The sequence below is a fragment of the Sitophilus oryzae genome, unplaced genomic scaffold (assembly GCF_002938485.1).
Source record: "Sitophilus oryzae breed Bouriz unplaced genomic scaffold, Soryzae_2.0 scaffold_1500_pilon_pilon, whole genome shotgun sequence".
NCBI lineage: Eukaryota > Metazoa > Arthropoda > Insecta > Coleoptera > Curculionidae > Sitophilus > Sitophilus oryzae.
Window position 1 is genome coordinate 1,213,504 of NW_022146171.1, and position 110,102 is coordinate 1,323,605.

The 110,102-nt window shown below is 32.8% G+C and overlaps 5 protein-coding genes and 1 long non-coding RNA gene across 8 annotated transcripts; 2 read left to right on the plus strand and 4 right to left on the minus strand.

The window, feature by feature from the left end:
- Window positions 1-24,230: 24,230 nt before the first annotated feature.
- On the minus strand, window positions 24,231-25,059 carry LOC115878049. Its single transcript, XM_030894404.1, has 4 exons — window positions 24,932-25,059; window positions 24,798-24,864; window positions 24,391-24,728; window positions 24,231-24,250 (listed from the first exon to the last, which is right to left on the minus strand). Exons 1-4 carry the CDS (start codon window positions 24,972-24,974, stop codon window positions 24,231-24,233), a joined length of 468 nt encoding a protein of 155 aa, XP_030750264.1. The 5' UTR covers window positions 24,975-25,059.
- A 540-nt stretch (window positions 25,060-25,599) lies between these two features.
- On the plus strand, window positions 25,600-26,997 carry LOC115878107. Its single transcript, XR_004049464.1, has 3 exons — window positions 25,600-26,510; window positions 26,729-26,903; window positions 26,962-26,997. It is a non-coding gene; the product is annotated as an uncharacterized LOC115878107 (long non-coding RNA).
- A 6,443-nt stretch (window positions 26,998-33,440) lies between these two features.
- On the minus strand, window positions 33,441-56,426 carry LOC115878105. 2 transcript variants are annotated; one of them, XM_030894472.1, is made up of 2 exons: window positions 56,074-56,426; window positions 33,441-35,160 (listed from the first exon to the last, which is right to left on the minus strand). In XM_030894472.1, the coding sequence occupies exons 1-2, from the start codon at window positions 56,116-56,118 to the stop codon at window positions 34,504-34,506; spliced, it is 702 nt and encodes a 233-aa protein (XP_030750332.1). In that variant the 5' UTR covers window positions 56,119-56,426; the 3' UTR covers window positions 33,441-34,503. The 2 variants fall into 2 exon arrangements, with proteins under 2 accessions (XP_030750332.1, XP_030750334.1); XM_030894474.1 differs by lacking the exon at window positions 56,074-56,426 and adding an exon at window positions 37,918-38,253.
- Window positions 56,427-69,560: 13,134 nt separating this feature from the next.
- LOC115878106 lies at window positions 69,561-70,835 on the minus strand. Its single transcript, XM_030894475.1, has 2 exons — window positions 70,620-70,835; window positions 69,561-70,393 (listed from the first exon to the last, which is right to left on the minus strand). Exons 1-2 carry the CDS (start codon window positions 70,756-70,758, stop codon window positions 69,861-69,863), a joined length of 672 nt encoding a protein of 223 aa, XP_030750335.1. The 5' UTR covers window positions 70,759-70,835; the 3' UTR covers window positions 69,561-69,860.
- A 4,704-nt stretch (window positions 70,836-75,539) lies between these two features.
- On the plus strand, window positions 75,540-76,732 carry LOC115878109 (NADH dehydrogenase [ubiquinone] 1 alpha subcomplex subunit 2). Its single transcript, XM_030894478.1, has 3 exons — window positions 75,540-75,722; window positions 75,775-75,881; window positions 76,583-76,732. The coding sequence occupies exons 1-3, from the start codon at window positions 75,637-75,639 to the stop codon at window positions 76,663-76,665; spliced, it is 276 nt and encodes a 91-aa protein (XP_030750338.1). The 5' UTR covers window positions 75,540-75,636; the 3' UTR covers window positions 76,666-76,732.
- LOC115878108 (probable pseudouridine-5'-phosphatase) lies at window positions 76,668-98,203 on the minus strand. Of its 2 annotated transcripts, none has more exons than XM_030894476.1 (4): window positions 98,077-98,203; window positions 97,783-98,007; window positions 87,871-88,089; window positions 76,668-77,195 (listed from the first exon to the last, which is right to left on the minus strand). In XM_030894476.1, the coding sequence occupies exons 1-4, from the start codon at window positions 98,162-98,164 to the stop codon at window positions 76,771-76,773; spliced, it is 957 nt and encodes a 318-aa protein (XP_030750336.1). In that variant the 5' UTR covers window positions 98,165-98,203; the 3' UTR covers window positions 76,668-76,770. The 2 variants fall into 2 exon arrangements, with proteins under 2 accessions (XP_030750336.1, XP_030750337.1); XM_030894477.1 differs by having other exon boundaries at window positions 98,073-98,189.
- Window positions 98,204-110,102: the final 11,899 nt, after the last annotated feature.

Genomic DNA, 110,102 nt, shown 5'->3' on the forward strand with positions numbered 1-110,102 from the left:
GCGATATTCTGATTTCTCGCTTTGTGGCGAGGCGACAGTCTAGACACGTGTGCAAGAGTGTGATAGTGATACCATATTTCGCAGCATTTGAGCGACAATAGTTTTGCAATGAACATAGTATCGATCTGGGGTAATGGTGTGGATCCGGTGGCTGACCTTGAAACGAGTTTTTGCTGCATATAGTCACAGACACTACGCATGCGCACATCTTCAATGTTGCCATATTGTGAGTTATTTTGGAATTATTTTCAGTAGAAAACAAATATGTACTTCTCAGTGTTTTTTTGTCCAATATATACCGTATGATCGAAAAAACGGCGTCAGTGTCAGGAAATGACGATTGAGGACATTTCCATAAAGTGACAGCGAATCTTCATTTCATAGTCACTGCTGACGCTATTTTTTTTCAATCATAGTACGCGGTATATTATTTTTAATATTTCGCACAACACGTGAACGCTTATTATGTATTTTCAGTCAATAAAATTATATAGAAATAAAACTCTAGATTCCTATCTAGATATTATTATACTACGTTTAAAAAGTGCTTTATTAAAAATTCGGGAGATTAAAAGGGATGTGTCAAATTTTTCTTTTTTTAATTGCAATGGTGTAGCTCCATGTCATGTTCATAATAGACATTTTAACATTCCATCAAACTACGGAGGCCTTAAAAGACCTTTTAGCAGCCTCCGTAATTAAAATTGTAGAATCAGCTTCAGCAACATTAACAGATACCTTGTTTAATTCTGCTTATACATATGTATTGCATTAATTTTCTGCTACATTAAGATTTCTGTATTCTTACACCTAATTTATGTGATTTTCTTAGCACATATGATTTATAAACCATATTTTTCTAATGGAAGGATGAATAGGATATGCAAAATTAAGATATTTTAACGTTTATTTTCAGACCAAGCATAATATAGTATTAAGATGAAGACATAACAAATATTAACAAGAAAGATCTTGTACTAAATCACAAACTAAGTCTTAATTTAGTCTTGTATTTCTATTATTATTATTATTCTTATAAAACTAATAAGATCAAAACTCAACCTTCACCATATTGTCAAGATTTGGCATTATAGGAAACAAGAAATTACAGTAAATTAAGAAAGAATAACAAAGTACACGATATTAAATACTGTAATGTATTTTACGATACAAACCATCTCTCTTTCTTCTAAAGAAAAAAGATAAAACATAAAGCTTATTTTAGTCTTATCAACACACTCTTCGATAAAATCCACTAACTTGATATCTATGCTTGACATTTTTAAGAAATTATGATACAAACATTAATTATAATGAATGTATATTATATTAGTAACATTATATAATAGGTAAAGAATGTTACCTCTATATCTCCCATTGACGTGTGTTCTATATTAAGACCCGTCATGGTAGTACTTCAAAACATCAATACATGCATATAATCGAAAATATTGTTGCCTGTAAATAACTAGAAATTAAATAACTTGAAAGAAATAAATAAATTAAATAAGTTTAACCAAATTAAGAAAAAAATCATAAATGAAGTAAATCAATTGGAGCCATTTTTTAATAAAATACATATAAATAAATGTTATTATTATTACAATTTTGCCTATTATAATACTTTCATTTCACAATCTTCATTATCCTTCTTACCTTATTTTTGGATATCAAGATAAATCTGAAATTATAGAATTTGTATTATTATTGATTAACACGCAAAAAAAAATTTTCAACTGCAAATAATTCGAAAATAAACTGCAATTTGGCAACATCGACGATGTGCGCTTGCGTAGTATCGATGATCAAAAGCAGCAAATATGGGCTTCAAGGTCAGCCACCGGATCAGGGTTCGGAAAACTACATGTTACTTTTAAAAACTACATAAACTACATTACATGTAGTTAATGTAGTTTATGTAGAGGGTGTAGTTTATGTAACTTATGTATGTAACTTTCAAATATCAAAGGTTTGAGGTGAGGTTTTAATAAGTTGATGCTTTAAAAACACATAATGAATTTAAAACAGAAGAAATATGGCTTTAGATATAATATTTACATCATATTATCTGTATTACACCTCATACAAAGGAAAATTATTCATAATATCAATACATAGTTTATTAACGTAGTTTTCATGTAGATAATGAACGGGAAAAGACGTAGTTTTTGAAGAAAAACTACATGTAGTTAATCAGGTAAATTACGTCTTAATTAACTACTTCCGAACCCTGCACCGGATCCACACCTTTACACCTCGATCTGGTTTTGACATCGCTTCTAAACGATCGCTTGCTAACTTGAACAAAGTTGCACCCCAAAGGAAGGAGCATAAAGCCCCGTTCTCAGAACTGCGACTGTCGCCAGCGACACGTCAAGAGAACCAATCAGATTTGTACAAAATTCAAACAGCTGTCAATTTTAAATTTAGTACAGCTCCCATTGGTTATTTGAAATGTCAATCTGTGTCGCCCGCGACACGACGCAGTTCTGAGAACGGGGCTTAATGCTATCCATAGATGCTATCCATGGTACAAAGAAAACAAGAAACAAGCAGGGTTCGGAAGTAGTTAATTAAGACGTAATTTACCTGATTAACTACGTGTAGTTTTTCTTCAAAACTACGTCTTTTCCAGTTCATTAACTACATGAAAACTACGTTAATAAACTATGTATTGATATTATGAATAATTTTCCTTTGTATGAGGTGCAATAGAGATAATATGATGAAAATAATATATTGAAGCCATATTTCTTCCGTTTTTTAATAAATACATTATGTGTTTTTAAAATGTCAACCTATTATAACCTCACCTCAAACCTTTGATAGCTGAAAGGTACATACATAGGTTACATAAATTACACCCTCTACATAAACTACATTAACTACATGTAATGTAGTTTATGTAGTTTTAAAAAAAAAGTAACATGTATTTCGAACCCTGGAAGCAAGGTAGCGAATCGATAGCGGGACATGCTCAACTGAGCATAGGGTGCTAGGAAAACCAACTCGGCAGCAGTAGCTAGGAGTTCTTTAACTCTGGTGAAGGCACTTGATGCTGCTGGAGTCAAGTTTAGGTCCTTTTGCTTTTTCTTTTGGTGGGAAAGTAGCTCGGTGAGTGGCATAAGCTCTTTTGCAGCATTTGGTAACCAGCGTCGATAGAAATTAACCATCCCTAGAAAGCGACGTAACTGTTTGTATGTTGTTGGTTGCGGAAAACTGCGAATAGCACTGACTTTAGCTGGCAAAGGCCTGACTCCAGTTGGGGAGACTGTGACGCCTAAGAAATTTGCCTCTCGTATCCGGAATTTGGACTTTTCTTTGTTGATTTGGAGTCCATTTGCTTCTAGGATCTGAAGAACTACTGCTAAGTGCTGGTCGTGTTCTGCTACCGTCTCCGAGACTACCAGTATGTCGTCGATGTACACATATACAAATGGACACCCTCGGAAGAGATGGTCGAGGTACCGCTGAAGTGTCTGGACGGCGTTACGTAAGCCAAAGGGCATACGTAGAAGTTCGTACAAACCAAAAGGTGTAATGACAGCCGTTTTTTGTACATCTTCTGGGCGGACTGGGATCTGGTGGAATGCATGTACAAGATCAATGGTAGAGAAAATCTTCTTACCATGTAGCTGATTTGCAAAGTCCTGAATATGGGGCACTGGATAGCGATCAGGCTTGGCAATTGCATTTAACCGACGGAAATCCCCACAAGCACGCCACTGGCCGTTGGCTTTTTGGACCATGTGAAGCGGGCTAGCCCATGGCGATTTCGATGGCTGAACGATGCCGATTTGTATAAGTTAGTTGAATTCGGCCCGTGCAGCTTGTAGACGGTCTGGTGGAAGCCTGCGCGGCTTGGAGAACACTGGTGGACCTTGGGTCTCAATATAGTGCTGGACTCTTCCAGGGTCGTCTGGTGCATCCGGTGGTCGGTCATAAGGGTGGGCAGTGGATATCCCCACCTCCAATGCTCTTACTCGTCGAGACACACACATAATGCTGCTTGGTAAAGTTGGACTAACGAGGCGCTTGTTTCGCATATCTACGGTGAACCCATGGTGTACGAGGAAGTCAGCACCTAGGATGGCAGTGGTGACATCTGCAACAACAAAGGTCCAAGTGACTGGCTGGCCAAAACCAAGTATGATACGCCTATACTCTGCTACTGGTTCCTGTATTAGAACGTTTGGGCAGTTGACACTTGACCTTGGTTTTGGCCAGCCAGTCACTTGGACCTTTGTTGTTGCAGATGTCACCACTGCCATCCTAGGTGCTGACTTCCTCGTACACCATGGGTTCACCGTAGATATGCGAAACAAGCGCCTCGTTAGTCCAACTTTACCAAGCAGCATTACGTGTGTGTCTCGACGAGTAAGAGCATTGGAGGTGGGGATATCAACTGCCCACCCTTATGACCGACCAACGGATGCACCAGACGACCCTGGAAGAGTCCAGCACTATATTGAGACCCAAGGTCCACCAGTGTTCTCCAAGCCGCGCAGGCTTCCACCAGACCGTCTACAAGCTGCACGGGCCGAATTCAACCAACTTATACAAATGGGCATCGTTCAGCCAGCGACGGATAGCAGAACAAGAGCAGCACTTAGCAGTAGTTCTCCAGATCCTAGAAGCAAATGGACTCCAAATCAACAAAGAAAAGTCCAAATTCCGGATACGAGAGGCAAATTTCTTAGGCGTCACAGTCTCTCCAACTGGAGTCAGGCCTTTGCCAGCTAGAGTCAGTGCTATTCGCAGTTTTCCGCAACCAACAACATACAAACAGTTACGTCGCTTTCTAGGGATGGTTAATTTCTATCGACGCTGGTTACCAAATGCTGCAAAAGAGCTTATGCCACTCACCGAGCTACTTTCCCACCAAAAGAAAAAGCAAAAGGACCTCAACTTGACTCCAGCAGCATCAAGTGCCTTCACCAGAGTTAAAGAACTCCTAGCTACTGCTGCCGAGTTGGTTTTCCTAGCACCTCATGCTCAGTTGAGCATGTCAGTCGACGCTTCGGACACCGCGATCGGTGGTGTATTGCAACAGCTTGTCGGTGAGCACTTACAGCCTATTTCTTTCTTCTCACGGAAGTTGTCGAAGACGGAGCGTAACTACAGTACCTACGACCGCGAGCTGTTGGCAATATTTAGCGGTATTCACCATTTCCGCTACCTTCTTGAGGGCATGTCGTTCATTATATACACTGACCACAAGCCCTTGACGTATGCCTTTCAGCAGCGACATGACCGTCAATCTCCACGACAGATACGCCAGCTGGAATTTATTGGTCAATTTTCCACAGACATCCGACATGTCCAAGGAGAAAAGAACATTGTAGCCGACTGTCTCTCACGACCTGAGGTAGACGCAATAACATCATCCATTACCATTGACTTTGACCGGTTAGCTGAAGCTCAGACAACTGATGAAGGTCTACAAGAAGCTCTGCAGGACCCCACAAGCTCTTTAAACCTTCAACACATTGTCATACCAGACAGCGAACGACCCCTATACTGTTCAATCCAAGATGGACGTGTACGTGTGTACGTGCCGGCGACCTTCCAGCGAGATGTTTTCTTGAAGTTCCACACCCAGTCCCACCCTGGACACGCTGCTACGCTGAGAATGATCGCCGAACGCTTCGTGTGGCATAATATGAACCGTCAAGTCAAGCAGTGGTCCAGAGAGTGTCTTCAATGTCAGCGGGCCAAAGTAGGACGTCATTCTGTTACACCGGTGACACCACTAGGAATGCCTGACGAACGATTTGCCCACATACATATCGACATTGTGGGACCACTACTCACGATCATTGACCGATTTACGAGATGGCCTGAGGCAATCCCTATTCGTGAGATAACTACTGAAGTAGTGGTACAAAAGCTCCTCGAAGGATGGATATCCCGCTTTGGTGTACCAGCGACCATTACTACAGACAGAGGCAGACAATTCGAGAGCCAGTTGTTCCGCCAGCTTAACACAGCACTTGGAGTACAGCACATAAAGACGACTGCTTATCACCCACAATCAAATGGATGTATCGAACGCTTTCACCGAACCCTCAAGGCTGCACTCGTCGCTGCTGACGTCGTATCCTGGGCCGAAGCTCTTCTCCTCGTCATGCTGAGTCTGCGGAACACCTTTAAACCTGACATCGCCTGTACAGCCTCTGATTTAGTGTTTGGTGCACCAGTTCGCCTCCCTGGACAGCTATTTGTTCCAAGTGCTACCCCAACCGACGAACACCGATTTGTTCAACGACTCCGTGAGACCATGGGAGCTTTGAGGCCTGTACCAACGAGCAACCACTCAGTTCGCACCCCCTATGTCCATCCAGATCTACAGACGACTGCACATGTCTTCATACGTAACGACAAAGTGAAGCCTCCATTGACACCTCCATATAGCGGCCCGTACAGAGTTGTGGAAGGAGATGACAAGTTCCTAACGGTGGACGTCCAGAATGTTCCCCAACGAGTCTCCATGGATCGACTGAAGGCAGCATATGTTCCAGCATCTCATCAACTGGCGGAGGAACATTCATACGCCAACCGTTTGCTGCTCAACGTATGCCAGCAGAACCGTTCGCAACCAGTGGGTTCCTCACTGGGGGGGAGCCCTGTGGCAGACTTCCGAAGGTAGCAAGTGCCCGCCACAGATTGGTTGGTTCCACGGGAGGAGAATAACAACCCTGAATGGCCGTCCAGCTGATATCTGTCAATCGAGGAAGAGGAAGGATTATTCTGTGGATAGACATTCGACCTTCAACATTCCCGTTTCGCGCTAAGAAACCGAATTCTTATGTTTTGTAATAGTTATTTAGTTTGTAACAATTGATCGAGTTAATTAAATGACTTAATTATTTAGTGTGCCTAATTTGCTACCCGCAACGGCCACATGCTCATTCAGCCAAAAGTGTCCGCCAGGTGCATGCGAAAACTACTCGCTTTGTGACGTCATTCTAGCCATTGTCATGGTTATTAGTCCTTATCCGGCAACCAATAATACACGAGATTATTATTGGTTACCGAATGCAAAACGTTCATTATTTAGTTTATTTATTTAAACACCTTATATGTATGCAGTATACAGAATTAACTGTATAAATCGTATTAAATACTCGGATAATGCATTTTTAAGAACAGCAGTTCCCAACATCACCTTTTGCAAGCATTCTTTTTAGAGTACTTCCATATTTTGCTTAAAAATAATTAATAAACAAAATCGTGGGCACTTAGTATGCACTTTGTCACAATCCACAACACAAAATTTATACACTCTATAGCTCTAAAAACTTTAAAAACACCTTTTTCACATTTAAAATTGACAAAATAATTAACTCAAAATTTCTCAGCTGTTATTTTTATAAGTTTACCTTAGGCAACTAAATTGGCAACTAATAATACACACTATCATGACAAGGCCACGAAGGCTTTGACAAGGACTACAATGACATCACAACTGTCAGCTGAAGCGCGGGAAGAGGCGAACGTATGTCTTATGACCAATCCTATTAGTTTACCGTTCTTGGGTACAACCGGGCCTTAAAGGATCGTTTTGCTTGTCGAACTGTCAGTGAAAATCGAAAAAATTGTGGGGTCTGGTACCTTTTAGGTACATCAAAACTTTAACATTTTCTATACAGAATTGAAAAGAGGAACACTTATAATAATGACATTTTCTAACAAAAAAAGTGCGGATCATCCATAAATAACACGAATAACACCAAAAACAAACTCCCCAATAAGAATGTTGTAACCAATGCAATCAAAACTCAGTTACGGCCGACGTTTTTACCATTGTGATCCTCTTCTCAACCTTTAACACAGATCAAAATATAATATCTATTCTTATCAACTTAATATCGCTACCCCTATTTTTCAAAATTAATAAGAAATAAATAAAACAAAATGATTTTCAACATTTCATTGTTACCGCCAGCGATACAAGGCGATATGCGCAGACGCGAGCAAAAGACAAATAAACTAATTCTATGTCTTCTTTGTCACTCTTATTACACTTAATAGAGAAAACTATATTTAACCTCAAATTTGCTCAAAAAATAAATAATTTTATTGAAGTGATCTCAAACGTTTAGCCGACGATCCGTACTTAAAACGTTAAAATATTAATTGTAGAACATATTAATATCAAATTTACATCAATAACTTCAAGATTGGCGATATACCTAAAAGGTACCAGAACCAAATTGTGATTTTGTGCGTTATTATCTTGCTCTTTAGTGAAAATTACTACTTCTTCTATAAATTCCTCAATAAGTAATTGATAATTTACGATTTGGCAGCTATAAATTAGGATCACAGATTAGAATACATTAAAATACGCAACCAACCGTCCAATCAGATGTAAGAGTTACGTACCCTATCGTTGGGTATTGTACAATCACGTGATGCTCTTGTCGTATGACGGTTAAATCTTTGGTTAGAGTTTTTGTTGTTGTTTTACCCTTTTTTACGGAAGAGTTTTTACCTGTTTTTACATCATATGTTCTATTTACATCAGATTTATATTTTGTAATTGCCTATCAGACAATACGTATTTAGAAAAATAATAAGAATTAGAATCGTGTTTTTTTTTTAAATTCTGGATATTAATTGGAACCCTTGGTAACATTACTGTTTTTGATATAAAAAGTGCATTTTTGATTATTTACTTGGGTTAGGATATTAAAATATTGGTTGGATTGTACGACATAAATAGATGTAGGTATGATTATTTATATAAATATATATGTATGTATTTATAAAGCTTACTAACTGTTTTGCATTTTCAGTTTTTGATCAGACATTTGATTTTATTTGTGAAATGCCCAGAAAAAAGCTTTCAATGATTCAACATCAGTGTGTTTGCTGCATAATGGGTCATTTCTGCTGAATTTTTAGATCATTTGAAGACTACACAGGAAAAACCAGATATGTTACATTTTCATAGAAGTTGATAGCGACACAACTTTATAGGCAAGTGTTAGCATTATTCGAGGCATCATCAAATAATAATAATAATAATAATGTCTGGTCGATGTATGTACTGTTGCCAGCAGTATTTGCACCGCTCTCGTATGCGGAGACGATACAACCAGCGTCACCAGCTGTCCGCTGTCCACCTACCCGTATCCTCTCTTTCCCATTTAGTAATATCCTTAATTCCTTTGTACCATTTGGGGTGCAAGTTACCACCTCCTCGTGGTGCACCTCGGGCAACGGTTATTGACCGGCAAACGACAACTCCACTAAAAGGGTTAACCTCCCTTTTAGTGTGAATACTGGGTTCCTAAATCACAGGACGAAGCCTCGGACGAGCGGCATCACGGTCGGGAATGCCGCGGGAATTCACAGCCCGACCATAGGACGACTGACCCGGCAAACGAACAGGAAGAGTCCGTTGGAGATGCTTTGCGGGAAATCCTTCCGGCAACCACTCAAACGGGTAAAACTCGGCAAAAGATGAAGTGGACAGATGAAATAAACAGAATGCTCATCCCATGCTATTTCAAAGTCACCAAACTGGAATCAGATATTACTCAATGCAGACAAAAACTTCGCACTGAATTTTTAAATAAATACCCGGAGCTATCGAACATCATAAGTGAACAAAGGCTAGCAGATCAGATAAGAGTCATTATCAGAAATAACCGAATACCGCAAGCCGAAAGAGAACACATAAAAGAAAAAGTGAGTAATGACCTGAAACGAGAAAATACCACCATAGAAGAAACAAGTGATGCAGAAAATACCAACATAGAAGAACAGAATATGCTAAACGAACAAAACCAAAGTACAGTACAGAGAGTACAGAGACGTGACAAGAGATGAAGAAACCTCTAATGGATCTCTTCAGAATCTAAGGGAAACAAATAAAAATAAATTAATAGATGAAATGCAAACAAACAAAATTAAATGGAATGGTAGTGACCCAACAAAAAGACCAAAACTACCAAAACTTATATTCAAAAAAAATACACGTGCTCTAATAACAACTATGAACTCCGAAATACTTCCACTTTATCTATCACAACAATCTACATTGGAAAATATACACGCTCTCATATACATGGCAGTCCTAACAATACTTACATGCAACGAACAGACAATAAAAAAGCGAACTCAACAGAAGAAAGAATGGAAACCTACTTGGCAAACACGTATAGAAAAAAAGATAGGCAGTCTAAGAAAAGAACTTGGCAGGGTCACTCAGTACATACATACATACAGCCGTTACTCGCTGACGAGTATTCGACACACATAAAGAAAATGGTCACGCAAGGCGTTTTCTTTCATGAGCTTTTCTGTGACTGAAAAGCCCGATACGTGATGTTATCTGCCCACCGCACTGCTGCACTCCGGACATTCAAATCTCATTACTTTATGTTGGCCTCTCTATGGCTTTTGGTTGCCGCTGTTAACCAAGTTTACAACCCTTCTCCAATGAGTTCTATTATGTGAAAGCTGCTTTTTTCCCACGTCATTCTTGTCTGCATGTTAATTCCCTTAATTTTGCGTGGAAAATGTCCTGTGTATTTTTTCAGTTGTCCACTTGCGGCCTCCTCTTACCTGCCACAAGGCTCCACCGGTAAAGCGAGATTTTGGTATGCGGTTTTTCTTGCATTCTGCACATTCTGCATACGTGACCAAGCCATCTTAGAGCGGGATTTTGTGACCATGACTTCAATACCCCCTCGCAGTTTAGGATTTTTCAAGGACCCGATTAACTTTGAGCATGGTGAGACTAGCTCGACCGGAAACCTCTTAAGACGTTGTCCTAAGTGATCTCCCTGTTGCAACACCGTTGTTACAGAGGGCTGCGTTCATGTGTCTGCGGTAAGGCACCCAGGTTTAGCCTCCATATATCATGGTGGGGGGATTAATAATTGTGCTTCGGTATACCTGCAAGCGGTATACTGTTTTTGTAAGTCAAGCTTCATGATTGTAGAAAACCCTGATCTTTTAAATTTTCAGAATGCTCTTGGGGCGCTACTATACTTGAATCCTGTGCTGTAATCTTCCAGAAGTTCAATATATTAAGGGCCTTTTTCCTGAAATCAAACTGCCAAGGTAAATGAATTCCGCCAACATATCGATATAGTTCTTTCTCCGATTATAGCAATTGTTGTGATCTTTCCGTGGGAGTGGCAATATGAAAATTTTTAGTGTTTTGCCGATCGTTCAGTGGGCTTAAGGCCCAAACGTCGTATGCCCAGGTAAATATTTGATTAACATTTCTTGTATTTGTTGTACCGTGTTTGCACTAGAGCGCAGTCGGTGTCAGCGTATGAAGTTCTGTTGATAAATTTGTACGTGTTTTTGCCGTGAGTCTTTTATGTTGAACAGACCGCCGGCCGTCGTATCTGTATCTAATCCCAATCCTCTCTCCTGCAGTTCAGAAACCTGTCGTTGGAAGTGAAGAAAGTGAATTTGCCGTAATTGTCTCTTTTATAGAAAATCAATATATCTACAAGTCATCGTAAAATAAATCAACGAACTACTTCTTCGTTTTTCTTGATAGAATAATAAATACATATTTAATAAATATTATTTATTAAACTATTGTAGGTTGTATACCAACTGTTATAAATTTAAATGAGCCCATAAACTAATTTCGATTTTGAAAATAGCTAGTAACTGTCACTAGAAACTTGCCATGACGACACTAGCCCTCTTGGTTGCCATTTTATTGAAAAATTGCGCTTTATTCAAAATCTGGGCTAGATAGGTAGAGGAAACCCTAATATAGTGTGAAAGAGCATTTGAATCTGCTTCTATTTATTATAAAAAATACAGGGTGTTGAAATAACCAAGTTTTTATGTAAAATAAATCCTTAAAATATATCAGCAATTTTTGATACCCCTGTATAAATTTAAGGAAGCAATAGCATTTTCCAGTAAAGTTTATTTCTCTACCTTTAAATTCAGCACAAGAATTAATTCTGAAAAGTAATGTACAGGGTGTTAATAATATATTCTATAGTAGCATGCAAATTTAAATATCTTTAAATATCTCAAAAACCAATGATTTTAAACATATTTAACCCTTATAATAAATGCTTTTTTTTGGATCCAGGAATACAAAAATGAAATAAAATACCGGGTGTTCCATAAGAAAAAATATAACTTTGGTATGGATCTTAGTTCTGAAACACCCTGTATATTTCAAAATAATTTTAAATTGTGCACATTGCCTCCCCACATATACCCATAAAATATGTTGTTTCAACATCTTTCCGTTTTCGTATAATCAACCGAGGCGAATGAGGTGCGCCACCCTGTATTAATTGATTTTCGGATCCTAGGAAAAAAAATGAAGGTGAGTTTTATTAAAGAAGCATATACTTATCTAAGGATTTTGACACATGATAAATAATACTATAATTTCATAGAAAATACACGTCTGGCTGTCATTTACAATCACGAAAGCCCCGCCAAACTTCACATTTTGTGAAAATGAAGAGTAAATTTTAAATTTCGATGATAGCTGCCTAAATTTTAGTTGACTTTATATAGCCTGATATTTAATTACAATAACCATTGTATGATAAACCAAATTGAAATATAACCCGAAAAGTTATACAGGAATGTGGATACAATGGAACGTTAGTCACTTTTAAAAGCAAGTTACTCCTATTTTAAATGGAAAACCCAGTATATTTTTCCGGTATTCAATGGGGAATTTATATATCTTCAAAATATTATTAAGGTTGCCTACCCCTCAGACAAAGAGTTTCCTAGATATTTTAATTTTTATGATTTTGCGTCATAGATCTTTATTATTTGAAAAAATCTAGGGTGGCTGTGTGATATACCTTTTGTTAATTTAACAAAAATTAAAGATTGTAGAGTAAAATACTCAACGGTAATAAGAAAAGATACACGTTTAAAACATATTTTAATTATTACAGAATTAAAACTAGATATAAACCTATAATTATGTGGCAAAAATTAGCTAGATGAAATCAAATGCTCAAAATGCTTCCTTTCCTGTTAACTGCATAAAATGATTGTCTTTTCAAAAGAATATTTTTATTTTAAAAGGCATATGTGGAGTTCTACCTCAAAAAGTAGCTACAATAATTTCTCTCGTGTTGTCGATAATAGTTGGTCGAGTTTTGTAAACACTGTCTTTAACATATCCCCATAAAAAAACAAACTAGATAAAATCAGGAGCATTTAAGTATTCTATTAATGCTGGTGAATGCAATGTGCATTCACCAACTAATAGAATTATAACAATTCTCTCTGATGTAGGATAAGTTTGCATTTGCGGCAAATTTCTGAGAATTTTTTTTTGTTTTAAGTGACACAAAATGATAACTAGTTGTTAAAGTTGGACTAATTAGACAGCATGTTGAAGTAATGTCAGACATATCACAGCCACCTAGATTTTAGCAAATAATAAATATCAACTCAAATAAAAGCATATAAATGAAAATATCTAGGAAAATCTTTCTTTGAGGGGTAGGCAGCCTTAATAGTATTTTGAAGAGACATGAATTCTCCATTGAATATCGAAATAATATACTGGGTGTTCATTTAAAATAAAAGAGCTGCATGCTTTTAAAATTTATGCTTTTAAAGGTGGTTAAATCATGTGCATAGAGAAGGTTTCGAATGTTCTCGTATGTACTACTCCATTCCAGTGGGACTCGATTCTTCTCGAACGAATGAATCATTACGGTGTCTATTCTTTAATGCGATGTTAAGGTCATCTGAGGGCGGGACATATAGTTAGGTTAGGTCGAGTCCACACGGGTCTGCAACACTGCCCCCTTCTTAGGTACATGCTCGTCCCGAGATGTACACGGTGAATAAAGGTATTTGCAAAGCTGGCCCCTGGTATATTGAGAAGTCTGGTAGAAATAGCAGTCTACAGTTTTCTCTCCCGATCTCAGCTTTGGGTTGTAACAGCAAACAAGGATCTCGATTCCCGTAAATCTGAACAAGACTTCAATCATGTTCCGGATTGTATGCCAACTCAAACCATCGAGTCCACACGCCAGCTTCGGAATGGCTAATCGTGCAATGTTGTTGTTTAGCAGGGCTTCTCTCAGTTCAATCAGGGTCTTCCATAGATTCCTCTGGACATCCGCAAATCTCGGGCCACACAATGAGCGAGCGAATAATCAGGAGGCACGGAAAAGAGGTCTCGTTGATCTTCTTTGGTTACACCATAGCGAGCCTTCTCACTGCTGTTGTATCGGGCCATGAAATCGTCAAAGGACATCTCCGAATCAGGGGGATCAAAGCTGCAGGTTCTCACGGTCCCAGCACGATCTTCTATTTCGCCTTGGTAGGGGCTCAAACGGTTGAAATGGACTACCCTCGGTTTTCCTTTTGGCAATTTTCTGATACGGTGCACGACGTCATTAATCCTATTCCTGACTTCGTATGACCCTTCCCACGAGGATTGTAGCTTCGGAGATAACCCACGACGTCTCTGCGGGTTGTATAGCCACACCAACTTCCCTGGTTGGTATCCTCCATGCTCAGCTTGAATCTCGTAGTGTTCCTTTATTCGGTCACTAGCACTTTGAATATTTAGGCGGACTCGCTGATGGATGTCGTCCATTCTTTGACGTAGTGTGTGGACATAATCTTCTCCAATTTTAGATCACAAGGTAGGCGCATTTCCCGTCCCATAACGATGCTGGCTGAAGTTCGCCCTGTAGATTCTTGGACGGATGAACGGTAGGCCAACAGGAACAGGTGAAGAAATTTGTCCCAGTCTCTTTGGTGGTCAGAGACTACTTTGGCCAGATAACGGTTGATAGTTCTGTTCATGCGTTCAACCATCCCATCGGAATGTGGATGTAGAACAGTCGTCCTGGTCTTGCGGATGTTCAGGACTTCACAGACGCCTTCGAACAGATTGGTCTCAAAGTTTCTTCCCTGATCTGAATGAAGCTCCATGGAAACACCAAACCTGCAGATCCATTCTTTAACAAGGGCATCAGCAACGGTGGACGCTTCTTGATTTGGCAACGCGTAGGCCTCGACCCATTTGCTGAAGTAATCCATTACTACCACAATGTATTTGTTGCCATCGTTCGTCTCCGGGAAAGGACCAGCCACGTCGATCGATATTCGTTCGAAGGGACTGCCAACATTGTACTGGCGCATAGGGGCTTTACCACGCTTTTGTGGCCCATCGATGGCTGCGCAAATGTCACATTTCTTACACCAGGCCCTCACATCTTCTTTGCAGTTCACCCAGTAGAACCGTTCACGCAGCTTGCCAAGTGTCTTGGTAACACCAAGATATCAACCGCTGGTTCCATTGTGAACTTCCTCCAAGACTTCTGGGACCCTCTTCTTGAATGACGATCTGCCTTCTCTTCTTCTTGTCCCTCCGGTCTCTCGATCACACGGCGAAGTAGTCCGTTATCTATTACCAAGGAATTCCACTGGGCCCAGTACGACTTTACGTTCGGCGAATATCTGCAAACTTCTTCCCACGTTGGTCTTTGGCCTGCGTTTTTCCAGTTAATTACTAAACCTAATTCTGGGTCACTGGTTTGGTCATTTGCAAGATCTTCGGGTTGCCAACTATCATTAACCACAGTTGTTCTTAGGAGTTTCACTTTTCTCTCTGCTCGGGAACAAAGCTTACAGTCCTTAGCGCAAGGTCTTCTGAAAGTGCGTCGGCATTCCGATGGATTGCCCCAGCTCGATGTTCTGTGTCGAAGTCAAATTCTTGTAATCGTTCAATCCATCTAGCTACCTGCCCTTCAGGATTCTTAAACTGCAACAGCCATTTCAAAGCAGCACGGTCTGTTCTTAACAAGAACTTTCTTCCATAGAAATACTTGTAGAAGTGTTCCACTGCTTTAACTACTGCTAGTAATTCTCGTCTGCTTACACAGTAGTTCCTTTCCGGTTTTGACAAGGTCTTAGTAAAATAACCAATGACTTTTTCTTGACCATCCTGGATCTGAGACAGAACAGCGCCTAACGCAACAATGCTAGCGTCGGTATCCAATATAACGTTTCCGTTGCCAAGAGGGTAGCTGTATGGGCGCACTAGTCAGGGCCTTCTTCAATTTTCGGAATACCTCGTCAGAATCTGAGTCCCAAGAGAAACGCCTCTCGCCTTCGGTAAGTCTGGTCAATGGTTTTGCGATGGTGGCGAAACCCTCTACATAGCTGCGATAGTATGTGCATAGTCCCAAAAAACTTCGTAGTTCATGTTTATCTTTAGGTATCGGCCACTCTTCCACTGTCTTGGTCTTCTGTGGATCTACCGCAACTCCTTGGGAGGAGACTACATGGCCCAAGTAGTGTACCTTTTCTTGCCACAGATGACACAGAACCTGGTGGTACCGTCTTTCTTCTTTACTAATACTACCGGCGATGTCCACGGGCTGTTAGATGGTTCGATGACACCCTCTTCTTTCATTTATCAAAGGATTTTGTCAGCTTCTTCACGCTTGGCGAGCGGAAGTCTTCTCGGATTTTGTTTGATTGGTCGTGCATCTCCGGTGTCAATTTTATGTTGTACTAAATTGGTACGACCTCTATGTCCTGCTTCTCCTTTATCAAACACTTGATACTTGATTATCAGGTTTCTCAATTTTCTACTATCTTCGGGAGATAATCCCTTAACGTTTACTAACTCCTTCACCATTTTGTACGGAATTTTTGATGTCGAAACTTTGGAGGCTTCCACGCTTCGAATGACTGAGGAGACCGAAAAACAGTACCCTAACCGGGTTCCCTTCTTCAAGGATACAGAATAATAATTCGTGTTCATTACTCTTACCGGTACAGCTCTGCCTGGGCTCCATCCCATTCCGAAGACCTGCCTCTTCAGAGACCTCCAAAAACTGCAGCCAGCCACATCCTCACTGAACCTGTGCAAGCGGTGTCAATTTTATGCACTAAATTGGTACGACCTCTATCTCCTGCTTCTCCTTTATCAAACACGTCTTGATACTTCATTATTAGGTTTCTCAATTTTCTACTATTTTCGTGAGATAATCCTTTAACGTTTACTAACTCCTTCACCCTTTTGTCCGGAATTTTTGAAGTCGTAACTTTGGAGGCTTCCACACTTCGAATGACTGAGGTATTCCTGAACAACAGTATTCTTAACAGGGTTCCTTCTGCTGGCGATACAGAATAATAATTGTGTTCATTACTCTCACTGGTACAGTCTTCTTCGCTCGTAGCAGGGCTTTTCCAACAGCGACCCCTCATCCTATTTTTCGCTGTCATGGTTCCTTGGTTCCAACAGAATAATACTCCCATTATTCATTTTACCTTCCAGCCAACCATCTAAAAATATCTCACAGCGCTCTGGGATCGAAACATCTTCTGTTACCACCACGCGAAGCGTTTCCTCACATTTTCGATGTGGAACCACTTCTTCTTCATTACGATTTTCAAAATTCCCCGTTTGAAGTTTAGTTCAAAACCTTTAGTGGTCATAATGTCCATTCCGAGAATAAGTTCATCTTCGATATCTGTTACTAACACTGGATGTTCAAAACTGGTGCTCCCAACAACAAAATTAAGGTTTACTTCTCCATGGATAGCAGCGGAGCCCCCCGTAGAAGTACGTAGTCGCCATTGTGTTGTTTTAACCTTCTTCGATGTTTTAAGAAAGTCCGGTCTGATGATAGTTTTCGTCGCACCCGTATCCAACAGCATGGTCCGGAACCCTCCATCAACAAAACCATACACAAAAATGCCGTTGAAATTTAGGCTGAAGCGAGGCGAACTGAGCAGTTTTCGTTGGGGCATGTTGGGCACAGGTCGACGTGTGCCCCTTCATTTCGACCCCTAGTAGTTTTCCGACCTCGACGGAGCCGGTTCTTCGTTCTTCTCTTTACAACGGCTTCGCACGTGTCCTACCTGTCCGCAGTTCCAGCAACCAATCGGTCCCTTCTTGCCCATGTACTGGTCCATTACCTTCCGAACAATCTCTTCCACGGATTCGTCGGAACATTCGTCGATGGCCCGTACCCTTCCTAAAGACCGAGAACTTCGTTTCGCGGCCTCAAATTCTACGTGCTAAAGCATCCACCAAGTGCGTTGGGTGGGCTAGGAGAAGTGCTTGTCTTGTCTCGTTATCACGTAAGCTGTCGGAGAATGCCTGTACTGCCAACTGCTCCATAACATTCTCTGACGTAGCAGGGTACGCAAGGCGAACGAGGCGGGCTACGTCGGTTTCAAACTCCTGCAGAGATCATTTGACTTTTAAATGATTTTTTAGCTGGAATGATAGACATGTTCAAAATGAGCTTGGCCGTACTCATTTCTAAATGTCGTACCAATTTCTGATAATCCCCCTGTTCCGATGGTGACAACGTCTGCAGGATATCAGTCTCATCTCCTCGCAGTGCGACAGTCAAAGCCTTTTCAGCGATTGTCCATCCGTTCGCCCTCGCAGCGGCCTCAAACTGGCAAAAAATAATTGGCCCAAGCGGTTTTTCCGTCAAACTGTGGAGGCTAAATAACTGACTTTGAGATATACTTATTTTCGACTAGTTTTGGTGCCTCCGATGTTTCTTGACATTTTGGTGAATTCTGGCCTTTTCTATTTCTTTGTTTTAAAAAATTTCGATTTTTATTTCTGCCATCGTCCTCAATTTGTGTTATTTTCTTATTTAGCTCCGGTAGAATTTCTATAATCTTTCCTTCTGGGAATTCCCTGAATTTTCTGCTTTTCTTCTAAATTAAGTATTTTATTATTAAAGCTGGTCTGTATGTCTTTAGAATTTTCTATGATCTTATCTTCCAAAATATTACCTTTATCACTTGATTTTCTCAAAATTAACTCAAGTCAATTATTTTACTATTCAAATTGTTCAAGTTGTCGTCTAATTTTTGAGAATTCTCTGTCATTTTATCATTCAAATTCTCTTCCAAGTTAATCATTTTACTATTCAAATTGTCTCGTTGTCGTTTAAATTGTCTTGTAAATTTTCCAATGACGAGTCAAGGTCACCTTCCAGCTCGAAGTAAAATGTGTCAGGATCCTCACCTTCCTCCATCAAAACGTCTCTCAGTCTAGCTTGCAAATTGCTTTTCTTTCCATCTGTCTCGCACTCTCTCTCTTCCAATATGCATTTCAGTTCGGACACTTTCTAGTCTTTCAACAATTTTTTCAGAGCCATGGTCAGTCTTTTTTATTCTTCTAGTCTATCACACACGCCAATTTGACACCAATTATTGTTACGTTTTTCGTCGGTTCCGTGTGGATAGAAAAAGTCACAATTTATTTGGGAACACTATTTATTCAACACTAATTAACAAACTAAATAACGATAAACTACCCCATAGAACTGGCTTACAAACGATTTTATAACTAAGAATTTATTTTGAATTTTAGCGCGTCAACTGTATATTTATAACTGCCCTCTCTAGGCCACTGCCGCCGGCTTTTATACCGACAGGTAAAAGAAATCTAGAATAGTCCAAAGATCGTTAGGCGCATAGAGAAGGTTTTCGAATGTTCTCGTATGTACGAGTCCATTCTAGTGGGTCTCGATTCTTCTCGAAGGAATGAATCATTGCGGTGTCTATGCGATGTTAAGGTCATCCGAGGGCGGGCCATATTGTGAGGTCAGGTCGAGTCCACACCGGCTCGCAACAATATGAATTATACAGTATGTCCCCGAATTGTCTTTACAAGAGGAAAAACTTTTTTTGGTATTTTGGGAAAAATGCATTCTTCATAAAAATTTTTGCTTGCTCTAAAATGGTTAATCCCAATTATACTTTTACAAATTTCCATACCGTTTTAGAGAAAATTAAAAAAAACATTAAAATATAGTTGAATTTTTTAATATAATTTCGTTTTCATTTTTTGATAGATTGTTATTGATAGAATTTTAATTAAAGTCATATTTTTACTGTTTTAAAATGTTAAAGCACAATATATTTAGTTCAATGCTACAGAAAGGGTGATAATTGTTATCGGAAAATATGACACTTTAACAACAGCAAAAATATGACGTTAATCAAAATTAACAATAACCATCTATCAAAGCATAGATAAATGAAACAAGTTTAGATTAGAAAGTGCCCATAAGAACAATGTAAACACTATTTGGCGCTATTCTTGCAACGGTCACTAGGGATCGGCAAGACAAGAAATCTTGTCTTGACAAGCAATTTCTTATCCTGTCTTGAAATATTTTCAAGAATAAAAAAAAATCTTGTCTTGACCATTTCTTGAGAGTTGATTTCTTGTCTTGATTCAAGAAATCTTGAAATTTCTTGATATCTTGACAAAAGGGGAACCCCCGTTTAAAATTTGTTTATTAAAGGGGAACCCCCTGTTTAAAAGTCGCGGTGAGATTGGTTAATGTGATGTTTATGCTTTATGCGTATAATCGAGGGTCGGGCTCCTAATTTTCAAAAAATTTAAAAACTTTGGGCTCATCATACAGTAGCCAAAATCATCAGATTTACATAATTTTGTTAATTATTATTATCTAACATTAAAATGGGTGATTGTGATGGTTCGTTAAACAGCAAATCTGAACCATTCGTAATTGAATCTGGTTCAGAATACCTACCACCTCAGACACTTGGACGTAGAAGTTTAATTAGTGACTTTGACAGTATAGTGACAGTGATAATACTACTACAGATAAAAACAGTCAGACAACAATGATAAAATTGATTTTTTTAAGGTTTACGTTAATTCAAATAGTCTGTATGCCACTGAAGTAGACCCACCCGCTTTGCAAAGTTTTTTGTTATTCTAATATCGTAAGCCATAACATATCCAAAAAATTATAAAAAAAAACATTTAAAAATTAAAAAATTATTAGGCATTAAAAAAGGTTCCAATTTAATTTGGCCCACAGTATGCCAACTTTGGACATCCGACGTTGGACGTACTTATGTCAACTTTGGACATTGGACATCCGACAAAGTGCCGCTTCGTACAAATATTTTTTGCTTAATACTTTTTTTATCCATCAATTAATGGATATTCATGTAATATACAAATATCTAAATAAATGAGTACTTCTTTTTTATTTTATATTTTCAAGAAATTTCAAGATTTTCTTGATTTCTTGTCAAGAAATCTTGATCTTGCGAAGTAATTTCTTGTCTTGTCTTGACAACCAAAAATAATTTCTTGTCTTGATCTTTTCTTGAAATCAAAACAAGATTAAGAAGTTGTCAAGAAAATGACGACCCCTAACGGTCACGACCCAAAACTTTGGAAAATATCGGAGCGGTTCGGCTTTTTCCGGAATTATATCGCCAAATATTATTTATTCAAATTTATTAGTTTCTTTTAATTCTATAAATAAAATACAGTGTGTTGCATACAAGAAATTTTATTTTATATATGGACATGTATGAAATAGGTACCTATGAAACATTGGAAACCGACGTTATGCCACGATCCACGATGATTTTTGCACAGCTTTTTAAATTTTTAATGCCACTTTTTCACAATTATCACGGGTTTGAGTAAATAATACTTAAATTAAACTCACAAGATAGCAATAATTACTTTGAAAATGGACACTTTAAACACTTCGAAATTTTTCCAATGAGAGCGGGTTAGATTTTGAAAGATTTTATAAGTATAAAAGAAAATTATTTCTGTTTGTGGTTGTTCTTAGCAACCGCTATAGCAGCGCCAGATCGCGTACAATGATCGCGAGCCAAAATTTTGAAAGGCATTCCAATCTAAATTTATTTCCTTTATCTATGTATCAATGAATGAAATTGAAATGATATTACCATAGAAACGCCTTTTGATTTTCAGGACTTTGAAAAATTCAACCATGTTTTCATGGTTTTTTCATTTTCTCTAAAACGGTATGAAAATTTGGAAATAAGGTATGAACAAAGATATTTAAACTCAAGAGATACAATTGTTTACCTTTCTCCTTCATCAACCATTATTCTATCCTTATTTTCCCATCTCCCTTACACCGAAAACATTTGCCAGATTTACCTGTATATTGGTATTAGTATTCGATTAATTACCACAACCAATTATTAAGTAATAAATAATTTCGTTATGTTTTTGTAATATATCAACTACATTAATTTGCTAACGTCAATTTTTTCATTTAATGCTTAACTGCTTTACTATTTTAAGTTTTATCATGGAATAAAAATATCATGGTCGTGTTTCTTTTAATAAAAAGCAGTTTGGCAACGTCAGTTTTAGAAATATGCCGGCCTAGTACAACGTATTTCGAGGTTGAATGGAAAATCCTAGATTCTCCTTTTGCGATGTTGCTATGCCGCCGATCAAGCTCCATATTCTTTATTTGCAGTATTATAGTATTTTTGCGTTATTTTGTGGACTTCTGTGGACATTAATTTGAAAATATGGTGCATTCATGTATTGTGTACAAGAGATTGTATCATTTAAATCCAAATTTAACTTTTCACCGGTAAATACAAATAAGTAGGGTTAGGTATATTACTATATCCTATTCTCTGTAGATCAGAGGCGTACCTAGACATAAAAAATAGCAGATCTCTAAATTATATTTTTAGGTTTATTTTTTAAATCATATATTTATTATGTTTTTTAAATTATATATTTATTAATTAAATTATTTGTACAAAAAAGATACATGGTACATACTAATTACCAATAAGTTAATAACAATTTCTGTTTCCCTTTTAAGAAAGGGTATTGAATGTTAAAAATTAAATTTAAGTTCTATAAACCGCCTGTAATTTATAAACATCTATTTTCGAAAAACCGTACTTTCTTATAAGAATAAATCTAATCTAGGTACCTACTTGGGTTTGACAAACCATTACCTACCTTTTGTGAAAATTTTATTGGGGTGTACCAAAGATGAAATTTTGCGGCATTACTTTTTTTGTTGCCGTTACAAAATTTATACGGCTTTTGTTTTAAATTTTGGTTGCTATAATGTAAATGGACATCTTTTGACATACATATAATTAATGTTCTTATTACATGAATTTTATGACTTTCTTACATTTTATTGTATTGAAATTCTTTGCACATGCACTTTTTATTATTTATAAACAATATGAATTTTCCTTTGCAAACAAGAGAAAAAAAAATAAATATTTTTTTAAACTAAGAACCGTTTACTAAATAATCACCATTTTATTTTATTTATGATTTTGTAAAATTATCGCTAGACTTTTCTGATGACTGTGTATTATAATATCAAATAATTTTGTTTAGATATACACATACCGTATGATCGAATAAAAACGGCGTCCAGTTGGTTTGGAAATGATGATTGATGGTATTTCCTATATAAATTTACATATAAAATTATAGCGATCTTCATTTCATAGCCATCGCTGACGTCGTTTTTATTCGATCATACGGTATAATATACATCTTATATTTTCAGTTCTGATTTACTGTGTTTTACAGCCCTAAAATGAAAGTTAATGTAAATAAATGTTGAATTTTCTTACTTCTTATTCCCTCATTAATGAACAATTGTGAACTAATAAAAATTATAAGGCACATTTTAAATTTTATTCACTGTTTTTTATTGTAGTTGTAAAATTCATATAAGTCTATAATAGTAAAGTTTGTATTATTTTATATATAAAATATTGTGTTATTAGGTTAAAATAACTATTTTATTTTGTTATTGCTAATAGAGGGAATCTCATTCGCCGGAGACGAACAAGGTTTGGAACAAGATATTGAAACTGCATTTACTAATACACCTAAAATTTAATATATTATTTAATAAAATAAAGTAAAAAACGCTTATTAATTTTTTAATCGTTATTCTTATGTGAAAAGCCATCTTATAATAAAAAATTATACCGGTTTTTATTTTATTTCGCTATCCTCCCTCAACTCATTTTTTTTACAATGCGACAAATATGTAAGATGTAAGTTTTATTATTATTTTATTTTAATTTATTAAACAATTATTTTAATTTCCTTAAAATACTGTCGGTCGATCGGCACGCCACTGGAAATTGATCTCAAACGTCTAATCTTTGTACACAACTACATTGTTGCCATCAAGCAGATACCCCTATTTCCTTCTCTATCCATTCTCTCTTGCACTCGTTGATTTTCGCAAACCAATGTGTGATGAAGCTTTAGAGAGTTTTATGAATGGATCGTTATATCTCCCGAGTTTAAATATCTTTGGATATAAACTATTTCAGAACAAGCAAAAATTTTTATGAAGAATGCATTTTTACCATAATGTCAATAATAAAGTTTTTCCTCTTATAAAGACAATCCGCGGACATACTGCAGTTCATTTGATAACTGATATAGCTACAAATATCAATTTTTAAAAATTCTAAGACTAAATTTAAAATAAATAATGGAAAAATAGTAAAAGGAAATACCTTTTATCATTTTGTGCTTTATAATTGTGTTGTGCCTATGCATAATTTAAATTTTATATATTTTACCTGTTGCTGTTACGCAAATGAAGTCAATTCCTGATAAAATCCATTCATATCTCAGAACAAACTCCAAAGGCCACCTACACAATTGCATAGCCATAATTACTTGACACCCAAAACTGAGTAAAAAGGACATAGTAACGAAAGCTTGCACAGCCATTAACCAGGGCGGTAATAACCATTCTCTAATGACATAATATTCCTGGCTAAACACATGATGACAACCATTAAAGAGATGGTCAAATTGATAATAGGGGTAACGAAAATCTTGGAAGCAATACTCCCACAGGCCCATGTTTTTAAAATTGGAAAAAGTTTCATCGTATGACTTGACCCAATATGGACTGAAATTTATAAAATGTATAAATGAATAAGTTTCTGTAAAGTCAATGTCTCCGTAAAATTTGATTTACCTGCAAAATGCAATCATCAAAAGCATCCCGGCGATATATGTTAACAGTGCCCCATTTACCAAGTATTCTAAAATAAACGGAATATAAATATCCAAATGTATAAAAATATCTAGATATGTTTATATTTAACTTACTTGAGGCTTTGGGATAATTATTTTTTTCTAAGTCTGTACTCATTGTGGTGTATTTTTTGTATCTTTATTTTTTAATTTAAAAACAGTTTAGTTTGTTGACATTTTATAATCAACAAAAAGTCAACGCCCATTTGTTTTTGACAGATGATAGTTGTTAAACTCTAGTGATGTTGCAGAACGTAACGAACAAGTACAAAAGAACTACTAAACCAAATTATTGGAAAAATAATTTCTACTTTCTTGGATACTTAATTTTTATCCGAAAATATCGCTATTTAGGACGTTTCTTAGGTATTTTTGCATTTTTAAGGTATAATTTGCCCCGACATGTAAAAAACAGTATTAGCCATATCTGTATCGATACATCACCAATAGACATCACTACTGTAAGACTGCCCATAGACTAATTATTTTCATATTTGATTTTCAAGGAGCAAATTTGAAATTTGAAAAATATGCTTTTTAAATCACAAAATGATAATCGATGACAGGGCTCTATGTAGATTTTATGGAGTGTAGAGGTAAGGAGAAATAACTCTTATGGGACTTTTATTGAAAAAGTGGTCACAAAATGGGAAGAATAAGGGTTCGCCAAATGACCACAGTGGCGCTAAAAACGCATAAATCTAAAAAATGAAAAGTAACCATAGATAAGAGAATAAAAATAAATATAACCAAACATTACCCAAAAAAAGTTTTGTTTTTATTTTTTAGAATATAAAATAATTATTGTTTATCAATATTTTGTGCTTTATTTATTATTTAATAATGGTTAAAGTGTGTGTGGTGCGAAGTTGATTGAATAGCTGATGGAAAAATAAAGAACAAAGGCAAAGCCTGTAAAATACATAATTATAATTCAGTATTGTATTATTTGTATTATATGTAAAAATTAGAGTCAATCAAAAGTGTAGTAAACATTTTTCGTAAGATTATTGACATACATGTTACAAAGTATATTTTTACAATCCTTATAAAGTTACAACCTGAATAAAATTTATTTTTAATGATTTTAAAGTTTGACAGACATGCACAAATTGTTGGCATTTTTTTAAACAAATAAAAGTAGGAAATAAATAAAGTTCTAGGTACTTTCAAGAAATATAGTTAACTGTAAGTGCTGTATTTTAATAATCTATCAAAAATCAAAATCATCAGGATAATATTACGTATTGATTTTCAAACAAGAATTAGATTACAGCGATGGTCAAAAGCATTTAGATATTGCTTTGAAATCTACAGATAAGGCATGGCAGTTTCGTTTTAAAGAACAAGATGTTAAAGTTTATGATAAAATTGTCATCAGAAATACTGTCCACTTGCAGTATTTACATAGGAAAATGTTGGAGGATGAAGCTCTACCTACTGCCTCAGGTTAATTTAAATTCTGAGTTGCAACAACAGCAACAAGCAAGAAGGGCACCATTAAATGAATATTATACTCATAAGTATTATTATACAAAGAAAGAGTAATGTTATACACATAAATATTAACATTTTGTAGAGCAACAACAGAATAAAAAACCAAAATATGAACACCAGCAACTAAAACAGGAACCATTAAATGAATATTATATATGTAAGTACAATTTGATTGAATAAAAAACAGCGTCAGCGATGCCTATGAAATGAAGATTGCTGTCATCTTATATGTAAAATGATATGGAGAATGTCATCGAGATGTTCATTTCCAAGCCAACTGCACGCCGTGTTTTTTCGATCATACAGTATTATTATACACATAAATAGTAATATTATACACATAAACATCCCTTGATAGCGATCAACATTTTGTAGAGCAATAACAGCATCAAATAATGGAAATAATGGACCTTATTGCACAAATCAAAAACAAAATTTCAGCATTACTACTTTATTGGTTATATCAATAATAGAAATTGAGTTTATCAGTCTAGATCCTACAAGCAAGCAGATCTATCACATAATTTTAAATGAAGATTTATCTATTATAGTATGTATAAACACTTTGCATCTTTTATTCAATGTTGTAATGAATTAACAAATTCCAGGTAATTTATTCTAATAACGAAAAAAAAACTTTGGATCAAAAAATATTTTCTTCTGATGAGGTTTATGAATATTAAAGTCTGTTGAAGTTTGACCATTATGTGTTGGTATACAATTTATTTACGATGTTACAGTAGTTAAACCATCCGAGTACAAAACATGTTTAAAATCCACTATTCTTAATGAATGGAAACTACCAACTTGAGAGGAAGCTAAGAGAAAGGTTCTATTGGGTGGACTACAAGGAAAAGGGACATATACATGAGGATCTGGAAGGGCTATAACATTACGTCTCAAGCCGTGGGACAATAGGAAACGAAATTCAAAGGAAAATATTACAATACGTGGGATGCAAATTATAGTGCAAAGAATTGAGAAAAAGAATTATTAAAAGTAGTTATTGTTACGATAGTTAAACCATCCGACTACCAAATATATTTAAAATCCACTATTCTGAATGAATAGCAACTACCAACTTGGGAGGAAGCTGCGAGGACGATTCTATTGGGTGAACTACAAGGAAGACATGAGGATCTGGAAGGGCTATAAAATTATATTATTCCACGTCCCAAGCCATGCAAGCCATGTTGGAATAGCTGGGAGTGAAAAAGAAAATAATACTGCACACGATTCTTGTCTAGAAGTAGTTGATATTAAGGTAGTTAAGCCATCCGACTATCGAACATTTAAAATCCACTATTCTGAATGAATGGCAACTACGATGGCAAAACGTAAATAAATACTTGTACAGTATAAAATTACATTATATTGGCTTAATTTTTATACTAAATAAAATGTGTTATGTTATTTTTGACCTGCATTATATTTATTTAAATCTCATATCATCAATTAAACTTTAAATACAGTTTTCCTAATTATAATTAACATTAATTTTAAACTAAAGCTTTTTTTCATCTTGAATGAGGTTTACAAAATAACTTATGAGAAAAAATAAAAAAGAGGCTCAGTCTATTGCTTCTGAATAATTGATAATAAAACCGCATGTTGACTTACTTTTATACTAAATAAATGTGGGTATGAAGTTATTTTAAAGCTGCATTATATTTATTTTAAACCCATCACCAATTATTACCTTAAATAATTTTTTTCTTAATTATAATTAACATTAATTTTAAGCTAAAACGATCAGAATAATGTTTTCGTCGTCTTGAATGACATTTGCGAAATAACTTATGAGAGCAATAAAAAAAGAGCCTAGTCTATTGCTGCTGAATAAAAATCTGTAATTTATTTCATGTGACATAAAAATAAATTTGTATTTTTTTGAAACCCGCGGCTTCACGTATATGATTCACGTCAAATATTTATGTCTTTTGAGAATCAGCTGTTCTAAAAATGTTCGGCGCATGTCTTAAATTTTAGGTTTTTGCTACAGCAGCGCCATCCTAATTCTTCCCTTTTTTTGACCATTTTTTAATGCACGGAGTTGTTTCTCCTTACCTCTACACTCCATAGTAGATTTTTAATAAATAACAACTCAAGCAACTATAGGGGGTCGACTTATATTGCCATCGACTTTGATTTCAAAAAGCCGGCCACTGTGATGGTTTTTTTTCTCGATTTATTATATGTTCTCGATTGTATATTATTGTATGTTCTTTGATAGATAGGTATTTGCATGTCCAACTTCGATTTTCATTTTAAGTATTTGGGATATTAGGCATAGGAAAATAAATGTAAAAATGATCAAAAAAGGCATTCAGAAGTGGTCTTTAAAAGGACAAATAATTTTCTCAGGACTAGCACTAACTAGCACTATATGTCATAAGTTAAAAATTAATATAAAACTTTTTATAAATCAATATTTTAATAAAAAAAATCCGTTGTTAGCATCACCGGCGGAGAATACACCAAGCCCATACCGGGTGCATCTCAAAAGTGGCTCACCCATATAACTTTTTAATTTTTTCAGTAAAAAAAACGAGATTTGGTGTGTTGGTATATGACATAAATTAGGATTGATTGACGTATTCAATTGTTTTCGGTCAGTTCCTGTTTCACCGGAAATGACTATAACTTTTGATTTTTAAATGGCACTCTCAATATTTTTTACTCTATTCGATAGAAAATAACACTCTGAATAGAATGACACGTCATATGTCAACTTTTGACATTTTCGCATATGGTTTATTTGAAATTATAACTTGCGGTTCGTAACGAAAAATGGACTCGAAATACCAAGTGTGTGGTATCAAATTATTCGTAAAAAATGCTTTTTCCAAATATGCTAATGAGTCACCCTCGTTCCATTTGAAAAATTGAAATATGATTAAAAATACGATTTGGGCATTTTTTTAACCCGCCAGGACAAGACACTAAAAACATTAGACGATCAAATCTATTTTTCCAAGGCTCCTTCATTAAAAATTAGTGTTTTTAACACAGCCATGGCACTCTAGATTGAAATTTAAAATAGAATTTGTTTTTGAGTGACTACGTCAATAATTAACATATGATATGTCATTCGATTCAGAGTGTCATTTTCTATCGAATAAAGTAAAAAAATACCGAGGGTGTCGTTTAAAAATCAAAAGTTGTAGTCATTTCCGGTGAAACCGGCAGTGACCAAAAACAATGGAATACGTCAATCAATCCCAATTTATGTAATATACCAAACTAACTAATATATAATTTGGTACTAACATAGCAAATCTCGTTGTTTTACCTGAAAAAATAAAAAAGTTACAGGGGTGAGCCACTTTTGAGACGAACCCAGTATAGTGACGCATTATTTTCTGTTGTTTATTTCAAAAAGATATAAACACAATTCCCATGCCTCTATTTATGTGGGAAAATTAATAACGAAAATAAAATTAGCACTTATTAGGGGTAAATTAATTTATTTATAAAAAGTTATAATACAAAATTGATGCTTATATCAACAAAGTTAATTCAATTAAGGCTTTTTCCCACTAATTAAATTAGCGGAATCTATAGAATAAAGTTAAAATAAAATAATCATAATGGCGCATATAACATTGATTACTGTATAATAATTATATTTGGACGGAATCAAAATAGCACTTTAATATAGCAAGTTATCACAAGACTAAGTGTTTTAGAGCTGTCTACATAATAAGAAATCTAAAATGAACACATTGAATTTCTATTAGAAATCATTAAATTACAATTAGAGTAGATAAAGATGATCCTCTTATATTATAGAGAAAAACAACGTTAAATATTTTTCATCTTTTACACTTTTAACGATACCACTTTCACATTTGTTATTTTTGTACTATATAACTACCTACATACAAACAAACAATATTTCTTTGGAGTATGACGTTGAAGTGAGTTAAAATTATGCTCTGGCCATTGATATATAGGCCAGTAAGCGAGGGTTCTAGAGTCCGAATTCTGAACACCTGCACCGATTAACGTGAAATTTTAACAGTGAATAGAAATATATGTAAGAAAAAAAAGTTACACGGTAGCGATGTGTGCTTTCACCCTGGGGGTAAGTGCCACGTCTTCTCGATGGTGAAAAATAAATCACCTATTTTAATTGCAAAAATCAATATAGGGATAAATTCTAAGCAAAAAATGTTCTATAACATTTTACCGTGAAATAATGGCAAAAGAACACATTTTTCAAAGAAAATGAATATAACCGTTTTAAGTGCTCGAAAAGACCTTTTAAACAGTTTTTTAAAATAGTTCGTACCTCGAAAACTCGCGGAGTTATAAGAATAAAATGGTCACCTCATTTTTTCGTAAAAAATTAACAAGAAAATATATGACTAAAATCATACAAATAAAAACTAAGCGTAATACATGTACAGTTGGCTATATTTAGGTACTAACAATGGGTTCTGTAATTTCGAGCGGTTTAGAATGCCTAAATCTGGAAAAAAGTTGAAAATAATGAAAAACATTTTTTTTTATTTTTTAAAAAAATTATTTTTTTTTGACATATCTCAAAAACTAAGCAAGATACGTAAAACATGCAAAAGAGTAAAATTAAAGGTCTTTTTTTTGCAATATTTTTGCTCTCTTTCAATTTTCTGTAGATCCCTTTATTTCGTAGATATTTTTTTTTTTAGTTTGACTTGCGTAAGGACCACCTTCTTTGAGCCCTTAAAACCCAAAAATCTCATAAAAATGAAGAGTTCAAGACTGTTCAACTATAGAGGTTAATTTGTAGCTCGTGTAATTCCCTACAAATTGATAGTTTTTATTTTTATGATTTTAGTTTTAGATTTTCTTGTTAATTTTTTTTTCTAAAAAATGAGGTGACCATTTTATTTTTATCGTAACTCCGCGACTTTTCGATCTACGAACTTGAAAAGACCTTTTAAAAAAGCATTTAAAAGGTCTTTTCAAGCACTTTAAAAATGGCCATGTTCATTTTATTCGAAAAATGTGTTTTTTCGCCATTATTTTACGGTAAAATGTTACAATTTAGTTTTCGAAAAATAAAAAATCACTTTTACAGAGTGATAACTCGGCTATTGTTACACCTACGGTAATCAACAAAAAATCGTTCGATTCGAGTCGATTCGTTATTCCAAAAGCTTTATTTTTGCTTTATATGAGTTTTGCAAGAAAACGTAAGGTGTTCGAGTTATTTATAAAAAATGGCAGAAAAATATGCAATTTTTAGATCAAAAATCAACATTTTCAATCCTAAATAACTAGGAAAATATTAATTTTCTGAAAAAAATGTTATAGAACATGTTTTAGTTAGAATTTAACCCTTTATTGATTTTTGCAATTAAAATGGGTGATTTATTTTTCACCCCCGAAAAGGAGTGGCACTCACCCCCACGGTGAAAGCACACATCGCTACTATGTAACTTTTGTTTCTTACATATATCTCTATTCACTGTAAAAATTTCATGTCCATCGGTGGAGGTGTCAAGAATTCGGAGGTAATACCCTATTTTTATCCTCGCTTACTGGCCTAAAATAATACAGTGGCCAAAAAGTTCACATTTTTTTTATTATTATTGATCATGTTGCATTTTGATTCAATGAACTTTCCCACAGCTACATTTTTTAGAACAGTTTGGCCATCACTGTATATCAGTTTGCATAAATTGTAGATTTCTACTACTCTTAACAAATATAGTCTATTCAAGTTTCTATTTTAGTAATGATGAATATGTTTATTTCAAAGCCTAATAAAAATGACTTATATAAAACTACATTGTATAGTTCCACTTTAGATATAAATATGTTTTCTCCCCTGATAACAATTAAATTGTATATCGATAAATTCGATTCTGATTGGATAGTTTTATTAAACAGTAGTAGTACAACAAGTAGCGTATGATCGAAAAAAAAACGGCTGGGAAATGACGATCGATGACATTTCCCATATAAATTTACATATAAAATGACAGCGATCTTCATTTCATATAGCCATCGCTGACGCCATTTTTTCCGATCATATGGTAGTTCTGCTTAATATTCTATGAGAGTATCTCATATTATGATCTAAACCAAAGTCAATTTTAAACAAGTTATACAAACACGTAATGTAAGTATTAAAGTCATAAACAAAAGAAAAATTTAAAAAAATGAATATTGCAAATATTTCTTATTAACCATTAAAAAAAATGATTAAGTTAAATTTAGTTTAAAATACATATTCTAAAATGTGTCGTTCATATTTATTTTTCGATAAATTTTATATAAAATGTTCCTATACTTTTAGCTGACGGTAATCCTGGAATCAAAAACTAAAAATAGAATAAACTTATATCTAGGGTTGTTTATTAAAAAATTCTAGAAAAAAGTTGTATATAAAATGCATGTGTGCTGTTGAAAATTAAAAACCAATGCTGCCTATGTATGTATAGAATATTCGATATGTAACATAATTCAAATAGGTAAAAGTATGGTTTATTACTCTAATATATTGTTTAAAATGTTTAAATTGTTAGTCTTAATCATCAATTAATCTCTGATGATGCTAACATGGTTAGCGAAACGCGAGTCCAGTGTAAAAGTAAAAGTGTTTTGGTGTATTGTGTTAGGTTAGGTACGCCACTGTTTTTTTTTAAATAAAAATTATTTTTAAAATCTACATTAAACTTGGAACAACTTCATCTCTTGACTTTTTTTCGTACGACGCACCGTTTTCGCGTAAAAAATAAAAACCATTTTCATACATGACTAAATCACTAAAATTTTACCGTAAATTTCAATGGCAAAATTTTTAAAACGGCAAACTTAAGTTTAAAATATTAATTTTTTATTTTCCAAAATCTGGTTTTTATTACCTAAGTGCGAACCAAAATGTCCAAAAATCTAAATTGCCGTTTTTTAAATTTTACTATAAAAATTTACATTAAAATTTACCGATTTGGTCATGTATGAAAATGGTTTTTATTTTTTTACGCAAAAACGGTGCTTCGTACGAAAAAAAATCAAGAGATCAAATTTGTTCCAAATTTAATGTAGATTTTAAAAATAATTAATTAAATTAATAATTTATTTAAAAAAAACAGTGGCGTCCCCTTTTTTTCTTCAATACTATTTAGTTTAAATACCGTAGGGACTTTACATTTTACTTTATTTTAGAAATTACATCAAAATCTCACTTTCTCTTGCAAATCAAAAATGATACTATTTACAAATTCAGCAAAGCTGCTGTTAATGCCAATAAATTTCTCTGGTAACAAAGAGAGGCTGAAAAAAAGCTCTCCTTAAAAAGTTCCTTAATCGTATATACTTGCATGGACAAAGGTACCGTATGATAGAAAAAAAGGGCGTCAAGAGGGCTGGGAATGACAAAATTATCATCGAAATTTTGGCGAGGTCAATCTCTAGATATCTTTTACTAAAAATTGGCATAAACTGGTCAAAAATTAGTACTAATCAAAGAAGGATTAAAAAAGATTAGAACGTTTCATTCAGAAATCTATTTCTAAAAAATTATTTTTTTTCGAATTTTACTACTTACGAGACCAACTACATTTACCAAATACACCATTTAAATATCATTTTTAACCAAATAAAAATAAATTACAACCTTCTTAAGGGCAGCTGTAAGCACAATTAAAAAATAAAGAACAAAGGCCAAGTAATGACGTCCAGGGCTTGACCTCGTCAAAAGTATCATCGATTGTCATTCCCGAGCCGTCTTTGGCGCCATTTTTTTATCGTATGGTACAACCAATAATGATGTTAACATATAGATAGTTCTCGTTCTTCCATCATTTTTCAGGTAAGTGAGCCATCATTCACATCATTCAATATTTTTAATACGAAAAATCCCGTGAAAAAGTTAGTAAGACGATGGAGATGTAGAAAGCAGGTTTATTAAAAACAATGCAAGAGAAAAAAGCATCCGAGACAGTAGATATGATTTAGGAAGGAATTTGTTACGGCATAGGTTTTTTTCTTGAAATTTGGACGGATATATTATATGACGTTTTATTTATAAGAATTTGCAGAAAAAATTGAATAGCACTGATTCTAAAACTAGGACATCTTGGCATAATCATATAATGAAATTATACAACATGTTTGCACATACTTTTACCTATTGGAAATTATTCATAAAACGATTATTAATGTTCCATTTCAAACTTCAATTGCGAATCTTTCACTTTATCTTTTTTCCTTTGCTGCACGTGACCATCGACAAACAGCAACGTCGACGCTATCAACGCAGCCACCACCCCGATGCACCCCAACGCGAACGACCACCCAAAGAAATTGTTATCGTGGCCAGGCATCCAACCCTTCTTATTCGCGCAGCTAGCGAATACAATAACCGCTATAGCTCCCGATAACCCCCCGACCAGTAGAATCAACGCGTTCGATTTGATCAGCATAACGTACTGGTCCATGTCCGGCCCGCAGCACAGGAAGTACAACAGGGTGAGCACGGCGCTCACTAGCGCTGCCAGGAAACACAGCGTGAAGAAGAACTGGGTGGCCACCAAGAACGGAGGTACCAGGTAGCCTCGGATCTGGTCGTAGCCGGTGGTGAAGGGGTCGTAGATCCAGCGGCAGCCCACGAAGAATCTTCGCTGGTTGACGTCGACGGGGTCGGGCAGCGATCTGAAACAGTGGCTCCAGAGGCCGAAGCGGTCCAGGCGGGCTCCCGTGATGCGGTAGTCCGAGACCAGCCAGCTGGGAGTGGCGAAGGCTACGGCGATGAGCACGAAGGCCACCAGGACGAAGCCGATGGCGACGTTGCCGGCCAGGGATCTTTTCTTCATCTGAAATAGAAAACACAAATTCATGAAATATAATACTACTGTTATGATGGATTTGCTTCAGGATTATTAATTATTATAATTTATAATAATGTATATGTTACGATAAAAGACGTAAAAGCGGAGCTTTTAACAGTAATGACCGGTCAATATTTAGATAAGCATATGCAAGACCAAGATCCTCTTAGTTTTGGTTAGGGCTTCCAATTTTCGGGATCGGGATCCCGTCTTGAAATACTGAGATTAGTACCTATAATCCCGGAATTCCGACTCAGAATGAGAAATTTAATCTAAAGAAATACTTATTAAAAATGCAGCCAGTGGCGGATGCAGAGAGTGGCCATAGGCCCTAGCCCCCCCTAAAATCTATAAACTGGATTAAATATTAGGTAAATTTGTACACTCATAGAGCAAAATTATCAAGGAATCACCTCTATGAGACACGCAATAAAAAAAATTATCCAGTTGCCTAAACCAATAAAAACACATACACAACATAGCTTCTATTACCTTGGACCAAAACTATACTGGGTGACAATTTGAAAATGAACAGTATTTAATATTGCCTCTACCGATGATAGTATAAATTTTTTTTTGGCAAAACACGTCAATTTACATATCAAGGGGGACAATTTTTGAGGCATTTGTTGTCGTGATACTTTCAATCCCTTGACCCCCCGGGCACCTACCCCTAAAATTTTAAATGGCAACCCCTATTTCTTTTACCATTTTTGTATTCCTTATAAAATTCTACATTTTTAATAAAATTTTATTATTATTTTTTTAACAAATTTTAGCAATATTTTCACAAAAATAATTTAAAATATTTTATTTGGTAATAGAGCATTGATATTTCGGCTCTATAAGATAATTATTCATCAAAAAAATAATAATTTAATGTAAAATTAGGTATATTATATGCATTTCCGCAAAAATCCTATCAAAAATGATACGAGGTACTGCACTGTGACCCTCGATAAACTAATGATAAAATAATGCCGTTTATGTAGAATTCTATAAGAAACACAAAAATGGTAAAAGAAATAGGGGTTGCTATTTAAAATTTTAGGGATAGATGCCCTGGGGGTCAAGCGGTTGAAAGTAACACGACAACAATACCTCAAAAATTGTCCCCCTTGATATGTAAATTGGCGTGTTTCGCCAAATTTTCATACTATCATCAGTAGAGGCAATATTAAATACTGTTCGTTTTCAAATGTGATGAATATGATACCATTTGAGCTTAGAACTACATCTTCTATATATGTTTTTAAAAAACTGTAAAACCGTCTGTGGGTAATTATGAAGGGCAGATCGTTTGCTGATACTGTTCTCAATTCAAGGATTTATATGGTGAGATGAAATACTAAGTAATTTTTTTTTCTTTGTTTTATCGTAAAATTGTTTTTTTTTACTAATTCTTTTCTTCACTCTTAATATGTTTTTCACTGGTGATATTTTTATATTTATATTTCTCCATATTTTTCTTGTTATGTAGATACATTCGGTAGTGTGCAAATGTGATTAAGTTTTTTTTAAGTGTATGCAAATGTTGGCAAATAGTTATATTCTATATTTTATGTATCTAAGGATTTAATTATTCCTTGTTAATATTGTTTATACTCTGTTTATGTTTTTGATTTAAATAATATTTATTCGAACGAAAGTTTTTGCCTTTATAACGTATACTATTTATTTATATGTATTTATAAGTTTTATTGCTAACGTTTTTTAAATTGTAGTTATTTATATAAATATAAAATAAATCAAAATTGAGTTAAAAATGGCGCCCTAAAAAGCATACTCTACATAACTTTTTATTTGGGTCCCTTAAAAAAAAATCGTATATCCACAGTATAAATAAAATATGATCTTTGAAAGGCTGAAGTGTATAAAGTCGAATCATTTTAGATTGGGCATCTAAATTTTTAGAAATTTTCGGGATACGGGAATTTCGGGATAAACATACACCGGGATCCCTGTTTGGAAACCCTAATCTTGGTCTTGCGAGGTCCAGTCTTGGTCTTGGTCTTGGTCTTGCGTTTTTTAAATAGTTTTTACTAGAGACACTTTCTACATAGAACGTATTTAAGTAAAGAGTATTTTTTTTGTTAAGAGTAATTTTAATAACTAAATTGCAAATTTTAAGCATTTCTTTTTTTAAAAGTTTTTGCAATAGTCAGGAACCTCCAAGTCCAAAGGACGCTCCAAACCTGTTACACATCACCACCCCATTATATATACTCGTATATAGGGTGAGTCTTATATAAGTGGAAATATTTTCAGGGCTGGTAAATCTCGATAACAGAAACATATTTTCTCTTTACCGTTTTTCAAATCCAAAATAATCGAGTTACTTTACTTTGAAAATTAAAAAAAAAGTATTTTTTGCTTAAATTTTGAGAACCACGGATGTTGCCATATTATCAAGAAATTATGTATTTTTGACTAAAAACTAAAAAAAAATTTTAAAAATTTCCAAATTTTTTTTTACAAAAAAAACGCATACACGTGTTTCTGAAATAAACTACCCCTAAAAATATTTGCACTTGTTTAAGACTCACCCTGTATAAACGAATGAAACTAGGGTGGAACAGTGCTAAGCATAAGTATTGTTTTACGAATTACAATGGTGATATAAAAGCAAACAAAAAGATTGCAAATGGTGTAAATCTTAATATTTTTTTCGTTCCACAAGAATCATAGCACAATATCCGTTGGTACTAACCATTTATAAAAGGTCTGAAATGAATAAATTACCGTTTTGTCTTCTTTCACATTGTAACTATCCATTTTTGGCCACATTTCACAAGTCCCGCAAGAACAGATACAATAACTTCAGAAAATATAATCTAACTGTAAACAGTGATCACTGAATTTACCACCAAGACATCCAAATCACAAATAACCAGTACTTTTATCAAAACATTGTATTAAACAGGAAAAAAGTTGACCTCTTTTCCTACTGGAACAGTTTATAATGAACCAAAAAATTCGATTAAGCACAACACAATCAAACAACATAAGAAACAATTCAATCAAGAACTTAAGGTTTTTCATAAAAAAATGAACGAAGGTTAATTGAAGATATTGCCTGTGATATTACTAGCTGTTTTTCTTGGAAGTAATATAATTAATTGTAAGGAATCGAATAAATATGTTTATATGAATAACTATGATTAAACCATCTTGAAATATATCACAGACGTAATGCAGGTATGCGAGTAGGAGTGCCTTTAATAAGGAATTATAACATACAGGGTCCTGTAAGGCTGAGGACACACGAGGCGGCTTTTCGTCGAAGCGATACACTGAGACAGATGGTAAGTCTAGCGGGACAAAACATCAGTAGCGTTGTTTGAGATTTAAATAAAATTTGAGAACGTAGCAAATGGTCTAATATACAGGGTGGTCCGAACTGTATTCCGGAAACTTCGGCAGCATATTCTGCTGATAAAAATAAGTAAAAAAGTTCGTTTAAAAGTATGTCCTAAAATGCTTAGTTTCGGAGATACAGCATGTCGAAGTTTCATTTTTATTTCGATTTTTTCCAAATAGTTTATGAAGTAAAATCAATATTTGGATGAAAATTGGTGTCTGGGGGTTTTTTGACATGAGAAATTTGATTTTGATATCAATATGACCCCTACTTGTAGAGGGCGCCACCTACATGTGTTTTAACTGTTTTGAAGAGTAATAACTGTTCGTCCGTACCTGTATAAAACTATGGAGTGAAAAAATATACATTTCCATGACTTTTTACGTAAAAAATGTCTCTTGGTAAAAATCGCTACGAGCAACCGTTCTCAAGATATTTAGAATGAAAATAGTCCATACATGTCATTATTGACAAGTAGATAATTACTTGACACTGAAATATTAAATTTGGGAAATTTTACTTATTACTTCACAAATTATTTGAAAAAAATCGAAATAAAAATGAAACTTCTACACCCTGTATTTCCGAAACTAAGAATTTTAGGACATACATTTCTACGAACTTTTTTAGTTATTTTTATCTGCAGAATATGCTGCCGAAGTTTCCGGAATACAATTCGGACCACCCTGTATAGTAACCATAGAGTTAAATTCATTTATTTATGAACAACTTAATTTATTAATAAATAAATACAAGATTATTGTCCCACTAGAATGACCATCCAACGCACTGTGCGCCGCAAGTTCTGCCGCCTGCGTAGGGTCTTCAATGAGTTTAATGGGACTTCCATTGCACAAAACACACGGACGGCCGCGGCCGCCGATGCGGCTAGCAACAAAGTGCCAACGCCGCTTTTTAGCCGCCTCGTGTGTCCCCACCCTAACAGTGCGTCGAGCATCTGTACGTCCTATAATACAATACCTATACCGGGTGCGTCTCAAAAGTGGCTCAACCCTATAACTTATTTATTTTTTCAGATAAAAAAAGCGACATTTGGTATGTTAGCATGCATGTGACATAAATTAGGATTGATTAATATATTCAGTTGTTTTCGGTTTCAAACAAAAATGTCAAAAGTTGATATATGATATGTAATTCTATTCAAAGTATCATTTTCTATCAAATAAAGTAAAAAAATACCGAGGGTGCCATTTAATTAGTTGTAGTCATTTTCGGTGAAACAGGAAGCGGCTGAAAAGAATTGAATACGTCCAATCAATCCTAATTTACCAATCATACCAAACATACCAAATCTCGTTTTTTATCTGTAAATAGAAAAACGTTATAGGGGTGAGCTGGTTAATATAAAACTGGCTCACCCCCAAGGTGAGCCATTTTTTGAGACGCACCCGGTATACTAGGATGTATTTCAAGAAAATATTTTAACTTCTTTGTATCTGGATGATTTTCTTTCTGATCACTTTGTATAATCCTAAGATATTATTAAATAGATTTTGATAATTTCAGAGATATTAACAAATAAATAACTAATTATATTTTCGAGCTCTATCCAACAAAAATATTAAAAGTATTTTACCGTTGAAAGAGCCATAGGTAATACTGCGAATATTTGCGAAACCGTTAAAAATTTTAAAACACTTTAAAAACATAAAGTGTTAATGTTGTAACGTTTGTACATGGTGTGTACCCTTGTATTCTAAAAAAGAGAATACAAGGGTACACACCATGTACAAACGACGAAAAATTATTTTATATTATAAAAAATTTGAACCCCCTGTATGATTTAAGATTAGGATATTTATAATATTCGTCACATTTTTTGCTATTTTAATATGCTAAAAAACCAAAAAATCGTTTAGTTCAATGCTCTGAAATAAGTGATTATAAGATAACAGTTTGATCATTGTATACAATATCTACAACTAATAACTTAAAATTAATTAAACAAGTCTCAAATTATAGGCAATTAGAAGTATACGAGAGCGCCAAAATTAATAAATGTAAAGATCATATGAACAAAGAAAATGGTCCAGTTTCTTACTGTTCTCTGTTCCTATTGCTCTAGTTTCGGTAACTAATTGTTACGCGGTTGGTTTTTACCCCCATGGTTAGTTTTGCCACGCCTAGTCAGTGCCAGCTGAGCGCCTATAAAAACGGTCAATTTGTAGATATTAATCTCGATATTAGTTTAGTTTTAATCATCTGTTGATGATGCTAACATGGATAGCGAAACGCGCGTCTAATGCAAAAGTAAAGTGTTTTGGTGAATTAGTGTTTTATTTTGCAGGTGATTATAAATTTTGCGGTTCATTAATAAATTTTAAAATAGCAAAAAATATAATGTTAATCAACATTAATATCAATCTATCCAAGGATGGAAGCATTTTTCATATTTTTTTTATTTCTCATTTTAATCATTTTAAAACAAGCAAACACCGAGGCAAACACTTTTTTTTCTCACAATTTTAATAATAAAAAGTTTTTCCTTTTGTAAAGACAATCCAGGGACAACTGTTCGATCTAGTCATATAATATATGTATAGTTTTTTTATTGCAGAATAAACTTTGAATTAAAGATCTGGCCCAACACAATGTTCCTATACAATTGTTTTCATTCTTCGCAATATAATTAGCAGAAAAAATATATGAAATATATTTAATTATAAGATTATTATATTTAAATATGTTATATTATTATATTTCAACTAATAAAGATGAAATTTAACCTCCAAAAAGCTTTTGCACAATATTAATTAGCATTTTAAATTTAAATAAACTCAGTATATTGAATTCGCACTGAAGATATGAAACAAAATACCTCTTGTTCACATTACGTTAGTCTAATAAAAGTGTTCTTGAATTTAATAGTTTTGTTATTTTAAGACAAAGAAATTATTTGACCCTCGCTTTGACCTATTTACCAACAGAGTATATCATAATAGACACATGTGAAAAAACAATAATACACACATTTTTGGCAAATTTTAAATCAGACTTGAATAAGGTTAATCTAAATACGTTTGAGGACTTTTTGAAGTGAAACTTCTTTACGGGCGCTGGGAGTAAAAATTCAAAGCCGTGACACGACACGCGATACAACAGGAGAGAGGAAAAGTGGTAAGAATAAGAACAGCCTACCAGCTTAGAAAGAATTGTCCGGTTTAAATGAAATTTGGTATGTCAATAGATTGGACTAAGGCCAACTTGACCGTGTACGACACGTGTCACTGTGACAGTTTTACGTCTACACAGCGACTACAAATTTGGTAGGTAGGCTGTGCGAGCAACGGTGCATACGGTCCCACCACAGTTTAAAGAATACATACCAGTTGGTCCACTCTAAGGAATTCTATTGTTATTTTGACTTCAAAGGCGGCCCGTGACCCTTCGAGGTGACAAAAAATTTGTACGTTTACCGGGTGCAGCGGAAGTGCTATTTTATCAGTTAGAACGCTGGCCGTATACGAGGGATCAACTAAAAATACTAAGGAATTTTAATATAGCAAGTAGAAAAATAAAAATACAGTACTAGTTTTATTGATTAACAGCATATCTGTGGGATCCTATAAATTCTAAGGCACTTTTCCAGGCTCCACACCTACAAGTTATTTTCCTTATCAGACTCTACTTATACATATTATGGTGAATACATTAATATTAAAATATTAGATATATTATTCTATCCTAATTCTTTGGAATATGGAATTGTCAATAGGGTAATTATTATTAATAATTATTATGGAAACCCCATATGAAAAATGTATACTAAATAAATATAATAAGTTTTTTTTTAATATATATATATATATATATATATAATAATAATTTGCATATTTCTTAAATTATAGCATGTTTTGCTTTATAGATGTTTGCATTTTACTTTAATTACCTACCCTGAAAGTCCAAATTTTATCGTAGGGTAATAAAAGTACATTTGCATACAACTTGTGTTGCCATTGTCAATTTTTTTGGATTTTTTTCTAAATTTTATGATTATCATGAACAGTAATTATGACTGTTAGTAGTTAATTGTGTAATAAATTTTACTGTTCGATAAAATTTAGTAAAAACTGAAAAAAAATTGACAATGGCAAGACAAGTTGTATCCAAGTACTTTTTATTACCTTTTGATAAAAAGGTAGATAATTCAAGTTAAATGCAAACAGCTAAAAAGCAAAACATGCTATAACTTAAGAAATATGCAAATATAATTTATTACAGTATTTACTACTAATTGAAGAGCACACGGGAAAAATAATAAAAGTACCAAAGGAGGGGGGGCTACACCTTTTGGTACCTAAATAAACGGGAATATCGATAACGGCCACTTAGAAAAAGGCATTTAAAAATGAGAAAAACGATATAAACTCGAATATAAAAGTCCACGAGTAATTTGAATTAAAAAAACGGATTCCTGAACATTTATCATTTCTGGATACTCATCGTTTTTCCCATGTGCTCGTCAATTGTTATATTTACTGTTATATAAAATTTAGTAAAAACTCTAAAAAACTTGTCAATAGCAGAACAAGTTGTATGCACGTATTTTTATTACCTGACGATAACATTTGGACTTTACAGGTAGGTAGTTAAAGTTAAATACAAACATATAAACAGTAAAACATGCTATTTAAAAAAAAGCAAATATGTTAAAAAATAATTTAATATGCAGTTTGCAAACCGGTAAATACAGCAATATCCAAAACATAATAGTAAAGTATCTACTACTACTCTAAAATATCTACTAAAATAATAAACTAAAAACAATTTATTCATAGTTAGGTTTCCATAATTATAATATACTTAATATGTCTAATACTTTAATTATTATATACTTAATATCCTATACTATATAAACACATACCTTCCTTCATCTTTTGGTCACCTAAAGAACGATATATTGTCTGTCATTCTACTTTCACAACCTGCACAACTGCACAAATATTTCTAGTAGACATTTTATTCACAATTCGAACAAAACACTATTTTTGGTTCACCCTATGCGTGTCGGACCGAAAACAAAACTAAAATAAACTTGGAACGCTGTGTACACGTCGAGCGAGGGATGTAGACTGATCCAAGTCTACAAGACAGGCGGGGAGCGGCGGGAGGAATTTTGATACGGGCGAAGAGTGAGTCAACTGATATATTTATATTCTTTAAACTGTGGTCCCACCCTGTAAATTTGGGTACGACGCGACGTCCCCGATATTTCGTTTATATCTTTATCAGAGTGGGACTAAGGATTTGATGCTGAAGAAAAATGTGGGTCGATTTCGGCATAATTTGGAAGGGGATACCGGATGAAGCCCTCGGCGCGACAGTGTGATCTAGAACAGGTGGACATTGCATTTTTTTCGTTGTTTTGCTACTTAACTCAATGATATTCGATAAAATCTATATAATACAGCCAGAAATGTGATAAGGGAGAGAAGGGATTTCCGTTTTTAAATATATGATAATTAATATATATTATAAGTAAGAAATATAAAAAATATTTTTTTTAAACAAATAAGTAAATAAAAAAATGTTTGTTTAAAAATGGTAGCAGTATTTTAATAAAAATAAGTGTACAAAAAATATATTGTAAAAATATGTACACTAAATAAAACTACTTTATACATCATTATGTGTATCACGTTAACCAACCAAATTTAAAAAAGAAAAATTGAAAGAAAACTTCTTTTCTGAACAAATATATATTTTTATATACAAAAAAATTGGCGCCGGGAGGCACGTATATTTGCCCATACTAAATATGTTAATAAAAAGTTGATAGGCAGTTATTTTAGTTTCAAAGTAGGGGACAATACATCTTTAAGATCGCAGCGATTAACCCCTCTCTTACTCATTCTAGTTTCAAAGTAAAGGAATTTTTCCAGTTTTTTTTATCTCAAAAACTGCGACTTTGATTTTGATGTTATTGGAAATTTTGTTGCAAATATTATTCCTAATCTTAAATTGAAAACCGCGTTTCGCTAGCTACTGTAATTTTGGAGTTACGATTTCCTAAAATGTTTAACTCCCTCCCATACCCCCTTACCAACCCCCCACCCCCACCAAAAACTAATGGCCAGATTCTCGGGTGCCACAGTATTTTTGTGCCAAATTTGATTAAAATCGGTTTAGCGGTTTTTGAGTTATCGTTTTACAGACGGACAGACGTACAGACAGACATACACCATGAAAATATTTTGTATTTAAGTCATTTATGACCCAAATAACTCATTTTGAGTGAAATTAAAAAAACTTTTTTTGCCGATCTTAATAGCCTACCATACCTATTGGTATGGTCAGCTAAAAATATAAAAAAAAATGAATATTTAAGAGTAAGCAAACAGAAAAATGAAAATATTCTATTTTTAAATAGCTAAAAATCCGCATATGGAAAAAGTTAAATAGGTACCTACATTCAGATACTTATATAGAGAGGCAGACTGAAGATATTCATTATGATAATATAAGCAAAAGACAAACTTAATTTTCAAAATCTTCTGTTTCGATAATATGTAAAAGTTCTTTGGCTTCAGGAAACGAATCCACCCTTCCATTTTTTGAATATTTTGGTCGCAAATTTTTAAAAATGGCCATACATTTTCTTATACAGGGTGATTCCTGTAAGTCGGTCATGCTTTCGAGGAATGATAGAGGACGTCGAAATATTAATTTTGATATAGCACACCATGGGTCGGAAATGCCTCTTACGCAAGATACAGGGTGTTAAAGTTTTTGAAAAATTAAAGATATTCTTTAATTTTTCAAAATTTTATAATTAGAGGGCAGAAACACATAAGCATCGTTAGCTCTCTTCATCTTGGGTAACTTTAGTACTTTTTACTATTAGCTCTAAACAATTTTTTAAAAAATTATAAATTTAAACTAGAATTTGTTTTATTGTTAATAATAAAATTCGTAGTTTAAGGTAGTTATAATAATTCGCATATATAAGGTTCTCATTAAAAAAAATATTTATTTTTAAATTGTGACAAAATGGTGTTAGATAGAAGAAAGTTGCAAGAGACATTTTTTCTTAGAAATAAACCGAGTAAATAAAAAACTTCGAAATTTTTATTTTTATCAGTGGCGTACTATTTTTTTTAAAATATAACCCGATGCGTATCACAGCTACGTCACTGGTTGAAACTAAAACCTCTTCTTTTTACATTTAAAGTGTCTCTGTTAGGTAGACTCCTATAATAAAATTTTATAACGATACCTTCAACTGTTAAACAACTATTAAAGAATATCTTTAATTTTTCAAAAACTTTAACACCCTGTATCTTGCGTGAGAGGCATTTCCGACCCATAGTGTGCTATATCAAAATTAATATTTCGACGTCCCCTACCATTCCTCGAAAGCATGACCGACTTACAGGAATCACCCTGTATAGAGATATTTCATAAAAAAATAATTTCTTCCAGGATCGGATCCAGGTGGATACAAATTAAATACAACAGTATACTAGAAGGTTTACTTTATATTGTCATACATGAAAGACTCTATTCAAATGTATCCATTTTTTTAAAAGTCAACTTTTATATAATTTCCGAAACGTTCTTTGGTATAATTATTTATATATAAAAAAATAAGACACTAAGAAATAGTGCTGTTTAAAAAATTTTAAATGTGAAATGTTGAAAAAGAATCATTTCTTCAAATAAAACATATTCGTAACCAAAAAATATTAGCAGACCATCAAAAAAGATATTCAAAAATGACTAATTAATTTTACCAAGATTTGATGATTCATAGATACTTTAACCACGGCACATAAAACAATCGGCACGCCAACTCTACTCAGATTCCATTGTTTAAAATTTCTATAAAATTTGACCTTGTCGGCGCCATTATGGTTTCCTAGTCAGGGCCGGATTAAAACGTATTAAAAATTTTCTCAGAAAATACGACAGGGTCGTATTAAAGAAATACTGTAATTGACTGAAACTGAATTTTATTTACAATACTTTTGTCCAAACAAATGAATCGTTAACCGCGCATACTTCTCGGAAAGTAAAAATGAAAAAATCAATTAAATATTTCACTGTAGAGAATAGACAATTAAAATTAAAAAACATGCAACTAACAAAAACATGCCAGGAGTTACAAACAAGAATTAAAAAAATACCAATAAAATATTTATTGAACAATATAAAGAGGCTACGTACAAATTATGCCCATCAATGGGCGTAGCAAATTTTATTAATATTCAAATTTCACAAATTAATAAAATAAATCCACAATTTTTTTTGAGAAACTTCTATTTTTTTCATGGCAGGAAACAAAGTAGGTATCGCATTGTATTTTATACAGTTACAAAGTGAATTGGTAAACATTTTAAATTCAAAGTGAACAGAACACAACTGTGGGGGGGCCCACTGTATTTGTGGGCTTTATTTATATCTTCAATCAAGTCTTCTCCGTTAGCTGCAATTGCCCATGTTCTTGCCCTAAAAATGTATTGTTAACTTGTCACTAATCTATTGTTATTTTCGATATACTCATTTTATTTATTTTTATAATTTTATTTAAATTAATAATATAATTATTTTTAAATTTAATGTTGAATGTTTAGATACAACATTAAATTTTACTAAATATTTAACATTTTAATCTTGCTAATATTTTATATACATATAGGGTGAGTCTTGAATAAGTGCAAATATTTTCAGGGGTGGTATATTTCGACCCCAGGAACACGTTTATGAGTTTTTTTCGCTAAAAAGATATTGAAAATCGTGCATTTTCTTTTAACTTCCCTGTATATTTTTCGAAAACTTTTTAGAACTGCCTGTTCACCGCAAATTTTCCCACGGTATAATTTCTTAATCTCTGATATTACCATAGTTACGGCTTTACTCTATGGTTGCGACACTAAAAGGAATGCAAATACAGAAAAAATCCGGTGGCTCTCAACTCAACATTTAAAAAAAAAAAGATTTTTTTTAAACTTAAATAACTCGGTTATTTTGGATTTATCTGAAAAAGTAAGGAGAAAATATGTTTCTTTTATCGAGATCTGCCAGCCCTGAGAATATTTGCACTTATTTAAGACTCACCCTGTATATAAGTTTGTTAACTTATATATACTTAACATTTAATATAGATGCTGAACTTGTATATTTTTATTTAGATCTTTCTATTTAGCTGAATGTCCTATTATGTATACTACTGTTTTTTTAACTAAAATATGTTAAAATAATTAATCACATATGTATATACATACCTAATCGGATTTCTAGGAAACAGAAAGAAACTTTTATTGCAGTTTAGTCCTCTACTCGGGCAGTTTTTTGCTGGACAACTTCGCCCAGGCATTTTAAAAACACGTAAAAATTAACGATTTAAAAATGTTCAGAGAAAAACAAAATAAATTATAAAACACAAGAAACGAAAATAAACTAGAAAAACCAAATATATAACACAATAAACAAAAATAAAACAACAACTATAAAATATAACTCAAGAAATAAACAAAATAAATTAATCCGTACGCTACTGACTCGAATCAGCCGAAAGTGTGCGCAGTCGATGAAAGAAACTACGACACTGGTTACTTTCTGTTGATGGAAACCCTAATGGCGGCGTGCGCGTAGCATTCCCGCCAAAGAGAGTTGGCCTGCCGTGTGATTTATATGCCGTGCTTTAATTTTCAACCGCTATAGCCTTCTTACCAGGGTAGGAAAAAATCATGATTTTTTTAAAAAAATCAAAAAAATCAGATTTTTTTTATTTAAATCGGATTTTTTTGATTTTAATTCAAAACTATATTTAAATCGGATTTCCAAATGATTAGGACTTATTTCCAATTAAAGTCCTATCCTGAATGGCTAAATCTATACATCGATACCGATAACATTAACAATTTTACGGGGCGTTGTGATTTTTCCACGTCCGTCGGTCACCAATATATTCCGCAAAAAAAGTCGTTCGCTTCAGATCAAAAGAATTTGTCTTCAAACGTCTCAAAAGTATTAATTTTTGTCATTTTAACGCCTAGGCATAAAAGTAAAGCACTGTTCCGCCTAAGGACAAAAGTACAAAAATATATTATTAAACTGATATTAAGTGTCATATTCAACGAGTGTACAAATTATTGCTCGATTACTGTTTATATTAGTTGCAATATTTGAAATTAATTAAAACATTATTTGTAATGTTTAAAAAAAAATAGTATGTTCTATTCGGAGTAAAAATTTACTTTTTGTGCCTCCCTGTAACGTCGGAATAGCTTACGATGGTCCTTCAAAGGTACAGGTATATATATATATATATATATATATATATATATATATATATATATATATATATATATATATATATATATATATATATATATATATATATATATATATACTTTGTCTACATATATATAATATTCGGGTCCGGGCAATAGTGCGTCGGGCGGCATCGGTAGCTCCTAGAATAGAAAACTTGAGAATTTTGTTTAGTGCAAACCTAAAGTATGTACCAGGATGTATTTCCGGAAAATATTTTAACTTCTATAGGGTGGCTCAAAAAAGTGTTAGTGGATCTGGATGATTTTTTTTAAATGGAACACCCTGTATGTTATTGCATTTTTGGCTTCCTTTCAGATCACTTTACATAATTCTAAGATATGAGTAAATCTATTTCGATAGTTTCAGAGATATTGAAAATTAAATCAAAAATATATATTTTTCAACCCTTCTTAAAAAAAAATATTAAAAATACAAGAACAGCCCTGTTATGAAAACTATAGTAGGTATTTACTTTAGATGGTCTGTTCTTACTTTGTTATAAGTATGGTAATCGTAAATCATACAGGATGTTCAATATTCTACACCAAACTTTCAAAAATATAAAATTACTTTTCTTGGTTTTTTTAAATGGAACACCCTGTATATTATTTTTTTATTAGATGGAGAATTAAAAAATAAACATTTTTGTATTTAAAGTAAAAGAAACCTGTTATTTTTAAGCTGTTATTTTAAGCTGTTTTTATAAATAACTATAACAGTTTCAACTGTTATCTAAAAATAACAGTTTTGCCCATCACTAGTGTCTTTGATAAAAATTTACTATGGAAAATGCCATATGAAATACACAACCGGGAATATCTTCGAAACCGTTAAAAATTTTGAAATACTCTAAATACAAAAAATGTTCATTTTTTAATTATCCATCTATTGAAGAAATAATATACAGGGTGTTCCATTTAAAAAAACGAAGAAAAATTATTTTATATTTTACAATGTCTGGCGTAGAATTTTGAACATCATGTATGATATACGATTTTCATATTTATAGCAAAGTAAGTACAGACCATCTAAAGTAAATATCTAATATAGTTTTGATTTCAGGACAGTTCTTGGTATTATTAATAATTATTTTAAGAAATGGCTGAAAAATATATAAATTTTATATATTTATTAATATCTCTGAAATTATCGAAATATATTTACTCTTGTCTTGGGATTATGTAAAGTGACATGACAGGAAGCCAAAAATACAATAATATACAGGGTGTTCCATTTAAAAAAAATAATCCTGATCCACTCACACTTCTTTGAGCCACCCTATAGAAGTTAAAATATTTTCCTGAAATACATCCTCGTACATACTTTAGGTCTGCACTTAAACAAAATTTCCAGGTTTTTTTATTCTAGGAGCTAGAGATGCCCGACGTACTATTGCCGGACCCTGTATATATGTTCCCGTCATCCCTTCGTGGGACATAGGGCTTCTAAGAGATGTTTCCATCTGATCCTATTCTGAGCTGTCTGTTTGATCTCTCCCCATGTTTTCCCGACCTCTTGGGCTTCAGAGGTTACTGTTTTTCTCCAGGTATTCCTTGGTCTTCCCCTGGCACGTCTTCCCTGTGGATTCCATTCAAGTGCCTGTCTAGCGATATCTCAGTGGGGTCTGCGCAAAATGTGCCCAATCCAGCCCCACTTTCTTTTCTTAATTTCGATATCTATTCGATTTTGTGATGTTCTTCTCCACAGTTCTTCGTTGTTAATTTGATTGGGCCAGAAAATTCTCAATATTCTTCGAAGACACTTGTTGTAACAAACACCTGTAGGCGATCCATGAGACCACGCGTAACCTTCCATGTTTCGCTCCATAAAGCAAAATAGATTTGACATTGCTATTGAAGAGCTGGACTTTAGTTTTTTTGCTATATATAGAGGAGTTCCACACAGGTGTAAGCATGCCAAAAGCTCTTTGTGCCTTCAAAATCCTTTCCTCTATATCTTTCTCTGTGCCCCCATCGCTGTGAACCATACTTCCCAGGTACTGAAATCCATCAACTCTTTCGATGGCTCGGTTGGAGAGGTATAAATCTTGGTTGTTGGGAGTATTTGACCTCATTTCTTTGGTTTTCGCCACGTTGATTTGAAGACCAACATTATTAGCTTCCTCTTGGAGTCTAAGAAGTTTTTGAGACATATCCGAATGTGAATGGGAAAAGATGCATAGATCGTCTGCGTAATCCAGGTCTTCTAGCCTGATTAACAGTCCCCATTGTATCCCTAGTGGTTCTTTAAATGCTCTATTTAGTGCTACATCCAGAACGATGTTAAAGAGTAGCGGCGAAAGTATACACCCCTATATTATCTGTTATAGATATTAATTATTAGAATATTTTTTATAGTTTTCTGGGACACATTTTTATAAATTTTACAGTTATTTTTTGATTTATAATAAAGTTTCAATAAAATTATTTTTTTTCATTTAAATCACATGATTAAAAGAAAAATCACTTGATTTAAATCACGATTTAAATCATGCCAACCCTGCTTCTTGCTATAAAAAGAAGAAAAAAAAATCTTTAGCATAGTAAACCCCTGGAGTGTCCTCTTAGCATTCATGTAAAAGAAAATTTCAAAATTCGGTTGTTGTTTTATTCGCTAATGTCCAGCATTTCTCAATTTCGTCACACTGTGCGGCGTTTCGAACTGATGCCTCAAATGGACAAAGTCATCAGGATTTTCTCATCATTTCATCTCTTTTGTCAATTATGGGTCGATTGAAACCAAATTCGGCATGTGTATAAAGGTATCCGAATGGAGTTAACAAATTTTGTCCGATATATATCTAATATATATCCGATATATATCAAGTTTTGATATTTATTTTTGTTTTAATTTTTTATGTAAAACTGGGTTTAGTATCAAGTAAAATCAAGAGCTCAAGAAAATATTTTTATTTCAACTTAATTGTTGTTGCTTTGCACATAATAGGAACAACATTAAAACAAAAATGTATAAAAAAATATACAGAAATTCTAAAAAAATAAACAGAACTTCTAAAAAATAAATAGGAATTCTAGAAAATAAACAGAAATTCTAAAAAATAATCAGGAATTAAAAAAAATAAACAGATATTCTAAAACTAACAAAAAACAAATTTATATTTGATTTATTAATTTTATTAATGGTAAATCATCGTCAGATTCGTTAGAGTCAGCATCAATTATTGATACTGTTTCTGGCAAAGTTTTTGGTACATTTGAATTGTCCCAGATCCAATCAATGTTATCTTTTTTGTTTTTTTCTTTCTGATTGTTGTATTTAAATAAAAAGGTCAATTTTCCAGCTTTTTCGTTCCCAAGCCTATTACGCAGTTTCGAGTCCAAAAGATGAGAAAGTCCTCTCAAGAGATACATTAGACGCAGTCGCAGTGAGCAGCTGTTTACATAAGGACAGGAAGTCGTTCTTATGTGGCCAAGTTGAATCATCCATGACAATTCCTTTCCACCACACCATAGCAGCTGTATTTTTAAACTGAGATCCAATTTTTAACGTAGAAACCAGTAGCGGCTCGTCAGGGTAGGCAAGGTGGGCGGCGCCTACCCTAAGATTTTGGCAGAATTGAATCGATTTATTACATTATTTACTATTAATGTTGCCAATACATAAAAATACTGTTAATACACGGAAGTGTGTTTTAATAATCAATACTATTTTAATATTTGTGGTCTTGTATATTAACGATATTAACATATTCACTACCGCTGGCGTACGCTGACCGCTGACTGCTGACTGTGACTGTGCCGCTGCGTTAGTTAGAAAACAAAATAATTTTGACCGTTGGAGTGCCTTTGTTCGGCGATTTCTACATCGCCTACTATCAGAGTCAATGCACGACGTACGGCAGTCTTCTGTCTCTGTCTAACTCATTGTGCAGTAGCGACGCGACGTAAGTCGGAGTTGTATCATACTAGGGCGGGGCTTAGGCGAAATCTCCGGTCGCCTTCGCATGAAGTCGTGGAGGCTCGGTAGGCTTAGATGTTAAGGGGATATTCCGGATATTTTCATAAGGAGATATATCACATTTCGTTAAGGGGATATTTCATATGATTCATTATACGTAGCATTTAAAACTTTTATATGAAAATTCAAAAAACGTTTCAAGCAAATTAGACACATTTTTCGGGCTTGTCCGAGATTATTAAAAATGATATAATCGGTTGTATTTCAGAAAACGCCACACAAATAAAAGAATCCGAAATAAAAAAGCGCGTTATTTTATTCCGTGCAAGAAGACGATACAACAGATATTACAGAAAAGTCTCTGTGCTATTTCAATTCGATATGTTAATAAAAGCGGCTAAGTCAAATATCTTTGCGAATTTTATTTCATGAAATATTAGATAACATTGTTATACATTTAGAAATAAAGTTTGCAGATAGGTACTCGTATGTCTCAATTATTTTTATTTATCTCTTGCGGATCCTAAATTTAAAGAATCCTATAAAAAATTTCCAACGCATTTAACATCTGATTTAACAAACTTGTTATAACAATGTGATTTAACAAACAAAAAATGTTATTGACCAACATAAATTAATGAATAAATTGCAGGTATTAATAATAGATATAATTTCGAGCATAAAATAATTTAAGGAGAATAATCCTGGAAATATATTTCCAGAGGCTTTCAAATTGTTTGTTTTGTTTGTTACTACACTATTTACAAGTACTTGGGTTGAGAGACATATTTCATGTTTGAAATGCATTAAAATTTATAGTAGAGATTCCATGAAAAATAAACGTTTATCGCCACTTGCCTTATTTTCAATCTAAAAAGATCTTTTCACAGCTCTTCAACAATCTGATGATTTTACTGATATAATATTAAATAACTTTTCTTTATTAAGAGACCGACCCATCAATTTAATATATAAAACATAATTATTCTTTCTCTCAATACTACCAATTTTTAAGTTTGTGTAAATAAATAAAAATACTCAATAGTGACTCCAGAGCAATAGAAAAAAAAATAATAGATTAATAAAAACTATACTTGTACATTATGTCAATCATTACTATGTCATTACGTTGAATGTTGTTATTTTTTCTTTAGTTTTGTCCTAAATATTTTTGAGCTATGTATGTTTTTAACCCAGAGATAACATATATTTACAAACTGGGCTAGGGTATTATGTAAATTAGGGGGGGGGGCAAATAGACGCAACTAAAATTTGTCGCCTACCCAGTCACGCGGGTCACGAGCCGCCACTCTTAAAAAAAGCCGTAGAAACTTAAGAAAAGAGTTGAGTTTTATTTTTTTTATTTTTTTATAAATATCATGATATATATCAAGGTATAAATATCATGATATATATCATGCCAACCCTGCCAAAAATGTCGACAGATGCACCAGGGATGTGCATATAAAAAACATGTGCGCTACTGATTTTTTTTTCATGGCAAAGTTGTCTAGGCCGTTTGCGGATAAAAAGTTGTCTGAATATCGTTATTTTGTTGACTTCGATGAGATAAACGCGATTTTATTAACCACAATTAACAAAATTAAAATAAAATTAATAAATAATTATTTATTTAATCTAATTTATTATTAAGTTTTATTAAAATTTATAACACTGATGTTCAATCAGTGGCGCATCTATTAGAGTAAAGTACTATAGGTTTAAATTAAATTTGTGCGTTGAAATGTTTTGTGACTCTGTGAAAAAAAATATTTTTGGGTTGGTCTGATTTTTTATTGTGATTGTTATTAATAATTTCTTTTATTATAATTTTATTTTATACCCCATTTTGTCTTACTTATAAATTTCTTTCTGGGCAGGGGTAATTACCATCATTGCCCCTTCCATATATGCACCCCTGTATTGAGTCAGTGTCTCTACAACAAATTAAAAAAATAATGGTATTTAGGATAATCTCAAGAAACCTACCTATTTTTTTTAATTTTTAACATCCCCCTGTAACTTTAAAACTATACATTTCCTCACCTATGTTTATAGGAACTTTTTTCATATTTTTATGAGAAGTCAATGAGTACCAATGTTCCACATTGGCCAGTTAATAACATGACAAAAAATTTTAAGGTTGCTTAAATAATTATCTGCCAACCCCTCACTCTGAGTTAGTAAAGAGTTCCATATTGTACAATGCAAAAAAAATGCACAATCATCTGCCATCTGAAATTAATTCCATTTCATCCTTTCCTGCATTTCGCAGAGTCTTGAGATCATACTTACTGGAGAAAGCCTTTTACGCGGTTAACGATTTTTTTATTAATATCTAGGGTTCTAAATTTAACACACATTCACTAAATTTAAGAAATGATTTTGTTTTCTATCCATTTAAATTTAGTATTGACATTATATACAGTTGTTTATTTACATGTATGTTTATATTTTATTTATATTTAATTAAATTAATTTTTGACAATGTACAATTTCTATAATTGTATAAAGTATTGTTTTAGTTTTGTATGTTTGCTGTTAGTTTTATATGTTTTTCTATTGTTAAGTGAAGTTTTGTATGTTTTTTATATTCTTTTTTTTTTAAGCTTTGTCAACAAAATTGTAAAATTTTTTTATGACAATAAAGCAATTTCTTTCTTTCTTTCATTAAACTGTCTACACAATTTTGCTTATAAGTGGAAAAAAAAAGACAGTGGCGCACATGTTTTTTTTAGAAAAATATTCCAGTGATAACCCACATGTCTCTGGTGAACCACCTTAAGAAAAACAATGTGCAATTCACAAAGATGACATTGAGTGTATCAAAATCAAATAAATATGTACCTATATTTTGCAAGTTTCAAAACTCTCCCCAAACAATTCGCGTGAATTACTACGATAAGATAAAACTACCTCATTTTCAACCGCCACTAAACTATGTTAGTTTATTTAACTTCAAACAATTAGCGGAACAACTGTTTAAAAGCGATTAAAGCTACAGGTTTCCTGCCTTGTTTCGTTTTCCTTTGAATTCAAAGCACAAACTCCATGACCATAAAAATATGCTAGCTTAACCCCTTATGGTTCTATGTCCTAGAGTAGTAAGTTACGTTGGTAAAGTATGTAAACAAACAATTAATAACGTAATAATTATTATTATTCATACACTTGTCGCCGTACATACATTTCAACGAGTGTATGACACAAATATAAACACACAATTTAAAGGTTATATGTAGTTCATTTTAAAAACAAAAACAATTAAGATTAAGGCGTTTTGAATTATTAAAGATTATAAATATTAAAATGATACCTACCTCTTCTTCGTCTTCTTCAGTAGCAGGGACCCTCTCTAAACTCATTTAGTCATGTAATATTTAAACAGGATACTTCTGAATGATGAAGGCGTCTTCATTAGCGATAAAAAATGTATAGTTGGCAATTGGAGTGGAAGACTCAAGTAAACATTTCCTCCTTGCACAACAAACGATCACTCTGACACTTGAAGATCACTAACAAAGTAACAAACGTATTTTTAGTTAATGAAGAAACAAACAACAACGGCCACCGACCACGCCTGCCAAGAACAATAACACAACCGTAAGTAAAACCAGGTAAAACGTATCGTGTGTTGGGAGCTTCAGCCAACGTCGCTTTGTAAGTAGACGGGTCGGCAGTTCGACCATTAATGTCCGAACTTACCTTGACCAGGTCCGTAATTGAACTTTTACTTTAAGGATTCGTTAACCTTTTTTACTTTCCCACGATTAATTGGAATTATTATATTTCGGTTGGGTATTATTGTTAGTGTGCGATATACCGTAGCCTTTGTTTTATAAAAATCTGCCATGACAAAAGAGAAAAATAGATCTAAAGATTTTTATTTAAATTTATTTAGCTGCATTTTTAATTTTTGTGTCTGTAAACTTGTATTAGACGCTATTCGTTATACAGGGTGTCCCATAAATAAGTAAAAGTATTTTAACTAGTAGTATAGTTCAACCCCAGAAACACGCCTATGAGGGTTTTTTTTGCGAAAATTTTTTTTGGAAATTTGAATTTTTTTGAAAATTTTTGTTGGAATTTTTTTTAGTTTTTAGTTAAAAAACATAATTTCTTGATAATATGGCAACATAGGTATTAGATTAAATTTACAACAAAGAAAATCCAGAAAAAATTCAGTGGTTCTCAAAATTTTATCAAAAAATCATTTTTTTGGAAATTTTCAAAGTAACATAACTCCGTTATCTTGGACTTATTTGAAAAACGATAAAGAGAAAATATGTTTCTTTTATCGAGATCTACCACACCTTAAAATACTTGCACTTATTTCTGGGACACCCTGTATTTATAAATACACATTTATTAGTCTTTAGGGATTTAAAGTGTGTCTAAAGCTTCATTCATAACCTCGCAATTATTAATGGAATAAATTAGTGGTTTCAATTACACTTTATACTTTTTACTTTACAATTCAGAATGTCTAAAAAAACAAAATGTCATTCCTAGCAAATTTTGAAGTATGTATAATTAGTGGAAAAGTAAAAAGTTTGTTAACATTTTCTACTAATTGAAAATTCCTACCACTAATTTTGACGTTCCGAATGCTTACGTTGAAATTAAAGGAATAAACTTCTATGCTAATTGAAACCACTAATTTATTCCACTAATTGCGAGGTTCAGAATAAAAAATCCCGTTCAGAATCTCGAAATTAGTGAAATAAATTAGTGGTTTCAATCAGCGTAGAAGTTTGTTCCTCTAATTTTAAATTAAGGGAACAAACTTCTACGCTAATTCAAACCACTATTTAATCCACTAATTTCGAGGTTCGAAATAAAGCTTAAGGCTTCTTTCAGAACCTCAAAATTAGTGGCTTCAATCAGCGTAGAAGTATGTTCATCTAAGTTCAATGTAAGCATTCAGAACGTTAGTGGTAGAGTTCAACTGATGGAAAAAATCAAAAAAGTTTTGGTGGAAAAGTAAACTTTTCACTTATGCCACTAATTATCCTTCAAAATTTGCGAGTAATGTCCTTTTAGCCTTTGATTGCCATTCGTCAAGAAAAATTGTGGTTAGAAATGGAAAATTTAATGTTTATAAACTAATTATTAGGGTATCTCTATGGGCACAACTGACTACCGCCAGCTGTTGCTAGGATATTCTATTAACTTTAATTGATTTTTTTAGACATTTTAAGTAATCGTATACTTTTAAGTATATAAAGTATAATCCTTGTTTATCAAGGGTATAATTGAAACCAATAAGTTTGAGGTTCCGAACGAGGCTTAAAACTACAAGAAAATCATTTGACACATATGGAATTTACCTATTTTACTTTTTTACAGAATCTTTTATTCTTGATAAACGTCTCTGCCTAATGTCACACTCCAAATAAACTAGTCAAATATTGAATAAAAAAAAATGGCGGTAAGTTGGCATAATTTTACATATTATGATAACAATCTTCTTTTGACAAATTTCCAACTTTGACGCCATTTTTTTTATCGTATTATCACATGGTATTTCGTTTCGTATAATCCTAATACAAGCAGCTTCAAAAAAGATACAAGTCACTCAAGAATATAGTGGTCTAATATTTTTGAAAACACGTAAAAATAGTTATTTCACACGTATAAAAAGTTCGAAATTCTTGTAAGGAAATTATAATAATAGAATTATTAATTTTTAAATAACTCTACTTAAGAAACCGGAAGGTTGTGGTATTTAGAACATGATATATCGTTGAAAAGCAATGTTATTAGTTTTTTTTTAATAATAGTGATGAATTTAAAATAACAAAGATTTGAGCAATTTTGTAACAAACGGAAATAAATAATATTTTTGCTCTCACTGTGTAATATCCAATGGGTTTATTTAGACAGATCGAATATATCGACTTTCCTTAACTTATAACCCAAAATTTAACTTTAAAAAGATTTAATTCAAGATTTTACCACTGCTTATTCACGATCATGTTTTTGTCAATTTTATACATGTTTCATCTCAAAAACTATTAGAGATAAAATAGGTATAGGTTAGTATAATAGAAAAATTATGAGTTATTAAATAAGTAGTTTTCAAAAATGTAATAATATACTGTCATGCTGAAAATATTTTAGAAAGATGGAGCAGGTGCCTTTAACTAAAAATCCAAATTTTCACTAGTAACAAGTTCCGGAATTAATTTGACCTCTAGTGGTGTCTCCTAGTGGTGTTTGACCCTCTAGTGGTGTTTGACCTCTAATGGAATAAATATTTTAAAAATAATTTTCTAAATATTCATGAGCTCGAAAAAATTTCCGGAATTAATTTGACCTCGTGTGGTATTCGGTAAGAAAATTCCACACCAAATTGTGTTTGAAAATCAAATAATTAAAATGTATTTTTCGATTTTAAATAAATAATCGTAGTTACACGATAATGCAGTTTTTTAATGGAACATATTACATTCTTTGATTTTTTATTTACTCTGAGCTACTACAAGTGGTAGAACATAAAAATTTTATTAGTTCTATACAATGAATTCTTAGCCTGTTGATTTTTACTGATTGTAGTAGCTCAAAAGTGCCATTTTAGGACCTAAAATATTATATTCTTTCATTTTATAGTTACTTGAGCTTACTACAAGTGGTAGAAAATCATAATTTAAAAGGTTTTTCGGAACGCTTGCTGCATGAACAGATTTACAGTGCGTCACAGTTTTGGCAGCAATTTAGACCTTTAAATTGTTGACTTCTACTCGTTGTAGTTACACGAAAATCAAGACACAACACAATATATTCTTTAATTTTACATCAGTTTTGAGCAGTGGCGGATTTACAATTTATGGGGCCCTACGCTACATAATTTCTGGGGCCCCTACGCCATAAGTTGAGTTATTAAAAAACATAATATTTTTTTTTCAAATTTTAACACCCTTTGTAAGTGCTAATTTTATTTTGAAAAGTAAAATAAAACTAATATGTTCTTTTAAAATTTATTAAAATCTAAAATAAAATTAAAATGAAACAAAATAAAAAAAAATACGTAAATATGTATAGGAACAATACACGAGATCAAAATCAAAACATTTTGTAATTTCAGGTACCTATGTTTCAAAATAATTATAAAGAGAAAATAAAATATAAATATATTCGACAAACAAAACATTTTTTCTAATAATAACAAATGATTGAGTTTTAAAACTACAAAAATATAAGTTACTAATGTGTGTAACATACCAACATATATAACAAATAACATACCGAATGTATAAAGATGAAATTAGAAAAAAAATCACTAAAACAAATTCTTTCTTCTAATTTTTATATCGGCAAATTGCCGTATCGTGTCATCGTAATTTATTATTTATGTCAAATCACTTTCTATTGAAAGTATACCCAAATATTGTAATCTTTTTTCTGTCATTGTAGTCCTATATTTATTTTATATTATTGTTAATTTCGAGAAGGAACGCTCGGCTTCGCAACTTGTTACGGGAAGCGTTAAAAATATTTTAAGTGCGGTGTATAAATTGGGGAAAACATCAATTATTTCCTTACTATAAATGATGAATACATTGTTAAACAATTTGAAGTGGCTTCAGGGTTTGTTATTTTTAAATATTGTTTAAACCATGTCTTTGGTTTAAACTGAATGGCTTCACTAACGAGTTCGTCTTCAAGATCATCATGTTAATATTCTATAAGTTTTTTAAGGCATTCCTCATCAGTATTGTCTTTTTTTAAATATCCCCTATATCGAATAAATATTTAAACTTAATTGTCATTTTTGCATAGACAGAACTTCGACGGTGTAAGTCGGTTATTAAAAAATCTAAGAGCCTGTTGATAATTTCAACTCTAAATTTTGCTTTTCCAATAAAGATAGGGGTCTGAGTTTCCTTATTGGTTAGCAATATTTTTCTTTTTTGTTTGTTAGATGTTAGATTCAGCAAATTCTTTTTCAACATCTTCGCTTAATTATTTTGCATTTGCTTCTAATTTATCAGTTTCTAGCTCAGATTTATTTCTAATATCTTGTAAAAACTGCTCTTAAAAAATTTAATAAATGGTTCTGGTCTTTCTTGTGGTTAATTCTTCAATAGTATGTTTATTGATCTTTCTTGAAAACCATGTTAAAATTGAAATCTTGTGACCTTTACTTTCCTGGTGCATATCCAGTATTCGCAAAATATTAGACCAATTGTTAAGTTCGGTTTTAAGCTTTGATTGTACATTTGAGAACAATTTACAAGCTATACAAAAAAACATTCCACTGCTTGGTGAGTAACAAAGCCATTTTCTTTTTATCTGTTGTCCGTTTTTTAGAGCCTTTGAAAAATAACTATTGGAAAAACGTCTTTTGTGCTTTTCACATGTAATTTCAGATTTAGGATATCTAATATTATAGTCATAATTTTGAAAATATGTAAAATCTTTAACTAGACACAGTTTAATCAAATAGGAATCAATACACTCCGGCCATAAAGCTAAGTCTTGATACTTTTCAAAAGTTGTATCCAATTCAACAAATGATTTGACGCAATGTTCCAGTTTTTCTTCATTTTCGGTTGCCTTGGAAATACTAGATTGGCAGGTCTTTGTTTCAGAAGTAGGATCATTTTCATTGTGATTTTTTGAAGTACTTGGCTGGCAAGTAGATTTTTAAAATTGTTTAATATTTTTTTTTGTAATAATACTAATAATAAATATAATTTTTTTTTCGGATTGTTTATTTGGTAAGGTTTTTAGTTTAACCCTTAACTGCTAATATCTATTTTTCTTTCCTGTACGATGACATGGAGTCTTATTAGACCCCCAACCAAACTAGGTGCTTTTTAATTTTTTTTTCTAAAAAAAGTGTAAAAAAGTTTTTTTTTTTATATAAATATAATATATGAAATAAATTTATGAAAAGTAGGGCCCCTGCGGGGCCCTCAGGAATTTCGGGGCCCTCCGCTACAGCGTACATAGCGTATAGGTAAATCCGCCCCTGGTTTTGAGTAATTACAAGTGGTAGAAAATTGCTTTTTTGCATTTTTATTAACTATTCATAAACGCTTTATTGGTAAGGAATTCATAAACAGCGCGCAACGTCAGCAACAATCATAAAAGGCTGGGATGGCTAGGATCATCGTATTTTGACAGTTCAAAATATCAGAAAAACTCTTGTTTGTTTGTAATAAAGAATACCTATTGTGCAGCTTGAAAAACCAACAAAATTCTTTGTTTTAAAAATGAATCGGTTTCAAAATCATACTACATAAAAAATATACGTGAAATTGTCTGATGTAATGATCAATCATCGTGCGATGACTTATTTACCCGCATTAATAGAGGATTCTGGCTCCTACTTGAAGAAAGAAAATTTGTTTCGAATTGTTCACGAATATTTGCATCTAAACTACTCAAAATTCAAAGTGCTAAATGGAAAAAAGGTGAATAAAATATAGTGTCTAAATATTATATACATTTCATTAGACATAGACATTTAATTCAGTCCATTCCAGTCCTACATTTTCGCCATTAAGAAGAAAGGAGGTGTCCAAAGAATATAGAAAACATCTCAGCTTTGTAATTGAAATGTATCAAAATTATCATGCAAACAAATAAAAACCAGACTCTCAAAAAGATATTCTGTCATTATAAACGTCTCGATTAATGTATCTGTCATTATGTATCTCGATATTTTGTCTATTTCGATCAGAAACTGCGTGAAAATAAAGATCGCTGTCATTTTATATGTAAACATATTTGGGGAATGTTATCAATCGCATCATTTCCAAGCCAACTGAATGCCGTTTTTTTTTCGTTGGTACGGTATTTATTTTTTTTCATTATGTATCATATTTTTTTTAAATGCGGTCCTGAGTATCCTTTAGCGTCAATTATCGGAAAAACTTTTCAGTATAGGCGACGTGAATATGACCTATTTTACTATCATTCATTTATATTCACTGCATTTTGCAAGTTTTTTATACTTTGAAAATGCTGCAAAATATTAAAATTGATTCTGTATAAAGAAAATACTTTTGTCCGTTTATATCCAATTTTCATTTATACTTATACACGAATGAATATTAATTTATACTAAATACACTACTGTATGCAATTATAGAAGCGTACGTTCTATGAAAAAAATAAACTTGAATAATATTATGTTTTAAAGTATAAATAGCATAATTTGAAATTATTAAATACCTACATTGAGATTCGCATGTGAAAAGAGTGTTTGATTTAATTGCCCTAGTTTTCGTAAACAGAATGTGTGTGTGTGATGTGTGACGAAAATTAAATTTATTTATAATAAAATTAATCGATATAATCGGAAAAGATGCGTTTTAATTGATATACCCTCAGAGTAAAATCTAAAGAAATACCATTTAACATTATGATCGAAAAAAAGTCGTCAGAGATAGCTTTGAAATGAAATTTTGGAAGTTTTTGAATTGCCAGGGTCGTCGCTAAGGTGTTAGTCGCCTTTGTGCAACTTAATATTTGCCGCCCCCTTATATTTAACGAAATGTTTAAAAATGGCATAGTTTTTTTTACTTATCGTAAAATAAGATTTATTTTTCATATCAGCATAGGTCCGATTCTCCTTTGTTTCGTAGCTACAGGGTGTCCAAATCTTAATATGTTTTCGATTTATTATAATTTTCTTCTATAAGTACTGTTAGCGTTTCAAATGAAATTTTGAGAGTAAAAGTTACTATAAATGCGACGTATTTTAAGCTAAAAAAGTATCGACATATTCCCCAGGGACGTGCATATGGGTTATCACTGAAATATTTTTCTAAAAAAAGCATGTACGCCACTGACTTTTTTTCTCTTGTTAGCGAAATAGTGTAAGCAGTTTAATGCCGATTAAAAGTTGTCTCTTGATATTTTGTCGATTTCGGCCTCCTTGGTGAGATAAACGCAATTTTATTAATTTGCCTTGATCCAAATATAATAGCAACTTTTAAAATATTTTAATATCATTAACTTACAAAAATTTTAAAAAAGTATTCATTGATTCCTCATCAAAAAATATGAAAAAAAGTTAAACATGGGTATGGAAATGCATAGTTTTAGAGTTACGGGATGTTAAAACTTTTTAAAATTAAGTTTTTTATTATCTTAAATACGGTTAAGGTGTATGTGGCGCCATCTGTCGGAGAAGCGATAAACTAAACCGCAACGTGTATTGATAAACCTGGCGAATTTACCAGAAAGTAAAAGACATGATGTTGTGGAGGCGCCATCTCTTAGCTAAGTACAAAAGCGAATCAGGCAGCAATAGAATTTACTAGTAGGGGGTAGAACGCTCTCCAAGAATTTTAGAAGGTTCGAGAGACAGTCAGTAGAGTATACTAAGGGTTGGCAAACGTTAGTCTTGGATCGAGATTTCCGTATGTAAGAAGAGTACAATGGCGTTTATAATGTACTGAACAAAGAGAGGATAGTAAACACGTTGCCAAACGTATGAAATAAACGGAGAAACTGTGCACATCGCTAAGAGACGTGGAAGGGGATAAGCAGATCTGCCGCAGTGGACCGGTCGACCCAATCAATACCTCTGTTAGTACTTAAAGTTCTAGGGAAAGGTGTACGTCATGCGTTCAGCTTCACGATACTTAATTTGTTTATTTATTAACGATTAATTATTATCGTTGTAATTTTCCCTATAGCTTGAATTTTTTTTAAGCGCAAGCTAGAAACACTTGCATTTTTGGTAAAAATAAGTGGAATTGAGTGGGTGTTCGATAGTGGTCGCGCTATTAGAACTCTTAATTCAAAAATCGATATCTCAAAATCTATTAGAAATGGGACGTGCATATTTATCAATGGAATATTTTTCTAAAAAAGGTATGTACGCCACTGACATTTTTCTCTTGTCGAAATAGTATAAGCAGTTTAATGCCGATTAAAGGTTGTCTCTTGATATTTTGTCGATTTCGACCTCCTTGATGAGATAAACAAAATTTTATTAATTTGCCTTGATCCAAGTCTAATAGGAAACTTCAAAAAAAAATAATATCATTAACTTGCGAAAGTTTTAAATAAGTACTCATTGATTCCTCATCAAAAAATATAAAAAAAAGTTCCTATAAACATGGTTATGGAAATGTATAGTTTTAGAGTTACAGGTTTTGTAATTATCTCAAATACCATTATTTTTTATTTGAAATTGTTGTAGGTTGGACTAATAGTAATATGATTTAAAAATAATTGTATAGGGAAAATATGTAATTTATTAATTTTATTTTTATTTTAATTTTATTAATTGTGATTAATAAAATTGCGTTTATCTCATCAATAAGGAGGCCGAATTCGACAAATAATCAAGAGATAACTTTTAATTGGCATTAAACGTTCTACATAATTTAGATATCAAAAGAATAGAAATCAGTGGCGCACATGTTTTTTTTTTGAAGAATATTCTAGTCATAACCCATATGCACGTCCCTGATACATTTATCAACACTTTTTTAACATTAAAATATGTAGCACTTATAGTATAACCTCAAAATTTCATTCGAATCACTAAGAGTACTTGGAAGAAAATTATAATAAGTGCCGGTAGGTAAATAAAAATGAAGACTTTAACACCCTGTAGCTATGAAACAAAGCAAAATCGGACTTATGTTGATATGAAAAATATATCTTATTTTTACGTGAGGAATCTCCCAACGAGAGATGACACATGTTTTTTGAAACACGCTGTGTATTACCCGACACCTGCCCCATATAACACAACACAATCCTATAGATATCTTGAGGATATCCACCAAGGATATAGTAAATATCTTAGGGATATCCAAAAACCAGAGGAGGATATTTATGGGATATCTAGATGGGACAAAAAAAGTAATCTTCAAGACATCCCTAGGCAAGCCTTTTACGATTATTTGGGATATATCTAGGATAATACAAGGATGATGTTGGGAGCATTATAGAATATTTTTAGGACATTATACGAGGACTGTTATTTGACAATACTTACTTCATCCTTAGTTTATAGTAAAAACGTGCGCTTTTTAGTTTTATTTAGCCACATTTTGACGTTATTCATTGGATATTTTTATTAACAGCTCTAAAATATACCTACATATTATGTCAATGAATTTTGCGTCAAAATTTAGAAGTTTATTTGTATGAGTTAAGAGCTTTCAATTTATACTGTACCATCGAAAAAAAAACGGCGTTCAATTGGCTTGAAAATTACGATCGATGCCATTCCCCATATAATTTTACATACAAAATAACAGCAATCTTCATTTCCAAGCCACCTCTGACGCCGTTTTTTTCGATCGTATGGTATACCAGATTATACTACCCTTTATGGAGTCTAACAGTTTATGTCTAGCAGCAACAGTTTACATCAAAGTTAGCACACAGGCTACAGGTATAATTTCTAACACCACACATTCCAGAAACTCACAATTTAAACACAAAAATAGGATTTGTGTTTGAATAGATCAAACACGAAAATGGGTTTAGGGATAAAGAACAAGCGCTTTTCAACAAATTTTCACCTATAATTTTGTCACAAATTTTTCATTGTGAGACCCAGAGTCGTTCGTCGTTTTTCGATATTAGTTGAGGTTAGGATAGAATTTCTGCTAGAACAAGGCTAGAACTATGAGTATAAGAAAAAACTAAGTCAAACTCAACCAGTTTTGTTAGTTTCAGTCATTTTTAAGCCCATTTAATATCGACAAACGACCGATTCACCTCGAATTTCACTAAATCAAAGAACTGAATAATACACGATGCAAAAACAAACAACTGTCGAGATGGATTGTGGGAAATTTTTTGCGCGGGCGTTTTAAATTCTCTGTATTACTGGGAGTGGCCAAGCTCATAAATATCCAGATTATCCAGAAGATACCAACAGGATATTTTGTTGCCTTGACGTAATATATATCTATCTGTATGGTTTATTGTAATATAAAAAGTAGTGCATTATTTATTTTTCGTAAATATCTAGACGATATTGTTAGGATATTTTATTATCATGAGCATGTTTGGATATCTCAGCTGGATGTACATTAGATATACGACAGAGATATCCATAGGATATTGTATTCTGAGACATCTACAGGATTTCAGGATGTCTGGGGGATATCCTATAGATGTCTTTATAAGATGATCTTATAATGGGACATTCCGACATTCTATGAATATCCTGCGGATATTGTGTGTTATATGGGATGTATGTATCAATAGTAATTAATAATATCAGTAAATAGGCGGTACTTACTCAAATAATTAAAGTAGGTACTACTATGCTGATGACTGCGCTCTAGTTGCAAAAACGTTACAGAAATGTTGAACACATAGACCTGGGCATACGAAGCTTTGGGCCTTAAGCTGAACATCGATAAAACTAAAGTTATGTGCACTCCCCCGGAAGATCATAACAATACTATAAAAATCGGAGAAGAACTATTAGAATATGTAGCGGAATTCAATTACCTCGGCAGTTTGATTTCGGAAAAGTCCAATATCGACTCTAAAATTCAGCACAGGATTAACAAATTTTAATGTTTCAATCAACGGCGTTATAGTATTTAAGGCTGATGTCATAAAATATTTGATAAGAATTTTATATTAAGGAAAATCATTATTCAATTTTTCTGTTATTTATATTTAAAAAAAAATCAATGATGCCTATTTCACAACCCCAACTCATTTCAGGCGGACCTAATCAAAAGTTATATTTTTGGTATACAAAGCCTGTTAAAAAGTCATATATAGGGGATGAAAAAATAAGAAACGATTTTTAAATTTTCTGATTTTTTTAAATACATAATAACGTTTAGAGAGAACCAAAATGCTCTTGAAATTGGTATATTGACGGCTATTTATAAATGTTAAGTCAAAATTGAAAAAATCGATTTTCTGAAAGGATATACAGGGTGGGTTTTAAATAAGTGCAACTATTCTTAGCGGCAGTATATTTCGACCCCAGAAACACACGATTATGAGTTTTTTTTCGCGAAAAAAAATTGAAAATTTTTTTTCGCAAAACATTTTTTTTTTAATTTTTAAAGTAAAATAACTCTGTTGCTTTAGTTATTTAAAAAACAGTAAAGAGAAAATATGTTTCTTTTATCGAGATCTACCACCCCTGCAAATATTTGCACTTATTCGAGACTCACCCTGTATCATACCCAGAAAATCGACAATTGCAAACTTTCATATGAGATACGAGTAGCTCTAAAACTATTAAAAACATAGTTTAAATAGTGCAATTGTGTGTAAAGCTCACTAGCTCTATCTATAAAGAGGTAAACAATCATTTAAATCAATGCATGAACCGTTCGAGGTCGCGAAATAAGCTAGTATGCTTTTAAACTACGTTGAAGTTCACAAAAATTTAAGAGAAACAAATTTGGATGATATATATACCTAAGTTAAATATACCGTATGATCGAACAAAAACGGCGTCAGGGATGGCTATGAAATGAAGATTGCTGTCATTTTATATGTAAAATTATATGGGGTGAATGTCATCGATGTTCATTTCCAAGCCAACTGGACGCCGTTTTTTATCATACGGTATATTTTTGTTAAAAGTAAGTATAATGGAGCAATATTTTTGTTTATTGTAATGTTTTGTTTCATAGTCATGATGATAATTTACAGTTTAAAATAAAAAGATAAAATAAAGATATAGGTAGGTATGTAAAAACTGATAAAAGTTAAAAGAAAAATGTAACTACATATTTTATGTTCAGTAATTTCTAATTAAGAACTTTATGGTGTTGATTTTAGTTCTTAATTTATATACCGGGTGCGTCTCAAAAGTGGCTCACCCCTATAACGTTTTTATTTTTTCACATATAAAAACGAGATTTGGTATGTTAATATATGACATAAATTAGCACTGATTGACGTTTTCATAATTGTTTTTGGTCACTTTCTGTTTCACCGGAAATTACTACAACTTCTGATTTTTAAATAGCACCCTCGGTATTTTTTTACTTTATTTGATAAAAAATACACTCTGAGGGTGCATCCACATTATCCTAGAAAAAGCGGATCGGCGTATCGGCGTAACGACCTTGAAACGGTTTGATTTCAGCCAATAAAATTACTGGAAATCTATTCAAGGTCGTTACGCCGATACGCCGTTTCTAGGATAGTGTGGATGCATCCTGAATAGAGTGACATATCAGATGTCAACTTTGACATTTTCTCATATGCTTTATTTGAAATTGAAACATGCGGTTCATAACGACAATTTGACACAAAATACCAGGTGTGTTGTATACCAAATTATTCGTAAAAAAATATTTTTCCAAATATGCTAATGAGCCACCCTCGTTCCATTTGAAAAAAAATGAGATATGGTAAAAATACGATTTGGGCTTCTTTTATCATTAACAGTCAAATCTATTTTTCCAAAGCTCTTTGATTAAAAAATAGTGTTTTTAACACAGCCAGTGCACTCTAGATTGAAATTTCAAATACGATTTTTTTAAAGCGAAAATGTCAAAGAAATAGTTGATGTCAGATGTCATTCAATTCAGAGTGTCATTTTCTATTGAAAGAAGTAAAAAAATACCGAAGGTATTATTTAAAAATCAAAAGTTGTAGTTATTTTCGGTGAAACAGGAAGTGACCAGAAAAAATTGAAAATATAAAACTTGTAGGGGTGAGCCACTTTTGAGACGCACCCGGTATTGTTTCAGTTCCACTCTTAGGTTCCACTAAGGTGATTTTTATCATTATAATCTAATATCATTAGAAAATCAAAAAGAATATACTAGAATTGTATATATACAAAATCATATTTATTACAAATTTTTGTACATTTGTATATGACAATAAAAATTTGTTAGTAAAAATATAAAGCATTTGTTATGGACGGATTGCAACTAAATAATAAAAATATTCATATCTAACTTAACATTACACACTAACAAAATAATTATATTACAATATATAAAAAATTATATACCTAAACGTATTTTTTTAAATAAAATAAAATAAAAACAATGGAAATGCAATATTTCCTTATTAATCTAGTATTCGAAAAAATATTAATACCAGACATAAGTAGTGCATGTTTTGTAAACATCTATTCCATGTGATGGAATAAACTAAAAATATTAAAAAACTATGCAACTTAAATATCTGTATGGTGTGGTCCAGGTTTTTGCACCTCAATGCTATAATGAGACTGTGGAGCTGAACCTCTCAGTCTTCGATATTTTGCTCTTCTTGCCTCGACGAGAAACAGAACTCCTGCAGGGAACAACAGTAAAGATCCCACACAGGCCAGTCCAAATGACCAACCTAAATCGTTGTTTCTCCAATAAGGCATCCAGTCACGATTATCCCCGTTAAAACCGAATATTAAAACTGCAATTAATCCACAAATTCCACCCAGTATCAGATTTGAACCGTTGCTTAACAAGAGCAAGAGGTACTTATCATGATCTCTACTGCAGAAACAATATAGCCATGTCAAAAAGGCAGCAACAAGGACTAAGGTCATACACAACGTAAAGAAGAACTGGGTTGCAATGAAAAACCCTGGCAGTAGGAAGTCATCTATAATATAATACTCCTCTTCAAACACCCACCAACAACCAGTAAACTTGTAGTCATAATGGTGGCGGAAGTCTTCAAAATTATTTAGGCATACTTCCCAGAGACCTAAAATTGAAAAAATAAGTTATTTTCAAAAATATATCCTTTATTTTTTAATAGATGTAATAAATAGTTAGGTATTACCAATAGTTATTTAATTCCTACATAAATATTAAACCTATTTATTTATACTGGGCATTTTAAATTATTAAATTACACGTTCTATGTTTAAACAAGGTGTGTTGTTGGGAACCGTTAATAATAATACAAAATACACCCATTAACAACTCACCAATTTTCTGGAAACTTGCATCTGGGTATTGGCCATCATTAACTAACCAATAAGGGGAACAGAATGCTATTAAAATAAATAGAAATGCTGTAATAGCTACAACAATTGCACAAGACCCTGTTTTTGTTTTCAATCCCATTTTAGATTTATTTTTATTTAGAAAATCAAAATCAAAAAGTCAAAAAGTTGACACAAAAATCCTAGAAAAATAACCAACACCTAAATGTCAAATTTAGACTAGGGATGTGCAAAAATATCGATATAATAATATTTAAAAAATATATCGATAAACTTTAATATGTTTCAAGGATGGGCCACACTACACTGTAATATAATTTAGATAAAGATTTGGATCTACACCGTGGAAATAAAAAATCACATCTACATTTCTAGTTTATTATTTTATGATCTACACTATAATGACTCTATACATTATCCCGATCTGCCCCATATCATCCAGAGGTGGGTAAAATGGTTTTCAAAATATATTTAAATGAAAATATAAAATAGATAATAGAAAAACTATTTAAAATACAAAATAGAAAATACTTTTTCAAATGTATTTAAAATAAAAAATGACATTTTGTATTTTGTATAGCTATTTTAAATAATTTCATTTGAAATAGTTACCCATCTCTGATATCATCTCATATCAAAGCCAGTGGCTCGTGAGTAAAAAATTAGGTAAAGAGTTATTTTTTTTTTAAATTGCGCCGCAGGAGAAATTTTTTTTGGCACATTCACCATTTTATCAACATTTTTAAAAATATTATTTAAAAAATTTTTGCTGCATTCACTATTTTGTCAACATTTGTTTTGTTATTATTTTTACACTAATACCTATAATATTTTCATTTTAGTTTGGGTTAAAACGCATTAAGTAAAAAGAGATACATCAGTTTTCTGCAGAATCCCCGTGTTTATGCAAAGATCTTTTTATATTTACGAAATCAGTGAACCCTTCTTTATTCCAAATACCATGTTTATTAGAAAATAGTAAACACAACCAACAAAATAATTTTTGTAAAACAATATACTAAACCATAGCCAATTAAAATTAGAAAACCAGGAAGACTTAAATTTATTATTATAAGATTTACCACTTTTTCTTACTTCTTTTTTGCAATTTATGGTTAAAGTTTCAGTTGGTCGCCCTTGAGATAAAACATCCCTCTTATCCTAATCTGTCCACCGTCTGAAGGGAGTTTCCAATAAATTGCACACCAAGTCATTAATCGGGTTCATTTTTTAACACATACACACACACAAAACAGTTTTAAAACACAACAAAACAAACAGCAAAAATCGGCAAAAATTAACAAACGGTTAAATCAACAAAAGCAAACAACAATAAAAAAGACAAACAACAATAAATAACAACAACAACTTCACAGTCTTTACACGGTTAATTACTCGCCGAAGTAGCCGAATATTAGCATAAATGCATAAATTATGCGCCGCCGTCACGCATTTCCTGAACAAAAGGAAGACGAAGAGAACTGCCCAAAACCAAAAACTCATTCACATCGGTCAGCGATAATAAACTTCGGGGCGGGGGGATTTACATCTGCCACTAGGCTGACGTTATGCGTTACCATGGAAACCGTGCAGCCGCTTGGCTCAGAAATAGAAACATTTTCACTTGCAGTTCTGGCTTGTAGGCGCGTGCGGGCCTATAATGCTACTTTTTCGGCCGGAATTAACTATGCGGTGGACCTATTTTGCAGAGGTCCGCCCGGAAAAAAATAAATAACTTATAAGAAATTACCATTTTATTATTTAGATGCATGTAAATATATTAAACTAAATTAATATTTTAAGTAGTAAAGTTTTTTCTTTAATTCGGTGAAGTGCCCCTTTACCTACTGCACCTGACGAGCCGCGACTGATCAAAGCGCATTTGCTTTTTGAATTTAAATATTATCTTATTTAATTATTATACTTTATACTTTGTAATTCGATTCTGTGTACAGGACTGCTCGTTTGTGGAATTTTGCTTTCTTTTAGAATAAAATGAATTTAGATCTTTATAATAATCATCCTCAACGATACTCTATTTAACAGAATTATTGCTTTTTTTGCCATTATTTATAACTTTTGAAAGAGAAGTTCAAAAAATGTCGTCAGATAAATTTAAGTTAGTTATACCAATCCCGCGTAAAATGTTTTGTGCAATCTGACTAGTCTTCATTAGGCATTTTGTAAAACGACTGAAAACAAAGTAGGCTCTTTGTACAATATCCTTCTTTTGTTAAAAATTCCGGCGTTTTATAATATGCCTAGTCTTTTTGCAAAATGCCGAGTTATTCGATACAACTGCGACATAATATACAAAACAAATATTATTTAAAATTAATATGCATTTTGTTTGTTTCAGTATTCTACGAACCAACAGACATAAGTATTGCACAAAAGCCGTTCAAAACAAACAACTGGAAAGCTATTAAATTTATAACTCCAAATCTGGAAGAGTTGAATCATATTTATAACTTTTTAAAAGAAGACAAGCTAAAAAAACATAATGACAAAAACGACGATCCAGTTAAAGTTCTAAAATACGTTGCAAGTGTGATTGATAACGTTATAGTTACTCTTGGAGAGAAGGGTATATTAATTGCAAGGAAAGGTTTAGCTACTGAACCCTTTTTGCTCAGTAACGAATCAAACAGAATATCAGTTAGACATTACCCTGTGAAAGCGAGAACGGATATTGTGAATGTTAGCGGTGCAGGAGATTGTTTTGCAAGTGGATTTATAACGGCCTTCTTGGAAAATGTACCAGAGGAAACATGTGTATCTGTAGGTTTTGCAGCTGCTGTTTCTGCCCTATACTCACAATCGGCGGTTCCGACTGAAATATTTACCAGAAGTCATCGAAGCTGGAAGGAAAAAGCAGAATATAACACACTCTAATTATTCTCTTAGATTAGAGTTTTCTTACATGATATTGGATATAATAATAGATATGTATAATACCTCCAAGCTTAGTTTAAATAAAAAAAAGTTTATTTTCTTTGATTTGATATATTGGTCACTAATAAAGCATTTTAAAGCAAACATTTCTTTTAAGAAATATATTATCATTTATATTAATAATTTCTCTAATAATATATTATTTGAAAAATGTGTATTATTTTATTTTGAATATCAAAAGTAACGATATTTCAAGATTATGATTTTTAGATTTTCTATAATATTCAAATTCGTGTATTTTAAGCTGTCTGAGGGCCTTTGTCTGCTTCCGAAAATTAATTTATTTTTTAGGCAGTCAGCTTTATTATTAATAAAGATAAAGCAGATAAAAGCATATATTAAGTCCGAATCACTCATCTTAGCAACTGAGTGCAGTATATCATGAGTATGAGTGAGTAATAAGATGCATTTCCAACATTATTTCTTATAACTAAATAATACAAGGACGAATAACATCTGTAGCAAAATTGTTACCATACCACCAAACAGTGCCATGGCACATATTTTTCTTAACATAGTCGCTTGAAGAGATATTTATATTTTTGATAAACGTTTTGACTACGCCTATGGTGTATGCGGTGGTGTCATACTAATTAATTACGAAAAAAAAGTATTAAAATGTTAACAAAAGGTACAAAACTAGTATCGACGTATAGCGACATATCAAGTACATTTTAATATCAGAAAAATAATTATCGAATTCAATAAAAAAACGCTAAAAAAGTGCAGTGGGCTGTTTATTTTTAGTGGGCTGTTTGGTTTGGTAAACACATAATGTATTTAAGAAAACAGAAGAAATATGGCATTAAATACAATATTTACATCATATTATCTCTATTACACCTCATACAAAGGAAAATTATTTATAATATCAATACATAGTTTATTATCGTAGTTTTCATGTAGTTAATGAACGGGAAAAGACGTAGTTTTTGAAGAAAAACTACACGTAGTTAATCAGGTAAATTACGTCTTAGTTAACTACTTCCGAACCCTGGTCATCAGCTGGTCACCAGCGACAATTTTAGCGGTTTTTAATAGTTTATGTGTAGTGAGCTTTGTATAAACTTTATTACAATGGTGATTAGTTGTTCAGCTTTCAAGTGTAAAAACAGCAGCAATAAGAAAGAGGCAGGAGTTACGTTTCATAGGTAAATAAACAGTCCGCTCCACCTTTTTAGCGTTTTCTTAATTTTCTTATTGAATTCGATAATTATTTTTCTGATATTATATGTAGTTGATGTGTGCTATACATCGATACTAGTTTTGTAGCTTTTGTTAACATTTGAATACGTTTTTTCCGTAATTAATTAGTATGATACCATCGCCTACACCATAGGCGTAGTCAAAACATTTATCAAAAATATAAATATCTATTCAAGCAGCTAAGTTAAGAAAAATATATGGCCACGGCACTGATTCGTGCCATGGTAACAATTTGGTCTCGGGTGTTATTTGTCCTTGGATTCTTGAGTCATTGGCTGCAGGATCCTATTGGCTGCAGCCAGAGTTGTTAAACAACACGTAGTAACTAACAAACTACATTTACTACATGTCACAAGTAGTTTTTTAAATGTCGAGTAGTAAATGTGTAGTTTATGTAACTAATGTAGTTTTTTTTAAATAACAGTGAAAACATAACCGAAAAACTTTGTTTGTTGATTAATTTAAATAAATAAAAAATTTATGTTTTGTGGATTTGTTCCTTATTATGTGATATTTTTGATAATATTAAATCTTGATCGTGCAACTTGTACATTTTTATAATAGTGGTCGTATATAAAATCATAAAACGCTTTTTTTACGAATCATCCCTAGATTATCGATTTTTTGGTAGTAGTTCGTTAATATTTGACACATTACTAGTGTTTTAGTTCAAATTTTATATCAACCTCTGATACCAACCTAAATAAAAAAAAGTCGAACATTACTAAAATTAATTCTGTCAATAATTGTCAATTGTCATTTAAGTACCAAATTAAAAATTTCCAAAAAAAAAACAAAATATTGTTACTTAATTTTAATATTGTTTTTAAAGAAAAAAATGTCTGCAGCTATTAAGTTCCCCAAGGCTCTAAAAGAAATACGTGTTCATTTATGCCAGTCAGGTGCCGCCAGTAAAGGCGTAAGGTAATAAAATAGTTAATTTTACTATTTTAAGGTTATATAATAATTCTTTTAGAGAATTTATTGAGAAATATTATGTAGATTTGAAATCTAACAATCCAAAATTTCCAATTTTGATTCGAGAGTGTTCTGGAGTTGAACCAAAATTGTGGGCCAGATTTGGTAAGTTTGAAATACATGTTTGTGATGTGTACATTTGTACATAGTACATAGATGAATTTTTCTAAGGCTGATTTGCCACTCATTACCAGCAGGTCGTTTTATTTATGGAGATTAAAAAAGTAATTTTAAGTTACTGTTAGAGAGTCCTATTTTAGTTGCAATTATTTTAATTAGTTTTTATAATATTTATATATTGTGGGCGTACAGCGAAAATCCACTAAGTCACATTTTTGGTTGAATTGGATTAAACACACCACTATGTCCAGTTTTTCACGGTCTTTAACATGAAAAACCCATAAAGTCCAATTTCGGCATCCTTATAATATAAGGATATGTAAAAAACTGGACATAGTGGTGTGTTTAATCAAATTCAACCAAAAATGTGACTTAGTGGATTTTCGCTGTACGCCCACGATATTATGTAAACAAAATTCTAGTCGTATTTTCTCCATATTAAGGCACGAATTTGCAATTTTACCTACATGCAAGAAAAGTTACAGCAAGTTGCAAATAAGTAGTGTTTTATGCGTTGACCGCAGAATGATTGGTGTCTCCACTGTACAGCTCTTGAGATGTTAGGGGAAATCAAATCAGCCTTGTTACAAATTCGCCCATTAATGGAGATACCGTATGATTTCAACTAAAATGGGACACCCTGTACATTATTTTCTTAGAAAAATAAAACTTTCTGTACATTTTAGAGTTGGGAAAAGAGAAAGCTATTTCTCTAAAAGATTTATCATCGAGTGACGTTTTAACCAAAGTAAAATCAATTGCTGCATGAACTAAGTTTGGAATTAGTAATTTATATTGTAGTTTTTAACATGTGTAAATAAAATTGTTAATTTCGACATGCTTATTTTTTATCTTCGGCAACAGATGATACATTTCACTTATTTGAGGCTTCAGGAAAAGGCGGCAATCCAAACAGTTGCGGATGGATTTGATTCAAATTGTCGAGTCTTAATGTTGCCATTTTCCACATTTCTTGTGATACATTTTCATCAGGAATCATTACAACCTGCATTCCTGCTGCTATACCTGCTTTCATGCCATTAACTGAATCTTCAAACACTAGACAATTCTTTGGTTCTGGTTTGTCGTCGAATCTGGATGCGCATATTAGAAAAATATCGGGTGCTGGTTTGCCATTTTTTACCTCAGGGTCGGAGCCCCCACATACAACGTGATGAAAAAGATCAAACAATTCTTTGTGTGGCTGCGTTTTCATGTCAAAACTTCTTTGACTAGATGAAGTTGCAATAGCTATTGGAATAGTTTTTTCATGTAAGTGCCTTACTATTCTCTCTGCACCTAAGTAATAAAAACAGTATTTTTTAATGTACAGGATGACATATTCTCGTGTGCTTTATGGGGTTTCTCGTTTATGAGTAGAGGTCACAGAGTAGAGGTAGGTACAACACATCACTGAACTACTTTTTTATGAAACTAAAGATGCTATACACAGATTTGTGCTAGCCCTCTTAGTTCCAGAAATATTTACAGGGTGGTCCGAACTGTATTCCGGAAACTTCAGCAGCATATTCTGCAGATAAAAATAATTAAAATAGTTCGTATAAATGTATGTCCTAAAATGCTTAGTTTCAGAGATACAGGCTGTAGAAGTTTCATTTTTATTTCGAATTTTTCCAAATAATTTCTGAAGCAACGTCAATATTTAGATGAAAATTGATGTCTAGGAGTTTTTTGACATGAGAAATTTGATTTTGATGTCAATATGACTCCTACTGGTAGAGGGCGCCACTTACATGTGTTTTAACTGTTTTGAAGCGTAATAACTTTTTCTCCGTTACCTGTAAATGTGAAATAGTCAATACATGTAATTATCGACGAAACAAACACGTTGAGTAGATAGTTATTTCACTGAAATAATAAATTCGGGAAATTTTTATTTTTTTAAATTAATCATAAATTTTTCTGCAGAAAAACGATGATAAAACAGTTTCTATTGAACTTTTGGTACAAAAACATTTTAAATGTATGTTTTCAGTCTAATAATTTACAGAACGTGTTTAATTTATGTCAATGATGACAGGTATTGATAATTTCGATTCCAAATATCTCGAAAACCAATACTCGTAGCGATTTTTACCAAGAGGCATTTTTTAAGTAAAAAACGTCGTAAATGTATATTTTTTTACTCAGTAGTTTTATACAGGTACGGACGAAAAGTTATTACTCTTCAAACCAGTTTAAAAATATGTAGGTGGCGCCCATCTACTAGTAGGAGTCATATTGAAATCAAAATCCAAATTTCTCATGTCAAAAAACTCCCAGACATCAATTTTGATCCAAATATTGACGTTACTGCAGAAATTATTTGGAAAAAATCGAAATAAAAATAAAACTTCTACACCTTGTATCTCTGAAACTAAGCATTTTAGGACATACATTTATACGAACTTTTTTACTTATTTTTATCTGCAGAATATGCTGCCGAAGTTTCCGGAATATAGTTCGGACCACCCTGTATAGAGCAAATTTGAAAATGTTATTGTTAATGTTAATTTATACTTATACCGGGTGCGTCTCGAAAGTGGCTCACCCCCTGTAACTTTTTTATTTTTTCAGATAAAAAAACAAGATTTGGTATGTTAGTATACATCATACATATGTATAACATAAATTAGAATTGATTCACGAATTCAATTGTTTTTGGTTCCTTTCTGTTTCACCGGAATTTACTACAACTTTTGATTTTTAAATGGCACCCTCGGTATTTTTTATTTTATTCGATAAAAAATGACACTCTGAATAGAATGATATATTATATGTCAACTTTTGACATTTTCTCTTGAAAAAAATCGTATTTTAAATTTCAATCTAGAGTGCCATGGCTGTGCTAAAAACACTAATTATTAAACAAGGAGCCTTGGAAAATAGTTTTGATCGTCTAATGTTTTTCGTGTCTTGTCCTGGCCAGTTAAAAGATGTCCAAATAGTTTTTAATCATGTCTCAATTTTTTCAAATGGAATGAGGGTGGCTCATTAGCATATTTCGACAAGCATTTTTTTATCAATAATTTGATTACACACACTTTATATAGGGTGCTACAAATTCGAAGTACGAGCATTGGTATCTCGGAAACCGTAGTAGATACGAAGATAGGGATTGACTTTCGTTTAGCTGAAATCAGTTATTAGAAAAAAAAAATTGTCTTTAAAAAGCTACTGCGAACCACGGAAAACACAAATTTTTCTGCGGAAATGCGTAATTTCCAAATTTCGCACTTTAGAATAACTGAAATCTGCTATAAAAAAATACATGTTGCGTTTTATTTTTACTTTTTTTCCGAACATATAAACACAAAAATTTTCCTGTGGAAATAAGCTGTTTTCATTTTCTAAGGAAATTTATTAGACTTTCGAATAACTGAAATCAGTTATAAAAAATAAATATATTTTTGCCGTTTAGAAGCATTCACGAATTGAGGAAAATAAAAATTTTCCTGCGAAAATAAACTGTATCCATTTTCTGAGGAAATTTAATAGACTTTAGAATAGCTGAAATCAGTTATATAAAAAATAAATATATTTTTGCCTTTTAGAAGCGTTTACAAACTCAGGAAAATAAAAAATTTCCTGCGGAAATGCTTGATTTTCATTTTCCATTTTTATAAGCATAAATACATATACATATATACATTATCTTTTAAATCACAATTATTAAAATATAAAAACCACAGCTTAACACCCTCCACAAAGAAAAGCTAACCTAAGCAACCCAAATCCTAACCAATCTAATAATATTTTTGCAAAATCACCGTTAATTATTAAAATATAAAAACCACAGCTTAACACCCTCCACAAAGAAAAGCTAACCAAAGCAACCCAAATGCTAACCAATTTAATATTTTTGCAAAATCACAGTTAATTATTAAAATATAAAATAAAACTGCATGATCCAATGATTTTTTGTTTTGAATCAGCCCTGTTTACGTAAAGCTTTAATAAAAAATAAGAATAAGTGCAACATTCCGAGGTACTTATAGTTTACAAGAACCTATATTATCTATTCTACAAGAATTGTTCTTCCTCCGAAAGATGTTTTACCCCACCCAGCACCCCTATTCGCTCCCGGGTCCCGTAAGCTTCTAAACTGAAAAATGAATGAAAAACAAAGTGCACAAAATGACACTGACACATTTCCGCAGGAATTTTTTTGTATTTCTTTGCTCGTAAAGGCTCGTATAAAACAAATATAAGTTCATTTTTCCTGTAACTGATTTCGGCTATTCTAAAGTCAAAGCATTTTTTTATGTAAAATAAAAATAAAAAATTTCCGCAGACGCTTTTTTGTGTTTTTATGTTTAGAAAAATGTCTAAAACACCCCGAAGACTAGTTTTGATGTAACAGATTTCGGCTATACTAAAGTCCGAAAAATGAAAACGACGTATTTCCGCAGGGAAATTTTTGTATATTTGTACTCCTAACGCCTTCTAGAACGCATAAAGTCATTTTTTATATAACAGATTTCAGCTAAACGAAAGTTGAGCCGAAGATGGTTAAATTGGGGCAAGGTTGCTCCCTTGGGGTATTCACCAAAATGCCATCAAAAAAGTTTTAAAAATTTCAAGGATTGCTGAGTTTTTTGGAAAAACGGATTTTTTTGAAAATCAATTTTATTTTTTTCCTGTCGTTACTTTTTAGAAAATCAAAAAACTAATTGCACATTCTCATAGCCACTTTATGAGGAATATCTGATAGTATTTTTAGATTTGCAAATTTGATAATTTGTGAAATACAGAGGCCAAGTTAGTTTTTTTTTAAACACGGAGGGTGCCAATTAAAAATCAAAAATTGTAGTAATTTTCGGCGAAACAGGAAGTGGCCAAAAACAACTGAATACGTCAATCGATCCTATAATTTATGTCATATACTAACATATGAAGTCTCGTTTTTTTATCTGAAAAATTAAAAAAGGTAAAGGGGTGGGCCACTTTTCAGATGCACGCGGTATTCATAAATATTGTAGAAACGTGCAATTTTTGTTATTAACCATTCCACGCTAGTTTTTGTGTGTAGAATTATTGCATAAGTACATCAAAAATAACAATAACTACGACTGATAGGGTGTTCTAAGTGTAAGCTAAAAGCTCCACAAGTTCATTTTCGGTGCAGTTTATTAAGAAAATATGACGGAAAACAAAATCTGATTAAATTAAATTAAATAAACTAATAATACTCTTTTAATTATTTTTGATTGATGTAAAAATTTATTAAGTTGTGTGTGTTAAAAAAGTAAATAATGCATTTTTTACCTTACTTATGATAAGTATAGATTATATTTTTAGAAAGTTCATAATAAAACAAATAAAATAAAAAATAGTATACAGGGTGTACTCTTCTCTTTAAAAAAATATAAACTTGAGTCATATTTCGAAAATGACAGCTCTCAGCGAAATCTAGTTACGCTACTGGATTCTACGTGAAAAACTGTACGGAATTCAGTCTCTTCACTTTTTTGCTAAGTTATAGGATAACCGATATACAGGAGGGGAGTCGAAAAGTGAACATTTTTCATATTTGCCTTATATTTCAAGAACTAAGAGGGCTAGGACAAATCTGTGTGTAGCATTTTTTTTCATAAAAATGTAGCACCAGTTATGTGAAAATCACATCTTTGTATCTGTATTTATAAACGACAAACCCTATAAAACACACGAAAATGGGACATCCTGTACATGTTTATAACCTCATAACTTTAGACCTTTTGAACAAAAAATTGGAGATTGAAAACTTTTGATGCTGTTAGTTTCTATTTGAGAATTTTAACTATTTTAAAATCAAAAAGTAATTTTGTTTTTTTTGTGTAAATTTTGTTACATTTTATCGAAATTATCGTTTAATATCGTTAAAAAAATCATAACCGTTGTGAAATACAACGGTTTGTTAATTTTATTATTTAGGCAGAAAATTAATTAAAAAACAAATGTATAAAACGCTGTAATTTTACATTGACGTTAATTCTCAATGTGACAATATTTAAAAATTTTCGATAAAATAAAAATTAAAAACAAAATGCATTTCTGATTTGAAAAAAGTTGCGTTGGGGGTGCACTTAAAATGAACAAAATCGCAAATTTTAAAATATAAATAATAAATTTTAGTATAAATATCTTCTAACTCCACCCACGGCAGATTTTCTTTTTGTTAAATCGTCGCTCTAGTATTTACTACTTACTACATTTTTTGTCTCTTGTAAAAAAACTCCATCGTGCATACTTTTTAAGGAAAAAATTATTTTTCAACGACTTCCAAAAAATGTTTTTTTGTCACATTAAGTTATGGAAGTGCATAAAATCTATTATTTTCTAATAATCTAATTGGCGAAAATATGGAATTGTATGTTAGTATCCCAAATTATATTTGACGATAAACTTCATAAAGAGCTTAAAAAATTAATAATTTTTAAATTAATTAACGTTAGGGTTTATCTATGATAGATGCCCTCTAACGGACAAACGAAGTACTTTTGTATAAAGGTAAATTATGAGCAATTCACTTATTTTGATCCAAAAAATATGGTCTATGTCCACGAAATACTGGAAATCCTTGTATATTTTGTAGGTCTGCTTTGGAAAAATAAATTCTTGAGAAAATGTTTTCACAAAAACTATGCGATGTGGCGTTTTTTACAAGAGACAAAAAATGTAGTAAAATACTAGAGGGACCATTTTACATAAGAAGAGATCTGTCGTTGGTGGAGTTGGAAAATATTAATACCAAAATTTATGTAGGGGTGGGGGGCGGGGTCAGTTTTCACCCTTCACGTATTTTTTCTTGAATTTGTGAATGCCAAATGTTAAAGCACTTAGAAAAACATAGACACCCAATATCTCATTCAAATCAGAATAACGGTTCTTAAAATATCTGAAAAAATGTGTTTATTTTTTTAAAGTTTGATGCCATCTAGCGGACAAACGAAGCACTTTTGTATAGAGGTAAATTGTGTTCAATGAACTTATTTTGGTTCCAAAAATACGTAGTAGTTCTATGTCCACCAAATATCGGTACATCCCATAGACTTAAAATAAAATATAGACTACACTATTTACATCTAAACGCGGTCAAACAATCATTTTTGTGCACATGTTTACTTCTGGGTACAGTCGACAGTCGACCGCAGCCGATCGAGCCTTCCTCATCCAGCCTATGCTGTCACGTCTTTAATATTTTCAATATTTTTTTTTCTTACTATACACATATATTGAGATATTAATACTGCATTTTTGGCAGTTGGCTTGGAGATGACGATCGATGGCAGTCCTCATATAATTTTACATATAAAATGACAGCAACCTTCATTTCGTAGCTTCATTTATTATTTTTATCGTTTTTGGACTTTAAGACGTTTTTTTTCTAAGCTTTTATTTAAAAACCCCCTCCTATATCTTAATAATATAAAAAAGTTTAAATACGATATATTTTTAATTGAATTATCGTTTCATTAAAATAAAAAAAAATACCCGCCTATGATACGGAGAGTTCTGGCCGTGGTTCAGGTGTACTAAGAAACGAAAGACAGTGTTGCATTTCGCGGCAGAGTCGTCAGGGAACGACCGTTACGACAGAGCCAACCTATCTATCGCTCGTAGCGCACTCGTTAGAATCTAAAACCAAACCAAACCAAAACCAGACATTGTCTGACCGCATTTGCCACCTATTTATGAATGAGATGCTCAGTCTATATTTTAAGTCTATGGGACATCCTGTATTTTGACTAGAAATTATCGAATAGTTGAAAAAATCACGTCTATTTCTTAATTTATAACAATTTTTGTTAATAAATAGCAATATATATTTTACAATAATTTTGTCATGCCCATTACGTACGCAAATCACAGAAAAAAATTAAATTCCAGATGGCATGGCGGACACTTAACAATCCAGAAAATTATTATGCATAAGATTTTTTCATCTACTCGTCAAAAGAGAACCAAATTACGTCAAAAGTTTCAATTCAAACGCTTTCATTAATTTTCATTCATTCATCTCATTTTATCTCATTTGGATATACAGGGTCCGGCAATAGAGCGTCGGGCATCTACAGGGTGTCATTGAAATGGTGTAAAAAAATCGGGGGGTGATAGTACTCCTAAAAATAGTAAAAAAAGTTCCTATAATTATAGGGTGGAAAATGCATATTAAGGGAGTTAGAGGCACTGAAAGGGTGAATTTAAAAAACGGTTGTTTTCAAATTGTAGGCTTAAAAAACGAGATAAAATTTCGAAAAAAAATCCTCTGTCATAAATTTTGACCTTGCAGAATTTTGAACACCCTGTATGATTTCAGTTTACGATATTTATAGCAAAGTAAGTACAGATCCCCTAAAGTAAGAACCTAATATAGTTTTGATATTAGTACAGTTCTTGTATTTTTAATAATTTTTTAAGAAAAGCTGAAATTTGAATTATTAATATTTCTGAAACTATTGAAACAGATTTACTCATATCTTAGGATTATGTAAAGTGATCAGAAAGAAAGCCAAAAATGCAATATAATACAGGGACATTTCATTAAAAAAATCATCCCGATCTACTCACACTTTTTTGAGCCACCCTGTGGAAGTTATAATATTTTCCTGAAATACACTCTAGTAGTACGAGAGCTAGCAACATCGGAAAACAAGTATTTTAAGACGTCTGGGTCTTTGATATATATTTTACTATGCTCTCTAGAACAGCATGCGGCCCGTCTGGCTGCCGGGAAACGTTGCCTTCCCTACTGCGCATTGAAAGAAGATTCTATATTTTTATTAGTCCTTTAAATTCTAATATTGAATATATATCGAACATGTCTCCATAGCGCAGTGCAAGAATTATTTAATACTTTACTATCAGAATATGAACGAAAATAAAATAAAAAAGTCTTTGACCTGACCCGGATTCGAACTCTGAATCATCGGTTCGTGGTCGGAAACTCTATGCACTGACGCGACGGAGACATGTTCGATTTATATTCAATACTAGAATTTATAGGACTAAATTAATAAAAAATATGAACGAAAATAAATAAAAAGTCTTTGACCTGACCCGGATTCGAACTCTGAATCATCGGTTCGTGGTCGGAAACTCTACGCACCGACGCGACGGAGACATATGTTCGATTTATATTCAATACTAGAATTTATAGGACTAAAATAATAAAAAATATAGGATCTTCTTCCGATGCGCAGTAGTGAACGCAACGGGTATCGGCAGACGGGCCGCATGCTGTTCCAGAGAGCATAATAAAAGATATATGAAAGAGCCAGACGTCTTAAAATACTTTCTCGAAAACGTTGCTAGCTCTTAGACTATATAGGCCAGTGCAAATAATTTTGAATTTGCAAAAATGTTTAGAAAGCTGCAACCACTGAAAATAGTTAGCCTTAGTAACCCTTATTAACATACTAAAAGTCCCCATTTGTCCGATGTGTGCGTCATCAAAAAAAATCGGCCGCCATCTTGAGTTTTGGTACTTTTTGGGAAAAAATGTAAATAACTCGAAAACGGTGTGTTATAGCGAAAAACATCAAGAGGTAAAAATTAAAGAGAATAAAAAACTCGATCAGAATCAATAAAGAATAGTTTATTATCCTAAAGCAGTGACGTCCAAATTTTTTTTGAAAATCAAGCAATTTTTAAAAGGAACCACCGAAATGCAAATTACTATTTTTTCAAGCTTATTAACAAATAACATGGATATTTAGCATCAATTCAACTAAAATACAGTCCTTGTGACATTTTCAAGAAATATTTATTGGTGGTTTAATAATATTTCAAAATTAACAAAAATTGTCAAAGCTATCCTTTACTAAATACATGTGTACCGGTTGGGGCTATTTGCACTTAAACCAAGGTCTTTTTGTTACCATTGTGTAAACAACTTGTTTTTAAAAATACAGTGACACTTATATGAATAAAATGTAATAAACTACTTGCGAATGTCTTTTTGACATAAATATCATCTACGATCTTAACCTAAGATCTTAACACTTTTTCATTATGATTAATACATTATAAACATACCCCTACAAATCGAATAACAATAATTCAAATTATGACCGTTTTAATAAAAATGTGTTACCAACTTGTAACCTAACTTTTCAAAGTGTCATCTCTAGAAAAAAAATGAAATTTACAATTTTATTCGATTTGTTCTTCATCGACCGATATTTGTTCTCGCAAGAAATACCATTACAGTTACCACACAAGCATGAACATGGCATATTGGATTTTAAACATGTAGGTACCATTGCGATTAAAAAAAATAGTACAACAAAATATGATTTAATCTGCTGGTCTATATTCTTGTGTCAGTGTCACGTAATTTTTAAAAAATGCCTTTAACTTTAGAGCAAAAACCGATTATATTTACGCGATTAAGGGATGGGGTTCCCATAAGGGACATTGCAGATGCATTAGGGATAAACAAAAAAACAGTGTTGTTGGCTAAATCCCAAAAAAAAATTCAATATAATTCAAATATTCTTATAGACCAGGAGTTCCATCTGGGACTACTAATTCTTGTACTATTTTTTTTTATCGCAGTGGTACATAGTTTATTACATCCAGATTTGCAATTACACTAAATCATTTTCAATACATATTCTGGTGCCACTGCGTTTGACATTGTTTTTGGAACTAAGGTATCCGTTTTTTTACTCCATCCACATTCTGTTGCCTCTTCCCCGTTATTTAGCAAATACTGCATTTATAAATAGGTCCTATAATAATGATTTTCAGCTGCGTTAGTTGTTGGAGGTAAGGTAGCTAAATCAAAATTTTTACTATAAGTACCTGACGAGATGTAAAGGTGCGTATTCATTATCCGAACGAACGAACGAATGTTCGCTAGTGGTATGGACGGGGACCGTACGATAGAACCGCACGAGAAGACCGGACGCGAACGCCTTTGATGTACCGACTCGAAACGGATGGTCGAGCGAACGAACGAACGAACGGCCGCATGCGTTCGGTCCCCGTCTAAATATACCGCACTTTCGTTCGTTCGTTCGGATAATGAATACGCACCTTTAAGGGCTTTATATTTAAAATACCTCAACTGATCTAAATCTTTTGCTAGCCTATGTCGACCATATAATGAAAATAAGAATGTATTTCCAGCTTCGACTAGCTCAGATTTTTGTGCTGCAGGATCTAAAAAAAACGGATGTAATTTGTCGCAGATGAGGATCTTTTTGCAACGTTTTGAAAGTCGCCAGCAATCGCCAGTTTACATTACATTTTATTTTTTCTTCCAACCTGTAACCTAATTTTTCAAACTGTCACTGTATTTTTAAAAACAAATTGTTTACAAAATGGTAACAATAAGACCTTGGTTTAAGTGCAAATAGCCCCGACCGGGACAAGGTGGTGACTGCTTTCACATATTATTAGTACACATGTATTTAGTAAAGGATAGCTCTTACAATTTTTGTTAATTTTGAAATATTATTAACCCACCAATAAAAAATATTTCTTGAAAATGTAACAAGGATTGTATTTCAGCTGAATTGATGCTAAATATCCATGTTATTTGTTAATAGGCTTAAAAAATGAGTAATTTGCATTTCGGTGATTCCTTTTAAAAATTGCTCCATTTTCAATTTTTTTTTACGTCATTGCGTTAGGATAATAAACTATTTTTTATTTTTTATTGATTCTAATAGAGTTTTTTATTCTCTTTAATTTTTACCTCTTGAAGTTTTTCGCTATAACAAACTGTTTTCGAGTTATTTACATTTTTTCCCAAAAAGTACCAAAATTCAAGATGGCGGCCGATTTTTTTTGATGACGCACACATCGGACAAATGGGGACTTTTAGTATGTTAATAAGGGTTACTAAGGCTAACTATTTTCAATCGTCGCAGCTTTCTAAAATTTTTGCAATTTTAACATGGTGAATGTCATAACTGCACTGCAAGTTTTATTCTAGGAGCTACAGATGTCCGACGCACTATTGCCGGGCCCTGTAAATTACCGGGCATAAAAGGAGGTCCTGCTAATTTTTCATCACTGTATTTTGTAAACAACTTTGCAAATTCTTCGACCGATATATTTAAGTTTAATTTTTCTACTATAGTTTTTGCAAGATCCTCCGTAGTTTTTCCACATACAGTCAAGGCTAACTCATGATAATATTTTTGTCCAAGATCTTCGACAATTCTTTTTAAGACTCCAGAATAAACTCCTTCTGTGTCTGCAAAAATATAATTTATAATTCTAAGGGGGTTTCGTAATGATATTAGTTATTAAAAATTATAATACTACTTTCCTAACAATGTACCATCTAAGTCGAATATTACATGTGATACTTTTTTATACTTGGAATAATTGCAGCAGTTTCTATTCATTAATGCTTGAAATGTTTGGTTGTTTGTCTAAAAAATAGTGACAAGTACTTCATAGACCTGCCACAGAATTACCTATATAAATAAAGGTATTATGACTGTACTAGTTGAATCGTAATGATGATAATTATTTTCATTAAAATAATCACTTATAGTCAGGTGCTAAGGTCAGGTTTGTACCTAATATGTCTGTCTACAATATAATATTTTTCGTAATTACTACCTACCTACACTAATTATTACAAAGCAATTACAAGAAATGTTGAACACATATACCTGAGCATACGAGGCTTTGGGCCTTAACGTGAACATCTACAGAACTAAAATCATGTGCACTCTCCCGGAAGACCACAACAATGCTATAAAAATTGGAGAAGAACTATTGGAATATGTAGCGGAATCCAATTAAATACCTCGGCAGTTTGATCTCGGAAAAGGCCAATATCGACTCTGAAATTCAGCACAGGATTAGTAGCGCCTCATGGAATTCTGGAAATTAAAAGACTGGGTAGAAAACCCAACCATGAGTTGAGCACAAAAACGAAATTTGCGGAGTACCGAGCAATAATAATGCCCACCATGTTATATGGAAGTGAAACCTCGGTGCTGTACCGTCGACACATGAACGCATTAAACAAGTTGCAAGAGAGACACCTTAGACAGCTCTTAAGAATCAAATTGTTCCACCATGTCTCAAACGTTTCGGTCCTTGAAAAAGCTAGCTGCGAGAGCATTGAGGTCATGATTATAAAATCCCGCTTAAGATGGGTCACGTGTGCAGAATTCAAGAAAACCGCATACCAAAATCACTGCTTTACGGTGAGCTTGTAGACGGTAAGAGGAGGCCGGGTGGACAACTCAAAAGGTACAAGGACATTTTCCACGAAAACTTAAAGGGGATTAACAGGCAGAATTAGTGGGAAGAAGCAGCACACAATAGAAAACAATGGAGAAGAATTGTAAACTCAGTTAACAGCGACAACCAAAAAGTAAAGAGGCAACAAAGTCCGGAGTGCGGTACAGATAATATCACGTATCGGGCTTTTCAGTCACAGAAAAGCTCATGAAAGAAAACGCCTTGCGTGACCATCTCCTGATGTGTGTCAAATACTCGTCAGCGAGTAATGGCAGTATGTATGTATGTATTGTTCGTAATTAAAATATAACAAAAAAATATAAGTGGATCACGCTGTACAGAGTGGGTCAAATTGGACGCTTTTAAAGGGAAACACCCTTTTCTATAGGAGATAGGCAAAAACTAATATCGGTGTCTGGAGCTCAATTTTCATCAAAAACATAATGGTGAAAACCGCACATCGATATCTGTTACTGTTTCGGAATTACAGGGTGTTTTTCGAAAATATGCATTTTTAAAAAATCGCTGTAACTTTTTTGCTATGGAAAATTTTGTATTTTTATGAAAACACTTCCAAAGCAACTTTTTACGTAGAATTTAATGGTTTAAGTATAATTTTTGTTAAATTAATAATTTAATAATTATCAACAGAAAATTCGATTTTTTATATGGGACACTCTGTATATTTTTTATTTACTGAAAACAACTTAAAATTTCCTTTCCAAAAATATAGCACACTTGATATTTTTTTTCAAATCCCCTGCTAAATACAGAGTTCTAAAAGTTTTCTACTTTGAACTAGTAGGCTTTGGACAGTTCAGCCATAATACAGAAAACAAATGGTATTGACAGTTGTCAAATTGTGATTTTAGCATAAACACACTGAGCAACACTGAGTTTTAGTTTAATCTATTAAATAAATTTAAAATGAAATTTGCAAATTACGAAAAATGAGATATGATAGTTTGTTATATACAAGCCGGTGAGAATGCAGAGGCAGCAAGCAATTTGTATTACGACCGATATCAGAGAGAATGCAACCTTTTAAGAACATGTTCGGTAGATTGCGGTACAACCTAATTAATAATGGTCAGTTTAGGAAAAACAGGGCAAAACAGTATGAATCAAACAGGGATAGGGAGTTAGAAGAAATCGTGGTTTTAGGAGCCCTTGAAAATAATCCCAAAACGTCAACACGAAAGTTAAAGACACTAACAGGACTGACAAGAAGTAATGTTAGACGAACTTTAAAAAAACACAGATTTAAATCATACAGGACCAGAAAAGTGCATCATCTTAGACCCGGAGATTTTGAACGCCGCATAAATGTTTGCCAGTGGTTTCTAGAAAAATGTAACCAAATAGTCGATTTTCCATTAAAATGTGTTTGGACAGACGAAGTACCTATATATATATATGCAGTGCCGGTATTTTTAATAGGTATAACTGCTATACTTGGGCACAACAAAACCCTAAATGCAGTAGTGGAGCGGAGAAATCAAGGAAGGTTTGGATTTAGTGTGTGCGCTAGTGTTTTTAGGGGTAGGATCATTGGCCCATTGATTTGTGATGGCACTCTGACCTCTCAGAGATATTTGCAATTTTTAAGGCAACAAATAGAACCCTTTATTGATGATCTTCCCCTAATGGAACTCAGGGACATATTTTTTCAACAAGACGGGGCACCGCCTCACAACGCTGAAATTATCAGCAATTTTTTAACAGCCAATTTCGGGAATAATTGGATAGCTAACCAAGGTCCCAACCGCTGGCCGGCGAGATCGCCGAACTTAACACCCATGGATTTTTATCTTTGGGGAAAATTAAAGGATATTATTTTTAAATCACCCGTATACTCCCGACAAGAATTAGAACTAGCGGTTATGCGAGGGTTTGCATCTCTCACTCCTACTGAGTTAATGAATTCCGCCAGAAATGTTCAGAAACGGTGCTGTCTGTGCCTAAGAGAAGACGGTCGACATTTCGAAAACCTCTTGTAGGAAAATTAATTATTATTATTCTGGTTTGTTATTTATTATTATTGTTCTTAGTTTAAATGTGTTTTTGTTTTTAAATATAGTTTAATTTGTTATAAAGTTGACTACATTTTATTGTATGTATTTGTTGTTTTTAACTACTGATTACAGCTACCGGTAGGCATTTGTTTTTTGCATTATATGGTAGCGCCGTCCAAAGCCTACTTATTCGCAGTGGGCGAACTTTTAAAAATTCTCTATTTCGAAGAGAACTCGAGCAAAATATTAAGTATGCTATATTTTTAGAAAGGTAATTTTAAGTTCTTTTCAATAAAGTAAAAATATACAGGGCGTCTCATATAAAAAAATGATTTTTTTGTTGATAACTCTTGAATTATTAATTTAAAAAAAAATGATACTTAAACCATTAAATTCTACGTAAAAAGGTGCTTTGGAAATGTTTTCATAAAAATAAAAAATTTTCAATAGCAAAAAAGTTACAGCGTTTTTTAAAAAATGCATATTTTCGAAAAACACGCTGTAACTCCGGAACGATAACAGATATCGATGTGCGGTTTTCACCTTCATGTTTTTAATAAAAATTGAGCTCCAGACACCGATATTAGTTTTCGTCTATCTCCTATAGAAAAGGGTGTTTCCATTTAAAAGCGTCGAATTTGACCCACCCTGTACATGAAAGAAACACCGGACAATTGAGGGTTCTTATACAGGGTCCGGGCAATAGTGCGTCGGCCATCTGTAGCTTCTAGAATAAAAAACTTGGGAATTTTGTTTAAGTGCTAACCTCTGTTGCAAAACTATAGTATGTCAAGGATGTATTTCAGGAAAATATTTAAACTTCTATAGGATGGTTCAAAAAAGTGTAAGTGGATCGGGATGATTTTTTTAAATGGAACAACCAAACACCCAGTATTTTATTACATTTGTGGCTTCCTTTCACTTTCCATAATTCTAAGATTTCTTGAAGGCATTAGCGGCACTTTGGACCACCCTGTAACTTAATTGTGGATAAAGCAAGAATATTAATTTTCACTTCACATGAAGACATACTATAGCTGGCTAGGTTACCAAAATATCTAGTAATTATACTCCATAGTTTATGAATTATCGCTTGTCAAATGTCTTTAATTTCGACATTGACTCACTGACAGATCATCAAAATTCTAAAGATGATTCTAAAGTACTTCTAGATGTGTCACAATCTTCAAATTTCGAATTTTAGTTAGCTTTAAGCTTATAATGGAAGGAAAAAATTAAAAATTTTGAAATATCCTTATGGACTTAAAGTTAGCTGTCTAGCCGCTATCGGTAACTGACTTTCCAGTCGGGAAAGAGACAGAAAAACTAGAATTAATCGAAGCAGTCTCTTCTGATTTTATTTGTACATCAATGTACAACAATAATTCAAGGATTATGCATTTTTCTAGTCAAACTTCTTTAACTTCGCCAGTGACTCACTCGCCGTCATCAAAATTCTAAGGTACTTCTAGATGTGTCACTAACTTCAAATTTAAGGAAAAATTTAAAAATCTAAATTTTTTAATTATGAACTAAAGAACTAAGAGCTAAAAAAATTAAAGGACTAATAAAAAAATATAGGATCGTCTTTCAATGTGCAGTAGTGAATGCAACGCCAGGCGGCCCGCACGCTTCTATGAGACCCCCCACTTAATATGCAATCAAGCCACAATGTCATCTTTTTTTTATTTTAAATTTTTTTTTTTTTAGCTATAAATAGTCTTGCTAATTCCGCCGACGTGCACGGTCCTCGAGACAAGCTTAACGGATGCATGAAAACAAAGCTTAATGCCTTGTTTATTTCAGCAACCAAAGAAAAATGGATTATACATCCTACAGGCACTTTTCAATAATTTGAAACAATATTAATTTATGTCAATAATAAAATATTTTATCAAAAAAAAATACTTTTTTTTTTTTTTTTTTTTTTCTTATATTTTTTTAAAATATAATATATAATAAGTATTTTATAAATATATATTTTCAATTTTTTTTTTTTTTTTTTTTTCTCGAAAATGTATAACACTCACTATCCTCGAACATTTCAGATTTTTTTCTTAAATATTCACTTAGGGTAATAGAAGTCCGGCGCAGAGTAACAAAGTATAACGGTGTCATGGTGGATCTGGGACAGTACCTTTGATGGATCGTGACATTTTTCATTCGAAACAGATTGAGAGGTGTTTGGTAGTTTTAAATAATTGAAAAAAAGAGCAATTTGGAAAAAGTTTTTATTTTTGAAATTAGCTAAAATATGTCTACCGGACCATGCTAAAATATGTGGGGGTTTCCATTTAAAAAAAATCAAGATGGCGTCGTATCTGTCAAAATTGACGTTTTAAAAAATTTTGGTGTAGAGAATCGGCATCCTCGCGAAAAATTACATTAGGAAATCTTTCTACTATCTTTAAATGCCAAACAGGAAAATTATAAATCGAGTGAGACACTTAAAATGATGTCCCTGTACGTGGTGGACCATTTTGGTTGTTTCTATAGGGTATCTAGGAAACCGTGAGAAATATTCAAATTTTCATACTGCAGTCTCGGGTTCTTTTTTTGAAAAAATTACAATGGCGCAAACGGATCGTGGCTATCTTGATCGGTTTCGAAGCTTAAAGGGAGATTCTCAAATTTTGTACTTTTTGAAGATGTTCGATAGTTTGTTTATTTCAGCAACCACGGAAAAATGAATTATATATTCTAAAGGCACTTTTCTGTGTAGAATGCAGTGGCGTAGTCAGACTTTTATCGAAAAAAATATTTTTTGAGATATTAACTATGTTTTTTAAATAGAACCCCCTGTATATTTTAAATTTTCTAATTCAGCTTGGCATGGGCTTCTCGAAAATGTATAACATTCACTATTAACCTCAACATTTCAGATTTATCTTAAAATATTCACTTAGTAGATAGAAGGCCGCGCCGAGTAACAAACTAAACGGTTGTCATGGTGATCGGGACATACCTTTGATGGATGCGTGACATTTCATTTCAACAGATTGAAGGGTGTTTATTTTAAATAATAAAAAAATGAGTAAATTTGAAAATTTTGAGGAATATAATATGTTAGAATGTTATATTGAGTTTAACAAACATAAGCAAATAGCAGCTGATTTATATTTTGAGCGGTATCCAGAGCGCGAGCAACCAAACCCAGCCATTATTAAAAGGTTAGACGATAGTTTAATCAATTTTGGATCTTTTCAAAAACCGCGTCAGAAAGAAGATGAAGAAAATCAATATGTTAATGTCCTCGGAGCCGAATACATGAATTAGCAATTAAATAAAATCGAACAATACGAAGCAAATAAAAAATAAGTATGACAGAAACAAAAAAACATATTTTAATATAAACTCATGAGGTTAATTCAACCGGGATTCTCAGTTAATATAAAAAAAAAAATAAAAACACAAAGACTACATTAAATGTTCAGGCCCATTATTATCTAGACAGAGTTGGTACCGTCTCCGTACGCCGCCGCTAACAGCATTTCAATAGCTCTACTTGATGTTGTTGGATCTAGTGTTACGGCTCCAAGGATACTAATATATTGATTTTATTCATCTTCTTTCTGATAATTTTTCCGACGGGGTTTTTGAACAGATCCAAAATTAATTAAACTATCTTCTAACCTTTTAAACATGGCTGGGTTTGGTTGCTCGCGCTCTGGATACCGCTCAAAATATAAATCAGCTGCCATTTGCTTATGTTTGTTAGACTCAATATAACATTCTAACATATTATATTTCTCAAAATTTTCAAATTTACTCATTTTTTTATTATTTAAAATACACACACTCCAATCTGTTGAAATGAAATGTCACGCATCTATCAAAGGTATGTCTCGATCACCATGACAACCGATTACTTTGTTACTCGGCGCGGCTTACTATCTACTAAGTGGATATTTTAAGAAAAATTTGAAATGTTGAGGTTAATAGTGAAAATAAATATAGAGTGTTGTACATTTTCGAGAAGCCCATGCCAAGCTGAATTAGAAAATTTAAAAATATACAGGGGTTCTATTTAAAAAAAAACATAAGTGTAATTAATATCTCAAAAAATATTTTTTATTGAAAAAAGTCTTACTACGCCACTGCATTCTACACAGAAAAGTGCCTTTAGAATGTATAATTCATTTTTCCGTCGTTGCTGAAATAAACAAACTACCTATCGAACATCTTCAAAAAGTACAAAATTTGAGAATCCCCTTGTAGATTCGAAACCGATCAAGATAGCCACGATCCGTTTGCGCCATTGTAATTTTTTCAAAAAATGAACCCCAGACTGCAGTATCAAAATTTGAATATTTCTCACGGTTGCCTAGATGCCCTATAGAAACAACCAAAATGGTCCACCCTGTACACATGTAGGAATTATATTCATGCGTTAATATGATAAAGAGATAAGAATTTTATTTGCTGGGGAACAATAAAACTCAATATTTCGTGTTACTTCATTTTTTTCAGTCACAATAGGGAGATAGCAAATATTCGTCTTACAGCGCTTTCAGATGGAGCGGACCGTACGCGCGGATGTTTTTTCAATAAAGCTCATCCGGACGGAGCATACGCGACCCATGTGAAATTGTTCATATAAACTCATGGTACTTGCTCGAAGTCGCGGACGGGCCGTCACGGACGCTCCGCTCCATCTGAAAACGCTTTCAGATGGAGCGGAGCGTCCGCGCGTACCGTCCGCGAGTTCCATGAGTTTAAATGAACAATTTTCCTCAACTCAAGCTCTTTATTAGCCGACCATACCAATAGGTATGGTAGGTGGTAGGCTATTAGGATCGGCAGAAAAAAAGTTTTTTTTAATTTCACTCAAAATGAGTTATTTGGGTCATAAATGACCTAAATACAAAATATTTTCGTGGTGTCTGTCTGTCTGTCTGTCTGCCCTCTGTAACACGATAACTCAAAAACCGCTGAACCGATTTTAACCAAATTTGGCACAAAAATGCTGTGACACCCGAGAATCTGGCCATTAGTTTTTGGTGGGGGTGGGGAGTTGGTAAGGGGGTATGGGAGGGGGTTAAAATTTTTAAAAAATCGTAACTCCAAAATTACAGTAGCTAGCGAAACGCGGTTTTCAAATTAAGATCAGGAATAATAGATATTAGCAACAAAATTTGTAATAACATCAAAATCTGTCAAAGTCGCAGTTTTCGAGATATTAACATATTTTAGTATGGGCGGCTGGCTATACGTGCCTCCCGGCGCCAATTTTTTTTTCTAAACAGCAATAGAATATATACTTCATTTTACAGAAAATTTGTTAATTTTGAGGGCCATAAAGTGAAACGGATGCCAGATAGCACCAAAAATATAATAAAATATTTTGAAATTTACTCCATTTTTTTACTTAAAGTTATTATTAAAAATTGGCGCCGGGAGGCACGTATAGCTACCCACACTAAAATATGTTAATAAAAAGTTGGTAGGCAGTTCTTTTAGTTTCAAAATAAAGGAATTTTTCCAATTTTGGTCCGCGGTTATTTCCCCTATCCGCCACCTGGGGTCGCGTCCGATTGGAGTTTGGTTTAGAGTTTGGAGTTCTCCACACGGATTTTCTCAAAAACGGACTACGGAAACCGGAATATCTCAAAAACTGCGACTTTGACTGATTTTGAAGTTATTACAAATTTTGTTGCAAATATTATTCCTAATCTTAAATTGAAAACCGCGTTTCGCTAGCTACTGTAATTTTGGAGATACGATTTTTTAAAATTTTTAACCCCCTCCCATACCCCCTTGCCCCCCACCCCCTCCAAAAACTAATGGCCAGATTCTCGGGTGCCACAGTATTTTTGTGCCAAATTTGGTTAAAATCGGTTTAGCGGTTTTTGAGTTATCGTGTTACAGACGTACAGACGGACAGACAGACAGACACCGTGAAAATATTTTGTATTTAGGTTTATGACCCAAATAACTCATTTTGAGTGAAATTAAAAAAACTCTTTTTTGCCGATCTTAATAGCCTACCATACCTGTTGGTATGGTGGGCTAAAAATGACTATTTTTTCAAAATAAAAATACAAAAACAGAAATTTTAAAGAAAACTCAGTAGGACTGACAACATTACTTTTCCTTCTGTCGCTGCCATACTGCCATGTCAAATCAACTTTTAAAATTTTTCATAACATCAAATATGTGTCAAATACTAAATTAAGATATTTTGAAATTCCGTCCATAATCTATATTTCCTAAGTTTTTTAAATGAAAAATTCCATTTTTTGTGTGTGTATGTCATGTTTTATCAGTTTGTACGTTTTGACCCCGCCCAGCACCCCTGTTGGCTCCCCGGTCCCGTAAGTTTGTTTGGTTGGAAAAATACTTAAAGAAACAATTTCTCTCCTCCCCCAATATATTTGCAATCTCTAAGGTCAGTAGAATGTGAGTATATAATTTTTTTTTCCATATAATACAAAAAATTGCCGAAAACCGTATATTTATGCAACTGTTACGAACATCCGTTACATTACGTACCTTTGCAAATCACAGAAAAGTTTAAAATTCTAGATGACTGACACTACCAAACTATAGATTTATTATGAGCAGAATTTTTTCATGTACTCTTCAAAAAGAAACAAATTGCGTCAAAAGTCTCAAGGCCTAATTTTTTTCATTATTTCATCCAATTTCATCTCACATTGGATATAAATTACCCGGCAATAAAGGACATGTCATGACTGTTAATTTTTCAGCACTGTATTCTTTATACAAGTGTGTAATTTCTTGGACTGACGCATTTAAGTTTAATATTTCTATAACAGTTTTTGCAACTTCTTCCGAAATTCTTCCATGTACAGCTTCATATAATTCGGGAGAATATTTTTTTCCAAATTCTTCAACAATTTTTTTTAAGGCTTCTTCATAAATTCCGACCGTGTCTGTAAAAGTATAATAATTTATAATGCTAAGGGGGTTTATATTAGTTATTTAAATTATAATATACTTTCCTATCAATGTACCATCTAAGTCAAATATAACATGTGTTACTTTTTTATATGCGGAATTATGGCAATAATTACAGACGTTTTTATTCATTAATTGACTGAAATTTTTTGTATTTGTCTGAAAACTAATGACAAGTACTTCATGATTCTGCCACAGAATTATATGATTATAACTAAAGGTATTGTATGGCTGTATTAGTTGAATACCAGCGATGGGGTCTTGTGCAGAACAGGTCCCCACGAAATCGTGTTTTTTTTAATTTTTAATGTGGATCCCATAGTTAATGGAATGGTTTAAAAGAAAAAAATTGTTGGATGAACCACTTTTTCTACGAAAAAAAATAATTGAAAATTCCAAATTTTCACTACATTTCAATGCGAAAACTCCCTATTCAGTGGCGGATAGATACAGAGGGGGGGCTTATGGCCCCCCCTAAAATCTGTAAATTTGCTTAAATATTAGCCTTTTGGGTTAAAAATGGCGCCCTAAAAAGCATATTCTCCATTACTTTTTTTTGGCCCCCCCTAAAATAAATTCTTGTATCCGCCACTGTATCCCGACACAAAAATGTCGTTTAAAAAATGGAGCCTATTTTATCTTAAAATGAACTTCTATTAGATCAATTGAATAAAATCTGATAAGGAATAACATATTTATCATAAAAAATGTTCTAAAAAATGTTTTTATTTAATTTTCTATACCAAATTCAATAACCGATAATGAAAGAGTCGCGGACTTGTTTATACAGGGTGTTTCAAAGAACATGTGCATCTCTCGTGAGGAGATTCCTCACGTAAAAAAGATTTATTTTTAATATCAACATAGGTACGATTCTGCTTTGTTTCGTAGCTACAGGGTGTTAAAATGTTTCGATTTATTATAATTTTTTTCCAAGTACTTTTAGCATTTCGAATGAAATTTGGAGGATAAAAGTTACTATAAATGCGACATATTTTAAAGCTAAAAAAGTGTCGACATATTCACCGGGGAAGTGCATCGTCGGACGGGACATAGGAAATCCCATGTAAATTTTAATATGGTCAATTATTGGCTTCCCTAATTATTTTAGAGAATAATTCTGTTTAGGTTTATTGAAGAATATTTATTTATATCCACATTCAAAAGAATAACTTTAGATATTTTTGATTAGCTCGTTTACGAGTTATCGCCGATTTCTTTTTAAATATTTCTCCTTGTGGCCCTGTCTTTACTTATGAGCACCAGTCAAGGTAAAAGATAACTGTCAAATGAAGTTGTCATTTCAGAAATTTACCTATTTAGTGCTTTATTATTATTGAAAACTCATTCCTACATCGGAAATCTTAAAGATAAAGTAATCAATTACAAGGTTTATTATAGTATTATTACAATATTCAATAACTTATTAATTTAGGTACTATTAAATTGTTAGAACTTTAGGATTTAAGAAGATGTTCAAATATTCCTCCATCGAATGCTAGACAATAACCCAAGCGATCATAAAATTCTCTTACATTCGCTAGTTTGTAAACTGAAATTCTATTGCATTCGACAGAAATAGCATTTTTTAACTCGTCTAGATTTGGGTATTTTTTATCCTTGTATATCCTGTTTTTTAAATGGTCCCAGAGAAAGAAATCATTTGGCGAAATATCAGGAGACCTTGCTGGCCAATTTACTCTATGATTTAGGCCAATAACGTTTCCGTTAAAACTATTGTCTAAATATTCCCGAACAGCCAGGGTACTATGTGCCGGGCAGCCATCCATTTGGTACCAAACTTCCTGATTTTCTCTAGCGGCATCATGTAAAGCAGGTAAAATATGATTTTCGAGTAGTTCCAAATAATATTCTGCATTTATATTTCGCGTAAGAAATAATGGCCCGATAATATTGTGTCCGAATATCCCTGCCCAACCATTTACTTTCTGTGGATATTGCGTCCTTGTTTGGACAAACCTGTGTTGGTTTTCTTTGTTCCAATATCGATAATTTTGAACATTGGGTTCATTATTTAAGGTAAACGTGCATTCGTCAGTGAAACATATGTTTTTTAAAAATTCCCTATCCATGTTTGCTCTTTCCATCATATCAAAACAAAACGCCTGCCGCCGTTTTTCGTCCCCATCTCGTAGCTCTTGGTCCTTTTCATATTTGAAGGAATAGTATTCATGTCGTTTCAAAATTCGAAACGCTGTAGTGTGATCTATTCCTATTTCATCCTCAAGTTTTCTTGTGCTGATCTTTCCATTGTTCTCTTCCACGCACAATAAAACTTCCAAGTCTGTATCATTTCTTGCATATTCTCTTTGTTCCTGCCTTGCTTCACATCTGCAGTTATTTATTAGGGTACCTTTGGTCTCAAATCTCTGGATATTCCTTGCGATTGTAGATTTTCCAGGTATCGGTTTATTCGGATACAGAGCAGCAAACATGTTCGACACCTTTTGATAACTATTTCCTTGATAATACCGTTTAATCCATCAATACTTCTTCGGTAGCGTAATTCATGGCTAATATTTTCGATGTAGATATGAGTTTTTCATAATAATAATAATAAAGCACTAAATAGATAAATTTCTGAAATGACTTCATTTGACAGTTATCTTTTACAGTACGTCTGTCCGTTCTGTAGCTACGGGGTATCCGTCAGAGGGGAAACGATATTCTCTCGATGTTTTTCGTAAAAAAACAGACGACGCGTCCCATCAATAAAAATTCAAATTTGTCAGTAGCCAATAAAATGAGTGGGCGGAGCGATTTGAGGTGACGCACTCGTCAAGTCATACGTCAAATCGACGTATAAAATTTTTTTTATACTTCGTTGACGGATGACAGCGCGGACTGTCACTCGGTTCTTCTTTTCTCTGTGGACTTGGCCTTCATGACCGGCAAGAGAAAACTTCTCGAGGTTGGAGTAGCTGTTTGCGCCGTCGAACCTCCGGGCCTGATACCGTTGGAGGCGGCAATGGCTTGGACGCCATATATTTAAAAAGAAATCGGCGATAACTCGTAAACGCGCCAATTAAAAATATCTAAAGTTATTCTTTTGAATGTGGGTTTTAGTGCTCTTCAATAAACCTAAATAGAATTATTCTCTAAAATAATTAGGGAAACCAATAATTGGCCCCATTAAAATTTACATAGGATTTCCTATGTCCCGCTCGACGATGCAACACCCGGTATAGGTTATCACTTGAATATTTTTCTAAAAAAGCATGTACGGCACTGACTTTTTTCTCTTGTTAGTGAAACAGTGTAAGCAGTTGATGAGATAAACGCAATTTTGTTAATTTGCTTTGATCCAAGTCTGATAGCAACCTTTAAAAAAAATTATACCATTAACTTGCGAAAGTTTTAAATAAATACTCATTGATTACCCATCAAAAAATATGGAAAAAAGTTCCTATAGACATGGATATGGAAATGCAGAGTTTTAGAGTTACAGGACGTTAAAACTTTTTAAAATTAGATTTTTTGTAAATATCTTAAATACCATTATTTTTTCATTTGAAATTGCTGTAGGTTGGATTAATAGTAATAATAACTAATAGTAATAATATTTAATAATAAATGAGGCATATATACAGGTGTCCCAGAAATAAGTGCAAGTATTTTAACTGGTAGTATAGTTCAACCCCAGAAACACGCCTATGAGGTTTTTTCGCGAAAAAATTTATTTGAAAATTCGGAATTGGGAATTTTTTTAAGGTTTTATTTAAAAAACATAATTTCTTGATACTATGGCAACATAGGTAGTAGATTAAATTTACAGGAAAGAAAATCCAGAAAAGATAATGTGGTTCTCAAAATTTTGCCAAAAAATATTTTTTTTTGGAAATTTTCAAAGTAAAATAACTCCGTTATTTTGGACCTATTTAAAAAACGATAAAGAGAAAATATGTTTCTTTTATCGAGATCTATTACCCCTTAAAATACTTGCACTTATTACTGGGACAACCTGTATAATTTATTAATTTTATTTTAATTTTAATTTTATTAATTGTGGTTTATAAAATTGCGTTTATCTCATCAAGGAGGCCGAATTAAGTTATTATAATAACTTTTAATTGGCAATAAACGGCCTACACAATTTCGATATCAAAAGAAAAAAGTGGCGCACATGCTTTTTTTGAAAAATATTCCAGTGATAACACATATGCACGTCCTTGATGAATTTGTCGACATTTTTTTAGCATTAAAATATGTAGCACCTATAGTAACTTTTATCTTCAAATTTTCATTCAAATCACTAAAAGTACTTGGAAGAAAATTATAATAAATCTAAAGATTACTAAGACGTTAACACCCTGCTACGAAACAAAGCAGGATCGGACCTATGTTGATATGAAAAATAATAATTATTTTTACGTGAGGAATCTCTCCACGAGAGATGGCACAAGTTTTTTGAAACACTCTGTATACTAGGGTGAGGCTTAAATAAGTGCAAATATTTACGAGTAGTATATTTCGACCCCAGAAAGATAAGATAGATAGATAGATAGATAATGCTTTATTTATTTCCTTATTGGGTATTGTGTAAAAAGAAACCCAAAAAAGGGCATGGAAACAATGTCAGTAAAAATTTTTAAAAGAAAATAACTGCATATTTCAACAAAAAATGAACTATATGAACAAAAATAAATAGTAATATTAAAATTAAATATTTTATGAAAATAATACTAATAATAATGAATTAAATCTATGTATGTATAGACAGATAACAACACAAAATTATACTTACAATAAATAACAAATTTAGACCAAATGATACAAAATAAAAGTAAAAACATACGAGTGTGGTTGTTTTTACAACAATATACAATCGATGTTAAATATGACACAGGGCGCTCTTATCACTGTTTAGAAATTCCGCGAGGGAATAAAAAGCTCCTCTGCACAAAAAGATGTTTAAGCATTTTTTAACTTTGTTTTTAGGCATAGACAATAGACAAGGTAAAATTTTCCGGAAGGGAATTGAATATTTTTATTAGAGAGTAATCTATATTTTTTTGAAGATAGCTGAAATTATATTTATCCGAAACCAGCTGTAATCTGTGTTTAGTATCATATTCATGTTCGAGCCTACGGTGTCCAAACAAATTCCAGTTTTCCAGGACAAACACCACAGCCTCCAAAATATACATGGAAACAACTGTAAGAACGTTATGTTCAACAAAAATCTCCCTGCAGCTTTCTTGCTGACTCAATCCGAAGATACTACGTAAGCATTTTTTCTGTATTCGTAATATCCCTTCCACCCCCGTGGAGTTGTCCCAAAAAATAATACCATACTTAAATCTGGAATAGATAAAAGCATAGTAAGCTGACATAGCAGCATCGATCCCCACGGACCCCGATATTACTCTCAGCGCATAGCAGAATTGAGAAGTTTTAGATGCCAGTACTTCAATATGGTGAAGCCAATCCAAACGTCTATCGATCGTTAAACCAAGAAATGAAACGCTATTTACTGAACATATTTCCTGTTGCTCGTGCTGGAGGATAAAGGGAATTGAGTATCGATTGCTAAATAACATACACTGTGTCTTGGATACATTGAGAGATAGTCCAATAGAGTGAATATACTTCGACAAATCGGACACAGCCAATGGGACTCTGGTTGAGAGTGAAAGGACATCACTTGCACTGAAAAGCACAGTCGTATCATCAGCATATAATACTGTTTGTTCCTGAATAATGTGGGGCACCTCATTTGTATACAGTATATAAAGAAGTGGACCCAATATTGAACCTTGCGGCACCCCCTTTTCAATGATTACCTTGTTAGAAACTATTATTTTTCTGCCATTCAAATCAAAGTCAATAACCTGCTGTGTTCGCCCACACAAGTATGACTTCATCAGTTCTAAAGCCCTTCCTCGAATACCATACCCATCCAACCTATTCAGCAAAATATTGTGATCTACACTGTCGAAAGCTCTGGAAAGGTCCAGGCACATTACAAGTGTCTGATTCTTATTGTTAAGCGAGTCAATGGCAAAAGAGGGGGCTTGATACAAGCCCTGAATTGTTGACATTCCCTTCCTGAAACCATACTGCTGATCAGATAATACTGCATTCCTCTCTAAGAAATTTGTTAGCCTAATATGTATCATCATCATCATCATTTAGCTTATACCGCCCACTGCTGAACAAAAGCCTCCCTTAACACTAGCCATTTCCTTCTATTTTGTGCCACTTGAATCCAGTTTCCAGCCACCCTCTTAATGTCATCTGTCCATCGACTAGGAGGTCGTCCTCTGCTTCTATAGGCCTCGTGTCTCGGTCTCCATTCCACAAGTCTCTTTGTTCACCGTCCATCTGTCATCCTAGCCACATGTCCTGCCCAATTCCATTTAAGATGTAAGACAGATATCACCGCATCTCTTACTCCTGTTCGATTTCGTATTGTATGATTGGGTATTTTATCTCTGAGTGTAACTCCCATAGACCCTTGTGTAACCCCCATGTATAACACATTCAAAAACTTTACTAATACCAGTTAACAGAGATATGGGTCTATAGTTTTTCATTTCATCTTTTTCACCTTTTTTAAAATAGGTCTAATATAAGCGTTTTTCAATTTAGTCGGAAAAACCCCCGAAACAAAACATGCATTAATAATGTGCGCCAAAGGTTTTGATATAATATCTGCCACTTTTTTTAAAACCGATATGGGGATTTCGTCATCACCAACAGATTTTTTATTTTTTAAATTTTGAATAGTGTTAAAGACTTCCTGTTTGTCGGTAGGTATTAAGAAAAATGATTGTGATAGTTTATTGTTACGTGGCAGATTTTCAACATTATGAGCATCAATATCGGGACACAAATTGACAAAATATTTGTTAAACGAACTTACAGTTGCATAAGGGCTGTCATATTTGCCCGAAAAACTGTCAAATAAGCTACTACTCACATTATTATTATTAACAATATTATTAACTATTTGCCAAGTTGCTCTGGTTTTATTTTCAGCATTGTAAATAAAATTTCGATTAGACATTATTTTTGCTTCTTTAATAACGTTTTTTAATATATAACAATACTTGTTGTAATATTGAATGCTGACTTGTCCTGTAAGTTTTTTAAAGTATAAGACGGCGCTTGTGTCGACATGAGATCTTTATTCCTCTTGTAATCCAACATCTTGATTTAGGAGTTGTATTATATTTTTTTGTTACAAATATTCTGTCAGAGAGAGTTGTGAAAATGTTCAAAAAACAATTGTAGGCGTCGTCAGGCAAAATTGAAGAGTAAACGGGCGACCAATCTATTCTGGTCAATTTGTCTCTAAAACTTTCAACACGATTTTTTGAAAAAGATTTTTTAAATTTATGTTGGCATTTGTGCTTAGTCTTTATATCATTAACTATCATGTTAAGTCATTGAGCAAAATGATCAGACAAAGATGTATCTACAACTTTAGAATTGAAATCTACAAAATTTACAAATATATTATCAATAAGCGAAGATGAATCTCTTACTTCTCTAGTTTTTCAAAATTGTTTGATGAAGATTATTTGCCAGTAACAGGTTAAGGAAAATCTTGTTTTTTAAATTCGCTTGCAAGAGATTCAAATTGAAATCGCCAGCAACAACTATTTTAAAAGTTACATACTTTAAAGTTATATATGACAAAATGTCTTCTAGTTTATCTATAAATTCGTCGAAAGATCCAAGTTCTCTTCTATAGATACACAAAACAATTAGTCTCATTTGAAAGGAATATACACATGCACATTCAATAACGCCTTCAACACTTTTTTCCACCACCCGACTTTCTTCCTGTAGAGAAAGATCAGTCAGTCCAAAAATACAAGTACCTCCATGGTCCATAGTTGTTCTCGTATATACAGATTTTAGATGATAACCCTCCAGGCGAATAAACTGAGCCTCTTGTCATGTCCATGTGGTTTTTTTTGCCCAAAAACATTTTTAAAAATTTCGATTTTTTTTTAATTTTTAGTTAAAAAACATAATATATTCATAATATGGCAACATAGGTAGTAGATTAAATTTACAAGAAAGAAAATCCAGAAAAGATACAGTGGTTCTCAAAATTTTACCAAAAAATATTTTTTTTTGGAAATTTTCAAAGTAAAATAACTCCGTTATTTTGGACTTATTTAAAAAACGATAAAGAGAAAATATGCTTCTTTTATCGAGATCTATCACCCCTTAAAATACTTGCACTTATTACTGGGGCAACCTATATAATTTATTAATTTTATTTTAATTTTAATTTTAGTAATTGTGGTTTATAAAATTGCGTTTATCTCATCAAGGAGGCAGAATTCGACAAAATATCAAGAGATAACTTTTAATTGGCAATAAACGGCCTACACAATTTCGATATCAAAAGAAAAAAGTGGCGCACATGCTTTTTTTGAAAAATATTCCAGTGATAACACATACGCACGTCCTTGATGAATTTGTCGACAGTTTTTTAGCATTAAAATATGTAGCACCTATAGTAACTTTTATCTTCAAATTTTCATTCAAATCACTAAAAGTACTTGGAAGAAAATTATAATAAATCTTTACTTGGGCTTTAACACCCTGAGCTACGAAACAAAGCAGGATCGGACCTATGTTGATATGAAAAATAATAATTATTTTTACGTGAGGAATCTCTCCACGAGAGATGGCACAAGTTTTTTGAAACACCCTGTATACTAGGGTGAGGCTTAAATAAGTGCAAATATTTACGAGTAGTATATTTCGACCCCAGAAACATGTCTACGTGTTTTTTTTTGCCCAAAAACATTTTTAAAAATTTCGAATTTTTTTTAATTTTTAGTTAAAAAACATAATATATTCATAATATGGCAACATAGGTAGTAGATTAAATTTACGAGAAAGACAACCCAGAAAAGATCCAGCGGTTCGCAAAATGTAAGCAAAAAATCATTTTTTTTTAATTTTCATTGTAAAATATCCCGGCTATTTTGAACTTATTTGAAAAACAGCAAGAGAAAATATGCTTCTTTTATCAAGATCTACCAGCCCTGAAAATATTTGCACTTATTTAAGACTCACCCTCTATAAGGACAAGACTGTGATTTTGTCATCTACCTACTTGTCAAATAGAAAGTAATCTGCATCGAATTTTAACTAAAGTGGTTATGGGCTCTAACTCACTGACGACCCAGGTCGCAACGACCTGGCCGTCGGCTGGCCGAATGTATTGCGATTATAGCTGCGGCCAGATGAACGACCAGTTTCAACAGAGTTGTCAAATCTAACGATTTTTTACGTTTTACCAATTAGAAAATATTGTTTCAGATAATGTTAAAATACCGAGTGTAATAATAAAAAGCGAAGTTGCTATTCACGAGCTTATTAAATGTTCTAATATTAAATAATGCATTTAAAATATTCTTGGATGTTTCGTTAATAAATACTGGTGTGGTAAATGGAGTAAGTAAAATCTCCAACCCCGACTATACGATAACGTCGTTATTTCCATGTTTTTCAAATCCGCGATGCCTGCTATTCCATCAGTCGTTTCATAACAGAATATTTTACATCCTACGTCTATGTAATTTAATATGTGTAGAGTGATACATGTAACTCGTGGGATTTGCAGCATTATATCAATAAAGGGCAAAAACAGTATTGTTCCTAAAGGTGCGTCCAGAGTTCGGCATTTTAGCCCGAACGAACCGAGCGCGCACGAACAAGCAGAACAAATAGGCCGAACAAAAAGCATTGTGTACGCGTGACCGACAAAAAGGGGAGATATTCCTGTTTCTTTTTTCTACTGATATGGCGCCCTTATCGACTTTCGAAGTAAACCTATTAGGCGCCATCGTAAAAAAAAAAAAAGATCGTCAGACACTGGCTCTCGTCAGACACTGGCTCTAAATAATATAAGCAGGTAGAAATTTTAGCTTCCAGTTATTTCATTGTTTACAATATAACGAAGAATGTAACAAACAGTTAATTACTTCTATTTTTATTGAATGTTCCTCACAGGATTGGAGGTCTGGCGTTCTTAGCCCCCGAGGATTGCTAGATTTTTTTCGCACTATAGTAAAATAGAGTGTAGCACAATGAATTGCGCTCAGGAGAGTATGCGTCACCGGATCGTTGTCTAATGAATGACCTACTGTTAACTCGCAAATAATCAACTTGGCACAGTGTAGTTACGATATTAGTACGACGAGAAAAGTAGCGTTGAATTAAGCTGTGAGGGAGACTGCGGACCATTTGTGGCTCACCGAAGCTGTTAATGTTGTGAAGCAAGGGTTACAGCTGCACTGGTATAGAAATGGAGTGAGACTGTGTTATCAAGGATGTGTTGGGGCACGCCATGTATCACGACAAGGTTGAGATATGTTAACTAGGGTTTCCGTTCTCTTATGGTAGTGTGGTGTACAGGGTGGTCAGATTCGAGCGAGCTTTTTAAAATGGAAACGCCTTTTTATAGGAGATAGAACGAAAACTAATATCGGTCTCTGGAGCTCAATTTTTGTCAAAACATGATGGTGAAAACCGCACATCAAATATCTGTTACCGTTCGGAGTTACGGGTGTTTTTCAGAAAATGTGCATTTTTAACAAAATCGCTGTACTTTTTTGCTATGGAAAATTTTGTATTTCTATTTGAAAACATTTCTTTGGAAACTTGGCACTTTTAAGCGTAGAATTTAATGGTTTAAGTAATATTTTTTTTAAAATTAATAATTGTAAGAGTTATCAACAGAAAATTGATTTTTTATTTTGGGACACCCTCTATATTTTTATTAACTGTAAAGAATTAAAATTACCTTTTCCAAAATATAGCACACTCAATATTTTGTTATAATTCCCCGTTCGCACAGAAATTTTTAAAAAGTCCGCCACTATTTAACTAGTAGGCCTTGGACCACTTATTGATGGTATGCCTTAATGGAACTCGAAACATATTTTATTCGCAAGCAAGACGATGCACCGGCTCTGAACGCCTGAAGTTCAGCAAATTTTTGCAACCATTTTCAAACGAATAATTGAATAGCTACCAAGATCCCAGCCGTCTGCCGTCGAGGCGCCTGATCTTAAGTGCCCATGGATCTAATCCTATGGATATATTTGCCGAAGAATAAAGGTTCCATTCCTAACCGAGTTTAATGAATTCCGCAGAGATATGTTCAAGTAAACTGCCCGTCTGTCCTACAGAAAAGACGGATTAATATGATCGGAACACATCTGTAGCATAAGTCTTCATGTCGTTGGTCTTGTATTCTATTTTTATTGTTATTTAGAATATAGTTTAAATAGTTTGGATGTGATGGTTAATATATTTTAAATTGTTAAAATTTTTTTTTTTTTTTTTTTTTTAATATATTTCGTTTTAATTGATGTTCACAGCTTGAATTTTTTACATTATAGCCGGTGCCGTTCAAAGCCACTTATTTAAAGCGGGCGAAATTTTTATATTAACTCTAATTATATTCTCACGAAGAGGAATCGAGCAAATATCAAGTGTGTATATTTTTGAAAGGTATATTTTAAAATTCTTATTCAAGTGAATATCTAAAATGATACAGGTGTCCATAGAAAAAATCAAATTTCTGTCTGAATTTTTTTTTCAGACTTAACCTAACTAAATTGTAGATAAAAAAAATTATATTAAACAATATTTTTTTTTTTTTTTTTTTTTGCTTTGGAAATGTTTTCCATAAATAGACAATTTTCCATAGCAAAAGTTAAGCGACTTGTATATAAAAAGAATCTATTTTGAAAAACAACGACCCGTAAACTTACGAAACGGTAAAAACAGATATGATATACGGTCTTTCAACCATCACGGTTTTTGACCAAATTTTGAGCTCGCAGACAGCCGAGATAGTTACGTTATTTTGTCTATCTCGACTAAACCGCAAGAGGTGTTTCCATCTTAAAAGCCGTCGAATCTTGACCCAGGCCCTGTACAATAGACTAACAATACATAGTAATAAATACTAAATTTTAGAAAAACAAGGAATTAAAAAAAAAAAAAAAAAAATTAAATTATTGATTTATTTTTTTATTATATTTACACAATCCGATAACTCAAGTTA

What these genes read in the sequence shown, in the direction of transcription:
- LOC115878049 (XM_030894404.1), bottom strand. Translation starts at nt 24,974, where the DNA reads ATGAGTACAGACTTAGAAAAAAATAATTATCCCAAAGCCTCAA. An exon ending in TAATTATCCCAAAGCCTCAA is followed by an intron (nt 24,865 to 24,931) that starts GTAAGTTAAATA and finishes CGTTTATTTTAG; the next exon opens with AATACTTGGTAAATGGGGCA. An exon ending in TTGATGATTGCATTTTGCAG is followed by an intron (nt 24,729 to 24,797) that starts GTAAATCAAATT and finishes TATAAATTTCAG; the next exon opens with TCCATATTGGGTCAAGTCAT.
- LOC115878105 (XM_030894472.1), bottom strand. Translation starts at nt 56,118, where the DNA reads ATGAGTTTAGAGAGGGTCCCTGCTACTGAAGAAGACGAAGAAGAG. An exon ending in CTGAAGAAGACGAAGAAGAG is followed by an intron (nt 35,161 to 56,073) that starts GTAGGTATCATT and finishes TTTCTATTTCAG; the next exon opens with ATGAAGAAAAGATCCCTGGC.
- LOC115878106 (XM_030894475.1), bottom strand. Translation starts at nt 70,758, where the DNA reads ATGGGATTGAAAACAAAAACAGGGTCTTGTGCAATTGTTGTAGCTATT. An exon ending in TGCAAGTTTCCAGAAAATTG is followed by an intron (nt 70,394 to 70,619) that starts GTGAGTTGTTAA and finishes TTTCAATTTTAG; the next exon opens with GTCTCTGGGAAGTATGCCTA.
- LOC115878109 (XM_030894478.1), top strand. Translation starts at nt 75,637, where the DNA reads ATGTCTGCAGCTATTAAGTTCCCCAAGGCTCTAAAAGAAATACGTGTT. An exon ending in GCCGCCAGTAAAGGCGTAAG is followed by an intron (nt 75,723 to 75,774) that starts GTAATAAAATAG and finishes TAATTCTTTTAG; the next exon opens with AGAATTTATTGAGAAATATT. An exon ending in AAAATTGTGGGCCAGATTTG is followed by an intron (nt 75,882 to 76,582) that starts GTAAGTTTGAAA and finishes TGTACATTTTAG; the next exon opens with AGTTGGGAAAAGAGAAAGCT.
- LOC115878108 (XM_030894476.1), bottom strand. Translation starts at nt 98,164, where the DNA reads ATGAATAAAAACGTCTGTAATTATTGCCATAATTCCGCATATAAAAAA. An exon ending in CTTAGATGGTACATTGATAG is followed by an intron (nt 98,008 to 98,076) that starts GAAAGTATATTA and finishes ATACTTTTACAG; the next exon opens with ACACGGTCGGAATTTATGAA. An exon ending in GACATGTCCTTTATTGCCGG is followed by an intron (nt 88,090 to 97,782) that starts GTAATTTATATC and finishes ATATTTTTGCAG; the next exon opens with ACACAGAAGGAGTTTATTCT.